Source organism: Silene latifolia, chromosome 11, assembly GCF_048544455.1.
Source record: "Silene latifolia isolate original U9 population chromosome 11, ASM4854445v1, whole genome shotgun sequence".
NCBI lineage: Eukaryota > Viridiplantae > Streptophyta > Magnoliopsida > Caryophyllales > Caryophyllaceae > Silene > Silene latifolia.
Window position 1 is genome coordinate 193,958,536 of NC_133536.1, and position 144,179 is coordinate 194,102,714.

The window sequence follows — 144,179 nt, forward strand, 5'->3', positions numbered from 1 at the left end:
AACCGCAGTCATTCCCTCCTAAGCCCCGCTCATCTCTAACAAAACCAATGCCAACTAACAACACACCAAACAATCAACAGTACTGAGTAGGAAAACCTACCTTTAGCAATCAACAACAACACCGCATACGACCATAGGACGATAAAAAACCATCATTATCACCTATTACAAACAGTATGGCAAACCCTATTATTACCAACCACAACCACAACCAAAACCAAGGAAGACGATGATGATGATGACTTACCTACGCTCAGCGTTCCGGCGACAAGACCGATACCCGACTCCTGCCTCCCATCCCCATGGTGTCTCAAAGCACAAAGGGTTCCAAGGAATGAAGGTTGGTGAAGGAGAGATGTATCGACGATTAGGTTTAGGAAGAAATGAAATAAAAACTGATTTTAGGTTCACGACTTCCCAATTTATATTTTACCGCTCAACTCGACTTACTCGATCGAGTATGGAACTTACTCGATCGAGTGGTCTCTACTCGATCGAGTAGCCTACGCTAGATCGAGCTTTCTAAACCCAGTGGTTATGGCAACGTAAGGTCGAACTAACAAAGGTCTCAAGAGTGTCTAAGGTCACTCAACAACGATCAACGGGTCCTTAACAGGACGGGTATTACAGTCTTCCCTCCTTAAAAAGAACTTCGTCTCCAAAGTTCAACTCATCGTCTCTCATAACCCAAGATGAAACGTAACTTAAGGTAACCGACGACAACTCATCCCGACAAGAACAACTTTAGCCATTCCCAAACTACCACTCAACTGCCCATGCCGACTACTCATCATCATTGTCTACTTGCCCGAAGGTATCCATCAAACACAACTTCCTTCCGAGTCATCAACCACGTATTACACACGAAAAGACATACTATCACAGACTGTTACTTCTATTTTATCAAGCAAATTCAACACCGTACAACTCTATACACCATGCATATCCTACACATTTGGCATGAACACTCTACTTACTCATCCAACCATTAATTATTAAACATCCAAAGTACAGTAAATTACCAACCAACTATTCAATAAATGATCCAACACCCATCTAAATTATTTACACAACAACTTATTGTAACACCCCCATACTCCAAGTGCCTTACCAGGACCACTTAAGGCATGAAAGTGCTACCATCTCGGTTACCCGAGGCAATGAATATCAAATAGACCATAAAGAAACATACTTTAATAAACAATTTAAGGCGATACAAAGACAAACCAAAACTGTTAAAGTAAAATACAACCGTTCTCAAAATGTTAAACCAACTAAACAAACGAAAGAGTGTTCGACACAGCGGAAGACTTCTAAGACAACTCATGATGACTCAACCCAGCTATCCCATGCGCATCAACGCATACCTGCTCAATAACTGCTCACAATCCCCGAATGGATCACCATAGTTTTTAAAACAATTAAACGGGGTCAGTACTGGTTATACAAAACAAACAGCTGCAATAAAACAACATTACATATCAAACCAATCCACCAACTCCGTCACATCACCACACACCTGACTACACACTAAAGTGTGTAGTCCTGCCAGAATACTCATCGCAAAAAGTATTCCACACCGCCAGTGGGGGACCGCAGCCTTTCCCACCTAAGCCTAGCTCATCTCATCCGAGCGATAAACCCATGTTCCTTAATGTGCATATCCCTTCTGTGGCGGGTTCCACAGAAGGCGAATCAAGGGCGTGAAGCCACTCCCGCAAGTGACTACACTCAGCCGAGGACGCAACTCGCAAACCACATACAGTTATATGATAATCACATTATACTATCAACAATCACCAATTCCAAATCAATTACCGATATGATATACAAGAACAACAAGTAATCACCAACACAACCATGTAATCAATACTGAGTAGGGAAACCCTACCTGGAAATAGCAATCACACGAGACCGTCAAGCAGCTAATCAGAACTTCTCCTCTACGAAACCTCCTCCTATAACATGTATACATATAATTACTACCAACACATCAATACACTCCCAAAACCCCCAAAACTACCCAATTAGGGTTTAACCAAACTCAACGAAATACTATAAAAATTATACAAGAAGCTTACCCTTGACATAACGATCACAACGATATAACGAACGAGACGATCCGACGAACCTAGTCTTGGGATTTGCCAACAACGCGAGTTATGCAAACAACGTAACTCCTAATCTTCTCTTGAAAGGTTTTTAGATGATAAAAGTGTTTAGGAAAAAGTGACGGAAGCTTTTATATCAATCTCGCGTTATTAACAAAATCCAGCTAAACAATCCCGTAAAACACACATACTCGATCGAGTAAGTCACTTACTCGATCGAGTGCCCCTTACTCGATCGAGTGTCACACTTACTCGATCGAGTACCCAACAGGCAGGCTACTGTTTTGCGTAAAAAGGTACTTACTCGACAGAGTAAGTCCCACTCGATAGAGTACACATAGACATAGAAAACCGTAGTATTACAGTTTTACCTCCTTAAAAAGAACTTCGTCCCCGAAGTTCAACCCATACACGAAAACACAACATACTATCTCCCCTCCGACACAACAACAAAACAAAAACTCAAAACAAACTCCCAACCAACACTCAAACCGACTCAAAGCAACTACTAATTGTACTAAAACCAACATAAACCATACAAAAACCTTATGCGACTATCTCCTACCCCCCCTAAAAGAAACATGGTTACGTCCCCGTAACCACACATACCTGATCAAAAAGAGACGGATACCATTCCCTCATAGCTTCCTCCGCCTCCCAAGTAGCCTTCTCAACCTCATGGTTAGACCAAATAACCTTAAGCAACACCGTTTCCCCATGTCTAGTTTTCCTAACCTTGCGATCAAGAATCTGTTTTGGCACCTCAAGATAAGACAAGGACTCATCCAACTCGATGTTCTCTACCTCTAACACATGTGAAGGGTCACTCACATACTTCTGTAACTGAGACACATGAAACACATTATGCACTCTATCCAAAGCAGCCGGTAAAGCTAACCGGTAAGCAACCTCACCCACACGATCCAAAATCTCATATGGTCCGATAAACTTCTAGCTCAGCTTCCCTTTCCTGCCAAATCTCATGACCCCACGCATAGGAGACACTTTCAAAAGAACCTTGTCCCCAACCTGAAACTCTATGTCACGACGATGTAAATCTGCATAACTCTTTTGTTGATCTTGGGCCGCTTTCATCTTTTGTCTAATCAGCTTAACCTGTTCTACCATCTCCTGTACCATCTGTGGTCCTAAAACCACTGTCTCAGCTCTATCATCCCAGCAAATCGGTCTCCTACACCTCCTCCCATACAAGGCCTCAAACGGTGTCATACCAATACTCGTGTGATAGCTGTTGTTATAAGAAAACTCAATCAGATCCAATCTCTCCTCCCAGCTACCACCAAAATCCGTAACACAAGCTCGCAACATATCCTCTAAAGTCTTGATGGTCCTCTCTGTCTGGCCATGTGTCGCAAATGCAGTACTCATCTTCAAAGTAGTTCTCATCAACTCCTGCAACTCTTTCCAAAACCGTGATATAAACTTCGCATCTCTATCAGACACTATATCTTTAGGCACCTCATGCAAACGAACCACATGCTTTCTATAAGCCAAAGCCAATTGTATCTTGGTCCAATTATCTTTCATCGGCACAAAGTGAGCTGACTTGGTCAACCGATCAACTATAACCCATATCATGTTATTATCCTGTTGACTCCTCGGCAAACCCACTATAAAATCCATAGAGATGGATTCCCATTTCCACTCAGGTACCTCAAGAGACTTAATCTTACCTTGTGGTCGTCGTTGCTCTCCCTTAACTCTCTGACATGTCAAATATCGAGCCACAAACTCAGCTGTCTCCTTCTTCATCCCAGGCCACCAGAAAGTCTTCTTCAAATCTCTATACAACTTGTCACCGCCTGGATGTACCGAATATGGTGTACAATGAGCCTCTGTCATGATCACTTTTTTCAACTCCTCGTCACTAGGAACACATCATCTCCCATCAAATCTCACGCTGCCATCTGTATGAATAGAAAATCTAGACACCGTCCCTTTCTCTACTCCAGCTCTCCACTCCTCAATCTTAGGATCCAAGGCCTGTTTCCTGCGAATATCATCATAAAGATCTAGCTCCACTGTCAAATCCCCTCTAACATCCCCTTTCTGTATCATATGTATCCCCATCTTCCCCACCTCATCTCTCATCCTCATCAAAGACATAGATGTGCATAGAGAATGCACACTCTTCCTGCTCAACGCATCTACAACCACATTAGCCTTCCCTTCATGGTATATAATATCCATATCATAATCCCTAATCAGCTCCATCCATCTCCTTTGTCTCATGTTCAGCTCCTTTTGAGTGAAGATATACTTGAGACTCTTGTGATAAAAACACCTTAAATGTCGCCCCATAAAGATAATGCCTCCAAATCTTGCGAGCAAACACAACTGCACCCAACTCCAGATTATGTGTCGGATAATTCTCCTCATAAGGCTTCAATTGCCTAGAAGTATAGGCAATTACTTTCCCGTTCTGCATCAACACACATCCCAAATCATTCTTTGAAGCATCTGCATACACTTCAAAGTTCTTACACCCTTCAGGTAATGCCAAGATTGGAGCTGTGGTCAAACGCTCCTTTAGTGTCTGGAACGCCATCTCACAACTTTCATCCCAACGAAACATATTCTCTTTCCTCATCAACGCTGTCATAGGTCTGGCTATCTTAGAGAAATCTTTCACAAACCGTCGATAGTACCCTGCCAAACCCAAGAAACTCCTGATCTCTGCTACATTCTTCGGTGCTTCCCACCGAGTAACTGCCTCTATCTTTGCAGGATCCATAGCTACACCCTTCTTTGAAATCACATGCCCCAGAAAAGCAACCTCCTCTAACCAGAACTCACACTTAGATAACTTTTTATACAGCTGATTGTCTCGCAAAGTCTGCAACACTAACCTCAAATGCTCCTCATGCTCCTCCTTAGTCTTAGAAAAGACTAAGATATCATCGATAAAGACCACAACAAACCGATCTAAAAATTGACTGAAGACCCGGTTCATCAAATCCATAAACACTGCAGGTGCGTTAGACAACCCAAACGGTATCACACCATACTCATAGTGAGCATACCTCGATGTAAAAGATGTCTTCGGTATGTCCTTATCCCGAATCTTCACCTGATGGTAACCCGACCTTAAATTAATCTTAGAGAAGACCGCTGCACCGTTCAACTGATCAAACAAATCATCTATGCTCGGCAAAGGATACTAATTGTTCTTCACTGTAACCCTGTTCAGCACTCTGTAGTCGATACACAACCTCAAACTCCCATCTTTCTTTTTCACAAAGAAGACTGGTGCTCCCCACGGTGATACACTAGGTCTAATGTACCCCTTCTCAATCAAATCATCCAGCTGTTTCTTCAGTTCCTCCAACTCCTTAGGACCCATGTGGTACGGTGCCTTAGAAATTGGTCCCGTTCCCGGTTTCAACTCAACACTGAAATCTATCTCCCTCTTCGGTGGCAACCCTGGTATCTCCTCCGGAAAGACATCTGGAAACTCTCCCACCACTGGTATCTGGTCAACTGTCGGACTCACCATACTATGATCTTCTCACATGGCATAAGATCAACGGACATCCCTTCCTCAGATAAGACTTCAAGGTCACTGCTGCAATCAACTTGACTTTGGGTTTGGCAATAAAGCCACGATAAGACACACTAATCCCCTTAGGACCTCTTAGAGAAACTCTCTTTTGATGACAGTCTATCTTAGCCTTGTACTTACCGAACCAGTCCATATCAACTATCATCTCAAAATCCTCCAAAAGAAGCTTTAACAAGTCCACTTGTAGGTCAACCTGCCCAAATATTATAGACACACCCCTATATAACCTCCCACAAGATACAGACTCACCCGATGGTATGATCACCTCCTCTTTTACAGACTCAAACTCTCTTAAACCCAAAATCTTAGCATGACTCGATGATACAAAAGACTGTGACGCCCACGAATCAAACAAAACAAAGGTAAAGACTCCATTAACAAGAAAAGTACCCGTGATAGAGCATCAACCTCGTCTGCTTTCTTCTCCATAATGAACAGCTTACCACTGGTCTTCTGTCCACCTCCCTGGACAGTACTAGCTGAAGTAGACGGCTTAGCAGCCGACCCCTGGTTGTTGTTCGTCGCCGGTCTCTAATATGAATTACCGCCATTGCGGTTAGCCCCACCATGGTTGTTACTCTGACCACCCTGATTATTCCATGACCCAGCCGGTCTGTTACTAGCATAGCTCTGAGATGGACCCTGAGAGAAACTCCCCTGTGACTGCCTCTGAAAACCCCTGCCCATAGCACTGGTACACTCGTGTCTCTTATGGCCTACACCGCCACAGTTAAAGCAAGACAAACCCTAACTGCTACTACCACCACCACGGCCACGCCCATAAGAAGCTCCACCGCTGAACCCGACTCCGAAGAGTAAGCTCTCACCTGGTTATGGCCGCCCCTCTTGTAACTAGACTGACCACCACCCTCACTCTCAGCCTTCCTCTTCTCAGAAGCACTCTCTCTGTTCTCCTTAGTCATCTCTACCAACCTCTCAGCTCTCCCAGCACGCTCATATACCTCCTTAACATCAGTAAGGACCCCTACCGGCAACTTCTCCATAATCTTGGGTGTCAACCCCTTCTCAAATCTCAATGCCAAGTTCTCTTGGCTCAGCCCCATATCCTCTGCGTACCTAGACTTCTCTTGAACATGTGATAATACTCAGTAACTGTCATATCAGAAGTCATCTTGAAGTCATCAAACTTCTCCCTCAGCTTACTACGCACATGTTCTAGCACAAATTCTCGCCTCATAGCTGTCTTAAACTCATCCCAGGGTATATTAGATAACCCCTGTCTCACATATAGATCCATAGCACTCACCCTAACCTTATCCCACAATTCTCCGGCTGCTTCCCTCAAGTAGAACACAGCTTATTCCACTCGAAAGTCCTCTGGGCAATGAACCACATTGAATATGTTTTCCATCTCCCTATGCCAATTATCCAACAGAATTGGCACCCAATGCCCATGTACTCCTTAGGGATAAACCTCGCTATATTGATACTCATCTTGGCGAAATCTACCCCCGCCTCTTTATCTTTTCCGAACTTCTTTAAAGCCTCAGTAAGAGCATCTTGGTGCTTCAACATCTTAACTATCTCATCTACGCTCATGTTCTCAACCCTGGCATACAACGCGTTTCTCTTTGGCGGCATCTTGAAACTATATAATAAAAGGTAAACATAAACACACATCCCATCTCAAAACACGAAACGAACTGTGCAGCACCTACTCGATTGAGTAACACAACCCACTCGATCGAGTTGAGGCCACTCGATCGAGTTGCCCACTTACTCGATCGAGTGCCTCGACTCCAGAACCTGACCAGAATGTATCCAAAAACATACTCGACCGAGCCACCTCCTTACTCGATCGAGTGCCCAAACCTACTCGATCGAGTGCCCAAAAACAGACTACTGCCCAGAAACGAGAAACAACCCACTCAGTCGAGTCACACCCACTCGATCTAGTCACTCACCTACTCGATCGAGTGCCCCCACTCGATCGAGTCATGCTGACTCGTATACTACCCGCATGCGTATCTCAACACTACCAACCAGCTATGTTTATATGCAAAACAACAAACGACAAACATAACACTTTATATATATATATATATATATATATATATATATATATATATATATATATATATATATATATATATATATATATATATATATATATATATATATATATATATATATATATATATATATATATATATATATATATAGAGAGAGAGAGAGAGAGAGAGAGAGAGAGAGAGGGGGTTCTTATAAGGTCCCTCATATCATATGAGTCCCTAAGTCCTTATAAGGGCCTTTGGATGGAAGGGATGGAGGGATGAGATTACATCTCATTCAAGGGTCACAAATGAACCTCCCTAATCTCCCTCCCTAATGGTGTATAACTCCACCTAATTTTGTATAACTCTACCATCATTCTAATCTCCCAACTCACTTCCTCATTCACTCATCCTCTCTCATTTCTCACATTCACTCTTTCTCTCTCATTTCTTCCCACCCTCTCTAAACAAAAAAAAAAACCCAAACTGAAACAAAAAAAAAAGACCAAACTGAAAAAAAAAAAAAAACAAAACCGTCACCAACTAACACGACGCCACCCACCACCGTCCCTAAGTCCCATGACGCCACCCACCACCGTCACCACGACACGACCGTCACCAACTAACAACGACACCCACCACTCAACCCACTACCAGCACGCACACCACCAGCCGACCCGACTGACAACAACCACCGCAACACCACCCAACCAACACGACCTCCCTCCTATCGTCCTCACCATCAGATCCCTTCTCCGCCGCCACATACCCGACACCACCCAACACCACCGACTACACCACCACACGCCACCACTCCCTCACGCCGCTGACCCCATCAACACCCACATCCCCTCCACGTCCAGATCTGGCCGTGTCACCACCCACCGTTCTCCCTCCCTGCCGCCTTTTCCTTTCTCCTCCCTGCTCTTCCTTTCTCCTTTTTTTCTTTCCTTTCTCCTCCCTGCCGCCTTTTTTTCCTTTCTCCTTTTTTTCTTTCTTTTTTTTTCGTCCTTTTTTTTCCGCCTAAACACCACCCACCTTTATGTGTTTTTTTGTTTTTTTGATTTTGATTTTTTTTTGTTTTTGTTTTGTTTATTGTTTTTTATTATTATTGTTATTGTTATTTGGAATTTGGTTATTTGGTTATTTGGTTTTATTATTGTTTTTTGTTTTTTTGTTATTGTTATTGTTATTTGGTTTTTTTATTATTGTTATTTGGTTTTTGTCATTGTTATTTGATTTTTTATTGTAGATCTAGTTTTGGTTAGTTTTACGGTTTTTCTTCTTTTTAATTTTCAGATCTATATAGGAAATTAATTTTTTTTTTAAGTTTCATATTTTGGGCTAAAGTTATACAATAATCAAAATAGAGTTATACTATTAATGTCTAAAGTTATACATTGTATAAATTGAAGTTACACAAATTTGTTATTTGATTTTTTGGACTAAAGTTATACATTTTGTCTATTAAAGTTATACACTGCGTGCATTAGAGTTATACACACGATATTTAAACTTGGTTTTGTTTGGTTTTTTTTTAGATTTTAGATTTGTTTTTTTGTGATTGTTATTTGGTTTTTTGTTTTGTTATTGTTATTATTGTTATTTGGTTTTTATTATTGTTATTCAAGTTTTTTTATTTGTTTGATTTTATGATTTGTGTTATGTTTTGATTTGATTTTTTTTATTGTTTGATTTTTTTACTATTTTATGACTAAAGTTATACATTTTATGACTAAAGTTATACAATTTTGTACTAAAGTTATACAAATTTGGACTACAGTTATACAAAAAATGAACTAAAGTTATACAAAAATGAACCAAAGTTATACAAAAATGAACCACAGTTATTCAAAAATCGACCAGAGTTATACAAAAATGCACCAAAGTTATACAAAAATTGGACTAAAGTCATACAACAATGGACTAAAGTTATACAAAAAATTGGACTAAAGTTATACAAAAAATTGGACTAAAGTTATACAAAAATGAACCAAAGTTATACAAAAATGAACCAAAGTTATACAAAAATGGACCAGAGTTATACAAAAATGCACCAGAGTTATACAAAAAATTGGACTAAAGTTATACAAAAAATGAACCAAAGTTATACAAAAATGAACCAAAGTTATACAAAAATGAACCAAAGTTATACAAAAATGAACCAAAGTTATTCAAAAATCGACCAGAGTTATACAAAAATGCACCAAAGTTATACAAAAATTGGACTAAAGTCATACAACAATGGACTAAAGTTATACAAAAAATTGGACTAAAGTTATACAAAAATGAACCAAAGTTATACAAAAATGAACCAAAGTTATACAAAAATGGACCAGAGTTATACAAAAATGCACCAGAGTTATACAAAAAATTGGATTAAAGTTATACAAAAAATGAACCAAAGTTATACAAAAATGAACCAAAGTTATACAAAAATGGACCAGAGTTATACAAAAATGCACCAGAGTTATACAAAAATGCACCAGAGTTATACAAAAGTTAGTCCATTTTTGTATAACTTTAGTCCATTTGTATAACTTTGGTCCATTTTTGTATAACTTTGGTTCATTTTTGTATAACTCTGGTTCATTTTTATATAACTTTGGTTCATTTTTGTATAACTTTAGTCCATTTTTTGTATAACTTTGGTGCATTTTTGTATAACTCTGGTCGATTTTTGTATAACTTTGGTTCATTTTTTGTATAACTTTGGTTCATTTTTGTATAACTTTGGTCCATTTTTGTATAACTTTGGTGCATTTTTGTATAACTCTGGTGCATTTTTGTATAACTCTGGTGCATTTTTGTATAACTGTGGTTCATTTTTGTATAACTTTGGTTCATTTTTTGTATAACTTTAGTCCAATTTTTTGTATAACTTTAGTCCAATTTTTGTACAACTTTAGTCTTTTTTTTTATAACTTTGGTCAATTTTTGTATAACTTTGGTTCATTTTTGTATAACTTTAGTCCATTATTGTCTTAGATGAAAAAAAGTATCTCAAAAAAAAAAAACGAGATTTAAAACACGAAATCTTAAAAAAAACGTATACCAAAAAGAGATTTAAGAAAATGAATAATAAATGAGAACTAACAAAATAAAAGACAACTAAAATAAAATAAAAGACAAAAAAAATAATGAATGGAAAAAACAACTTATAACATACAAATTAACACAAAAAAAAAAAAAAAAAAAAAAAAAAAACGAGTTGAAAAAAAAAAAAAAAAAAAAAGTTGTCGGCGGTGCGGTGGAGGCGGTGTGGTGGCGGCGGTGGTGGGCGGTGAGTTGGTGTCGGGTGGGATAGTGGTGGGTGGTGGTGAATGAGGAAGAGAAGAATGAATGATTTATTTGGGTTTTTTGATTTAATTGGATTTTTTGGGTTTTATTTATTTATTTGGGTTTTGGGTTTTTTATTTATTTGGATTTTTTGGGTTTTTATTTTTTGGGGTTTTAGAGAGAAGATGAGTTGTGTGATATATGAGAGAAGTGGATGAGAGGAAAAGAAGTTATAATGAATTAGTGATTAATTAGAAGGATTAGTGAAGGAGGAGAGAATGAGTGATATTAGTCCATAAACACACTTTTGGAGGTTGATCTTGGCCATCCATCTCCCTCCATCCAATGGCTCACATTAGGACTTATGGACTTATTATATCTAAGGACCTTAGTTGATCCTTCCTCTCTCTCTCTCTCTCTCTCTCTCTCTCTATATATATATATATATATATATATATATATATATATATATATATATATATATATATATATATATATATATATATATATATATATATATATATCACAAACAACAATCCTACTCCACATGTTTCTAAAATGCCACGTTATAAAACATTCATCATACGATTTCATTATCCAACCAACATGCATACATATGCTATCATCATCATTCACCTCAACACCTCCTATCCTCCACATGCATCCATCCATCGAGTCATACCATACATTACTATATAGATATACAACACACAAGATAAACACATAACGATCCTGACACACACCCCATAGTGACCGGTTCAAAGTTGTAGGGCGAGATTGCGACTTTAGGACGTCTCCCAAGCCTTTGCATTAGCTCCTATCAACTCCTACCCGGGTTCATTTTATTTTTGACTCCCTAAGTTCATTAGGTTCATTAGTTACAGGTTCCAAAATCGTCGCTCTGATACCACTTTGTAACACCCCATACTCCAAGTGCCTTACCAGGACCACTTAAGGCATGGAAGTGATACCATCTCGGTTATCCGAGGCAATAAATATCAAATAGACCATAAAGAAACTTACTTTAATAAATAATTTAAGGCGATACAAAGACAAACCAAAACTGCTAAAGTAAAATACAACCGTTCTCAAAATGTTAAACCAACTAAACAAACGAAAGAGTGTTCGACACAACGGAAGACTTCTAAGACAGCTCGTGATGACTCGACCCAGCTATCCAATGCGCATCAACTCATACCTGCTCAATAACTGCTCACCATCCCCGAATGGATCACCACAGTTTTTAAAACAATTAAACGGGGTCGGTACTGGTTACACAAAACAAACAACTGCAATAAAACAACATTACAAATCCAACCAATCCACCAACTCCGTCACATCACCACACACCTGGCTACACTCTAAAGTGTGTAGTACTGCCAGAATACTCATTGCAACAAGTATTCCACACCGCCAGTGGGGGACCGCAGCCGTTCCCACCTAAGCCCCGCTCATCTCATCTGAGCGATAAACCCATGTTTCTTAATGTGCACATCCCTTTTGTGGCGGGTTCCACATAAGGCGAATCAAGGGCGTGAAGCCACTCCTGCAAGTGACTCCACTAAGCCAGTTATACGATAATCACATTATACTATCAACAATCACCAATTCTAAATCTATTACCGATATGATATACAAGAACAACAAGTAATCACCAACACAACCATGTAATCAATACTGAGTAGGGAAACCCTACCTGGAAATAGCAATCACACGAGACCGTCAAGCAGCTAATCAGAACTTCTCCTCTACGAAACCTCCTCCTATAACATGTATACATATAATTACTACCAACACATCAATACACTCCCAAATCCCCTAAAACTACCCAATTAGGGTTTAACCAAACTCAACAAAATACTATAAAAATTATACAAGAAGGTTACCCTTGACACAACGATCACAACGGTATAACGAACGAGACGATCCGATGAACCTAGCCTTGGGATTTGTCAATAACATGAGAGATGCGAGCAACGTAACTCCTAATCTTCTCTTGAAAGGTTTTTAGATGATAAAAGTGTTTAGGAAAAAGTGACAGAAGCTTTTATATTAATCTCGCGTTATTAACAAAACCCGGCTAAACAATCCCGTAAAACACACTTACTCGATCGAGTAAGTCACTTACTCGATCGAGTGCCCCTTACTCGATCGAGTGTCACACTTACTCGATCGAGTATCCGACAGGCAGACTACTGTTTTGCGTAAAAAGGTACTTACTCGACAGAGTAAGTCCCACTCGATAGAGTACCCATAGACATAGAAAACCGTAGTATTACACTTATATTGGACCACAAATTAAATTACTTAATAAATTTACTTTACAATTACTTAAATTATTTTCCCGCAACCAAAGTTTAATTTTATTTAACAAAATAAAGTAACAACATAGTGAACTTTTATCAATAAATTACTCAAGACACGATATTTTTGACATTTTTCTCATGCGACATTACTCTTCCCCTCTTAAAAGGAACTTCGTCCCCGAAGTTCACCTTCAAGACGGATTATCCCCATACCAAAAAGATGAAAACCAATAGTTACAATATAACCCTTTTTGACACTACTCGTAGTACATGTGTTCATGTGAATACAACTAATGAAAATAACACACAAATTATGATTAAATTATGCGCAGCGATATCAATCCAATATATGCGGAAATTAAGTTAACTATTTATGTGACATTAGGAAAACAGTATTACTCGACATAACTATCTTTAAAAGTATTACCAACGACGATATAAACTTAACCACCACTTAAAATGATACTCAGGAAACTAGTTAAGTACATAGGATTAGAACTAGTGTAAACCACCTTGATATCACATGTATTGCAATATAAAGCATAAGAACGTGATTACTAGGCCATGAGAACGAAATATATTATCAACAAAGTACTCTCATGATGCCAACTAATACATGGAAACGGATTAAAAGGACAACAGGGGACACTCGATCGAGTTGAGGTTACTCGATCGAGTATAGGTTAGCTACTCGATCGAGTGAGGCATACTCGATCGAGTACCTAAAGGTCAGAATACTCTCTAACTGGTCATCAATAGGAACTCGATCGACTTGGGGGCACTCGATCGAGTAACTGTCGATTAGTATGTCCTCCACATGCAATGTTACACAAGGAATTATAACAATCTCTAGGGTTTCATCCCCGATATCACATACCTGCATAAGAAGTCTAGAAAAATCCAATGAAATACGGCCTTATGGCCAAATACAAACAAAAGTAAGTCCAAGTACGATCAAAATAAATGCAACCGATAACATAAGTCCTCTAAAACAACACCAACGAGAAATCACTCGAGGTCGCCACCTCGGTCCTCCTCCATCTCCTCATCTCCTCCTCCTCCTCCTCCTCCTCCTCCTCCTCCTCCCGATCTTAGGCTTTACAACAAACCCCCTATATGACACCTTGACTCCCTTAGGACCCTTTAAAGACACTTTGTTTTGACGATAGTCTATCTGGACCTATACTTACCCAACCAATCCATCCCGACGATGACCTCAAACCCATCCAAAGGAAACTCAAGCAGATTGGCCAGTAAATCCACTTGCCCAACCACCATGGACTCCCCTTTAAACAACTTTGTATAATACATTGACTCTCCCGACGGTATAAGCACGCTATCTTTCACCAACTTATACTCTCCCAAACCCATAGATAAGGCATGACCCCTAAACACAAACGAATGGGTTCCCCCTGAATCAAACAAAACAAAAGACGACGTATTTTTAACAAGAAAAGTACCGGTGACCACATGCGCATCTTCCTCATCCTCCTGCTTGCCCTTCATGAAGAGTTTAACATTGTTTTTCTGACCTCCACCCTGAACCGTAGTCGCTGAAGTAGTAGGCTTAGCCGCCGAGTTTTGAGTCACACTGTTAGTCGGACGCTGATAGGACCCACCATTATTGCGGTTGTATCTGCCATTGTTGTTACTTGGGCCTCCTTGGTTGTTCCATGACCCATCTGGACTGTTACTTGCCAAACTATGGCTCAGAGTTTACGAGTAATTCTCCTGATATGATCTCAGAAAGCCTCCACCTCCCCTTACAGCGCTCGTACGCTCATACCGTTTGTGACCCATCCCATCATAGTTGAAGCATTGGAGAGTGGAGTTCTCACTAGTAATCCGGACGCCTCTTCCCCATGCACGAGATCCCCCGCCATAGCTAGACCCTCTTGAAAAAGTTCATCTTGGTTATGGTTACCTCTCTTATGGCTTGATTAGTTTCCGCCCTCGCTCTCAGCCTTCCTCTTATCAGCTCTCTTTTCCTTGGCCTCCTTGGCCATTTTAACCAACCTCTGAGCGTGCCCCGCTTTCGCATAAACATCTTTCAGATCAGAGATTACTGCGGCCGGTAGCTTTTCTATGATCTTCAGTGCTAACCCTCTCTCGAAGCGAAAAGCCAAACTCTGTTGACTCAGCTGCATGTCCTCCGCATAGCGTGATAACTAAATAAACCTGTGGTAGTACTCAGTGACGGTCATGTTATCGGCCATAGAAATGAATCAAACTCAGCCCTCAACTTTGCACGTAAGTGTTGCGGAACAAAGTGGTCCCTCATTGCTCTCTTGAATCCTTCCCATGGAATTGCAGGTTGGCCCAGATTCCTATGGTATTCCCGATCTCTTTCTCTCTCGTTGTGCCATCATACCCTAGCCTCATCCCTTAGGTAGAACGCAGCCTATTCCACCATCATCTCCTCCGGACAACAAATCACCTCTAACACACTCTCCATCTCCCGGTGCCAGTTATCAAGCAGCTTAGGCTTACTAGTGCCCTCATAAGTAGGGTTAAAGCGAGATACGGTGGTGCTCAGATGGGATGCATCCACAGTTTCCCTTCTCCTTTCCCCAAATTCTTGAGTGCCTCCATGAGCACTTCTTGCTGCTCAATCATCCTAGCAACCTCCTCGAGGCTCATTTCCGAGGCCTGAAGATATGCGACTGATCTCTTTGGCGGCATTTCGAGCTGACATAACCAAGACAAACGTAAGCACATAACCTACGACTGAAAACAAATATCACATCCGCCAAAGAGGTACTCGGCCGAGAACCTCTCGGTCGAGTACGAGCTACTCGGTCGAGTATGCTGATTACTCGGCCGAGTACTCTGACTCCAATAGCTGATAAAAAAATACACATAAAGCATACTCGGTCGAGTACCTTACGTACTCGGTCGAGTGCCTCCCCTAATCGGTCGAGTGGTCATATTCCAATAGCTACTGCCAAAAGCACAACCCCCTACAATCTGTCAAGTGACTAGTTACTCGGTTGAGTACCTGCCCAACTCAGCCGAATCATGCTAAAAACGATCTACCCTTCAACTTAACAACATGCATTTACGTATACAACTTCCTAAACATGTTACTATCAATCAAAAGCCAAGTAATAACACTCAAACATGCCTCATTCCATCTATATCACATCAATTCATCTACTTCTCCATGTTCATCCAATTCACATAAACATCCATTCCATCCAACACTATTATAAGAAACATGCACAACACATGTAACGACTCCCTTGACACCCCGTAGTGACCGACTCAAAGTTGTAAGGGCCAAATTGCAGCCTTAGAACGTCTCCCAAGCCTTTGCGGTAACTCCAAACAACTCCTACCCGGGTTCATTTTAGTTAGACACCATATGTTCATTTTGTTCATTGGTTTTAGGTTCCAAAATCGTCGATTTGATACCACTTTGTAACACCCTCATACACCAAAGTGCCTTACTAAGACCACCCTAGCATATCAAGGTGCTACCATCTCGGTTGCCCGAGGTAAAGTATATCAAATAGACCATCCAAGAAAGTTTATTAAAAGATAACGAACTGTATATCAAAGTATAACTCAAAGTTTGGCCAAAACTGTTTACAACCAAAACAACCAAAAAGAAACTAAAGTATAAATGTCAGCGAAAGCTAGCTAAGCGATCGGTGATGACTCGACCCCATCCAATCTCGTAAGCTATCCACAGCTTTACCTGGCCAATCAACTGCTCACCATCCCTGAATGGATCACCACAGTTTTGAAAAGAATAACGGGGTCAGTCAACTGTATAACCAAGATAAGAATTCACAAACACAATCAATACAACCAATCCAATTGAAGTATCATTCTCCAAACTCCATTAGTAGCTAGTAACCGACCTAAGCCCCGCTCATCGCAACGAGCACACCCAGATAATTAATGTGCACATCCCCCTTGTGACGGAGCCCCAAAAGGCGAACATGGGCTTGGAACCATCTCCCGAACATGGTCCCATAACAATAATAACAATCACAATATCAACTCAACCAATCTCAATCCAACAAAGCATATTAATCAATCAATCACAAACAATCTCAAATCAATTACGCAATCAATTGAGTAGGGAAACCCTATAATATTCGCAAATCTGAAATCAACAACAATAATGATGCTAAAATTGTTCTTCTACGAACTCATCACCTAGCAAGAATAACAACAATACTAATCAACCTTTACCCCCATCCTAATTAATTGGGGCAAACCCTAAAATACAACCACAAATTGATTAACAAAGTACTAGAGACTTACCAACAAAACCAGTACGAAAAGACGGAATATAGACTCGCGGTCGATCAATTAGCCTTGGGAGTGATTAGGGTGATTAGAGAGATAAACGTAGTTTAGGTTTTTGTGAAATGATTTAGTAACTGGTAATACGAAATATATAATCTCTAATCACCTTAATCAAAGTGCGGAAGTTAATACCGTCAGAACGGGTACTCAGGCGAGTACCTGGGGTACTCGGCCGAGTACGACCTACTCGACCGAGTATCTCACAACTCGGCCAAGTGTTCCCAAAGAAGTAGCCTATTTAAAAATACTCGACAGCCTACTCGACTGAGTATAGACTTCTCGATCGAGTAAGCTAAGACCAGAAAACCGTAGTATTACATTCACACATGTAGATTATCAAAGGGAACGTTGTCAAATAAGGGGAATATTGAAATCAATAATTGTCTTGGTCATCAACAAACACCTCTCGGTTAGTTACTAACTATAGAACATATCCTAGCGGGCTCTTGCACTTACTAGGTCGGCCTACTAAAAATCCTTAACCATCACCTTATCGAGGCTTTCAATATTATGACAAGGATTAGCGGATTTAATGCAGAAATTGTGGCGACCAATTAAAGACTAACAATATTAACAAGCATGAAATATAGATAATGAATCGATAATCGTAAATGTATTACCCGTATGTTTTAAGATAGTATTAAGTTACTAAGTTAGGGATCCTCTGTTGAGTGTCTTTTAGGATGTAGTCGTGCCAGTTCTGGGATACTCGGTGGGGAACTCGACTGAGTAGATGTTACTCGGTCGAGTAAGTTGTGGTGCTTTACTGAGTGAAAGCAAGTGAGCGGTTTTGTATTTAAGAACTATGGGTTAAGTGGATTCATTTTATAATTCATTTCATTTATGTCTCTAAACCCTATGAACCTTAGAAGTTAGTTCATATTCACATTTGATCCTATTCCTCCGCTCTAATCCCGAGTATAGAGTGATATTTGGAGAGGGAGCGTGACGCGGCTTTATTGGATCGAGATCCTTTTTGGTAGCCGGATTATTCCTGTACGTGGTAAGTTTTGTATGCGGTCTCAATTGAATAGTAAAAGATAATAATGATTGGTAGTAACTATATATGAATAGATGATGGATTCCATATGTTCATTGTGATTGTATGAAAGGATGTGATTGCGCATGGATTGCCAAAGGTAGAGTTTCCCGACTCAACTTTCAGTTATATGAGTAATCTTGTCTATGTTGATGTTGTGAACGATTGTGATGATGATGGATTGTGATATTGCTATGGTTATGGATATTGGTTGTGTTATTGATCATGGTTGTTGATGAAGAGCTCAATTCGGGAGATTGACTCCGCCCCAGATCGCTTATTGTGTCTTCTCACATAAAAGAAGGATGTGCACATTAGTGGTATGGGTTATGACTATAGAGCACGTAGCTCGTGTGATTTTAGAACCATAGGGCGGTCCAGTAAGTAGATCGTGTGATTTTAGTACCGTCGTGGTCGATCACGTTCGTCATGTGATTTGAGTACCACTGTGGTCAAGCAGGTTTGCCGTGTGATTTGAGCACCACTGATTAGGTGACATGTGATCCTTAGTAGGCCTCGTATGACGTGTGATTTGTAGCACGTATACCGATAAAATATGGGATTGTTGTTGGTTGGAGATGGTGTTGCATATGTTGAAGGTGGATGCATTTGTTATTGCTTTTCTTTATAAGCTTGGTTCTTCATACTGCCGTAGGTTGACGTGTATGTTTTGTGTGTTAAGCTTTTTAACTAACTGAGTGATCCATTTGATATTTTCCGTCAAATGGTGAGCAGTGTATTTAGCAGGAGATGCTTGGATGCTTGTTCTTGTGGACATTGGCTCAGGAATTAGGATGCGGTTTAACAAAGATTAGGAGTCATTCACTTAGAGTGGATAAAAACTCATTTAGTCATTTAAGTCATAATGTTGTAAAGATTTCAATGTAGTAATGTTTACAAGTCGGTCGTGTCATTTATTAATTTTGTAATAAAGTATCTTTAAACGTAGTTGTGATATTTACTATCTCGAGAAACCGAGATGGTATCACCCTTATTTACTTGATATGGTCTTGCTAAAGGCTTCTGACTAAATTTGGGTTTTACAATAAAACCCGATTCAACAACAACAAAAGCTAATCAACCATGCTTCCCCTACACCCTGGATAAGTAAACTATTCACACATATTAACAATTAAACTAACTACTAGGTTTGATGACTGGCTACGCCCGGGCTGTCTTTATTTACCATTTAAATTTTTTTTTTTATGAAATATGTTTCGTTAAATTTGATTAACACATACATTTACAATTTATATCTTGAAATTATGATGAGATGTAAAATTAATCAACAAATTATGTGACACGTTCACCAATCCCGCTACCAATATTATTACTTTCACTACATCCCCTGTTAATACTATTATCTTCACTACTTCTTCGGTTACTGTTGTTTGTTTAACTACTCTTGCTATTTTAACGGTTAACCCGTTAGTTTTGTCAAACTCATATATTTAAATAAAGGGAAATGATAAATACAACCCACTGAGTTGTATTTAAACATTTATTACCCTTCTATATTTGGTATTAATTTAGAAATAAGAGAGTAAATTACACATAAATCAATGCAATTAATGCATATATCTATAAATACTATTAAAAGGGTAAACCTTAAAAGCCACGTAGACAATGCCACCTCGCATTACTAAATGCCACCTTGCATTACCAAAATTTCATGTCGCCAATCCTCCATGTAGTATGACGTGTTTAATAATTCATGTTCGTATAATGATCCATTTAAAACGATACACAAATTAAAAAATATTTACATAAAAAATAAATTAGCATAAAAAATATTAAATTTTGGCCTTTTAAATTTCTAGATAAACTAAAAAATAATTAAAAATCAAAATTCATACTAAATTTTAAATTTCTACGTTTATTCTTAGAATATTTTAAATAACAAATAAATATCACATAATTCTAATTTTACGCCGTTTATAAAATAATAAAGAATTTGTAAAGAGCAAATAATAACATACACTTAACATTAAACATTGACATTTTAATTTTTAAAAGTACAATTGGTTAAACAAAAAATAAAAATTTATATCACTCTAATTTTAAATTGTTTATATGTGCAACTCCTTCTTAAATATTATTGCAATAAACTTACTCAATTTCATTAAATTGAATACATATGTAAATCTATAAATATGATTTACAAATAAAAGAGAAGACAAAATATCTACCATTTTTTAGTTCGTAAGATAACTCCCTAAACAATTCTCATGCAATGTGGATTTTGTAAAAAAAAAAAAAAAAAAAGTAAACCTTTTATATTTCATTTCTCATTACTATATATTTATGTCTATATTAAATTTGCTAATAATGAAAATAAATGCTCAAAAGTCATAAAACATTTATACATATTTATGTATATATGAAATCTATATAATAATATAAAAAGGGTACATTAAGCATATAACTTGATGCCACATGACATTCTCTTGAGCTCCTCTTAGAAACATTCTCAAATGCATTCCAACAAAACAATGGTTAATTAACAAAATAAACTCTTCACATCTCCATCATTTAACACTCTTGAAGGCTATAAATAAGTATTACTAAAGTCTAAAGGTAATTACTACTATTAATTAACAAAGAAACTCTTCATACTTCCCCGTTAAATAAATGATGAAACCAACTACAAAATCTTCAACTCACTTCAGTTGCATCCCATTGTTTTACCTACCTTTGTGCTTAGTATTTACTACTTAGTAACCACCCTTTAGATCTCTATCACTTTTTAGTTTTAACTATGATCTTGAATTGTGCTTTGAGGATGAATGTTTAAAGTTATTTGTGTTGGTAACACACTTTTTTAGATAATTTTTAAGATTACGTAATTTACATCTTAATGTATGTTTCTTTGCTTTGTTTTCATTTTCAGGTTTCGGACGAAGGAAAACGTAGAGTGGGCGTTGGGTTAAATTTGGAGAAACACAAATTTTCATTTGGGACGGTCTCAAAGAGTAAGTTGATGCGTAGTTACATTTTTAGTTTATGTACTCCTCCGTATTTCTTTTATTTTTGTTGTTGTTGTTAATTTTAGTGTATTACGGAGCATACATTAGGCCTCTTATTATAAACATGGGTTTTATTGGGCTCTTTTTGTATTTGGTTTTGAGAAGTTTGGTAAATGACATTGAACTTATGTATTTGTGATCCTATATTCTTTTAGTATATACTATCCGCAAAATATCACCTTTAATCCCTCCTTTTCATTTTCTTTTTCCAGTGTTAATGGCAAATATGGCTTCACCACCTATAGAAGATTATTGTTACAAAAGGAGCCTCGATGATCCTCATAATCTGCATCTGAATTGGCGATGATTCTTATAGGATGTTTTTTTTTTACTACAACTCTAATACCACTTACTTTTAATTGCTACCATATACGTGAATTTGAGCAAAAACGAGTTACTCGCCAGTCACCATGGTGAAAATGCACGATGCATATATCTTCTTGGAGACCTTATTAAATTGGTATTAGGCTAATGGCATAATTCATTGACACAAGATGTCATTTTAATTTCCATTAATTTATTCCGTAACTTTATGTTGGGTATGCACTGATGTTCTTATCCCGTGATACAACTTCTGTACAGTCTTCTATTCAGTGATACTCGCTAAGTTATAACATATTCACTTTAATAATTCTGTTTGAATTAGAGACGACTTAATTGATAAGATGACCAAAAATTGCTCCTAATAACTTAAGATTAATCAGTGAGCATAAAATTACCTTCCCATTTTCAACCTTCGCTCTCCATCTCTTTTTTATCTCTTATTTAAAATTATGCGTTGGCTTTTTGTATGTTTTCCTTCATGTTGAGGATGGTTAAAAAATTGGTATGAACTTTGTTAATTGTTGTACAAATTTAGAATACATGATTCTTGCCTTTTTTAGTTCTTAATTCACTTATAGTTAGCATATTGAACAACTAACTTTGATAAAGTATGTTTACTCCTGATAAGTGATAACAACTATGACCATCATGTATGACAAATTATTAAAAATTGTTTAGACATGTCTAAAAATTGCAGATAAACAAACGAGGAAATAATATAATAAAACAATGCCAAGCACAATACCAGATGCACAAAAGAAAGGGATGAAAATGCCATCAAGTAATAAAATATCTTGAACTACATTTACAAGTTCGAACGGTGTAAGATTATATTGTAACGGTCTGACAAGTACAAAAGAAGTAGTGCTTTTAAAAACTCATATCCGTGAGTTTTAAGTCTATAGTCAGTTTTGGTTAAATTCCATAGAATGAAAATACTAAAGAGCAACACATTCACCATTAAGTAGATTACCAACTCAAAATTCTAAACATAATCAACAATTTCACAAGCATTAAAAATAACATATAATTATATAAGTTTTGTCGAAAAAATAACATATAACAGATATCATAAACGGTCCCGTGAATTTTCACGGGCTACTAAACTAGTTAACTATTTATTTCCTCTTTTAGTTGCTTAAATACAACCCACTGGATTGTATTTATCATAACCCTTAAATAAATTAATATTTCTTAAAATCGAATTGTTAGTTAAATGTTCATGCTTTCTCCGTTGTTCCTACTGTTACTTTCATTACATGTTTTGTGACTACTGTAGTACTATTACTTCCACTTCTCCCGCCGTCATAATTTTTCTTTCACTACTACCACATTTATTATTGTTAATTTCACTACTCCCATTGCTGCTAATATGACTCTCACTACTCCGGTTGCTATTATTGTTGCTTTTACTACTCACATGGGTGGTTACTATCATATCATAGTAGTTGATTATCTAGTTATATTAGAGTTATATATTTAAATAAATCTGAAATATTAGATTAGAATATTATATATTTAAGAGCAATCATTATTATTTAGTAATTAAATTACAAATCTAATGAATTATGGAATATTATATTTTTTAGAAATCTAGATTGATTTATTTACCTTTTAATAGTCTCCAAAATATAAAATACTTATATTATATTATATTCGTGTATGTTAAATAATTAACATCTTTATACTAATTAATACCATAAGTGAGACATGTTGTTTTAAGGAAAATCATCATATTATAGTATTCTCTAAATTTATACTTCAACCAAAACTATATAATATTTACATTGAAACCCCTTAATCGGGTCCATCACACAGTGCCATGATTAAAAGCTACTCCCTCCTATTCATTCATTTTGTCCCCCTTCTATTTTACACAAGAATTAAGGAAATGATTTTGGACCACACAAAACACTCTATTCCACTCTACCCCACATATAATTAAATTTGGACCACACAAAAGTTACCAAAAAAGGAAAGAGGGACAAAAATCCGACTAGCTTTGATAAGGAAAGAGGGACAAAATGAATGAATAGGAGGGAGTATATAATATAATTAATTTGTATAGATTTATTTAATTACATTAAAGTCCCTTGGTTTCTGGAATTAATATATAGTATTGATTAACAAGAAAGAAAATATTTGCATAATTACAAGATGATAACAAGGAAATGTAATAAACAAAGGTAAATAGAGAAATGGAGAAATACCAAATGAAAACTTGAGCAAGAAAGCAAGGAAATCTAAGAAAGATTGCTAGAATAAAACCCGAATCAAAGCTTAAACATAATGTACAATGTGTTGATGATAATTATTGGTAAAGGTTAAGTTTCTAACCCTAAAAGAACATAGTAAATGACAAAAAAAAATGCATTTTGCAATTATTACAAGTTGTATATATAAAAAGACGATGTAAAATGAACCGCCACTTCGATCGGGGTCGTGGTGAGCAAGGTTGCCGGCTCCAATTCTTCAACTATCACCCGCACACATGCAACCCCTCGAGCTCGAGGCCATTAATCCTAATAGGGGAAGTAGATAACCTCTTTTGAACTATATTTGCTCTTCCTCATATGCATGATTACAACTCCTAGGGGTAGGGGTTGAAAGTAAAGGTTAGAAGCGGTCCTTTCATAAGAATACAAACATAGACCAAACTTCTTCTAACATGCTCCAAACTCGTTCCTTTCAACTCGGAACTTCCAATTGACCATAGAACGTCTTCTTAAGCTCTCATACTCGTAACTAATAGCTCCGCCTTCCTCGGTGTTCATTGAAGTATAGGAAATCGACGTAAAACCATCTCAAATCTTACAAAAGATAATAAAACACAAGAAACACTTTCAAAGCGGTATTAGCTCATAAAATCACTCCAAAGAGTGAATAAACCATATAAAATCGATCTAATTAAGGGATGGAAAAGAATATAAATGCAGGACACATCAGTGTTATTTAAGTCGTTATAGAAAGTGCGGACCTTGGGTGTTCACCGCCTTGGTGACACGTCTATATACGGGTTTCTCAAAATTCATCTTTTTGTTCAGAACATCTCCATAAAATATATCCTTATTTCGCATATTCTCATCTTTAAGCATATGTTTATCAGTGTAAAATAGGTTGACGCAGTTATGAGAACTCTCTCACAAAAAGTCATTTTTTTCTTTGGATATTGGCATGCTGGAGATTTTATAGACTTTTATTGTCAGTGGTAGATTAATTTAAATTGTTTAGGTTGGCTTAGGTTAGATAAGGGGACCGCTCTACACATGGTTGTATGGGTACCTTCGGTCGTGGTATCAAGAAAAATGTGCTTTAGATATCTTTTGTTGTTATTTAGATGGCTCTGGTTCTAAAAATAATCAAAGCCTACTGATGAAAACAATTGTGCTAAATCCCCTAGGGCATGGTTTCCGTGATTTGAGTAGCAAAAGATCTTGAATATGAGCTGAATTAGATTTGTGTGACAATTCATTCCTAAATTCCTCTTCTTGGTCTGGCATCACGTGTTGTCCCCTTATTGTGCACTGTTCAGGCCTGAATTCCTTTTCTTAGTTTGCTAACAGATATTTCCTTACTCTGAACTGTGCATTTTCCTTTTTATTGAGCAACTAGTTTAGTTGGCCGTGAAATTTACGGGACTTTTATGAAATTCGTAAATGTTAGCTCAAGCAATATATTTATTTTTTTAGTGGCTTGTTTTCACGTACTTCCTTGTTAGCTTGAGAATTACATTGAAGACACGTGACTGCGCCATATATTTACAAAACCTCCATTCGGTAGTCATTTTTCATAATTAAGAGACTTGAATGATCATCGCATTTATATCCTTAAATCTTCTCAATCCTCGGTGGCTCTTTATCTCCCTCTTTAACTTTTCATTTTACCCCTTAAATTTTGGCACATAATTTAATACATGGAATAGGCAAACAAATGACCGAGAGGAAGGGAGTACCACCTTAATTTTCTAAATGATTTTATATATGAATACATCGTGTAAAAGTTTTATTATGAGCAAAAGCTTATGGAACTGATGACTCCTTATTATTTTATTTGAAGTAAAATAAAATGCTCTTTAATTTTTTTCTTGAAATTACTACCATGGATAAATAAAATAATTATGTCTCAACTTTAGAATAAGAGAAGACATGCGTAAGTTAATCGAATAGTCTGTTTGTTCATTAATTTTTCTTTAAGTCTTAAATGCCCAAAAATAACTGTAATACCCAATATTTTTATAAGCTTTTATAAGACATTTTAAAGATATATTTTATATTTATAAGGCATTTATATTTTATGAGTTTTATCATCGTAACAAGAATAAAAGGAAAATAAAATAAATAAATAAAAAAGAAAGAAGGCCGTGTGTGGCCGAGTAAGACGAGTAGGGTAGTACAAAAGGGTAGTTGGGTTAGTCTTACATATTTTATTAATTTAATATTACAAGGAAGCTACCTAGAAGTTTCCTTATGACTAGTATATATACCTACCTCATATACCACCCAGATCTTTATTTCACCAAAACACAACTCACCTTATAAGAGAGGAGAAAGAGAGGTTTAAGAGGAGATTTGAGAGAAATTATAAGACGGTTTCACCTCGCACTAATCTTTATTGTGGTAAGTAACTAAGCCTTAATATCAATTGTTTACATATTATAGTTGACCCGTCTTTGACCACGAAGGGACACCTCTGATTGTGACCACTATGGACTACCTGTGCGACCACCGTTGATCTAGTCATGGCTGTTTGGCCATGGGGATTATGGTGGTGGTTTGAACCGTGTATGGGTGTTGTGGGTGTTGTTGTACCATAGGTTAGGGCAGACCATAGGACCGTGGTTAATGAGTGGTTTAATGGGCTGGTGGTTGACACGGTGGTGACCAAGGGTGGTGATGTCGAGGGTGAGAGTAAGGCAAGTGTGTGTGTGTGTGTGTGTGTGTGTGTGTGTGTGTGGGTGTTAGGGCAAGGAGACAAGTTTGGTTTAGGGCACGGATAGGCCGTGTGAAGGTGGTGTTGGTGAGGGAGGTGTACGATATGGTTGGGTGGCTGTTGACCGTGGGATGGGTGGACCTTGGTAGCGGTGTTGGTGGTGGTAGTTAGCCGTGACATGGGTGTGGGTGTGGGTGTTGGCTTTAATTAAGCAAGCTAATATTGTCTTAAACATAAATTAATTAGTAATTACTTCGTATTATTGTTTGTATTATGTGACAGTTTATTTGAAGAAGCATTTTGAGTTGCTTTGCTTAGATTGCTTAAGTGGAATTGCTAAAAGGTAGGCTAGCTACTCAACATTTAACTGCGGGGTTTCCTTACGTGTTTATGTGTCTTAATTAATTGTTATTGGCATGATTATAATCATATATGACAAAATTTTCTAATTGGGTTGTATAATTTGCCTTTGGCCGAATAGGTGTGGCGTGTGGTCTTATGGTCGTTGCCTTGGTGTTGTGGTTGCCTATTTCATTGGTTGATAGTATCTTATTGGCATGATCGTTATTTGTTTAGCATGTTATTGTATTGTAATTGGCATTAACATGTTAATATAATTCATGTAAAAGGAACTTAGCATTGTTGGCTATTAAATTATTTGTCATTTAATCATTATAGTGGTTGAATTGTGTAAGCCTTGGTTTATTCTGTTTTGGCAACGAAGTTGCGAGATTGGTTGTGATATGGATAGGCCAGACACGAGGATATGTAAGAGCCGTGGACCTCGATTTGGATAGGATAGGCAGGACATGGTATTCAGAGTTGGCCCTGGACCTGGCGTGGCTAGTCCACATGGTGTGGTTGAGCTTTGGCTGAGTGCCTCGGCAAAAGACTACTTGTGACTTATGGTTTAGACATCAGTGTTGTAACTTCGTAATTATTATTGCATTGTTTATTTTATCTTATTCTCATGTTGTCCGTTTATTAATTATAGATTATGAGGATGAATTGTGTGTGTTTATGTGTCTTTTAATTACTATTTCCGTCATGGAAGCAGATAATAAGTAGCCAAGTAGGTATAGCTTGATGGATGTGACTTGGCTGGGACGTGTGAGCTGGGACCAGAGTCATCACTTTTATTTATGTTTAGTAGTCGGACTTTACCATTTAGTTATCACTTAAATTGTCAGATTGTATTTTAAAGTTTATTTGGCATAACGGTTGGATGGCCATATTTGGCCGCGAGGTTGTAGTCCATGTTGGACAATTCGTTACAATGTTTAATCTTTTATTTAAAGTACTTTGAATCGTTTGTTTCTTATACTATTTAACTCGGACAACTGAGATGGTATTCTTCTTTTATCTGAAACGTCTAGTTTAAAGCTCTTAGAGAAATGGGGGTGTTACAATAACACAATCTTAAATTTGTCAGTTCATCATCGATATGTGGTGTGGAAGGAGTATTAACGGAGATGGGTACGAGAAAGTCATTGCACATTGTCATTGTTTCTAATTTTTGATGGGATTACCAAATTCATGTACACGTAGAATTTGGTTCAAACATTAGAAAAATTGTGTTGACATTCGGTTGCATGAATGTCGTATCATTCCTGATACGTGCATTTTATATAGTCTTTTTAGGCCTCTTTATGCACGTATTTCTATGCTATTCTCGTAATTTTATGATACGAAATGCCCCGAATATTCTACTTTGGTTTGTTTTGCTTTATTTGCAGGAATGGACCCGAAAGTGGTGGAATCAAGCCTTTTATCGTCCGTTTTGCATGCATTTGGAGGATGAGTAGATTTGGAGCGGAAATACGGCTGTTATGGGATGCGTGAAGTCATTTCGGAAGCTAAATAAACAAGTCAATGCTGAAATCAACGAAACAAGTAGCTGGTTGAGTCCAAGTCATTCGATCAAAAGCTTTTGTGGTCGATCGAGTAGTTTTGAATAGAAGAAGTCTTCAATCGAGTAACATTTATGTTCGATCGAAATGCGCATAATTGGAGTTCCTCGATCGAGTAGATTTTCTACTCGATCGAGAGGTTTTGCCAGGAATCTGTTCGATCGAGTGATTCTAAATTGCTCGATCGAGTAATTCTCTATTGGGCTCGGGCCTTTTTAGCTTTAATTTGTGTTTAGGTCAAATAAAATCCTATTTCCTATAAATAGGAAAGCATCAGACGTCATTTGTATCATACTATAGACCATATACACTACTTTTTCTCCTTTCCTCTGTTAGACACTGTTTCTTCTCTACTTTCCCGACTATCCTTAGTAATTCTCTTTCCTTATTCTCTTCTTAATTTATGATGTTGTTTATTCTTTTACTTTTCGTTCTTGCTTTTCCCTTATCTATGTCTAGCTAATTCCCCTGCTAGGATCTAGGGGAGTCGATGAACCAATGTTAATTGCTAATTAGGTTTACCGATTGTCATTGTTGTTAAGTCCATGTTGTTAATCACTGCTTTAATTGTATCTAGCTATTTGAATCGATGCACTTAGCCTTTTTAACCTTGGTAAGCCTTGACCTAGACCAGAAGGTTGGAAGGGGTGAGACCCGCAGTGAACAATAAGATGCTTTAGTGAGGGCGGAAGCTAAGCTAATAGTATTTTAGGGCGAATTGAGAGCGGAAGGAGATATTCGTTGCCCCTTAGACTGACACATCGACTGATCTGTGACCTTAGCTGCAATTAACTGACATTCATTGATATGACCCAACAATCCTAGTTTTCTCTCCCTCTTATTAATTTCTCTTAACCTTTTATCTTGCCTTAAACTCCTTTAGTTTAGTTATTCAACTCAAAACCCCCATTTGTGACTTTAAACAGACCGAGTTGACAAGTAGATAGTGACCGCCTCCCTGTGGAGATCGACCCTACTAACCGCTGACTTCTGTTAGTAGTATCTAGGTATTTATTTTTGGTACTGAAACGACGGTATCAAATTTTGGCGTCGTTGCCGGGGAGACTCACCATAACCATTGTCATCATCACAATTGTCATCTAAAATGAACCCAAGTGACAAATCATTGCTAGCCCTGGCCAAATCAGTCGATCGAGTAGAATTGTTACTCGATCGAGAGCTTTCCTCTTGATAATCACTCGATCGAGTACCTGCCAAAGAGGATCTTTCGATCGAGAGCCCTACTTCCTCGATCGAACTACTTAGGTGCCCAGTTCACTCGATCGATCCGTGTTTCATTTCGATCGAGTGCTTTTGACTTGTATTAGCTTCCTATGACGCTATTTTAGAGTTGTTTGTGACCTCCCATATTGCTGGCTGGTTTGGAGAGGTCTCTACTTCACGTTAACTTGTGAGTTTTCCGCATCTCCACTCTCTTCTTTTTAGTTTGCATTTCCTTTCCCTATTTTTGAGTACAATGAGGGCATTGTAAGGTTTGGTTTGGGGAGGTTATGCATCCATATATGTGTCTGCATGTTGTTTTTACTGCATTTATGTTATCACGTTTAATTTCTGTATGCATTGTTGTTTATTTTCATAAAAATCAAAAATCTCATAAAAATTAGAAACTTCGAAAAATTCAAAAAAATTCACGTTTATTTTTGCATATAGGTTGAGTCGAAACGATGGATTTCCATGATGAAAATGCACTATTATTTGTCATTTAGCTTAAGCCTTGCATAAAACTAATTATCTTTTTAGCTTTGTCATACTGCATATCTATGAGTTAATGTTTAAATTTAGCTGAACAAATAGACTTGACCTGAAAATTTTGGCAACCTACTCATATATTCTAAGATTTAGAGCCTTATAAACTGGTGTCATTTATGATCGGTTTCATGTAGGATTGTGAGTAGTATACTCCTTGCATAACATGTATCATCAATTTGCACATATATGAAATTCAATTGCTTTTTGCCTACATACATTCGGGTTAGTGGTTGGTGTCACATGTAGGAGGCGCTTGCATTCCCTTTTCTTTCATTTTACCCATTAAACTCCACATTTAGCCAAATTTGCCTTTTGACCCTTAACTACATCCAAAATTTAGCCTGCCTTGTCAAGCTAGTTTAGTGTATGTTTTTGCGGTATTTATTTTATCGTTCCGAATTTGGTTTGTATTATATTGATTTGGAGTTGGTAGAAAGGAAAGAAGGAGGATGAGATGAAAAAAAGAATTGAAAAATGAAAAAAAAAATAGAAAAAGAAAAAAAACAAAAGGAAACCGAAAAAAAAAGAAGGAAGAAAAAAATTAGAAAACAATGGAAAGATGTTTGATTGTTGACGGTTTCACTCCTATGCTTTACTTATATCTATTGAGGAGTATGTTTAGTTCGGTTTGGTGAGTTTTGATGCCAAATGAAAGGCATTGTGCTTAATTCTATAACTGCGTAAGAATCAGATGTTGTTGTTTGGTTCTGTTTAGGTACTAGCTTGGCCACCTATACCTCCACATTCCCATAAATGTTTTGTCTTTTCTTACCCGTTACCTCATTTTACCATATTTTTGTAAGCCCTCGGCTGTGACAGGACCTTGTTTGGTTGGAATGTATGTATGGTAGCTAGAATTGTCTATCATATTAGTTGCATGCATGTTTATGTGGGTCGTAGTCTAGGTGAGCGACTTCTTATTCTTTCTTTCTTACATTTAATTGCTTACCCTTTGCTTCATGAGAGAAGAGTGACCCGTGAGAGTCCATCATTAAAGGTCTTGCAAGGTCGACAGTTCGACTCTATTATAAACATCCTATAACTCGTTTGCATTTGACAGTTCTGCTATAAGTATTAGTTTGCTGCATTAAATCGGTTTAAGTGGGAATTTGTAGCTAGCTCTGAGTTTTCATATCCGTTCCATTTAGTTTGCATTTAGTTTACTCGAGGACGAGTAAAGGTTTGGTTTAGGGAGATATGATACGTGCATTTTATATAGTCTTTTTAGGCCTCTTTATGCACGTATTTCTATGCTATTCTCGTAGTTTTATGCTACGAAATGCCCCGAATATTCTACTTTGGTTTGTTTTGCTTTATTTTCAGGAATAGACCCGAAAGTGGTGGAATCAAGCCTTTTATCGTCCGTTTTGCATGCATTTGGAGGATGAGTATATTTGGAGCGGAAATACCGCTGTTATGGGATGCGTGAAGTCATTTCGGAAGCTAAATAAACAAGTCAATGCTGAAATCAACGAAACAAGTAGCTGGTTGAGTCCAAGTCATTCGATCGAAAGCTTTTGTGGTCGATCGACTAGTTTTGGATAGAATAAGTCTTCGATCGAGTAACATTTATGTTCGATCGAAATGCACATAATTGGAGTTCCTCGATCGAGTAGGTTTTCTACTCGATCGAGAGGTTTTGGCAGGAATCTGTTCAATCGAGCGATTCTAAATTGCTCGATCGAGTAATTCTCTATTGGGCTCAGGCCTTTTTAGCTTTAATTTGTGTTTATGTCAAATAAAATCCTATTTCCTATAAATAGGAAAGCATCAGACGTCATTTGTATCATACTATAGACCATATACACTACTTTTTCTCCTTTCCTCTATTAGACACTGTTTCTTCTCTACTTTTCCGGACTATCCTTAGTAATTCTCTTTACTTATTCTCTTCTTAATTTATGATGTTGTTTATTCTTTTACTTTTCGTTCTTGCTTTTCTCTTATCTATGTCTAGCTAATTCCCCTGCTAGGATCTAGGGGAGTCGATGAACCAATGTTAATTGCTAATTAGGTTTACAAATTATCGTTGTTGTTAAGTCTATGTTGTTAATCACTGCTTTAATTTTATCTAGCTATTTGAATCAATGCACTTAGCCTTTTTAACCTTGGTAAGCCTTGACCTAGACCGGAAGGTTGGAAGGGGTGAGACCTGCAGTGAACAATAAAATGCTTTAGTGAGGGCGAAAGCTAAGCTAATAGTATTTTAGGGCAAATTGAGACCGGAAGGAGATATTCGTTGCCCCTTAGACTGACACATCGACTGATCTGTGACCTTAGCTGCAATTAATTGACATTCATTGATGACCCGACAATCCTAATTTTCTCTCCCTCTTATTAATTTCTCTTAACCTTTTATCTTGCCTTAAACTCCTTTAGTTTAGTTTATTCAACTCAAAACCCCCAATTGTGACCTTAGACAGACCGAGTTGACAAGTAGATAGTGACCGCCTCCCTGTGGAGATCGTCCCTACTTACCGCTGACTTCTGTTAGTAGTATCTAGGTATTTATTTTTGGTACTGAAATGACGGTATCAATTCCTGACTTAAAATCGGCCATTTAACTTCATGAATTCAATATTCAATTCACACAATTATAATTGTAGTGGCCTTCTTAATATAGGGGAAAAACCGTTCTCTTAAGAGTAATTTAATGTAATATGAATCCTCTCTATTTTCATCTTTCTCCATTTCTCTTCAATTTATGTTGATGACCCAAATTTTATTGCGGGATGATTTAACTGTCAATTTTTTTTGTTAAGGTGGAGAATAAATATTAATTTAAAAATTATTCCATGAGAGAAAAGAAAAAGAATTTAAGAGACAAAATTTACATAATTATCAATTACTATTGCACCTACCTAGCGACACCGTAATCTTTATTCCTAATTCTTTCACCGATTGATTATATGGAGTACTATCTCATTCACCGTACTTACACCCCATATATATCGACCACTACTACGCATTACTTGGTTAATATAAGGGGTTTGACACCGTAGAATGTCTTTGTTTTAAAAAAAAGACTTATCAATATAATGTTGCTCAATCTTTGAGAAATAGCATCAAAGAAGGATTACAATGGTCATAAAATAATGTTTCGGTATGGAGAGGTCACCTTGTTGCCATTGGAGTAGCTTCGACTTGCTTACTTTCATAGGCTCAGACAACCATCCACCACTTGAATATCCTCATGTCCGTGTGCGGACCATCGAGACACATGCCAAATAATCTCGTAATCTAACAAAATTAAACAAAGACGTTAACACTTGTGAAATCCCTGAAAAAATATCTTTTTTTTTAAATAAATAATAGGGGTCGTCAGTAGGTTTTATTAAAAACATACAAAAATAATTTTAACGGAAAATGCCTCTTTTGATCCCTGATATGGGGACTGATCTGTCACTCTAGTCTAAATGAAAGATTGCGGATTCGGGGGTAAAGGTACAGTCAGGGAAGGTGTTAGGCACCCGGACCGACCATCAAATTGACGGTTTCTACTATTTATTTGTAATATTATACATTTGACGAAATTTGACAAAAAAAAATGTTAAAAACCAAAATTTATACAAATCTATAAAAATTATTTACAGACAAGCTAGCTCGGTTAGTGTATGTACAATCTATAAAATCTAATTATAAGGGTACATAAAATAATGCGACATGTAAAGTTTTAATTCGACGTGACATATTTAAATGTGACGTGACGTATTTTTAATATGAGATGGCGAATTAATGTGACATGAATTGTCAGTTTATTATTACATGACATTAATTTAAATCACTTATCTATAAATTAATTTAATTCACTTATATCTATAATATTATAGGATATTATCATTATTCTTAAATTAATTTTGTATATTAAATATATTGTCTTCCAAAATTTATATAACTCTTACAAATTTACATCATATTTTATAATTTATAATTAATATTGACATTTAAATTGAAATTTTTGTAATAAAACATGTTAATAAATTTTATAATTTATAATTAAAATTGAATTTTTAATTGATTTTTTTGTAATAAAACATGTTAAGGAATTAATTAAACCTCTTCATATTACTAGACACCCACCCTTACTAACATTTTCCTATTTAATTCATTTTTTTTAAAATTTTTTTTGTAATAAAACATGTTAATAAATTAATTGAACCTCTTCATATTACTGAACACCCACCATTATTAACATTTTCCTATTTTTTTTTAAATTTAACATGGTAATAAATTGATTAAAACTCTTCATAATACTTAACACACCAAATTAATTAAAATTTTTTCCTATTTAATTAATTTTTGTAATATAATATGTTAATAATTTTATTAAAACTCCTTTTATTTGAAATATGCCAATTTATCATGAGTTTCTAAGTTGTGGATTGTATCTTATGGTTGAATTTATTTATTTGATTATACTGAGTATTATTGTCGAGTATTGTTGTTGTTGTTGTTGTTGTTGTTGTTGTTGTTGTTGTTGTTGTTGTTGTTGTTGTTGTTGTTGTTGTTGTTGTTGTTGTTGTTGTTGTTGTTGTTGTTGTTGTTGTTGTTGTTGTTGTTGTTGTTGTTGTTGTTGTTGTTGTTGTTCTTGTTGTTGTTCTTGTTGTTGTTGCTGCTTTGCTTTATTCTTTCTTTGTTGCTACTCTATTCTTTATTCTTCTTCTTCTTTGTTGTTCTTCTTTGTTGTTGTTGTTGTTGTTGTTGTTGTTGTTGTTGTTGTTGTTGTTGTTGTTGTTGTTGTTGTTGTTGTTGTTGTTGTTGTTGTTGTTGTTGTTGTTGTTGTTGTTGTTGTTGTTGTTGTTGTTGTTGTGTCCAATAAAAGTATATTTTAATTTGTTATGTTGTTGGTTTTATGAATTGTTTGCTTTATATTTGAATTCATGTTTTCCAGTTGGTTTAATTTAAATGACTTACATGTGACAATGTTTTGATTCGTTTGTCAAGTTTTTGCTAGGTTGATGTTTTATCTTTTGGTCAATGTATTTTTTATATAACTTTAAAACGCCATGAAATGTATGCAAATGCAGATAAGGCAAACCATCGCGTGGGTAATCTGAAGATGGATGAAGTACAAAAGGCACGAAACTGAGGTAAAATTAAAGGTAAAAAACGTAAGGTAGAAACTGATAAGTAATGGATGTTTGTTGATCTCAAAATAGAAGTCTTATAATATTTCTTTTAATTTGTTATTAAATGTATATCGTGGTGTAATTTTACTATTATACTTTCCCGATTCACCTATTTGAATTTTTATTTTTGTATTCACGAGTATAATAATCTGTAACATATATTTTTCTTTTTCATTTTATATGAACTATTATCAAGACATGTAATATAAGGAAGCGAAAGTCAACCTTCACGTAAATATTAAATAGTATGATTTTTAAATTCTACTTCGTATGTTTTAAAGTTTATTTGGTTTTTTTTTTGTCAAAATAGGAATAATACATAAAACTTCCTCTCATAATTTCCTAAAAAAAAAACTACTCTCATAATTAATGGTAAAGTACAAATATGAAGAGTCTATCAATAGCCGAAATACTCAAGAGAGGGGGGGGGGGGGGGGTTGAATTGAGGACTTAAAACTTAGCCCACTTTTTCGGTAATAAGTATATAATTAATTATTTAAAGTTTACTGATTAAACTTTAACTAATCAACTAATCAACAAATTAAAACAAAGCGTAAATAAACCGAAACAAATAAAAGAGAAAGGAGAGACCCACACGAGTTTTTGAAGTTGTTCAGTTTTACAAATCGAAACCTACGTCCACTAATCTCGATTAATAAATTTAGTACCTTTCTACGGATTACAAATTTACTAACCCAACTCGTACAACTAACTCTAGTTGTAACTCAAGTGAGTCCCGTTAAATACTCGAGTGACTAACTTACGGTAATAAGAAAGCACTAATGATTCTACTAAAAGTTCACGTTAATGAACAAGTAAGAAATCAATTAAGCACTATTATCTTATAACGATAACGAAAGAATGAATGCACAAGTATATAAATCACACGATATTTTTCGAAAATAACAAAACGGTTTTTGCTTTAAAACACGGTTTTTGCTTTTTGAAAATAAATCAAAGTTATGCTCAAAGGTCCCTTTTAAATTATGCAAAGTGTAGAGTATTTATAGAACAGGAGGACGCAAGGCTCACGGTTTCACAAAACCTTAGATGGCCGAAATATAAGATATGTAAACAAATCATATCTTATTATTTCTATCCTTAAAATCTTAGGAGATGATAGAGAATAACTAAAAGATAATTTTATCAATTATTCTCTTAATATCTTTTCCTTAAATCTTAAGATATGATAAGATTTTCCATAATAAAAATATCTTATCATATATAACCATATCATGCTAAATATAAAAGATAGGTTAGATAATTCTAGAGAATAAAATCTTAACAATAATCAATTATATTATTAGGTTTACACGAGAGCCACACGGCTCATAGGCCTCGTTTTTCGTGTGCTTTGACATTAGGTTAGATTTAAGGTTTAGGAGTGTGTAGTATTAGAAACCCTAATTAGTAATATGACTCAACTCATAAGTTAATTCAACATAATTACTGATTATAAGCTTAAAATAAAACCATACTCAATATGAATATAAGCTTCCTTTTAAAATAAATACTTCTACTAAAAACATTTAAAAGACTAAAAACAGTTTTCTAAAAAAAATTTTAAAACTATTTTATCGTGTATTATATAAACTTCACATCTCAATGTTATAGTAGAAGAGCTATAACATTGAGTTCTTATATAAGCAATGTTATAGCTGTGAGGCTATAACATTAACAACTAAGAAGTGCATTCTTACGGTACCATTACGAGATAACCACCTACACTATTCTAATTTTATTAGGAAATCTTCGAATGTAGGCTTCTTCATTATTCAAGCTTGATTAATCTTTAAACGAGCTTCATCTTCTCATGAATGCTTAATAATACTTTAATAGCTTGTAATATTTTAATCCTTGATCGAGGGCTTGATCACATGATATGTTCTTGTATACTTCCATCACAATTCTTTAATGCTTACAATTAGTAAGTCCAATCTAAAAGACTAAACAAACAATTGCGCGCAACGAGTATATAGAATATAAAGCACTCTTGACATCATCAAAACATAAACATATATTTATATGGTCTAACAAATTCCCCCTTTTTGATGATGGCAAGTCTCCTAAAATTGTGACTAAGTATATAGTTCCCCCTCAATATAATACCGTCATCTTGATAGATAAAGATCAACGCAAGATCAAAACAATTATGTTCAAGACCAAAGGCTTTAAGGACTTTAAGAGATAATAGGTCTTGATAAGGAGCAAGCTTAGGTAAATACTAAATATTCTTCCCCCTCTTGACATCATCGAAAAGACGAGAACAGACATAAAACGACTAGAACGATATCAACCAAGGCAAGAAATATATATTAATCAAAGCATATATTATAGCATAAGAACGATTTCAACATAAGCAAGCCCTACATATAAAGTGTGTAATACAAACCAAGTTGAGTACATATTTTGTAGGAGAAAAGGAAATTAGTCACTCACCTAACTGCGACCTACAAAAGCATGCATGCAATCTAACATGATAGATATCTCTAGTAACCGTACATATACACTCCAACCAAGCGAGATCTAAAACACATGCCGAGGACTTACATAGTAATGTGAGGTGAGGTAATTGGGTAAGAAGGGGCAAAATAATTTGGATATGTGAAGGTAAAGCCAAGCTATCACCGATCATAATCAAAAGTAGCTATATTCCACTTTCCAACCCAACATGAAAGATGATGCACCATGCCAAGTATGACACAAACTCACTCACATCAACAAGTACTTCCTCAAGTAATATGAAAATGATAAGAATAAGAGTAATAAGAGATTTCTGTTTTTCTATCTTTGATAGTATCATTTTTTTTTGTTCATTTTTTTTTTCAGTCCATCTTTTTCTTCCTTCCTTTTAATATTCATCACAACAGCAACAAAATTGACCATAACAAGACTTCCAAAATTACCAACAAGACTAGCTTGACAAGGGTAGCCTATATGGAATGTTGTTGAATAAATAGGTCAAAATAAAGCAAATTTGGCTAATGTGAGGTTAGTAGGTAAAACTTAAAGGAAGGGTCGCCTCTCCACATGTGTCACCACCATAAAACAAGTGTATACAGGCAATAAGAGACAAATTTCATGCTTATGCAATTTGATGTTACATGCCATGTAAGGAGTACTACTCACATCCTAAATGAAACCAATCATGAATGTCATTGGTTTATGAAGCTCCAAACCTTAGAATGTATATGTGAATAATAAGAAATATGGTTTGTATACAACACAAAATATAACAAACTCGCAAATAGAATATTCTTATAAAATAATAAAATACTGTATAAGAATGTACTTGCAACAAAAAATACGAACATAGTCATACAATCCCGTCAAATCTAGTTCGTCATACAGAAAATAAAATATTTGTGACAAGTTTAGTTGCCACCAATTAAACCAATTTCCAACCATAAAGTCTCAAAACGTCCTCTAGCTAAAGGCTTTGTCAAAATGTCTGCCCATTGTTTTTCAGTACTACAAAATTCGAGTTTTATATTCCCTTTTTCAACATGGTCACGTATAAAATGGTGTCTAATTTCAGTGTGTTTGGTACGCGAGTGCTTGTTGGAATATGTGTCCTCCGACAATAATGCGATCACGACTGTTGATCATGATGATCACATGTTTAAGTCTCATTAAAATGAATACAATTGGGAAGTAATATTGTTACTGTCAACTGGTCAACATATATCGGTAATGATTGGCTGACTAGAGTTTGACATTACTGTCGTGTGACGGTGGTGATCAGTTGACCCCCTAGGTCATACCTAAAGGGCAACCCTCTTAATTGATTATTTAATTAATCGTATAATGTTACGAGTTAATTAAATTACTTGAAAATTGACGGACAATTTTGGAAGTAAAATTTACGTATCATATTGAAATGTGATTAAATATGATACGGTCTGAGTAATTGAATTGTATCATTACTCGGATGAAATAAATTGTTTAATGTAACAATTAAATTGAATGAATTGTTATAAATACAATCTGTTGTGATTTATAAATGGTAAAATATTTTGGCACAAGTAATTATGAAATTACTAAGTCGATTTTTGTATGTGACGTATTTTATTAATACGTTGATTTTTAATATGATAAAAATACATGAACAAATATATGTGACATGTGACATGTAACATATAGACAATTGACAAAAATAATATGGACACCATATTATGCAAAGGGCCGAAAATTAGAAGGTGTTTTAGCTAATTATAAGTTGTGTGTAATTAGTGGAAAACACAATGATTATAAAGCCACCTAGCCATGCAAGCCTATTGTTCCTTGTGAAGAACAATTTCTCCATGCATTGGCTCACCCTAAAGCCCCTCTTACACGGTTTTTGGGAAGGGAAAATGATCATTGTTTTCTCTTATAATTTTACCTAATAATACTCTAAAATGTTTTAGATTATTCATTCATTCAACTCATCCAAATATACAAGTTCTAGAGAAATAAAATCCTCTCTTTATATCTCATCAAAACCGAAAATACTTAAGTGTTTATAAATATTTTTGGTTCAATTTTCTTCTATAATTAATATTATACTAGTTTTGTAATATTAATTAAATTAAGAGGAGCCTTGGGTATATTACATAGGGAGAGATCTTACACTTAGATCTTTGTTCTTCCATTGGAAAAGCTCAAGAACAAGAAGAGAAAGGTGATCTCTCTTGTGCCCTAATAGCCGAAATCTACTATGTAAGGACATGATTTCTCCTCTATTTATATTATTGTTTGCATGCATAAGATCCGTTTTAATTTTATGACAAATTTATTTTGACATATAAGAGTATGTTAATATGTATATAGATCTACATTTCCTTCAATCGGTATCAAGAGCCACGGTTGTTTGCATGCAAATTGGTTAAAAGTTTTTCCGAGTTATATGAATAACAAAATAAAACTTGTAAAATTTGTGTTATTATGATATATCACGAAATAATTACATGCATGTTAATATTTCTGGTCCTAAAGTGTTTTAGTATTTTTGGTTAATTTTTCGGATTTTTATTGTTCATATTTAATAATAATGACATTTAAATGTGATTTTATGAGTAAAAATGTCATTTTTGGTCGAAAATTAGCTATACTTCGAATTTTCACTTGGTTTTTGGATATGTTGTTACATATATTATTTTGAGATAACCTGTAAATTTTCATAATTTTTGGACTAGTTATGCTCGAAAAATGATTTTTTCATCATTAAATTCGGATTTAAGAGAAAAATAGGTTAATATGAGTTAAATTTCGAATCTGGTCATAGAAAATTAATATGTTGTCACATGCAATTTTACAAGATGTGTGTAAAATAATTGGCTATAAAGAAGTCTTTTAGCATGATTTATGAATTTTTGAAGAAAAATGGCATAAATAGTGACATTATTAGTTGAAAATTAATAAAACATAATCTATGACTTAGGAAAAACGTCTAATGTTGCATTTTATTATATTTTTCAGATCTAAAATTGAAAAGTTAATGAAAATAATTTTTCCATGTTTTTATGATTATTTTATTAAATATCGATAAACCGCAACATTGTTTTTCCGGAAAAATTTCGAAATTTTTAACCTAAGATTTTGAACATTATGAGTGTCATGGAATTTTTCCAGAATGTTCATGAATTTAAATTTTGAATTTTGAATTTATTTGAATTTATGGATTTATTTGAAGTTTAATAGCTTATTTTTGTAATTTTTGTCCATTTATGAACAATTTAGTAAATAAAAGTTAATTATGGTCAAATTACTAGTGGAGACTATATTTTGAGTCCTAAGAGGTTAGGGTAATTAACTTATGCATAAATATGAGTTTATGCATTTTTGTGATTATAAAATGTTGAAATCACGCAAATCCGTAAAAACCGAGTAATATACGATATTGGCTAATTAAAAGGCGATTTAGCATAAAATTGAGCATGTTCATACATAATATAATGCTGCATTTTCTTTATGATTGTCATAATTTTAATTATGTAATTTTACTTAGTATGGCCTTAGATTTTAATTGGTATTTCCCGAAATGTATGGGAATATCGATTCGGTTGTAATTTTTATTGTGATCTCGTATCACCGTTTTGTAATTTAATAGATTTATTTTATTTTAGTTACAAATGTATAATAGGAAATTATGTAATTTATTATGTAATTTTATTCATTCCGGAGTTCCTAAAGACGGATTTCTTCAAGAATGGCGATACATAAAGACGGTGTTACCTCGAGATGCGTGCCACAACCGAAGTTCAAGGGACCAATGGAGTTGGTTTCCGAATATGTAATAGATCAATAGTTTTTCTATTTTAGGAAAGGCCATACTAGGATTTATTTACTTTTATGCTTGCATTTTATTTTATGTCACATGCATCGCTAAATCGCCATAACTAAACATGCATTGTCTTTTATCGAGTTTTTCGACCGTGTCAATTAGAATTATCGTAGTTCACCGCTTTAGTTCACTTAAAACGTGATAGATAATAAATTGACATGACCTCTCGCTAAAACTATCAATTGAGACATAGCCTTACCAAATAGTAGAAACCATGAAAACCTATTTCGTGAGGGAGTGCACTCGGCCACACCGGGGTACAAACCTTGTTACGTAGGGGAAGTGGGTGATGAATGTTAATCCACCGAATTCATGTTGATGAGGGATGTATCGGCCCCACCGTGCCCAAGTTAATGTGGGTTTGGATCATGGACACATTTATTCGAAATTTGGATTGAACTCAACAAAAGTATTTGATAAGGGATGTATCGGCCCCACCGTGCCCTTGTCGATGTGTTTTGGGCTATAGATAATTGTTAATGTAATATTATCGACCAAGAGTTCTAAAAGTAGAATCGATTAAACGTTAATCCACCGAGTTATATTGATAAAGGATGTATCGGCCCCACCGTGCCTAAGTCGATATGAATTTGGGTCTTGGAATCATTTATCTAGTTAGGTAGAGGTCACTAGAAAAATGCTTAAAACTTGTTTAAATCATACATTTTTACGAGTATAATTAAAACGACATTTGTTTTACTCCTTATTTTTGTTTTGTAGACCACTTCTTATTCATAACAAATGGCAACACCAACTCCTAATGCTACACCACTCGCTACTTCATCATGGCTCCGATCCTTTATGGATCGATGTAAACTTGAAAAGAATGGGTCAAATTTCTCCGAGTGGGATGCCCAACTCAAATTAGCCGCCGAAGGTGACGACAAGCTTCGTTACCTTACCGAGGCCTCTCCACCCGAACCCTCCACTAGGTCCACCACGGCCACTAGGGAAGCCTATGAGGCTTACCAAAAGGAGTCCGCCGCAATGAAAAATGTATTAATATTTGCGATGGAGGCGGAGCTCCAAAGGAGAGCCTTCAAAATGGGCAATGCTAATGAGATTTACTCCAAACTTGTGACCATGTTTTCACAAACCCCGCGGATCGTCCAATATGAGGCGGCCGCGGCATTCTTTGATCTCGACTTCAAAGAGGGCCAAAAGGTTAGCCCTCATGTGCTCAAACTCATGGAGCTTGTCGAGACCTTGAAGATTCAAAAAGTTGAAATCCCTAAAGAACTCATCGTAGATAGGATTCTACACTCCTTGTCTAAAGTTAAGGCATATGTGCAATTCCGGGTGAATTTCAACATGCAAGACAAGGATGTGTCTCTTGAGGAGTTGCACAAGTTACTTGTGCAAGCCGAGAGGGACATGGGGTTAAATGTGAACCCTCCCAAGGATGTGCTTAATATAAGCGCAAAGAGTAAGGGGAAGTTCAAGAAGAGTGGAAGAAAGGGTAAAAAGCAAGCTCCCACATTCACCAAAGCTAAGTCTTGTGAAGCTAGCACCTCCAAAGTCAAGAAGGGTCCTCTTGACAAATGCCATTATTGTAATGGCATGGGACATTGGAAGAGGAATTGTTCCAAATACCTTGGTGATATCAAAACTGGAAAGATCACTCCAGTAGGTAAATGACTAACCTTCTTTTATGTTTCTAAATTCAACTATGGTATTATGATGCAAAGTTGTGATAATGTATCTTCCCTTTTTATTGTAAATAGGGCCTCCACCAAGCAAAGACAAAGGAAAAGAAAAGCAAGCATAAGAAACCATGAAGAAGCTAAGGATAGCTTTTATGGAGCTTTGTTTTTCATTGTCTTATTTTAAGTCATGTTTTGAATTTTTAGAACTTTAAGTTTCCGTGTTCGACATGGAAAGGTATTTTGGATAATGGTTTGTATTTTGGATGATAGTGACTTGGTTTGCAACCCAAGTCACCCGTTTTATCATTTATCCTTTATGTTCTAAAATTTCATCTTTAAATGCTTGCGTTTTGAAACATAAGATAATTCACTAAAAGTGATCTAATAGACAATTAATAATGACGGGTTTCATTATATGTCCACATGCTTAAGGCTTGTGTATGATCATTTATAAAGTGACTTTGAGTCTATGAACTCTCTTAAAGGTATGTCAACCACCAAGTACACATATGAAATCAATAACAATTAGTCAACCTATGAGGTAGTTCTCCTTATACTTCAACATCATTAATTTGTGTCTCATATGCTATCTTTGAATGCTTAGTGTATTCATTCTAAAGATAGAGTGGGAGAAAAATGAGGACACAACACACAAGGCAAGATAATTGTGTACTTGTGTAAATGAAGATCTACGCAAGAGAGAATGTTTTGAATGAAGGTATATCTATTTACATAGTATACCAAATAGATGAGATCTATAGTCTAAAGTTAGTTCTAAATGACTTAAGAGACCAAGTGAAGTAATCATAAGAGTTTATTCTCAAGATAACTACACGAGGAGACCAAAAGAAGTTTTGGAAGAAAAATGACTAATGTAAAGTCTTAACAAGCTTTTGACTAAGGTTATGAATCATTTGACCAATAGTTTCAATCATGAGTTTTACTTAAGAGCCTAAATGAATCATAGAAACATACTAGTTATGATCAAGTTGCAAAGATTGATATTCCGATATCTTCAATAGCCAACGTTTTAACCACGCAAATGTCATTGTTTAACCTCGCTATGAAATGGTTAAACCTCCTTCCGAAAGGGTATTCCGAAGGACCTATTCTACATATTATTTGTATTTGAATAATGACATTGCTACACATCATTATGACATGAGTGTGTTAGAGATTTAAAATCTCTTTCCGTAAGGTTGAGATGAGACCACTTCAAAATAGGCATTTTGAAAGGATATGATGGGAACATATATGGTTTTATCCTAGTAACTTGGCAAAGCGATTTATATTTATATTCTTGACAAATTTCGATTGAGAAGTCAATTTCGAAATATGTAGAATTGAGTGGGAGTTAGGAAATTCTCATGTAAAGACATGGGATTTAGTGGGAGCTATCATCCTTGAATGTATAAAAACTCATTACTCATTAAAGAATGACGAGCTAATACCTTCTTTCATAAAGAAGCTTTCGAGTTTTCAATTCTGGATGAAAATGGACAATGATGAATCCAATTACATCATGGGATGTTGGATTAGCATTAAGAGATACACATTACATCAACATATACATAGGTTATTCATATGAATGAAAATGGAATTACCATTAGCAGTCATGGTAGTTCATTGAACCTGAGAACGGTTGATCTCATGATTATTAGTAACTAATGTTTCCGCCATTAGAATAATCATGTACATGTCCAATTTTGAATCGTATGCATAAGAGCATGATGATTGGTTGGTGAGCCATAATAAAACGTCATGAATTCTCGAGTAGAATCCGATGAGCGATTTCGGTGTTTGACGGAATGTTCTATTGTGTGTCAAGAGGTTGCACATATTGTAGAAAATCCGAACACATATGAGGATTTATGAGAATCCCAAATCTTTCAAGCCCAGAAAAGAGAAATGAGAAGTTTTGGAAAGATGCTTGGTTGAGTAAGAGGTTATTCAAAACAATCTTTCCTAATAAAGCTAGGACTTGTGAAAAGTACCAAGCTAATAATCTTGTCAATTGTTACAAGATTCTACAAAACATATACCTAGTGCATTGTGTGTGGATGGAATACTTGATCGGTACAAGTTGTATTATTCATCGCAAATTCGTTCGTTATGAGATGAGCAAGTAGAAAGTTCTTTCAAGTTAAAGAACCAAAACCAAGGTCAAGAACCTTAATGTGTACTTGGTAAGATTCATGCTATGAGAACATGAATGTGAAGGAAATTGCAAGTGCAAGAAGTTTGAACACATGGACACATGGGATGTTAAACTTCTATTGCAATCGATAAGTGTTTACACTTATGATAAACATCACAAGGTTGTAATGTGATATTGACTACCCGAGTGTGATGTCGACATTTGTCGTTTGAGTTATTATTAACTCACTTGGTACATTGTTATATCCAAACGGGTTGTGGAGACAATTGAACCCCGTTAAAGTGAACATAGATTAACATTGTTTTTGCCCATAGTTACTTATATGAGGTGACGTCTCGAAGTGACTAGAGTGTGATGCGATTGATGGCAAGTTCAAGTGCCATAGAGTCATGTGAGATGACTAGTCGATCACATAGGCGGATCATTAGGAACTTTTTGTCGGGCCTAATGACCGCTTATAGAGTTCTCGCAAATTTATATAGCCTGGTCGTGGCGAGAGCTACTATAGTATTCAAATGAGTCGATTCTTTTGACTAAAGACTATTCGCCTAAGATGGCACGATTTGATTAACTTTGATTTGTGTTACTACGACCTTCGTAAATGGGGTCAAATGGGCATATTTTGGGTTATGATGGTTGTGGCTAGTCGAAGGGAATGAGTGCGATAGGAATTGTCCACCCCTAGTCGGGGTTATAATAATATCTCGGGGCCACTCGAGGAGTAATGAATCGGAAATGCGTGGCCACGCTCGGATGGTATCCAGTGGATAAATCCGGTCAATCGCTTATTCTCCGGATCGAGGAAACCACTCTCGATATGATCACTTGCAAGTACGACCTGAAAGACACCTTGCATTGAGTGGGAGATAGTAATAGGACAAGAGAATTGGTGACGCACACTTGTCGAGGACAAGTGGGAGATTGTTGGAATATGTGTCCTCCGACAATAATGCGATCACGACCGTTGATCATGATGATCACATGTTTAAGTCTCATTAAAATGAATACAATTGGGAAGTAATATTGTTCTTGTCAACCGGTCAACATATATCGGTAATGATTGAGTGACTAGAGTTTGACATTACTGTCGTGTGACGGTGGTGATCAGTTGATCCCCTAGGTCATACCTAAAGGGCAACCCTCTTAATTGATTATTTAATTAATCGTATAATGTTACGAGTTAATTAAATTACTTGAAAATTGACGGACAATTTTGGAAGTAAAATTTACGTATCATATTGAAATGTGATTAAATATGATACGGTCTGAGTAATTGAATTGTATCATTACTCGGATGAAATAAATTGTTTAATGTAACAATTAAATTGAATGAATTGTTATAAATACAATCTGTTGTGATTTATAAATGGTAAAATATTTTGGTACAAGTAATTATGAAATTACTAAGTCGATTTTTGTATGTGACGTATTTTTATTAATACGTTGATTTTTAATATGATAAAAATACATGAACAAATATATGTGACATGTGACATGTAACATATAGACAATTGACAAAAATAATATGGACACCATATTATGCAAAGGGCCGAAAATTAGAAGGTGTTTTAGCTAATTATAAGTTGTGTGTAATTAGTGGAAAACACAATGATTATAAAGCCACCTAGCCATGCAAGCCTATTGTTCCTTGTGAAGAACAATTTCTCCATGCATTGGCTCACCCTAAAGCCCCTCTTACACGGTTTTTGGGAAGGGAAAATGATCATTGTTTTCTCTTATAATTTTACCTAATAATACTCTAAAATGTTTTAGATTATTCATTCATTCAACTCATCCAAATATACAAGTTCTAGAGAAATAAAATCCTCTCTTTATCTCTCATCAAAACCGAAAATACTTAAGTGTTTATAAATATTTTTGGTTCAATTTTCTTCTATAATTAATATTATACTAGTTTTGTAATATTAATTAAATTAAGAGGAGCCTTGGGTATATTACATAGGGAGAGATCTTACACTTAGATCTTTGTTCTTCCATTGGAAAAGCTCAAGAACAAGAAGAGAAAGGTGATCTCTCTTGTGCCCTAATAGCCGAAATCTACTATGTAAGGACATGATTTCTCCTCTATTTATATTATTGTTTGCATGCATAAGATCCATTTTAATTTTATGACAAATTTATTTTGACATATAAGAGTATGTTAATATGTATATAGATCTACATTTCCTTCAGTGCTGTGCGGGGTTTTTGGAAATTATAATAGCACTCATATTGTCGCATAAAATAGGAATACAACCTACGTTAACACCATAATAACATAACTGTTGCTTAAGCCATAATAATTGAGTACATACCAGTCCTGCTGCAATATATTCGGCTTCAGCTGTTGAAAGGGCAACTAAATTCTGTTTCTTTGAATCCTAAGTAATAATGCAAGGTCCAACAAATGTGGCAACACCTGACGTACTTTTCCTGTCTAAGGAGCATCCTGCGTAATTGACATCTGAATATCCGACAAGATCGAAATGGCATTCCATAGGATACCATAGATATAATTTGGATGTCCAATAAGATATCGTAGGATTCTTTTTACGGCTGTCATATGCGATTCTTTGGGAGATAATTGATATCTCGCACAAACGCATACACTAAACATGATATCTGGTCTACTTGCAGTTAAATATAAAAATGACCCAATCATTCCTCGGTAAGTTGTTTCATCAACAGACTTACCGTCTTTATCTAAAGTCAATTTCTTATCTGCGACCATTGGAGTATACATAGCATGAGAATTTTCCATTCCGAACTTTCTAATTAACTCCTTAATATATTTTTGTTGATGAATCTTGATGCCTCCTCAGTTTGTTGAATTTGTAGACCTAGGAAGAATTTCAATTCTCCCATCATACTCATCTCAAATTCAGAAGTCATCAACTCAGAAAAATACTTGCATAGATTACGGTTAGTTGACCCAAAAATAATATCGTCAACGTAGACTTGAACAACCAAAAGATCAGATTCCTCGGTTTTTAGGAATAATGTTTTATCTACAGATCCTCTCTTAAATCCACTGTCAAGTAGAAATTTCGATAATCTATCATACTAGGCCTTTGGTGCTTGCTTCAATCCATACAGGGCCTTGTCTAATTTAAAGACACGATCTTTAAATTTGTTATCCATAAATCCAAGAGGTTGTTCTATGAAGACTTCTTCTTGTAAGTACCCATTTAGAAACGCTGTCTTGACATCCATTTGGAAGAGCTTCATTCCTTTATGAGCTGCGAATGCTATCAGAAGTCTAATAGCTTCAAGACGAGCAATGGGTGCAAAGGTCTCGTCATAATCTATTCCTTCTTGTTGATTATAACCTTGTATTACCAATCTTGCCTTATTTCGAACTATGACCCCGGCATCATCTAGTTTATTTCTAAACACCCATCTGGTTCCAATTAAAGATTGATCCTTGGGTCTAGGAACTAAGTGCCAAACTTTGTTCCGTTCGAATTGTTGAAGCTCTTCTTGCATCGCTATAACCCAATTTGATTCTGCGAGAGCTTCCTTAATATTTGTTGGTTCAATTGTTGATAGAAACGAATAGAAGGAGCAGAAATTGTTCAAGGATTGTCGCGTTTGAACACCCTTTTTAATATTACCAAGAATGCTTTCCATAGGGTGTGAACTCTTATATTTCCATTTTGTTGAAGTACTTGGTTCTTCAATATTTGAGCTTGATCCAACTTCATTTGGATCAGAATTTAAGGACGTTCCCCCTGAATCCAATCCTGGTGTTATAGTAGAGTCGGGTATAACTTCGGACTCATTACCTTGATTTGGATTCAATGTTATAGTAGCATCATCTATAACATTGGGTTGAGAGCCCTTATCTTGAGATAAAGTTATAGTATCATCAACTATAACCTTAGTTTTCTTATCTTTGTCCTTTGAGGAATCATCAAGCTCATCATTTGTTCCTTCAATCTCATTATCCTCACTTTCCAATTCTGGAGGATCATTTCTGGAAAGACGAAAGTCAGATTCATCCATGTCTTCTTCCTCATCCTGTAAGGGCTTATCAAACAGATTATCTTCATCAAAAATAACATGAATACTTTCTTCAATACAAAGTGTTCTTTTATTAAAAACCTTATAAGCCTTGCTATGATCCGAATAACCTATAAAAATGGCCTCATCACTTCTAGGGTCGAACTTACTTAACCTATTTTTACCATTTTTATGAACAAAACACTTACTCCCAAAACAACAAAGATGAGAGATATTAGGTTTTCGACCTCTTAGAAGTTCATAAGGGGTTTTCTTTAGGATAGGTCTTGTCATAGCACGGTTATGAATATAACATGAAGTACTAATGGCTTCAGTCCAAAAATTACGAGGTAGACCACTGCACAAAAGCATTGTACGAGCCATATCTTCCAGTGTTCTATTCATACGTTCAACAACACCGTTTTGTTGAGGAGTTCGTGGTGCAGAAATTTATGTCCTACACCATTTACTCTACAATATTCTATAAAGGCTTGATTATCAAATTCGGTGCCATGATCCGTACAAATCTTATATTTATTTTAAACAAGTTTCATAAGACAAACAAACTCATCAAAAGTCTCATCTTTTGAATGAAGAAAGATAGGCCAGACATACCTTGAGTAGTCATCTACGAGGACAAAGACGTACCTGGATCCTCCTCTACTTCTTACCTTCATGGGATCACATAAGTCCATGTGTATCAATTCCAAGGCTTGATTTGTGCTTACCACTGTTTTAGGTTTGAATGATGACCTTACATGCTTGCAACGGGCACAAGTGTCACACATCTTCTCTTGATCGAACCTGATTTTAGGTAGTCCTTCAACCAAGTCCCATCTCTTGAGTTTATTCAAAATAAGTGAGCTAATGTGACCAAAACATTTGTGTCACAAACGAGGATCATCAAGTGTAACTTTCATGCACGAAAAGGAGTTAGTGGGTACATCATTTAAATCTACCATATACACATTTCTTTTTCTATGGCCTTCAAGAATAATACTACTTGTACCTTCAATTATAATGCGACAAACATCTGCATGAAATATAACCTTGTTACCTTTGTCGCATAGTTGAGATATGCTAAGTAGATTATGCTTGAGACCATCAACTAGATAAACATCACTGACTGTGTGTGATTTAGAAATTCCAATTTTGCCCACACCAATCACTTTGCCCTTCTTGTCATCCCCAAATGTTACTTTTCCTCCATTAAAAGGTTTGAGTGAAAGAAACAAATTCTCATCTCCAGTCATGTGTCTTGAGCATCCACTGTCAAAATACCATTGGTTGTTTTCTTTCACCATTACCTGCAAAAGGATTAGATACAGTTTTTAGGTACCCAAGCTAAGTTGGGTCTTTTATGATTAGTTACTTTATACACTAAATCCTTTCGTACCCAAACTTGTCTAATAATCGTATTTCTAAACCTTGGGTAGTTTTGTTTAGGAGGAGTTCTAGGTCTAGGGGACTCCCTGGGTGTCACATATATAGTCTCCTTGTGTTTAGGTCTACTTTATTTAGGTTGACAAGGAGTTTGTGAGGTACTAGGCCTCTTAGTATAGTCAAAGGCCATGTCGTAGAACCAGCGAAAAGTTTTATTTATTTCTTCGTTAGGTTCATCTATAAGGGATTCATCATCCTCAACTACTGCGTCAACCGTTTTAACAAATTCAGTATTCTTTTGTATATCTTGTACACGTTTGACACAATTGTCTTGGATGTGACCCGGATGACCATAATAATTTCAAATCAAGTATTCAGGAAAGATCAGCATATTTTCTTTTTCTGAAATCATGATCAGAAGGTGTTGATTTGCATTTAGAATGATCTCTACGGCTGTAGCACTCATGTCCTAAACCCATCTTCATATTATTGTCAGATTGTTCGGTTAGGAAGTTTAGGACTTTGGTGCTACCTTCCTATTTGTCATGGATTTTCCTTGCGTGTAGGAGTAAGTCCTTTAGGGTTTTAATTTCTTCAAGACATTTCGTGTGATCTACGTCATTATCCTTTTTGTAATTGTCACAAAAGTCTTGAAACCTTTTGTTAAGAATAAATACAACATTCGAATGTTATCTCTTAACATTGATCATCTCAGTTTTAAATTCCTTCAATTGCTTTGTGAGAGAATCTATTTCTTTCTTTTGATCTAAAATCACAGCTTCATCAGCTTTGGCTTTAGACTCTAAGAATTCTTTGGCCTTTCTAAGTTCTAAAGTTATAGCTTCATTAGCTATAACTTTGGCTTGAAGGTGCTTAATATTAAGCTTTAGATCGGAAGTTATAGCTTTATTGGCTATAACTTTAGACTCTAGTTCCTTCTTCTCAGCATTAGTAGTATCTAATGTTGTAGCTTTATCAGCTGTAACTTTAGATTTCAACTTCTTAGCTTTTGCCTTTAGAATATGATTGTCCTCAGCAATATCAAGAATCTGTTCTTTTAGATCCTTTAGTTCCATATCCTGTTCATGACATTTGTCGAGGGATTGCTCAAAGAATTCGATTAGGGCATTTCTAGATAGTTTCTTAACGCGCTTTTTGAGTTCAAGATAACTAACCTCATCATCGTCATCTTCATCTGATTCTCCTAGAAAGCAGTAATTTGAGTGAGAATCCGTGCAATCATCGTTGCTGTCAGAAAGTAGGTCAAGACTAACGCTGCTGAGACAAAGATTTGCAACTTCATCATCTTCTGAGTCAAGATCTCCCCAACACGAAGCCATCATTACTTGCTAGAACTCCTTCTTTGTCTTCTCACGTTTTGTCTTGTCTTTAATTTTCTCCCATGTGGGACAATCCTTGATCATATGATCAGATTCTCCACACTTGAAGCAAACTCTGTTGGCAAATGACGATTTAGACTCTGTTGCTTTCTTATTGAAAGAGTTGTTGTTATTAGCAGTAGAATTTGTTTGCTTGTTTCGAAAGATTCTATTTTTAAAACGACGAGCAAACAATACGGTCTCATCTTCTATGTCGGAGCTGACATCCTTGCTTTTCAAGGCCATGCTTTTACCTCTACTCGGTTCTGCTTCATCAGCATTTAGAGTGAGTTCATGGGCCATGAGGGCACCAATGAGTTCTTGATAGGATAGGCTCGCAATATCTCTTGATTCCTCCATTGCAGTGACCTTGGCGCGCCACTTTTTAGTTAGGCTCCTAAGAACCTTTCTTGCAATGTCCTTGGTATCAAATTTTCTTCCTAGGTTTTTCAATCCGTTTATGATGCTTGAAAAACGTGCGGACATACTATCTAATGACTCATTTGGCTCCATACTGAATAGCTCATATTTCTGTATTAACAGATCTATGCGGTGCTTCCTAACAATGGAAGTACCTTCATAAGCTAGTTCAAGGCCATCCCATATTTCCTTAGCCGTTGAGCAAGAAGAGAAGCGATCAAATTTTGAAGTAGTCATGCCAGTCTGCAATAGGCTTATGGCTTTAGAATTTTTTTCGGCCTTCTTGTAGTCAGCCTCGACATAATCCTCTTCCTTTTTCTCGTAGGTAGTGCCTTCAGTGGATGCAACCAAAATTTTATGTGGTCCGTTTTGGATAATCCTCCAGTACTCCTAATCACGACCCTTCACATAGTGAGTCATCATGTTCTTCCATAAACCATAATTCTTCCCATTAAAGACGGGACACTTGAGGTATTTGGAATCTATTTATCACGTGATATGCAGCGGAATATAAAACGATAAGATAAATAAAGATAGACAGATCAACCTCTTTGTGGTTAGGCAATTAAGAGCACGAGGCTCTGATACCAATTGAAGAGTCTATCAATAGCCGAAATACTCAAGAGGGGGGGAGGGGGGGTGAATTGAGGATTAAAAACTTAGCTCACTTTTTCGGTTGTAAGTATATAATTAATTATTTAAAGTTTATTGATTAAACTTTAACTAATCAACTAATTAACAAATTAAAACAAAGTGTAAATAAACCGAAACAAATAAAAGAGAAAGGAGAGACACACACGATTTTTGAAGTGGTTCAGTTTCACAAATCGAAACCTACGTCCACTATTCTCGATTAATAAATTTAGTACCTTTCTACGGATTACAAATTTACTAACCCAACTCGTACAACTAACCCTAGTTGTAACTCAAGTGAGTACCGTTAAATACTCGAGTGACTAACTTACGCTAATAAGAAAGCACTAATGATTCTACTAAAGTTCACGTTAATGAACAAGTAAGAAATCAATTAAGCACTATTATCTTATAACGATAACGAAAGAACGAATGCACAAGTATATAAATCACACGATATTTTTCGAAAATAACAAAACGGTTTTTACTTTAAAACACGGTTTTTGCTTTTTGAAAATAAATCAAAGTTACGGTCAAAGGTCCCTTTTAAATTATGCAAAGTGTAGAGTATTTATAAAACAGGAGGAAGCAAGGCTCACGGTTTCACAAAACCCTAGATGGCCGAAACATAAGATATGTAAACAAATCATATCTTATTATTTCTATCCTTAAAATCTTAGGAGATGATAGAGAATAACTAAAAGATAATTTTATCAATTATTCTCTTAATATCTTTTCCTTAAATCTTAAGATATGATAAGATTTTCCATAACAAAAATATCTTATCATATATAACCATATCATGCTAAATATAAAAGATAGGTTAAGATAATTCTAGAGAATAAAATCTTAACAATAATCAATTTATATTATTAGGTTTACACGAGAGCCACACGACTCATAGACCTCATTTTTCGTGAAAACCCTAGCTTTGACATTAGGTTAAATTTAGGGTTTAAGAGTGTGTAGTATTAGAAACCCTAATTAGTAATATGACTCAACTCATAAGTTGATTCAACATAATTACTGATTATAAGCTTAAAATAAAACCACACTCAATATGAATATAAGCTTCCTTTTAAAATAAAAACTTCTACTAAAAACATTTAAAAGAATAAAAACATTTTTCTGAAAACAATTTAAAAACTATTTTGTAGTGTATTATATAAACTTCACATCTCAATGTTATAGTAGAAGAGCTATAACATTGAACTCTTATATGAGCAATGTTATAGCTGTGAGGCTATAACTTTACCAATCTAAGAAGTGCATTCTTACGTTACCATTACGAGATAACCACCTACACTATTCTAATCTTCTTAGGAGATCTTCGAATGTAGGCTTCTTCATTATTCAAGCTTGATTAATATTTAAATGAGCTTCATCTTCTCATGAATGCTTGAATAATACTTTAATAGCTTGTAATATTTCGATCCTTGATCGAGGGCTTGATCACATGATATGTTCTTGAATACTTCCATCACAATTCTTTAATGCTTGCAATTAGTAAGTCCAATCTAAAAGACTAAACAAATAATTACGCGCAACGAGTATATAGAATATAAAGCACTCTTGACATCATCAAAACATAAACACATATTTATATGGTCCAACAAAATAATTGAATGACAAATCTTTAAAATTTCACAATTTACTTTTTGAACCATCATGACAATAATTCATCACTTTTATTATGTCATTTTCTCTTCCAATTTAAGTTTTATCCAACTCCCACTTTTTGATTGTTTTTCTATAAAATTTACTTTATTTTTTTAAGTGGTTGATACTTTTTTAACCATTATACGATGATAGTTGATCTCAAAATAGAGATCTTATAATATTTCTTTAAATTTGTTATTAAGGGTATATTGTTGTGTAATTTTACTATTATGCTTTCCCGATCAACCTATTTGAATTTGTATTTTTGTATTCATGAGTATAATCATCTCTAACATATATTTTTCTTTTTCATTTCATATGAACTATTATTAAGGCATGTATTAAAAGGAAGCAAAATTGAACATTCTGATAAATATTAAATAGGATGGTTTCTAAATTCTAATATGTATATTTTTAGGGTTCTCATAAATTCACGGCTTGAATGTATGGAGCCACGAAAGTTCTACGCACCTTACCCCCACTAGCTGTTTTGTGGCCCAAGTTAAAGAATTTTGTTGCACAGCTCACAGGGTACTCTTGGCATATAGCTAATATTTCCCGTGTTTTAGTCTATTGTATCCGTGGAAAAGGGTCTACCCTATTTTTAAGTTTATGTTTTTTTCCAAAACTGGAATAGGTTATTTTATAGTCTTAATAATATTTTTATTTTTATATATGATCGTGGACATAAGTATAACAAGAGATGGATCAAATGCTTGAAATAGCAATAAGGAACTTAAAAAATTTATGAACCTTTTGGAATTTGGATTTAGGGAATATAACTTTTTAGATTATTGAGCAATTGAAATGAAAATTTAATTCGTAATACATGGAGTAGATACCGACCATACCGTTGAATTGTATCCGATATTTTTCTATCGATATAATAAATATTTTTCGGATGTAAATAATATTTGAAGCATGCACATGGTGATAAGACTTCAAATATATTTCTATGGGAGGCTTGATGGAGAGGTCTGGAAATAATTTGGAGATGACTATACAAAGGTATTGAGTTTACAACCATATAAGGCGTCATTGAAGATTTTTCCATACAGAATTTATTATTTACAAATGTATTCAACTTCTATAAAATATTATTAAAAGGCTAGCCTAAAAATGCCACGTAGACAATGCCACATGGGATGAAAAAAAGCCACGTACACAATAACAATGTGACTTGGCAAACGAATATGACATGGATTATCAATTTATTATTATATTGCATTATTTTAATTCACTTATTTTCTTTAAAAATCTATCCATATTCCATTAGCTTTAAACTTAATTAACTCAACAAAAAAATACAATAAAAAAATACGCATTAACTATAAGTTAATAATTTCATGATATCTATATAATAACATAAAAAGCCTAGATTGAGTAGTTAGTAGAATGACACGTGGCGCGCAACATTTACATGTTAGATCAATTTTTTTATTTTTTATTTAAAAAAGTAAAAATAGAAAATGAAAAGGCAAAGTAGTAATCAACACAAAGACTTTGGAGAGACGGTCTCTCAATAATATTATTGAAAGACCTCTCACACCTCTCCCTCATGATGGGGTGAGCAAGTTGGAGTTTTGCCATTTTCCTTTTATGTCTCTCACTAAATTAGTGAGAGACGATCTCTCACAAGACCTACTAAGTAATTAATAGACTAATTATTCATCTTATTTAAACACTTTCATTTACCATGCATTATTCCACTTAATAATCATTATTTAGTGCTAATCTTTTTTATATTCTACCGTTATGAAAAAAATTCACCTATAAAAGAAAATAAATTGATAATATTCTAGCATATTACTAGCAAAAACAAATTAATGAAAAATTAATCAAAATTAAAGTAACATAAAAAACCTAGATTGAGTAGTTACTAGAATAACATGTGACGAGCTACATTTACATGTTTGATCAATTTTTTATTTAAAAAAAAGACTAAAAATAGAAAGTGAAAAGGCAAAGTAGTAATCAATAGACTAATTACTCATCTTATTTAAACACTTTCATTTATCATGCATTATTCCACTTAATAATCATAAATTAGTGCTAATATTTTTATATTCTACCGTTATACAAATATTTCACCTATAAAAGAAAACAAATTGATAAAAATTCTAGCACATTCCTAGCAAAACCAAATTAATGAAAAAGTTTGTTTATTTTCACCTAATTATTTTATTTGATTTATTTTCCAACAATTCTCATATCTTTAATTTGTGGTGTGTAGGAATCAAATGAACAATAAATGAAGAGATAAGAGAGAAGTAGAAGAAAAGTGGAGAATTTGACTAGCATTTGTATTATATAGCTTGTTTTAGGCATTGTCGAATGTATATAAAGACACTTGAGATTGTCGACGATTGAATATAATCATCAGCGAATGGTGGTCAAACTTTGGTGAAGGAAATCATCAGTGAATTACTGACGCAAAAAAGCTGTTACTGACGGGCTCCGTCAGTAACCCGCATTTTCGTAGTAATATAACTTGACTAAATTGTAAATTTAGTTTTTTTAATCTCTTTTCAATAATGATAGATTGTTTTGTGGATGTTTTCAATATATTCATCATTGTTAATGTGTAATAAATTTATTAAGATTGATATTAATAACAAATTACAAATATGACTAGGGCAAGTTGGTGTAAATATAGTATTCTCTATATATTTAGTTAAGTTGGTTAGATGGGTAAATCTATATTGTTCTTATGATTTGAATACTAATGAGATGAGATAGGATACATTTGATTTTGTTGTCTTATTGTTGCTTTGATGATAAGATGGCAAAAGTACATTGTATATATCGGTTTGCGATAATCTGATATTAATTCTCTTAGTATAATTACTTACATTTTATCCCAAAACAACATAATAATAATGAGTAGAATATCTTTTTTACTTTAATTTTCAATGTGAGAATGGATGTTTTATCTATTTACTCACCTTATTAAAATTATTTTTATTTGATTAAACGTTACAATAGTTAAGAGAAAATGAGTGAAGAATATTTTAAGTCTTAAATATCATCATTATTTCCAAACTAAAAAAAAGAGGTATATAAACTATGTTTAATACTCCCTTAAATCCAATCCAAACTACCCACTTGCTTTTGGGCGGTCTTCGAGGCGACACTTTGACCGCATTTTTCTTCCTTTGTATATAACCTTTTTTTTTTTTGCAAAAAATATAATTTATGAAAGATATTTTCATAATACAATTAAATATGTAAATTTTATCGTTCAAAGTTTTTTATTTTTCTGTGGATTAACGGTCAAACTTTTTAAAGTTTGACCTCTAAAAAGCAAGTGGGTAGTTTGGATTGGATTGGTGGGAGTAATACTTATTATTTTTTTTATTTAATACGGAGTATCATTATTTTAATAAAGTTGACTAACAAAAATATTAAATTTGACGTTGAACAAAAATGATATCATTTGGTTACAAAAGTAATGAGAATGAGAATAACAAAATAATAGGTTACAATAAAAAAAAAACAATACTAAAGAATGACATAAACTCGTAAATAATTGAATATCAAGCTACTACAAAAAGTAGTAAAAAAATTTTATGCCAACAAATTAATGAAAAGTTAGAGCTTAAGTCTTACACTTTCACAATAGGTTATCTCCTATTGAATAAACCACACCCCATCCTTTCAATTTTCCTATCATAATATTGCAACAATTAGAACCCTACACAAATGCTTTGTGTGTCTTTCCATCTTTTCTAACTTTTAATTCTTTCATTAATTTGCCATAAATTCAAATTCATCATCCTCTTTAAAAGCCCAATTTTTTACTTTTATAAAATATGAGTATATTAGTATGAGATATCGTGGAGGGTCTCATGCGTCAACTTTATTTTTGTTGTCGATTCATAGAAATGACTCATTTTCTAGCTCAGTAAAACACACCTAAAATGAACGACTAAAATAATGATAGAGATATACCACGAATGAAAAATGGAAAAATCATCAAAAAACTAAAGGGGAAAAATGCATGAACGATCCTTAAACAGAACCCGTGAATTTCACGGGTCACAAAACTAGTTTAATATTTAAAAAACTCACTTTATTATATTGGAAACACACGTATATATAATGAGTCGTCTTTGTCATTGCTCCGTTGTCAAGTTTATCAAAATTAGTAGCTACCACATTGTCACTTGCAGGATTCGATTTAAAAAAATAAACCAACGTTGTCAAAAAATAAGGTATTAACTAACTAATTTCTATGTATTTCAAGACTATATTTTTAAATGGATCAACAACTAACTGCTCGAACAAATATAAACAATACGATAAAAATATCAAAACTAAAATAGATAAACCCGTGAATTTCACGGGTCATAAACCTAGTTATATAAATAATATGATAAGTAAATAAAATAAATAAAAGGATAAAATAAAAAGAGTAGAAAACTTATTTGATTTGGTACACTCAGGCTTATTTGGGTCGACTATAAATGAATTTCGTCTTTGTCGTAAATTAATGGCTTTTATGCGCTTTTATGGAACTGGGAGTCTGGGATGATTATGTATGTGTAATTTAAAACTGGGATTGTCTTTGAGACGATGTATAAGCGTATTGAATTTCTGGTCCTGTCTTTGTGTATGTATGTATGGCTCGTCTGTTACTCGTCCTCCAATTTGTCAAGCAAAGTTGGTTATTTATGATGGCCTGCTTGAGTGGAGTTTCATGGGCATTCAAACTATTACTCCGTATATGATAGAATTTGAGGTTGGCTTATGTTATCTTGCTACGTAAATTGCTATTCTTCTATAATTCTTCCTTGGATCTTCTTTCATTTTGTATCCATTACTATTATATTACTCTCTCTCTTTTTTCCTTTTTAAACTTGCTCTAGGACTCTTTTACAACTTAATTCATACCATACAAATTGTATGGCAATGCTTGACTGTAATATGCATTCATTAATTAATAGTGTCATAGTGACAGGGTTTAGCCCATTTGTTTGTGTTTATCAACTATTGAACGTCAATCTCACTGTTAAACTTGGGCTCGTGTAACTGTTGTGGTTTGAGCTCATTTTCGAATGAAAATTGTGGGCTTTTTAGAATGGGCTGTTAAAAATAAGGCTTAGAGATGGTTTTATATCATTATAAGCGATTTCTTAAAAAACAAGCGTAAAAAGTTGTTAATTCTAACATTATCAATTTTCATTTAGTCACTAAATTTTAGCCATATTATCGGGTACTCGTAAGGTTAGTAGACAACCTTGAGGTGTTTACAGAAGCCCCCACTTTGACCGAGTTTGAGTAAGATGAAGGTCAAAGTAGTCCGGTCGGGACAATTACAGTTTAAGAAACGTACCAGGGTCTCTTATATTACCTGTCCGGAGTAGCTGGAAGCTGGCATGGCAAAACTTTGTTTTGTTGATCTGAGAAATAAACCTAGTAACATTTTGTTTTACTGATCTCGAACTGGTGTTGAAATAGCAAAACTTTGTTTTGTCGTTGGCCTGGAATCTGGTCTGGTGTTTGGGCCAAATATTGCATATTGGGCCAGGGAGAGTAGTTGGGCTGTGGAGTTCGGTAAGTTGAGTAGCCCAAGTGTCAAGTAGAATGAGTTCATGATCGCGTGGGCCAAACGCAAGAGGAAGAAAGATCACGGGTCATGGGTAGTTGTCCACGGAAAGGAGAGTACAAGCCCATTACGAAGACCGCGACTGACTTGAGAAGCATGCAAGCTAAACCCTACTAGGGTTTTAGTTATATATAAGACGGAAAGAAGAAGGAGGTGATCATTCTTTAACAAACACATAACCTCACGCATATCACTAGCAATTCAGCCGTCTTGTTTCCCTTGTATTCGTAACCCTAGTCATTATATTTGCTAGTGAAACTTTGGAAGGGTACCGTCCCCTTCTCGCTGTCGTTTCCCATATTGGGTTTTCTGCGTCACTTAATCTCTTGTGTCAATTTCTTTATTTATGTTTATTACTATTTATAATACAATCAATCAACCGCATACCAAGCCACACGATTAAGATATAAGGCCGCTTTAACCCTAAATTAATCAATTCGGTAAAAAAAATACCAAAATAGTTTGGCGCCCACCCCGAGGCATAGTGGTCGTCATCGTTAATCGTACTACAAGCAACAATACACTATATCAGGAAACAAGCAGAACATCGCACCAAGATCCGAGGGGAACCAGGCGCCACACTTGGCGTCAGGACCACCGCCAGTAGCAGGAGTGCAGGCCTCAGCATCAGGGCCTCCGCCAAAAGCCAATCTTCCACCTAAAACCAGGCATCCAAAAGTGTCGAGAAAGATGGAAGTCCAAACAAGTACTGAGAAGGAAACATGGCCTGTCCAGCAAAAGTAGGAAACCCACTCAATAAGTCACGTCACGCACCAGACTCCACCACCTAATCTAACCCAAATTATAATCAGCGGGATGGATAAACTGCAAAGGACAATTGACAGCATGAGGGAGGAGAACAGAAAGGCAAAGAAGCAGGCAGCAGAGGATAACCGTGAACTCTGGGCACAGATAGACGCCTTGCAGCAATGAAGGGTTACCCCAACACCCATGAAAATCAGGAGCCAGACTCCAACCGCAAGCCGTTAGGACGAGGCGTCAGGTAGTAGGGAGCCAGCGCGCTTATTCCCCATAGAGCTGGTCACCAGGCTAGACCTTTTAGGAACACCACCAGAAAGAGCAATAATTCCACGCGGGCTAGGATGCCTGACATCTGATGGCTGCCCAACAACAAGCAGTATGGAACCAAGGGCAGGTAACGTCCCAACTAGTAATTTTGTTATCACTAATCAAACACCTGGTGTAGAATTTGTCAGTAGGCAGAGAATAGATTGGCAACTAGGATCCTTAATGACGACGTTCTGGCCAATGGGCAGCATCCAGAATCAGAAGCCTGCCCATGATCCCCGTGCTGCCTATGACAGCATCAGAGACACACAGTACCTGGAAATCAAGGACATGCTCAACAGGATCCCAGGGATGTTTGCTCCCCTGGAGAAAACAACCCTTGACATTTATGCGGATTCTCCGTTCACATACGCCATATCATTGGTTACCGTGTGTGGCCCATGTCCACACACGCCAATCTGTGTACATGCAGCAGTCGGTAAGCCGTGCTCGGTGATGTAGAAATGCTTTTGACTGGATTGCTTTAGATCGGCCGGTTTCGTCTTGGAGAAGGTCTCGAAATGATTGCTATAGATGTTCAGAGTCGCCACCAATAAATAATGGGATGCCTAGAAACCTTTCAATTCCACTTTGTACCTTGGTCAAATGAAGCAAAAAGCGGGGCTTGACATAGGTACTAAAGACAAGGAATCGTCCCTCTTTAGCATCCTATCGCTAGAATGACTTTCGTTCGCCCTGGATAAGGCCGTCCACTATCCAAAGTTTCTGAGTAAGAGGTGAGGGTACATATTGGGAAGCTCTTTAATCGAACACCCAATCCCGCCCGCGGTAGCGGCCTCTACTGATCGATCTTGGTTGGTTAAGTACAAAAGTTGATAAAACGGATTAAATGCATGAATGCGCATCCACAATTTTAAACCTAACATGTGAGATTTGCTATGTCGGTTGGTTATCCAAGTATCAAGTAATTGATGTCGAGTTGGATTTAATGTTGATTTGCATGTAAGACGGAAGTTAAACATCCATTTACCGAGTTAGGTTTATGGTGCTTAACATGATCCATTTGTCTTAAAAAATATTTTAGAATGCAAAGTGTATAATACAAATTCATCAATCTGACCCGCCATGTATTCGGGTTAACCGAAGTCCTGGACGAGTGCTCGAAATGGGACATGAGCAGTGCCAGGTAGCCATTGAGGCGCGAGCCTGTTGGCGATGCAAGTGGGTTTGCCCAGGTTTGAAAACTGGAATTCAGAGAGCCTATTTAGGCGCGAGCTAGGTGACGACACAAAGAGGTGTCTCCTGGTTGTCGAAAATGTTTGTGAAATCGTTTGTAAAAGGCTGTTAAAACCCACTTTTGTTAAAAAGGTCGGTAAGGCCGTTTTTGTGCTAATATGAAGAACGTGACTCAGAATGATAATCATTGTCTTGATAATATTCGGTGTCGGGTTCGGATTTGCAAGCTTAACATGAATAGTTTTGTAAAAAACGTGTAAAAAAATGCTTGAGATGAACTAATTATGTTAAGTTCATTGCTTTATAATTAATCGAAGTTTATCATCGTATTCGGGTTAAACCGACATGGTATGTAGAACTAAGGATGATTACCCATGTATGACTAATATGGTTTTTTTGCAAATGTAAACAAATGAATAAGAGGGCTTTAAAATACCCTTTAAAAATGTAATTAACCAAATCTTATCACCGAGTCACGCGTTAAACTGTTATGACATGAAGAGCCAATGATGAATATAATTCATGGTTAATAATGCTCATCATAAAAATGATTTGAAATATTTGAAATGGTAAAAACTGATTACAAATAAGAAATCAAATGGAGGAAAGATTTGAGTTCTGACTAAGGATGCCTAAAGAGGCGCGGGCTTGGTAGTGGTTGATAAGGTTATTTTCTGTCGTTGGCCCATCAAAATAAATCTTATTCTCAACTAACTAGTAGTTATTAGTAAGAAAGGACCGAATCCACAGGGAGGCGAATGAATTAATCTAGTTTGTCTATGGTTAAGTTCGTCTTAAAGGTAACAATTTTATGAGATTTTGTTTGTTTGATTTCTAAACTAATTGCAAGGTAAATAAAGACAAATTCAATAATATTAAAGAGTCTAGGGATTGGGGTCACTAGGTAGTCATCCAAGGGTGAGACTTAATTCATTGATTGAACAATTTTTATTGTTGAAAGTCAAACGATCGATCGATTCTAATATGTGTTTTTTGATCTAACTTAACATGCAATCGCTATTATTAAGTCAGTCTAATTCAATTATCGTGGCCTATACTAGTCTTAACCCGATCGGTGAAAATCCTAGTTTGCAAGACTAATTAACCAATTCTGATCAGTAATTAATTAATTGGGAGTAAGACAACAATTGAACGACAATCAAGAGCAATTTAACAATCAATTCACTAATTAACCCTTTTCTAACAACCTATATCCCCTTTCACCCTAGAATATGAAATTAGCTACGCATACTAACGGTAATAACAATAATAATATGAATGAAAGACATAATTGCAAACATAAAAGATGAACAATAACTATTGAATAAATATTAAAGAAAGATTAATAATACCGTAACAAATTGAGGTAGAACAAGTTGTAGATCCGAAAACAATATTAATAAAACTAAACTAAGGGTTTTAAGAGAGATTTTATTGTAGACTACCGTAACTAGGTAAAATAATGCGTAAATAAATATAGGGTACGAATTGGGTATTTATAGTAAAACATAACCGACTTATGGAAATTGCGGAAAACTGCCAAAATAGTGTGTACTCGATCGAGCCCGCTTGTACGCAATCGAGTACACTCATAGTTGATCGAGCTTGCTAGGGTTCGATCGAGGATCTTTCCCGTTTCAACTCTTTTCTTCGTGTTGTCTTCTTCACTTCTCTTCCTTTATTCTTTTAGATTTCCGTGCCATGCTCCGTGTATTCCTTCATGCCCATTCTGCGGTGCTCACTTTATTCTTTTGCCCCATAAATGCATCATTCCTGCATTTAAACACCAAATAGTGGAAGTATTGATATTCTAACATAAAAGACATGTAATTAATTAATATAAATTAGCATGAAAACCGTATCAAAAGTAACTATGGGGAGGCATAAATATGTATATAATTATGACTCATCAAACTTCCCCAAACCATCTATTTTCTTGTCCTCAAGCAAAGCATCACACATTTATAAAAGACAATCATACAAATGACGAATAAACAACTAAAAGCTAATGTTGATGCACATAGAAATCCCAAGCTATCCATAAGTGTAACAAAGCAATGACCAAAGTGTACCAATAAAACAAATTCAAAGACACGGGTAATAGAAAACGTAGCTCAAGTCTCATGTCACCATACTATAAACAAATGCCAAATACCTTTTGATCTTGCAAGATAAATTAGTCAGATTCTCGCGGATTCACTCATGCACTCATAATTATGGGTGATTTATATGTGCGAAGATAGAAAGAAGTAGAAACACTCACTCAACTTATAAAACATGCATGCAATCTAATGTGATAGAGATTTTCCCAACTAATATGCATTCACGATGTAGACAAAAGTACATGTATCAAGGACAATAAGGATGGTAAATGGGCAAAGGTAGAAAAGGTTTGTGCCAAGGCACGTTATGGATATGTGGAGCTAAGACGGTAGTCGCAGCGCTAAACCAAAACCAATTCTAGACAAAAGTAAGCATGAATACAACCCAACTAGAGAAATCATCTCAACTTTACAACACATGAGAGCTTATGAAGTACTCTCCAAATATGCATTAGACTCTAGTAAACATCTTTTCAATCCTTGACAAAACCAAAACGAAGCAATCAATTTCTTTTATTTTCTTCTTTTTCAATTTCTCTTTTTTTTTTTCGAATTCTTTTTTTTTCGTTTTCTTTTATTTTGCTTTATATTTTTCTTTTTCCAACACAAGGATACAATACAATTGCTAATAAATACTTTGCCATACCCGCATGATAACAATAAGTCCCAACCCAACCATAATAGCAAAATAGACATGAAAAACAAGCAACTGCGACTGTCCCAAAAAGGTAGGCAAATTCTGGGATTGTAGCTCATAGGATGTAATTTAAAGTTGGCTACAAGGATTCAAATGGGCTAAACAAAAGGTAATGTAAGACTTATTTGAACGGTAAGAACCGCCTATCCACATGTACTTAGTCTAATGAAAGCAATAAAAGTATCAAGAAATCAATGTCACACTTATGCATTTGATATTACACATTCCACAAGGAGAAACCACACTCAAGCCTAAATAACAAATGAGACCAGTTTATTGATGTTCCTGGCCTAGGAAGCTCTGTAGACCTCAGAATTTAAGTAGTTTACCAACATAATTGTGTCAAATCTAATTGGCATAAGGCATGTCAAATACGGTCAAGACTCGAGTTATGAACGTTGTTTCCATGAATAACGGGTCAAGACAATGTACATGGACAATTAAAATAGGATTCAAATGCAAAAACAAGGCAATTTAACATCATTGTTATTTAATTCACAAAGACCCGACTTAAAATAAAGAAAAACATGTTATTCTATTTTGAATTAGTTTAATTTTTTATGGATTTTTGGTATATAAATGCACACACCAATAAGTACATCACACAACATAATTAAACTCCTCCCCCAAACCTAAATGTCACAGTGTCCTCATTGTGACGCCTACAGCACAATGATCACACAACAATCCACAACAACCAACCTATAGGACACATTAACAAAAGGAATGGGAAATAAATAGAGATAATACAATAAAAGTAGATACAAGGGAAGAGAACACCGGGTAAGAGCGTAAGAGTTCCCCCAAACCAGCTGCAAAAATAGGGGAGAAAGACCAACCACGCAATTCCGATCCAAGCGAGCTACATTTCTGACCCAAAAAGCAAGGGTACTCGATCGAGCCTGGCAGCACTCGATCGAGTACTCTTATGTCGAGTAAATTTCCTGCATTTAAAAACAAATGCCATGCAAGGCACAATCAATACAACTTAAAGCACACAATAGTAAATCAAATAGTAACGTATGTGCTACACACAGACATAAGTAGCACCAATAAAAAGTCCAAGCAAAGAAAATAAGCAATGAATAAAGTTCTGGCTCATCAAACTCAAAATCTAATAGAAAATATGAGCAAGTATGTTCATCGCTATTCAAGTCATCGTCATTAGGAAGGAGATTGGGCTCTTCATCCGTCATAGGAGCTTCCTCAAAAACTTTGACGGGCTCCTCTCTAAATATTGTTAGATATTGGATATGCACGAATAAGGATTGACAATAATTAACCACACCGAATCGACTTCGCTTTCCTAATAGAATAATTCGACCCTTATTTGTGCCCGGGTTAAATCTAAATTCTTATTGAGATAAGACGGTGTCTCTCTGATTTTGGGCACAAATCAAAAACCAAAGAAGTAATTCAGAAGTATTGTGTGTATATTGTTAGACCGTTCTATGATGCAGAAGTTGAGATTCTTTTTTCTATATATCAAACATCTTCAATCCATGTATATATATATATATATATATATATATATATATGTATATATATATATATATATATATATATATATGTATATATATATATATATATATATATATATATATATATATATATATATATATATATATATGAAAAGTTACAGGGGAATATATTTTGTGAAGAGTTGTAACTTTTCACAAATTCTGACATATTTAATGTTTATTTCGGGAATTAAAACCCGTCAAAGTTTCTCGGGCATTGCCCCGAAGCCCCCGGCATAGTTGTTCAAATGAAAACTATTCCGTAAATTCGTAAATAATTATGCAAGTGTACACTCTGTACTACCCGAACTTACATTATATTATAACGAACTTACCCATCTACGAACCAAACCCGAACACGCTAAAATGAACCGGTAATTACACTTAAATTACCAACATTCCTCCCGCATTTAAGCTTAATTCAAGATTTTAAATAAGCTAACAAACATACCAATTTATGCATAAATGAAAATGTCATGAAGATTGAATTTCCACATAGTGAAATTACACATTCCAAATATTCGAGTATCGCGGTGTGACTTAGTATTGAACCCTTCCTACCCATTTTGAATAAACGAAGATAACTCACACATAAATTAATTTACTTCTAAAGTTACAAAACTGACACTTAATTACAAGCCTAGTGTCCCATATCTATTCATGAACATATCAGGAGTCAAACCCATACTCCCTTGAAGCGGCTGTACTTCATGTTCATATAGGTTGATTCTTTTCCTCGTGTCCTTGTAAGCACTCTTTTTCAAAAGATTAACCTTACAACATGCAAGTCTAAGCACACACCTCGGGATATCAATTATTGTGTGCTTCAATCTCTTAATAATAGGCCTTCTACATTGAATTCAGCCTCTAACATTGTATTAAAGGGGAATTGGGTATCCTATCGCCAAGGATCTTATACGAGTTTTAGTCTCATCCCGTCAACCGACTTTATAACCAAGTCCCTAATTGACCCTTTATGCAAAGTGATCAACTAAAAATGAGATCTCACAAAAGACAACTAAGACCATCCCAATTTATGATAGTCCATAAACCGTGTTATAGCAAACACCTTGGTGCACCGTTATTCACTATCAAAAATCAAGGATGAAATTGGTCTAATACTTCTAAGTAATACCGTAGATTAATTTCCTTAGCTATTTAGCCTTAGCCGGCTATGCTAACACTACGCATACTAACTCCAACGTCAAACTCATAATGAAAATTCGATCTTGGAAATCCATATACTCATGGTACTTTCCCAAGTAAAATACACTACCACTAGTAGAAAATCACCTTCTACATTTGGTACTTCAATTTGCAAAATACTATCCCTCAAAAACCGAAGGAAAATGACATAGGACAAACCATAATTCATGGTTTACTTTATACATTGTCACACTTCCTTAATCCCTTGCCAAAGATGAGTACTATCTATACTAGTATACTTACTCAACTTGTCAATAATTAAGCCCTTGTGAAAACCCGATTCATGACTTCAATTCACTTTTACTGTTAGATAAAACCGTCATACTCAACCCTTGGGAATATTAACTGGAGAATAATAATCATACTCTTACCCGTGATCCTAATACTAAGGATCATATTACCTCCCCCATGTCCTTCATAGAAGAACACGATGACAGAACCATCTTTTACAAGGTAAATAATCTTTGGTTTATGTCAAAAACCAACTTGTCAGTAATTGATACGTGCATTTTATATAGTCTTTTTAGCCTATTTTATGCACGTATTTCTATGCTTTTATCGTGGTTTTATGCTACGAAATGCCCCGAATATGCTACTTTGGGTTATTATGTCTTATTTGCAGGTATAGATCCGAAAGTAGCGGAATCAAGTCATTTACCGTCCGTTTTGCATGCATTTGGAGGAAGAGTAGATTTGGAGCGGGATTTATTGCTGTCTTGGGATGCGTGAGGGTGTTTCGGGCGCTAAAAGGACAAGTCGAAGTCAATTAACGAGAATGATGAGCTGCTGAAGTCAAGATCCACTCGATCGAGTGATTTATTAGTCGATCGAGTGGCTTAGGAGTCAATAATCAGTCGATCGAGTAGACTTTGTAGTCGATCGACCAGTTTCTTTTAGGCACTAGCTCGATCGAGCACTTTACTTGGTCGATCGAGCTGTTTCCTGGCTGAGTTTGCTCGATCGAGTAGATTCTCTACTCGATCGAGTGGATTTTTGCTGACGGGCTGGGCTTTTTGCTCTAATTCCGTCATTAGGTTTAGCAATTCCTATTTTCTTATAAATAGGAAGCTTTAGGAGTCATTTAAAACTCTCTCCTAATCATCCAATAATCTGAGGATCACGTTGCTCTTCTCTTTTCTCTATACACTGTTCCTTTTTATTTCCGGATCCTTTAATCTAGTAATTTCTTCTTCCCTTTTTTTCTCTTTCTTTTAATGTTTATTGTTATTATTTATTTTATTCTTGTTTCCCCCATCTCCATGTCTAGCTAAATCCCTTTAGTATGTTAGGATTAGGGAAGCCGTGGCAGCGATGCTTTAACTGTATTAAATAGGTTAGACTTGCGGTAGGAATTGTATTAGGCAATTTAATTGTTATCCGGTCGAATGTATGCATGCAGGAGACCAATAATTCTAGTTAACCCCGACCTAGATCGAAAGATTGGAAGGGAAGGCTTGCTTAATTACAATAGGGTATTGCGGTGAGGGGCGAAAGTTAAGTCGTTTACACTCTAGGGCGGTTTAAGGACCGAAAGGTGACGACCATAGCTCTTCTTATCAATAGTCTAATCGCCTTAATATTCCTGATATAATAGATCTGATAGCTGCCACGGTGGACCGACTCCTAGCATACTCCCTTTTCTTCTGTTAATTTCTCTTTTTTATTTCTCTTGCTTAGTCTTTAGTTTAGTTAACACAAACCTTTCAAACCCCCATTAGTGACATTAGACAGATAAATAGACAAATAGATAGCACATCGCCTCCCTGTGGAGATCGACCCTACTTACCGCTGACTTCTGTTAGCAGTAATCTAGGTATTTTATTTTTGGTGTAGAAACGACCGCATCAAATTTTGGCGCCGTTGCCGGGGAGGCGACGCTTTTTATCTGTTTTATTTTTGTTTGTCCTTTCGCCTCAAGGGAAGACTAAGTACCTTGAGGCTGTTCTTATCTCTTTCTTTAGTGCTGTTTTGATAGGCTCACAGGTTTATTAGACAGGCTACTGAGGGAGATTATCGAAGGGAAGGCTTGAGTACCTTCGATCCCTCTTGCCAAGATGACATCTGTCTCCCGACTAATTGCCCAGTTTGAAGCCCAAGCTGAGAAACCTGCTAGTTGGGAAAGGAAGAAGTCTTGGGGATGTGGTGCTGCTGAGCACAATGCAGCTGTAGTTGTGCCGCCACATCCACCCCTTCAATGGCCACCGCAACAAGATCCTCGTGATGTACAGAAAAAAGAAATTGCGGAGCTGAGATCCTTCGTTCTGGAATTTGGTAGACATATGGGTGCTCAAGTCACTGAAATTGCTGAGTTGCAATCTGAAATTGCTCGGTTAACAGCTGGGTTGGTTGCTCGGCAACCAGAAGAGGTGTGCTTGACCAAGAGCGGTTTTTCCCATGAAGAACCCGCGTTGCCCGATGCTGAAAATGATTTCCATATTTCAGACGAAGACTTTCTAGCGTATTTCCAGAGCGTATGCAAGGATACCAGCGCTGTACAGGAAGAATCACTCGATCGAGTGACCTCCAATGGTCGATCGAGTGAATTCCCAGAAGACAGTCCTCGATCGAGTAATATCCCTTCTCGATCGAGTGGAATTCAGGAGGACAGTCCTCGATCGAGTAACATCCCTTCTCGATCGAGTGACATGCGGGAAGAAGGTGGTCGATCGAGTGAGTACTTTGCTCGGTCGACTGAAATGGCCATTGGGAGCTTTGGTTCGTCATTTTGGTTTGATATGGATGACGATTCTGACGATGATTACGGTGAACCTCCCTTATTCACAGCCGAGCCGGATACACTCGAAGCTGCGATCTACGGGATGGATTCCACTGAGGAGGTTGATGAAAAAGCAGCTGAGACGGTAATTACTCCTAGCACGGAAGAGGTAATGAACTCTTTTATCTATGATTCCGACATTAAGAGTGATCAACCTGAGGTAGTAAACGGTAATTTCATTATTATTTGTAAATTGCCTCGTCTTATTCATGCTTCCTTTTTCAAAGCTATACCCCCTCATATGTGGACGCATAATTTAACGAATTTTCACCGTCCTCGTCATTTCAAAACTGTTAATCTGAGTCGGGACCCCCATATATTGACGATTGCTCCCGCGCTCCTTTATTATGTGGATAAATTTAGGAGCGCCCATAGGAAATTTGTTCGGCTTAAAAAGTTAAACATTTTTATTTCCTATTTTGTTATTCCACTCTGGTGCTACTTACTGTTTTGTGTAGCACATGCGCAGCTATTTGACAGGTTGCTGCGCGCTTTGAGCTGTTTTGATCATGATTAATCATAGAGGCTCGAAGAAAAAGAAGGTCGAGCTGGGACCTGACTGAAGCTAGCGCTACCCGGGAGGCAACCCGGAGATTTTATTTTGTTTTTATTTCAATTTCAGTTGTAATAAATGGTTCTTATACCATAAAACTTTTTCAGTATGCTTGTTTTGGTTAGTTGCGGGCTGTTTTAATTGCATTTGCAGGGATTCATCGAGCATCACTCGATCGAGTGGTTTTGTCTACTTGATCGAACACTGTAGCAGAGGGATTCACTCGATCGACTGATTAATCACTCGATCGAGTGCCTGCAGGAAGAAAACTACTCGATCGACTGGTACCCTCTTCGATCGAGCTGTTTTGGACGCCCACTCACTCGATCGACCACTGTTGGACGGATATCGAGTGTTTTTGACTTGGATTAGCTTTTTGAGACGGTTTTCCGGGCCCTTAGCAACCTCCCATTTCATGGTCGGTTTGGGGAGGTCCCCTTATTCGCGCTATCTTGTGAGTTTTTCCGCTTTTACTCTCTTCCTCATTTAGTTTGCATTTTCCTTTCCATGTTTTGGTACAATGAGGGCATTGTACGGTTTGGTTTGGGGAGGTTATGCGTCCATATCTGTGTCTGCATATTGTTTTTTTATTGCATTTCAGTTATCACATTTAATTTATGTTTGCATTGTTATTTATTTTTGTTAAAATTCAAAAAAAAAAAAATTTCAATAAAAATTTGAAAAATTGTTAAAATTCAAAAAAATTTCACGTTTATTTTAGCATATAGGTTGAGTCGGAACGGTAGATTTCAATGATGAAATTGCTCTATATCTGTCTTTTTGCTTAAGCCTTGCATTAAACTGTTATCTTTTAGCTTTGTCTGTTGCATAATCTACGAGTTTATGTTTAATTTAGCTGAACGAATAGACTTGACCTGAAAATTTTGGCAACCTACTTATAAATTCTAAGATTTAGAGCCTTATAAGCTGGTGTCATTTATGACCAGTTTCATGTAGGATTGTGAGTAGTATACTCCTTGCATAGCATGTTCATTAATTTGCACGTATATGAAATTCAATTGCTTTTTGCCGTCATACATTCGGGTTAGTGGTTGGTGTCACATGCAGGGAGGTGCTTACAATTTCCCTTTCTTTCATTTTTACCCACAAACTCCACATTAGCCAAAATTGCCAGTTGACCCTTTAGCTACATCCAAATTTAGCCTGCCTTGTCAAGCTAGTTTAGATTGTTGTTTTGCGGTATATATTCCCATTGTATCAAGTTTGGCGCATATTCTATTGAATCGGAGTTGGTAATCTATGAAGAAAGGGAGGATGTTGAAAAAGAATTCAAAAAAAAAAACGTGATGAAAAAAAGAATCGAAAAAAAAAAAAGAGAATTCAGAAAAGAAAAAAAGGAATGAAAAATGAGAAAAAAAACGTGAAGAAAAGAAAAAGAAAAAAAAAAGACGTTGGTTGGTTGACGGTTTCTACTCCTATGTTCTATCTTACATAAGTTGAGGAGTATGTTTGGTTTGGTTTGGTGAGTTTTATGCCAAGTGAAGGGCATTGTGTTTATTCACAATTGAGTTGGAAATGGATGTTGATATATGGTTCTGTTTAGGTACTAGCTTGATCACCTATACCTCCACATTCCCATAACATGTTTTGCCTTTTCTTACCCATTGCCTCACTTTACCATATTTTTGTAAGACCTCGGCTGTGACAGGACCTTGTTTGGTTGGAATGTACGTACGGTAGCTAGAATTGTCTATCATATTAGTTGCATGCATGTTTATGTGGGTCGTAGTCTAGGTGAGTGACTATTCCTCTTTCTCTCTTTTACATATATATGTTCACCCTTTGCTTCATGAGAGAAGAGTGACCCGTGAGAGTCCATTGTTAAAGGTCTTGCAAGGTCGACGGTTCAGCTTTATTATAAACATCCTATAACTCGTTTGCATTTGACTGTCTGCTATAAGTGTTAGTTTGCTTGCATTAAATTGGCTTAAGTGGGCATTTGTAGCTAGCTCTGAGTTATTTTTCCGTTCCTTTAGTTGTATTTTAGTTTACTCGGGGACGAGTAAAGGTTTGGTTTGGGGAGATTTGATACGTGCATTTTATATAGTCTTTTTAGCCTATTTTATGCACGTATTTCTATGCTTTTATCGTGGTTTTATGCTACGAAATGCCCCGAATATGCTACTTTGGGTTATTATGTCTTATTTGCAGGTATAGATCCGAAAGTAGCGGAATCAAGTCATTTACCGTCCGTTTTGCATGCATTTGGAGGAAGAGTAGATTTGGAGCGGGATTTATTGCTGTCTTGGGATGCGTGAGGGTGTTTCGGGCGCTAAAAGGACAAGTCGAAGTCAATTAACGAGAATGATGAGCTGCTGAAGTCAAGATCCACTCGATCGAGTGATTTATTAGTCGATCGAGTGGCTTAGGAGTCAATAATCAGTCGATCGAGTAGACTTTGTAGTCGATCGACCAGTTTCTTTTAGGCACTAGCTCGATCGAGCACTTTACTTGGTCGATCGAGCTGTTTCCTGGCTGAGTTTGCTCGATCGAGTAGATTCTCTACTCGATCGAGTGGATTTTTGCTGACGGGCTGGGCTTTTTGCTCTAATTCCGTCATTAGGTTTAGCAATTCCTATTTTCTTATAAATAGGAAGCTTTAGGAGTCATTTAAAACTCTCTCCTAATCATCCAATAATCTGAGGATCACGTTGCTCTTCTCTTTTCTCTATACACTGTTCCTTTTTATTTCCGGATCCTTTAATCTAGTAATTTCTTCTTCCCTTTTTTTCTCTTTCTTTTAATGTTTATTGTTATTATTTATTTTATTCTTGTTTCCCCCATCTCCATGTCTAGCTAAATCCCTTTAGTATGTTAGGATTAGGGAAGCCGTGGCAGCGATGCTTTAACTGTATTAAATAGGTTAGACTTGCGGTAGGAATTGTATTAGGCAATTTAATTGTTATCCGGTCGAATGTATGCATGCAGGAGACCAATAATTCTAGTTAACCCCGACCTAGATCGAAAGATTGGAAGGGAAGGCTTGCTTAATTACAATAGGGTATTGCAGTGAGGGCGAAAGTTAAGCTGTTTACACTCTAGGGCGGTTTAAGGACCGAAAGGTGACGACCATAGCTCTTCTTATCAATAGTCTAATCGCCTTAATATTCCTGATATAATAGATCTGATAGCTGCCACGGTGGACCGACTCCTAGCATACTCCCTTTTCTTCTGTTAATTTCTCTTTTTTATTTCTCTTGCTTAGTCTTTAGTTTAGTTAACACAAACCTTTCAAACCCCCATTAGTGACATTAGACAGATAAATAGACAAATAGATAGCACATCGCCTCCCTGTGGAGATCGACCCTACTTACCGCTGACTTCTGTTAGCAGTAATCTAGGTATTTTATTTTTGGTGTAGAAACGACCGCATCAGTAATCCTACAACACATGACAATTCCATAACTGAATTGTCAATAATTGTACATTCAATGCTATTGATTTACCTCTTACATGATAAACCATCATGACTCCATAATCTCTTCATGGTAATCACAAATCATCATTCCCGGGATTATATGGTAAAATAAATTACATATATAATAAAACTTTAAAAAGATTTGCACAAAACATTAACATGTTAAACAATCATTACAAAACGGTTAGTACACTAGAAACATATTAAACAACCGAATGTGAGGTTTAACACAACTTCAAAATTTATATCCTATTTGGGTGAGTTTCATTTCCTCCTTTAAAATTAGGCTCCCTAGTTACCATTTACGGGCACTTAATACCACCCTATATCAATACACCATGCTATTAAGCCACATATGTATACCCATATGTTACCGCTTAATATCCACATTTTCTTGTATTACATTCAAGAAACATACACATAACACACTCATTCTAAGTCTATAGGACTCATTTTCATACATTATATAACATGCACCATATAGTAAAACTCAAGAATACAGTACTAGTATAATTACTAGCAAACCGGCATAGTACTGAAAACACTACAAACATCTAAATCCATAAAAATTTATTACCGATCATCAAATAAAATTGTCACTCAACTAAAACATAGTCAAAACATTATGATAGCTCATAAAAATTTTTAAGACGATCAAAACATCACTCAAACATCCATGTGAGCATAAAGTTATTGAATATTAACCGTAACAATAACCATGATCATTTCTAAAACAATTAATCAAAGAAACATACTCAAAATGATATACTACATAAATGATCAATTAACAACGCTTGATCAAAAATTGATATTAATACCAAACTCATTAAACTTGTTCATACAAAATATAGGTCAAACATCAATGGGTAAATCTTCACACAAGATACGTGTCTTTTAATGAGCGAATCTCCAATTTCTCCTTAAACCATAGAGTGTCTCAAATACCAAAACCTGACACCAGCCCTAAACCAATACGCTAATGAGCCATATAAGCAACCGTATTATCACTCTATTTGCATTACCGTGTATCATATAAAGGAGGATTCATCAAAGACATGCACACCCACCTCGTACATTCAATAGTACACCACTATTGTTATTGTACAAACACAATTCATAAAATTAATAGTACTCAACTATTATAAAATAATATGTATGCAACTATCAAGAGAAACCTTCTTAGGCATGTCATATGATCAAGTAGACTCAAATAGACAACCACTTAATATAACACCATATTAAGATTTAAACCACTCATTAAACATGCTCAATGTCTAAGATAATTATCTAATAACCCAAGATATAAATTATTCATACAAGACAATACTAGCATGTTAAAGTGAGTACATAGTCGAGTTATAAAATAACAATAACGACTATCATGAGTCATGACCATACCATAACCGGTATCATTATCATCCATAATCAATAATGACCAATTTGACAAAATATGAAACATGGATATTAAAACCAACTATCCACAAACCAAATAGTATAACCACTATTATTAACAATGTCATCAGTACTACATGCATGTCTCAACATACACAACAATTGGAAGGAGAAGCCATAAAACCACATGACCAAACAAACCCATCAAAATGCATTGAATTGATATAATACAAAACATTTGATGATCATCCATGCTCAGACTCAGCAATTTCAGCAAATACAATTGTATTAAAATCAGACATAAAATTTCATTAAATGCAATTTCAAAAGACTATTTAATGTCATAGCATGACATTTCGTGTTCTATAAACTGACATCACAAAATATTAATCCATGAGTAATAACGTGATGCAATAGTGCATAATGATGACAATAACACCAATTCTTCAATATTAGCAAACAATCCTAGCATCAAAATTAACACTCTTATTATCCATGATGCAAACTTCTTATTATATCTAAATGATATCACCAAAAGCAAAACCATGATTCCATATAAGATGATGTTGATGTGCAAAAGACCATGTGTTTCAACATGGCAGACATAGAGATAATTCAAGTTCAACCATCATTAAACATTGCATATCCGTGATTCACGTAAATGCCCAACAAAAATAAAATCATCAATTTCAGAGCGAAGTCAACTGTACTTATCTCTTGCGATTTCCTTGTTGTTCTTGTCAATTCATATATAAATATTAATCATGCAAAAAACTGCTCATAAGTCCCCACCGCAGAGCCTCATACCATGTACAACAACAAATACACTGTCTTCAAACCATACCAAAAATCCAGAATTGGACACGGTCTCACGTACCGTTACGATCATCATCATGAAACGAAAAATACTCTTAAGAATGTTATCTCGACATATATAATCGTCATTTCAATTGCTTCTCCTTCTTTTTATACGATCTTCTAAAATAAACACCCTCAAACTTTTCAGTTTGTCACTTTCATTGTCATTCCCTTTGCATTCGTCATCTTTAAAGATTTCGAAAATATTCTATTAGATTGTTAGATATTGGATATGCACGAATAAGGATTGACAATAATTAACCACACCGAATCGACTTTGCTTTTCTAATAGAATAATTCGACCCTTATTTGCGCCCGGGTTAAACCGAATTTCCTATTGAGATAAGACGGTGTCCCTCTGATTTTGGGCACAAAACAAAAATCAAAGAAGTAATTCAGAAGTATTGTGTGTACATTGTTAGACCGTTCTATGATGCAGAAGATGAGATTCTTTTTTCTGTATATCAAACATCTTCAATCCATGTCTATATATATATATATATATATATATATATATATATATATATATATATATATATATATATATATATATATATATATATATAGTCAAGATCCTATGGTGAAACTCCTAAATATTTGAGGATTGAGGATTTGTGAATACAATATCACAAGTTCTTCAATAAAATATCACAAAAATCGACCTTTATCAAATTTTTTTTTTTGAAAAAAAAATTATAATTTTTTTTTTTGCACAGTGTTTTTTTGTATGTGATATTTTATCGAATAACCTTTGTGATATTGTATTGAAGAACCTCGATATTGTAAATCGCAATCCTCAATCCTCAAAAAAGATAGTGTATCCTCACATGATCCCATACATATATATATATATATATATATATATATATATATATATATATATATATATATATAATTAGGATCACATGAGTCCACCCTATCTTTTTGAGTCCCGTGAGTCCACTTATGTATCGCACGTAATTTTTTTTTTTTTTAAAAAAAATTTAAGGTGTGATATTGTTTAGTATAACCTGTGATATTATATCTGAGTCTGTGAGTCCAGTAAAAGAGTATCACAAGTTATACAAAACAATATCACACCTTACGATAAATAATATCACTGGTTGTACTAAACAATATCACGAGTTATACTATACAATATCACACCACTGAACCTAATTCCGCCTTTCACTCCGCCTTTCACCATCTTCATTGTCAGGTCGGTTGACTATTACCCTGGTGAATTAATCATCTTAGTAATTGAGTACATCCATTTCAGGAGTGTGTCAAATAAAATTTGCAACTGAAACTAGAGGTTTGCAAATTTGGTAGGTTTTCTACAAACTTTGAATACTAACTGCTGCTAAAGCAAAAGTGGAGTAGAGAACTTGGGGTTTAGAAACATTATTTACTACTACAAATTAGTGCCTGTAGTTTTGGTTGCAGTACCTGGCGTTCAGCCCGATTTAAAGTTGAAGCTACTTACGAAATTGTGTTATCTTTTTCCTTGTATGCCCGACGTGAGCTCTAATTAATCAAGTAAGATTGTAAGAGCATAGCAAGGCAGGCACATAAACAGTGAGTGGATAAATGTCTGCGTGAGGAGACCGTTTTCCACAGTAAATGGTTCAGGCACCAATGTTACAGCTTTGACAATTTCAAATCCTCTCATCTGGCCATTAAGAGAAGTTACAAAGAGAACTGAATTTTTCATATTGAACAGAAAAAAGCAATGTCGAAACTTACCCCAACATCTCGGACAAAATTGTCGCCTTTGTTCTAAGATCTTTACATTGGTGAGCTAAATTCTCATACTGAGACTCAAGTAATTGTTTGAAGCTACACATCAATCAGTAACATGAAACCAAAATACATACAAGCACCTAATTGTGATTCTTCTAAATACATCAATGCTGATTGTGATTTTCATTCACAATTCATAGCCGATACATTGATATCTCTCTCTCAACTTACACTGCTGGACAGGAGCATGTCAAATAAAATTACTGTAAAAGAAAAGAAGTGATACTCTTGTGTACAATGTGTGATATATAAGTGGACTCATGGGACTCAAAAATATAGGTGGGTTTCCATTCGGATCTTCTCTCTCTCTCTCTCTCTCTCTATATATATATATATATATATATATATATATATATATATATCTTAATCCGGTGAGGCCGTTAATTATAATGAGACGAGACGGCCTACTCACCAAATTCCATCATTAATCCTTCATTATATGGACTAACTTCCTATTATTCATTGGGCTGAAAATTTATGGGTCACTCCAAATCTTTTCATTTAGCCCAAACTACTTTCTCTCACTAAAATATTAAATCATACAATAGCCCAATTACACACTATCTCTCTAAAATATACAAACAAAATTGTTTCTAAAATTCTTCAACAAGCAAGCTCTCGTTCGTTTAACGGAAGTTCTTCAAAGAAAGCTCATCAATTTGTTCATCGATTGTTCGTGGATTTCATCAAAACAACATTCAACAACGTTGATTCAAGTAATTTTAAGAAAAATCGATTAATTTTCAAGTAATTTCATAATTTTGATCAAAATTGAGTATATTCATACAATTCATCAATTCACTCATAAATTGATGATATCAAAGTTCGAATTTGATCAAATTGAACGATTTTGTAAATAGAACGTTCGAATTTGACCAATATTTTTAGCGATTTCCTTTTTCTCGCGATTTCGTACTACTTACTAAATTGTTTTTGACGATTTTGCAGCTCTAATTGCTATGGAGATTGTAGATATCACATTGACTGATGATAATAGTGTTATTGAATCAGGTATATCGTTTTTTATGTAATTTTTGTAAAATCTCATGTTTTCTGATTCAATTTGCATTTGTCAAAATTTCTGATCGATTATTATGGAATATATGGATCGATATTGTATCTCAGTTTTTTTGCAAGGTTTAGTTTATGAATTGAGTTGAATTTGTGAATCTTAGGACCTAATTGTGTGACTGTAAGAGTTGGTTGAATTATTCTTGTAAGAGTTTATGAATTGAGTGGATTTTGTTGTTTGGTGAATCTCAGACCTTATTTTGTGAATCTCAGACCTAGTTTAGTGAATCATAGAGCTTGTTTTGTGAAACTTGGTCATCATAAGTGGTTAGAATCACCTTTTCTACTCTTTTACTTATTTTGTGAATCTTAGACCTTATTTTGTGAATCTCAGACCTTACTTAGTGAATCTTAGCAAATGATGATAGTGTGATAATTAATTAAAACATAATATTCAGAAAACTTAAAAATCTTGTAATTTTTCATCACATAAAATTTCGCAGGTTCATGGCTTTCGAATTAACTAAACAACAACATTCAAAAATAAAATAAAATGAAAAGCTGAAAAATTAAGCAAGATATGATATTTGTTTAGTTTATCAATCACCCCTATTTGTTCGAGGCAATGCACATAGAGCAATATTGATATAGCTATAGGTGCACCATTCATCTGCATTAGCGAGTGATCTTCCTGCGTGTTTAGATGAATATGGGATTCTTCTACATACTGGAGTGTAGTTAAAATATTTTGAATCAAGCCTTGATGCTACCCATAGAAAGGGCCCCTGAACTCGGGAATAGGTAGCCAGCCATTCAGATCTAGTACGCCCAAATTGCTCGAACTTCTCCCGCAACTTAAAAGCCTGTTTCTTTGCTAGTGTCATTTGTGCCAAATTGAATTAGTACTAATCCCATAAAATGACAAGTCTGCCTGCACATAACAGGCACCAAAGACTCTATCTCATAACCTTGGCTCATTAAACAATCTGCCAATTTAGAGAGGTCGGGACAAACATACTTCCCTTTTTTATCCATATAACCTGGAACATTCGCCAAAACATAAGTATAGGGGAATACAAATAAATGAGACATTGTGTGCAATAGGGATTTTTGAAATGTTTTACAGAAGAGAGAAGAGAGGTTATTGGTATATACTATTATGTTTCAGAAATTAGATATTTATAGGCCTGGTATTTGGCAAAACCGTCAACAAAGGCTGCTGTTCACATTACCCATATATTAAATTTTTTTATTGAATGCTTGATTGTTCAATGTCCTTTTCCTGGGAATGGAAGTGTTATTAACAAATAAACAAAATATCCTCATACATACAACCTGACCTTTTCTTAAAAGTGAATTCATAATCTTCACCAAATTTTTTTTAATTATTTGAACTAAGAATCTGATACTTTATTTAGTGAATCTCGGACTTTATTTGGTGAATCTCAGCCTTTATTTAGTGAATCTTGGGCCTTATTTTGTGAATCTCTGTTGTTAAACGTTACTGATGCAATTTATTTATTTCTTATTGTGTGAATCAGAGACCCTAGTTTGTGAAACTAGAAGGTTATTTTGTGAAACTTAATAACTAATATATACAACCTGGGTAAGATTAAAAACTGAACTAATAATTTGAACCAAAAAGTGAACTTGTGAATCTCAGTCCTTGTATTTGTGAATCCTAGAGCTCTTTTTGTGAACCCTTTAGAGGAATGACCTATTCTCGCTCTCTTCCTTGCTTGCTCGATAATATCCTCAAACTTTATTTGTGAATCACAGACCTTATTTAGTGAATCTTAAACCTTGTTTTGTGAATGTGAGATGTGACTTTGTGAACCTTTTATCTTCTTAGGTATTGATTCAAATGTCAACAACAACTCACAGTGTAGTGTGACGCCTCGTGTTGGTTGTGGTGAGGTTCCTTGCTCTAATGTTGGTTCTCGTCAGGATGGTGAGGGTTCTACTGCTGTCTTAACAACCCCTACAATACCAACTATTTCCACACCTACTACTTTGGTAACTTACACACCGGGTGGGACTGAGCAATGGATAAGTAGAATTGAAGAGAAGTTTACACCCGTGCTTGGCAAAACATTTGTGGACTTAGAGTCAGCAATGTTGTTCTATAAAATTTATGCTATTGCTTGTGGGTTTGAAGCAAGGAAGTCTTCAACTAAGAGGTTTAAAGATGGTATTATTCGAACAAAATGCATGGTTTGTCATCGTCAAAGTTTTAATAATAGGAAAAATCGTCCCCCCAAAGCTGATGCAAAAACAACAACTGTTGAAACTGGTGACAAAACAAAAGCTGGTGCAATAAGTGCAAATAGAAAAACAAAAATTGCTAAAACCAGTACGAAAAAGGGTGGAGTTGCAGGTGCAGGTGAAGCTGAGAGTTCCAATAAGCAAAGTGGTACAAGAATAACTAAAATTAAAAGGTGGGGTTGTGAAGCAATGATAAAATTCATGTTCCATGAAAAGATGTACAAGATTGAACAATTCCGTGAGGGTCACAATCACCCAATGACGCCTGTCAAAAATAGGGAATTTGAGAAACTTGCTCTTAATATAAATCAACTGAACGAATATCATAAGCAATTGATTATCCAACATTCGAGATTGAATGTCGGGGCTAGTTTAACATACAAATTATGCAAGGAACAAGCAGAGGGTTTCGAAAATGTTGGAGCTACCCTTACGCAGTTCAAGAATTTTCAAAGGGAAGTAAAGTGTCTACTTAATGGCAAAGATGGACATATGTTCATCTCTCGTTTAGAAACCCTTCGAGAAACAAAAGGGTTGGTATTTTCATATGAAACAGAGGCTGACAGTGCTTTGACAAGAATTTTTTGGACAAATGCGGAATCCATCAGATGTTACGCATTGTTTGGTGATGCTATTTCATTCGATCCAACCTATGGAACGAACAAATATAACATGAAATTTGCACCTTTCACTGGCATTGACAATCACAAAAAGTCAATAACATTTGGATGCGTGCTTTTAGATCATGAAGATGATGACTCATTTATTTGGGCATTTCAAATAGTTCCTGAAAGCAATGGGTGGCAAAGAACCCAATTACATAATCGGTGACCAAGATGCTTAATAATAAAAGCGAGTTCAGTGTGTTTGGATTATCTTACTTTTGTGAAACTGGTTATTTATTTGGTGAATCTAGGAACATTATTCGTGAATCTTAAAGTTTATTTTGTGAATCATAGAGCGTGTTTTGTGAAAGTTAGATCTTGATTTGTAAACCACAAAGCTAATATTCTTAAACTTGGTCATAAGTTATTGAAATTGCCTATTTTGTTATTTCTCTTAACTTGTGAATCTGAGACCTTGTTTTGTGAATCTCAGACCTTATCTTGAGAATCTCAGACCTTGTTCAGTGAATCTTTGGGCTTGTTATGTGAAACTTGGTCGTGGTTTAAAATCATCTATTTTACTCTTAATTTTGTGAATCTCAAACCTTATCTTGTGAATCTCAGACCTTGTTCAGTGAATCTTAGGGCTTGTTCTGTGAAACTTGGTCATGGTTAAAAATCATCTATCAGTCTCTTAATTTTGTGAATCTCAGACCTTATCTTGTGAATCTCAGACCTTGTTCAGTGAATCTTAGGGCTTGTTCTGTGAAACTTGGTCGTTGTTTAAAATCATCTATTTTGCTCTTAATTTTGTGAATCTCAAACGTTATCTTGTGAATCTCAGACCTTGTTCAGTGAATTTCAGGGCTTGTTATGTGGAACTTGGTCGTGGTTTAAAATCATCTATTTTGCTCTTAATCTTTGGGCTTGTTATGTGACACACAAAGCTAATATTCTTAAACTTGGTCATAAGTTGTTGAAATTGCATATATTGTTATTTCTCTTATCTTGTGAATCCGAGACCTTGTTTAGTGAATCTTAGAGCTTGATTTGTGACCAAAGATCTCTGACAATAGATAATGTGGATTTTGTGAGTTGCAGCCGTGTTCAAAAAAGCAAGACATCGCTTTTGCATGTGGCACATTATGAAGAAAGTAACAGACAAGGTTGGGAGCACAATTTCCAAAGAGACTGATTTCTTAAGTCGTCTGAACAATATTGTCTGGAGCGAGGACTTAGAGCCTGAGGAATTTGAAGAGAATTGGGCTAAGGTCATTAGCGAGTTTTCGTTAGAAGAGAATAAATGGTTGACTGACAAGTTTGCGGAACGTGATCAGTGGATACCTGCTTATTTCAGGAATGTGCCGATGGGCAACATTTTAAAAACCACACAAAGATCAGAGAGTTCGAATAGCTTCTTCAAGAGATTTTAAAATAAATATGGGACTCTTGTAGAATTTTGGATGAGATTTGAGAGTGCCATGGACCAACAAAGGCACAATCTAAAGCTTCTTGAAGCACGAGCCACAACTCATGCCCGAAACCCTATTCGGGTCAAACTGGGAGGCCCATGCAGTGAAGGTCTATACACATGAAGTGTTCTTTGATTTCCAAGAGGAGATTAAATTTTCGGTAAATGCGTGTAGTGTTTGTGGATACACCCCACCAGATCCAGTAACTAACTTTGAAGTTTCAATTGTTGAGGACGCGAACAAGCGAAAGAGATATGCAGTTGAGTACAATAGGAGAACAATGGATGTCCGTTGTGCATGTAAATTGTTTGAAAGAAAAGGTATCTTATGCAACCACATCATTTGGATTTGCTCGGGAAAGTTTAAGGAAATTCCTGAGAAATACATTTTGCGTAGGTGGAGTAAGAATGCACTCAGAAACCCGGTTTATGATTTGAATGGAAATCTACTGGAAAACAATGATCTTACTGGTAATAGTAAGTTTGGAATGTCTCGGGTGTGGTCTGAGATTTACGCAACTGTTGGCATGCTCAAAAGAAAAGAAGAAGAGTCCGATATGAGAGAGTTTGCCAAGCTAATAAAAGAATTCCGAGAGAAGTTGGAGCCAAACCCAAAGCCTTTGACCAAATAACAAGAATTGGAGGCCCTTCTCAACTGCAAGGCTCCAAAAGAAATCAAGATCTTACCACCTAAAGTCTCTAGAAACAAAGGTAGTGGTAAAAGGATGGTGAGCAGCAATAATAAGGCAATTATGAAGGCAAAAAAACCAAAAAGATTGTGTGATAAGTGTAAACGCATGTCACACCACGATAAAAGAAATTGTCCAAATGAGTTTGCAGAGCATCCTCCTGAGAATCAAGTATGTATAATTCTACTCTTGTCTTTCCATTTTAGTGTTGCTTGAAAACGCAACTACTATTGTCTACTAATTCTTTTTTTTCTAAAAAAACAAGTATCTAATAAAGGTTTGATTCTTCACATAGGGAGACACATCGGAAGAAGAGGAAGAGATCGAGAATGAAGAATGATGTAATGGAGTATTCTTAAGCAACGAGAATAGAGATGACGATTGAAGAAGACAAGTTTTAAGCTCGTTTTATTTTTGTCAATGTTGTGAATCCTGTGAATCCTGAACCTTATTTTGTGAAACTGGAACGTAGAATTGTGAAACTTGGTTCTGAATCTAGCATCAAGCATTTTCATCATTTCAGACCTTGTTCAGTCAATCTTGTGAATCTCAGACCTTGTTCAGTGAATCTTAGGGCTTGTTCTATGAAACTTGGTCGTGTTTAAAATCATCTATTTTGCTCTTAATTTTGTGAATCTCAGACCTTATCTTGTGAATCTCAGACCTTATCTTGTGAATCTCAGACCTTGTTAAGTGAATCTTAGGGCTTGTTCTGTGAAACTTGGTCGTGGTTTAAAATCATCTATTTTGCTCTTAATTTTGTGAATCTCAGACCTTATCTTGTGAATCTCAGACCTTGTTCAGTGAATCTTAGGGCTTGTTCTGTGAAACTTGGTCTCAGACCTTATATTGTGAATCTCAGACCTTGTTCAGTGAATCTTAGGGCTTGTTCTGTGAAACTTGGTCGTGGTTTAAAATAATCTATTTTGTTCTTAATTTTGTGAATCTCAGACCTTATCTTGTGAATCTCAGACCTTTTGCTCAACTCATTGACAATGTCAATGTCAAACTTGGTCGTGGTTTAAAATCATCTACTTTACAAATATCAAATATCTTTACAAGAGTTGATGAAGGCAACAATCTTTACAACTATCAAATATCTTTACAAGAGTTGAAATATCTTGCCTCGACCCATTTCTGCTCAACTCAATGTCAATGTCAATGTCAAATTAGCTCAAATTGCTCAACTCAATGTCAAATTAGCTACATAAGTCACATAAGTGACCCTGAAAAATTATTACGACTTTACAACTATCAAATATCTTTACAAGAGTTGATGAAGGCAACAATCTTTACAGGAACCTCGACCCACTTTTGCATATTATGTGACTTCGCGGACAATTGTCTTCTTTAATTAAACACCTATACAACCAAAAACAAGTACAATCGACTTATTTACGAAATATTCGCCAAAGTTTTGAAGAAATGAACTTCACATCATTTTTAAGACAATGAAGTGTACCTTTTTAGTATTTTTATCCCATCTAAGTAGTTCCAATATGATCGATCTTCGATATTGTGTCAATTTCTGCCAAGAACGACATATATTAATGAAGTATATAGACAACAAACCTATCTTTATTTGGTGAATATCAAACCTTGTTTTGTGATTCTCAAACCTTGTTCAGTGAATCTCAGAGCTTGTTCAGTGAATCTCAGACCTTGTTGATTTTAAACCACTTATAATGAGCAACTTTCACAAAAAAAGCTCTGAGATTCACTGAACAATGTCTGAGATTCACAAGATAAGCCTTTATTTTCGTATACTAATGAACTTACCTCAAAATATTCACTTTTGGTCTATAAACTATCATCGTCCAAGGCACTCAACCACTTCAACAGAAAAACTCCACAATCATAACTAGACAAAAAAAAAACAGTAAATGGTTTAAAATCAATAAGCTTAAAATAATAACTATTGATCTGTTAACAAAAGGAAAAAGATACATGCTTACATACCTTGTTGTTTGTTGAGGGACTTTGAGATTGACAAATTCGTTCGTGTGCATGAACTCCAAAGATTTATATGACTCTCCCAAAACAGCTGAAACATGATGTACCTGAAAAAGAAAAGGCAATAACAAGATCAAAATATATTTTGGAGTATACTTTTAAAAGAAAAGGCAATAACAATATTTTGGAAAAAAAAAATCATACAATCTCTTTGGCATGCTTGTTGTCAGGATCCTCATTAACAGCCACGCATGAGTCAAGGATGAAATTTTTTCCCTGATTTATATCACAGACACAAGCCCACCAATGCATCGGCTCCGTGTTACTATGGAAAGGGATAAAAACCTGAGATAGTAAATGTCCAGGATTCACAAAATAAGGTCCAGGATTCACAAAATAAGGTCCAAGATTCACAAAATAAGTTCACAAAATAAGTTCACAAAATAAGCTCCAGGATTCACAAAACAAGTTCCAGGATTCACGAAATAAGGTACAGAATTCACAAATAAGTTCACAAAATAAGTTCCAAGATTCACAAAATAAGCTCCAAGATTCACAAAACAAGTACAAAAAATAAGCTCCAAGATTCACAAAATAAGGTCCAGGATTCACAAAATAAGTTCACAAAATAAGGTCCAGGATTCACAAAACAAGTTCCAAGATTCACGAAATAAGGTCCAGGATTCACAAATAAGGTCCAGGATTCACAAATATCTGACCTTGTCGATATGGCTACCAGCAAGTGGAGTGTAACTGTCCTTTATGTGTGCACCCCAAATTTCGGGGTTGTTTTCTCGATGAAGACCCTACAAGTCATAAGAAGGCAATTTTAGAAACAAAGCAACTTTATGAACGCAAAATACTTGAATATCAACATATAAAGGATTTGAGAATGACAAATATTGTTGTTGGCAAGTAGAGTAAATTTCTTCTACTGAATGTGCACTTAATTCCAAATATATCAATGATCTACAAAAATAAATTTGTTAGGAAACATACACATCGAGTGACGTGAACAAAATGAAAACATGGGGAGGAAAAGGAAAATAATACTCAGTGGTTACTTACCTCATCCATAATAAGGCCTTTGGGTCCAAGGCTATGCAAAGCTTCTCTTGTGACTTCCATCCACGGAGTGGACACCATAACGTCACTTCATTATTGATAAAATTCAATTAGTAGATTTATTTATTACAATAAAAAAAAAAAAATCAAAGCAAAAATATGACATTACTGTTTAGTTTTCTTTGATTTCTTTCGAACAAAATTCATCAATTCATTGTCAGTGTATCGAGGCCATTCTCGTGCATCATTTTGTACTATTTCTCTGGATATGTTCTCTTGATTGCACGCCCTCAACTTCTTACTGGTAGATGGTTTATCGAGGCCAGAAACAATTGGTGTAGAAGGAGGATCATTGTTCCCTACCACAAGAGGAGTAGAAGTTGCAGGAGTAGCTAGAACAGTAACGGTGGGGTGAGTGGGCTCACTGTTCTGAGAACATGTAATAATTTGATCGCACGCCCTCAACTCCTTAGTGGCAGATGGTGAAGAAGGAGGATCACTATTCCCTACCACAGGAGGAGGAGGAGTAGGAGTAGAAGGAGTAGCTAGAACAGTCACAGTGGCGTTAGTGGGCTCATTGACGGAAGGGACATCATCAATAGCACCGAAACTTGTTTGCATATCTCTTTCACTTGTTCTCCTCCTATTGTACTCAACCCACCGTTCTTGATTATGATGATCATCCGCTACCACTGTAGGCTCAGAATGGTCAGGTTGTTCATCATTGACGGGAGAGGCATCATCATTGACGGGAGGGAAATCATCGAGTGTGATATTATGAGAGGGAGATAAAAGATGATCAGGTTGTTCATCAGCTTGAATACAAGATGTTGAAGGTTCACCAAGTGGTATGATTTGGCATTCTGGTTTTGGTGGTGAACGACGTGACTGTATTGGTTGCAAAGCTTCACCCATCACGTCCATTGCCTCCAACAATTCAGCTAGATTATCCCCACTATTACCCTCCACACTCTCCTGGACATTACCCTCCACACTCTCCTGTACATTACCCTCCTCATTATTGTCTTCTTGATATAACCTAAAACCATCTGCCATACCATCTACAGCTGCAACTAGTTTAGAAACTATTGCTGAGGAAGGTAGTTTGCTCAGAGCTTGGCTAGCAAGAGATTTGTACTCCATGAAAGCTTGAGCCATGACCTTTACGAAAACTGCAAGTTTATTAACAAACTCAGTAGTACTACCTGAATTATTAGGTAGAAGAGGATCAACATTTGCGGAAAGCGCAAGTTTATTAATAAACTCAGTAGGAGGATCAGAAGGTTCTTCATCTTCAGAATGTTGTTGTTAACTTGTTCGCTTTGAAGACTGCCTAAACTCAATAGTAGGCAAGGGTGCACTCGGTGGCTTTGAAGACTCCCTAAACTCAATAGTAGGCAAAAGTGCATGTGCCTTATGCTGAGTGATGACCAGTGGAGGCTCAATAGAACCCTTGCCGAAAGTTTTATTGTCCGAATTTTTGTCATTCACTTCCTGCTTAATTCTCTGTGATATAGCTTCTTTAGTCCAAGTTGAGAGCGTTAGACTGCCGAGTAACAAGGCGTGCTTTGAAGACACATCGGTCTAGATAAATAAAAACCAAGACCATAATAGGTCCACCAAACCAATTTTCTTTCAGCTTTTTGGTCTTCCACTCCTCCGTTTGCCAAGACTCAACTTGGTCAGCCAATTTACGTTTAATAAAATTGCACCAGTTGAATTCGGAGATCAACTCAGTGTTTACCAAACTTTTAAGAAGTCTCAAACTTGCCCTATTGCCTACAACACCGCCTAAAAGAGCATTGAAGATATAAATGATGAAAGTGCGTTTGAAATCATCTCCACCATCTCTTTGTGCAGAGAGCTTTTCCATAATGTGTTTGAGCTCAATGGCACTACCTTTGTATTGACTTCTGAACTCCTCCAAAAGAGACACATAAGTAGGGCACTTATCTCCAATTTTTGCTTCTTCGACAATGTTTGGACCCATTGGCAATCCCATGCATAGATGGATATCTTCCTCTAAAACAAGGAGTTTCCCATCACACAACGATCCTGTACAGGGGTCATAATTTGAAACTAGCCAGTACGCCAAGTGACCCGGAACAACATCTGTTTTAAGATGCAATAGAGAACCAAATCCCATTTCTTGTATAACTTCAATCTGCTTATCTGATGGTGGATTCTCCTTATTGTTCAAAAAGTGGTAAAGCCCAAAAGGAGACATCCGAGTCCTCAACACAGGCAGTCTGTCTTTGTAAATTCTTGCCTATTTTGTAGGTGGCTCAGAGAGTGGTTCAAGAGCTTCATGGGGTGCTTGATGAGAACCAAGAATTGTTCAACAGGTCGCTTCATTTTAGCTTGCTTCCTATTATGCACCAAGTAAGGCAAAATAACATCAGAACTAAAATCCAAAATGTAAACATTTTAAGTAAGTTTGACAACAGGAAGGGTGATTTCATGCACTTATTAACAAGTATAACAATATTATCTTCCAGTTTCACAAAATAGGGCCTGAGATTCACACAACTAGGTCCTAGATTCACACAACTAGGTCCTAGATTCACGAAATGCAAATGAGATGTAGCTACTGAAAACTTAACCAACAATACATTTAAAAACTGGCAATATAGAAGGATAAGATAATAAAAACAGATAAGGTGAATTCATGCACTTATTAACAAGTATAACAATATTATCTTCTAATTTCACAAAACAGGGTCTGGATTCACACAATTAGGTCCTAGATTCACACAAGTAGGTCCTAGATTCACGAAATGCAAATGAGATGTAGCTAACAAAAACTGGCAAAAACCCTAAACCCTAAACCCTCACTAACAAAAATATTTAAAAACTGGCAAAGAACATGCATCCAAAGAACATGCATCCAAAGAACGATAAATTAATCACAAAACCATACGCAATAGAATCGAAATATACTAAAAAAACCGTAAACCCTCACTAACAAAAACTAACAAAAACCCCTAAACCCTCAATAACAAAAACCTGCATAATAAAAACAATAATTTGACGAATTAAAGAAGTTGATTGAAAATTATGGTGAAAAATACGAAACAAAAGGAGGATGAATCGAAACTTGAGAAAGTAGATAGAAAATACCTAATTGGAGCGATAGTAGAAACGGTTATGCTAATGGAAGACGAAAAGCTCAATGATAATGGCGGATAATGGCGAAGACGGATGTGAAATTGGAGCAGTTAGTGAATATGGAAGTTGAAAAGAGAAGCAGTTAGTGAATATGGAAGTTGAAGAGAGAGCACTGAATATGGAAGTTGAAGTGAAATTTGAAATTGCGAAAATTTGTGAAACTGGACCACGTGGATCTTTACTTAAGAATACATGATTCCTAATTTTGAGAATCTTGGAACTAATTACGTGAAACTGGAGCATGAAATTGTGAAACTAAGTCTTGAATAGTTGATCTTCACTTAAGATGTTTCTTTTACTCAATGTTGTGAATCCTGGAACTTATCTTGTGAAACTAGAACATAAAATTATGAAACCTAGAATCTAGCATTAAGTATTTTTGTGATTTTGATCAAAATTTAGTCTTTAGTCGATGTCATCGTTTCCCAATTTAGCCTGAATCAAATGAGAAGATCAAACCTTTAGTTGATGACATTAAACATGTAATTGTACATAATTCAGAAAAAGATGCGAATCAAATGAGAAGGCGGCTTGCATTAAACATCTTTGTCTCTCAATAAAAAGACCGTCATACGAAATTTCACAATTTCTTGTAGCATTACATTCTCGACTACTAAATACATTCTCGACTACTCAAATACAAGACTACAGACTAATCAATTTATGGTACCATCATAAACAAACAAGGTCATATGGCCGAATTTCACCATTTCGAATACTGAGTACATCAACACAAGATAGATATAGCAGGCCTGCTGAAGCAAGGGATGTCCGCCAGTGAACACATATCCATCGGAGAAAGATCATTTGCTTGCAAAAAGACTGTCATGTCATCAATGAAACACCTATACCATCAAAAACAAGTAACAATTAAGAGATGTTCACCAAAGTTATGACCAAATGGACTTTGCATTAATTTTAAGTCAAGCAAGTGTACCGTTTTTGTATTTTTATCCCATTTAAGAAGTTCCAATATTATCTTCTTTCGATAGTCAGGCAATTTCTGCAAAAGAGATTTTCATACAGTATAGTATATATTTAATATGTAGCAATGGCAAGGTAGGAGGCAAAACCCGTAAATCTATACCTCAAAATATTCACTGTTGCTCCATAAACTTTCATCGTCCAACGCATCCAACCATTTTAGCACAAACACTCCATAATCAAAACTACAAATAAATAAACATTTATGAGTAAAAGAAACATCTCAAGTGAAGATCAACTATTCAACCATTCATTTCAGCAATATGGGATTGGGTACATGGTTTTGGTCAGAGAGGGACCATTCAAACTTGTACGATATATCTCATAATATAGCCTAAAAAACGAAGATACATGGTTACATACCATGTTTTTTGTTGAGGGACTTGAAGGTTTTCAATTGGGTTCATGTACATCAACCGCAAAGGTTCAAATGCAGATGAACCACCACAAAGAACAGATGAAACTTGGTACAACTGGAACATGAAAAAGCCAATAGAACATAAAAATATGACAGGGATATATTTTCAAGAAACTAAAGATAAATACTCCAAAATATTTTGGGAAAAAATCATACAATCTCTATGGCTGTGTGGTTATCAGGATCCGCATGTAAATCGGTGCTCGAGTTGAGGATGAAATTTACTTTTTTCTTTAAATCGCAAACGCAAGCCCACCAATGACGACATTTATCGTTAACCATAGGGATAAAAACCTGCAATAGACAAACCAATTAACAATACACATGAACGAAAATAAATAAAAAAAGAACATAAATAGTAGAAGAGGGATCTTTCACCTTTTGGATATTGCTCCCATCAAATGGAATGTAATCAGACTTCAGGTATTGAACCCAAATAGCTGGCTTGCGTTCTTCATGAACGGTCTGCATGTGACAAAAGTAGGACCATTTTAATAAACCAGAGAGGAGCAACATTAAGAAAGCAAATACTTGAATATCAACATCTAAAGGATTTGAAGCTCACATATACTGTGGTTGGCAAGTAGAGGAGATGTGATCTACCGAGTGTGGACTTAACTCCAAACATATCAATCACCTACAAAATCAAATTTAACAAAACATAGGTAAAGGATTCACAAAATAAGTTCCAGCATTCACAAAATAAGGTCCAGGATTCACAAAATAAGGTCCAAGATTCACAAAACAAGTTCCAGGATTCACAAAATAAGTTCTAGCATTCACAAAACAAGTCCTAGGATTCACAAAAAAAGTAAAATGAAACATGAAAAGAAAAAGGAAAGAAAAATGATACTTACCTGATCCATAACAAAGCCACGTGGTCCAAGGGTCTGTAAAGCATGTCTTGTGACTTCCATCCACGGAGTGGACACCATAGCGTCACTTAAATATTGAGGAAATGCAATTAGTCAATATCTCTCATAATATAACTTTTATATTGTAAAATCAAAGAAAAATCATATAACTTTTATATTGTAAAATTAAAGCAAAATCATTACAATTTAGTTTGTGCCGATTTTGATCTGCATACATAATCGAACAATTGCTGGTCACTGTAAGGAAGTGGTCGAGAGCCACTGCCACAATACGAACATATAACATTATTTAATCAACTAAAGTACTAAAGGTTTTGCAAGAAAAATATGATAATATTAAAAGAAGAAGGTTCTTACAGCGGTACACGACTCCATTCTAGTGCATCTTTTTTCACTCTATCTCTTAATACGTTCTTATCACATGTAATAATGTGATAGCAAACCCTCAATGCAAAACGCTTCACCTGAGCTTCCTATAAATGGAAAAAGTGGAATAATAATGTGTTGCAAACTTATAAAAATTTATATTTATCAATGTATAAATAGAGTTGGAAAAGTAATCTTACAGTATATATGCTTATTGGACAATCACTTTTGTTTCCTTTATAATTCTCCAATATGTTCAATAAATAGATGCCATTATCTATTTCATCAGAAGTTAAGTTTGATTTTGGGATAAACACTTCGGGCGTCCAAAAATACTTGTCGTCTTTGGCACCTTTGGTTTAAGAAGCCGGATGAGCTTTTCTTTCTGTATGAACAAAAGAGAAATCAGTCTTTCTTAGCACAGGTATAAACAAAACTTATTTTTTGAGGTACAACTTGTAGTGAAATGGTAAAGGACCATAGGTTCACAAAATAAGATCTAGGATTCACAAAATTAAGGCCTACTTTCACAAAGTCCCCTATTTTGCCCTTTTCCTTTTTTTGGTGAACCTCACACCTTGTTTTGTGAATCTCAGACCTTGTTCAGTGAATCTTAGGGCTTGTTTTGTGAAACTTGGTCAACATAAGTGGTTTAAAATCATCTATTTTGCTCTTAATTTTGTGAATCTCAGACCTTATCTTGTAAATCTCAGACCTTGTTCAGTGAATCTTAGGGCTTGTTCTGTGAAACTTGGTCGTGGTTTAAAATCGTCTATTTTGCTCTTAATTTTGTGAATCTCAGACCTTATCTTGTGAATCTCAGACCTTGTTCAGTGAATCTTAGGGCTTGTTCTGTGAAAACTTGGTCGTGGTTTAAAATCATCTATTTTGCTCTTAATTTTGTGAATCTCAGACCTTATCTTGTGAATCTCAGACCTTGTTCAGTGAATCTTAGGGCTTGTTCTGTGAAACTTGGTCGTGGTTTAAAATCATCTATTTTGCTCTTGATTTTGTGAATCTCAGACCTTATCTTGTGAATCTTAGACCTTGTTCAGTGAATCTTAGGGCTTGTTTTTGTGAAACTTGGTCAACATAAGTAGTTAAAGTGATAAGATTCACAAACCATAAGTGTAGGCTTCACAAAATAAAGTCATACATTCACAAAGTCATTTCCTAGTAGAATCACAATAACACACATTTTCCTAAGCAAAATGGAAACAATAGACGTACCAACGGTTGTATAAAACAAGAATAATCAACAGATCTGCCTTTCATAGGATGGATGATTTGCACTTTTCTACTTTTAGTTCTGAGGTCGATACAAATCAAGAAAGGTGGGCATGAGGCGGAGACTATTGGAGCGCAAACCTGAAAAAGGACAAAAATTAAACTGAATTAAAAAGACAAAAATGCAATGAATAAAAAAGACAAAAATGAACTTAAGTTGAAATATAAACAGACCAAAATCAAAGACTTACTAGTTGAACTGCAGAAACATCAACATTGGAGAGACACTGGGAACAAAAAAATAAGATCAGTATGAGTAATAATTAGAAGTCAACATCTGTAGGAAATAATCTGTATACTTCCCTTATTATTATGGATTATAACGAATTTATAAGATGATTACGAGTCATAAAATAAATTGCATAAACAAAAGTAGAGAATAAAGAAACAACCTTCGGTCCTAGCAAAATCGGCCTAAGAACAATATCGCAATGATATTCACCTATCAGTTGCACCCAAGATGATATGAGATATGCCCTTTGCTTCTTGCTAGAATCGATCCCCAAATTTTCTGTAAAATTTTTAGGTTTTGTTGTGTTTTTCTTTGATGAGAGGAGGCTAGGTCAAAAGAGAATTAAGTAAAAAGAGAGAGAAATGATCTCCCCTTTTAACCCTAATGTCACCGAAAAAGAGGAGGAAAAAAAAAGTTTATTTTTCTTTTTTTCTTTCCAATCGGTTTTTCCGAAAATCAAAAAAATAGGAGGATAAAATCCTCTTATTTTTAGATGTTTCCTTAATGTATAAAAATGTGTATCTTTTTATAAATTGTCAATTATATTGATATGTATTAATAAGACTACACACAACGGCTTGCAGTCGATTTATTAATACCGTTCTATCAACATTTATACTGACAATATTGTATAATATATACATTAACTATAAATATCGCATATTTATAATTAGCTTATTAAATATAACCAATTACATTTAATTACGAATTAACATATTAATTCGTCCAAGCTAACATTATATACATTAATTAAATATAACTTATTATATTCAATTTACGAATTGACAGTTAATTTCGTCCCACTAATATTATTTAATCGGCATTAAATAATCGTCTCATCAACACGTTGACTAACTGTTTAGTCATATATGGCATCAATGTGATTACATATCCATAATCACATCTCTCAAACACATCCTTTAGGTGTGACTTTTAGGGACCAGTTGATCACCGCCATCTGTATGATAATAACGTCAAACTTTCTAGCAAGCCAACCGTTATTAGGTAATCGTTAATCAACTGATAAAATACGCAGTATACCCTTGTGAACCTGTAAGAGATTTATAAATGTTATCACACTAATTTGCGGAGGACACAAGCTCCAACAACATCATGTAAAATAGACTTGGAGAATTGGATAATGTACAGGGTAATAAGACTAACACTTTCATTTCTATACGGCACAAATAAACGAGAAGGGGAAGTCCGAGATTTGAATATCTCAATATTATTTATGATCTCACAATACACATCTATGGCATGAGATGATATCCGATCGCCTTCAGGCACACTCTTCAACTGGCTCCTTGTCAAAGTCTGACATTGACTTTGGAAAAGAATCTCCGTTTCATCATATGATTCGCCAAGTATAAAATCTAATACTTGTTTCTCAGCTTGATTCAAATCCCTAAAAACATTAAGATTTCTTTGCAAATAGGGCGATCGGAAAACTTCAGCTGGAACTACAACCCTCCTCTTACCACGACCCGGAACATCCTCTTCAATTGGTAATGGAGATAAGTGAAATGGGATTGCAGCAGTAGTTGGGGTTTTGCAAGGAACACGGGCAATCGACTTTGCCAAATGATGTGGCGATCGACGAATATAGACATTACTGACATATCGTTTACTGACAGATGTTTTATCAATTGTTGAAACAAGTGGAGTATCTGGTAGGCAAATAACATCAACAGTTGTCTTCCGTACCACAGTAGTAGGAGGAGTAGGAGGAGTAGCTGTTATCTCAACAATTGTAGGCTCGGTGACGTCCTTGTCGGAAGAACATCATCCGGAGCGCGCGTGAGAGGATGTGTTCCCTACCAAAGGAGTGGGCTCGGTGAAAGGAGGGATGACATCCACAAGGAGGGATGACACGGCGAAAGATATGTGTCGGGCTCGGGCTCAGGTTGAGACAACAAATGGTCATCATCTGCTAGGAGCCTAAAGGATGGGTATTCTGCATTTGGTGGTGGTGAATGATGTCGCGCTATTGGTTGCAAAGCTTTACCCATCGCATCCAATCCCGCCAACAAATCAGCCTTATTCCACCCATAAAAATTATCCACATTCTCCCCAGCTTTCTCCACATTCTCCCCACCTTTCTCCACATTCTCATGAATATCGTCAACCACTTTCTCAGCGATATTCTCATCCACAATGTCCGACACCTTTTCCTCATTCTTCACATCGTTCACATTTTCAAAGATCATCATCCTCTTGTTGAGATAACTTAAAACCTTCTGCTATGCCGCTCTCAACCGCAACTAGTTTCTTCACCGTTGTTGTTGTTGAAGGCGGTTTGGAGGAGTTTGACTAGCAAGTGATTTGTAGTCCGCAAAAGCTTGAGCCATTGCCTTTGCGGAAAGCGCAAGTTTATGGACAAACTCACCAAAGTGCCTTCATTCCCAGTGTAGCGGTAATTTTTCAGCTTCAGCTTCAGATGCTTTATCTTGAATTGTTGACTTGGAAGACTGGCCGAGCTCAATCTTTGGAGGAGGAGGACACAACTGTGGAATATGGTGGTTGAAGACCATTGGAGGATCAATAGAACCCCTGCCAAAAGTTTTCTTATCCAAATTTTGTCATTCACTTCCTGCTTAACTCTCTTGGTTATAGTTTCTTTAGTCCAAGTTGAGAGCGTTGGAAACTGTCGAGTAACAAGGCGTGCTTTGAAGACAAATCGGTCAAGATAAATGAAAACCAAGACCATAATTGGTCCACCAAACCAATTTTCTTTCAGCTTTTTGGTATGCCACTCCTCCTTTTGCCAAGACTCAACTTGGGCAGCCAATTTGCGTTTGATGAAATTGCACCAGTTGAATTTGGAGATCAACTCAGTGTTTACCAAACTTTTAAGAAGTCTCAAACTAGCCCGATTGCCTACAACACCGCCTAAAAAAGCATTGAAGTTATAAATGATGAAAGTGCGTTTGAAATCATCTCCACCATCTCTTTGTGTAGAGAGCCTTTCCATAATGTGTTTGACCTCAATGGAACTACCTTGGTATTGACTTCTGAACTCCTCCAAAAGAGACACATAAGAAGGGCACTTATCTCCAATTTTTGCTTCTTCCACAATGTTTGGACCCATTGGCAATCCCATGCACAGATGGATATCTTCCGCTAAAACAAGGAGTTTCCCATCACACAACGATCCTGTACAGTGGTCATAATTTGAAACTAGCCAGTACGCCAAGTGACCCGGAACAACATCTGTTTTAAGATGCAATAGAGAACCAAATCCCACTTCTTGTATAGCTTCAATCTGCTTATCTGATGGTGGATTCTCCTTATTGTTGAGAAAGTGGTAAAGCCCAGCAGGAGACATCCGAGTCCTCAACACAGGCAGTCTGTCTTTGTAAATTCTTGTCTTTTTTGTAGGTGGCTTAGAGAGTGGTTCAAGAGCTTCGAGAGGTGCTTCAAAGAGAGTGGTGCAAGAGCTTCAAGATCGTCCTCGCACGTCGCTTCATCCTGGCTTGGCTTGCTTCCTACAACTCTATAAAGGCTATTATTCACAAAGCAAGGGAAATAAGTTCACAAAATAAAGAAACTTGGTCAGTAAGGTTTAGATTCTCAGACCTTATTTTGTGAATCTCAGACCTTATTCAGTGAATCTAAGGGCTTGTTTTGTGAAACTTGGTCATTATAAGTGGTTTAAATCATCTATTTTGCTCATACCTTTATTTGGTGAATTCACAGACCTTGTTTTGTGAATCTCAGACCTTATTCAGTGAATGTAAGGGCTTGTTTTGTGAAACTTGGTCATTATAAGTGGTTAAAATCATCTATTTTGCTCATACCTTTATTTGGTGAATTCACAGACCTTATTTTGTGAATCTCAGACCTTATTCAGTGAATCTAAGGGCTTGTTTTGTGAAACTTGGTCATTATAAGTGATTAAAATCATCTATTTTGCCCATACCTTTATTTGGTGAATTCGCAGATCTTGTTTTGTGAATCTCAGACCTTATTCAGTGAATCTAAGTGCTTGTTTTGTGAAACTTGGTCATTATAAGTTGTTAAAGAACATTACATTATAACAATAAGCTATGGTCAACAAGCTATGGTCAATTAACTCAATTAACTGAATTTAAAGGTCTCAGATTCACTAAACAAGGTCTAAGCTTCACAAAATAAGTTCACAAAATAAGTTCCAGGATTCACAAAATAATTTCCAGGATTCACATAATAAGTTGCAAGATTCACAAAAGAAGATCCACAATTCACAAAATAAGGTCACAAAATAAGTTGGTCATTATAAGTGTATGGAAGAATATGTAAGAAAACAAATACAAAATTAAATAGAAAGTCAGAAGTAAAGAACATTGCATTATACATAGAAAAGTGATCCATGCAAATATTTAAAACAAAAGTACAACATTACATGATAATTTATGTTATCCAAAATGTTAAACTAAGACGTACGTAATTATACAGAAGGTTGACACTACTACGAAATTATACAAAATAACAAAAGGGCAAAGTTAAAACCTTAAAGTGCAAAGCCCTAGTTACACAGATAGTACATTACAAACAAGGGACAACTCTAGGCTATATATGTAGGGTAATATCCGTATAAAACCCCTTAAAACTAAGGACTATAACGTAATTTATCATGTGATTAATGGTCATAAACGAAAAACAAGAGAAACGATAAAAGAATAAGAATCAACCTCGGGTCCTGTGTAAAATCGGCCTAAGAACAGAAATCAACGCAGATTTCCTCCTAATCGTTGCACCTAAGATCGTCTGAGACTATGCCCCTTGTGCTAGAAATTGCTTTCTGATTGCCTTGCAATATTGAGAGAGCTTTTGTGAGTTTTCTGATGTGAGATCTAGAATTTCAGAGAAAAAGGCTCCAAAACCCTAATTTTTCTTCAAATGAGAATGATTAGGTCAAAAGGAGAAAAGGGCTCTCCTTTTGTTCCATTCGGTCGACCGATCGGTTCCTCAAAGAGGGAGTGGGCTTTCCACTTTCTCCTTATTTAACTCGTGGTCCGACTCGTTTTGCTAAATGTATATGACGGGTTTTTATTATAAATCGTCATCCGTTATCGGATATTTAAAATATCGACTAGTAACATGAACCAGTCGACATATTAATACTTGTCCGACAATGACAATATTGTATAATTAATTAATTCAATATACATTAATTAAATATAACCGTTTATATTCAATTTCCGAATTAACCGCTTAATTCACCTTAGCCAGTATTATTTAATCCGTATTAAATAATTATCTCAACATCGTATTTGACTAATTATTAGTCAATAACTCCGACTAACTGCTTAGTCATATTAGGCATCAACATGACTGTATTTTCATACGGTCACATCTCTCAAACGTATCCTATAGGTGTGACTTTTAGGGACCAGTTGATCACCGCCATCTGTATGACAATAACGTCAAACTTATCTAGCAAGCCAACCATTATTGATAAACGTGGACCAACTGATAATAATACAAAAGTATACCCTTTAATCCTTTTAGAGATTTAAATGTCATTGCACTAACTGTGGAGGACACCAACCCCAAAAAGCTCCCACTTGTTCGTACAAGTGTACGTGCAATAACGTTATCCGCACTAACTGGAGGACACCGGCTCCAACAAACTCCCACTTGTCCGTACAAGTGTATGTGCGATAACCGATTCTCATATCCATTTAAAATTTCTCCCACTCATTGTAAAACAATTTGCAGATCCGTATCCGCAAAGGTCGTATTTTACAATCGATCTGTATCAAGAGTGGTTTCCCCGACTAGAGAGTAACTTAATTGATAAAACGAATCCGTATTCGAGCATGGCCATGCATTTCGATTCTGACTCCTCGAGTGGCCCTGAGAAATATCGAGTACCTGATAAAGGCTGAATATTTACTTCAACTCGACTCCTGCCGATCTAAGCACATCATGAAATGACCCAGAAAAAATCTACTTGGCCCCCTGTTAAGGATGACCGTGAGAAAGAAACCAAAGTCACCCAAAATCTGCCGTAATCTTAAGAGACAGTTGATAGTTAAAAGAATCGACTCTTAGGATTACCATGGAGGTCCTATCCACGACCTGGCACCGAATGTTATAAAACATTTAGGACTCCACGTCGTTGTCACAATTGTGTCCTACGAGATATCCGTATAACTCGCCTCTGTGATTGGTCAGTCAACCGTTTGACTTATGGTTCGTTGAACCCACCATCAACCAACGTCATAAAATAATTGCCAGAGTTATCAGCTCACGTGGGCAATTAAGGACCATAATATAATGTTTGTTTAGTTCACTTTGTGGTGTTCAAAATTGTCGTACAACTCCACATGAAAAACAAAATATATAAATATCAAAACGATGATGTCGTATAGAGTACACGTGAAAATGAATCTAATCCATAAAAGAGTACTACAACTCAGGAACACGTTTAATTCCCATGGAAATAACATGCCCTTCATGCTTATCTTGTCGTAATGGTTTAGTGAGAGGATCTGCTGTATTATCATCTGTAGCAATCTTTTCTATCATTACCTCCTTTTGCTCCACGTAATCTCGGATTAGATGAGCTTTCCGTTGTACATGTCTAGACTTGTTGCTAGACTTAGGCTCCTTAGCCTGGAAGATGGCACCTCTATTGTCGCAATAGATGGTGATCGGGTCATTCGAACTAGGCACTACTGATAGTCCTTGTAAGAATTGACGCATCCATATCGCTTCCTTTGCGCCTTCGACGCGGCATAGTACTCGGACTCGGTCGTAGAATCTGCTTTGTAACACTTTGTTTGGAACTCTTCCACTGATCGCAGTGCCATTAAGAGTAAAAACGAATCCAGACCGAGATTTCGAGTCATCTCGATCCGTTTGGAAGCTAGCATCTGCAGAATCGGTTGCGCATAGCTTTTGATCGCCTCCATAAGTCAATGCCCAATCTTTAGTCCTCCGTAGGTACTTAAGAATGTTCTTGACAACCATCCAATGTGATTCACCTGGATGCTGTTGGAATCGACTTGTCATACTCAATGCATATGCTACGTCCGGACGTGTGCATATCATGACATACATGATTGATCCTATAGCCGAAGCATAAGGAATCCGGGTCATGCGCTCTATCTCTTCCGGTGTCTTTGGTGCCTGAGACTTGCTCAAATGCGCCCCTGGAGCCATAGGAAGAAACCCCTTTTTGGAGTTAGTCATGCTGAATCTCTCTAGAATCTTATCTATATAAGACTCCTGACTGAGAGATAACATCCGACGTGATCTATCTCGATAGATACGGATGCCCAAAATTCTCTGTGCCTCACCCAGATCTTTCATCTGGAAATGGTTCTTCAACCATACTTTTACCGAAGTTAAGAGAGGTATGTCATTCCCAATCAGGAGCATGTCATCAACATACAATATTAGGAAGACAATCTTGCTCCCACTCGACTTGATATATAGACATGGTTCCTCGACCGATCGAGTAAATCCATTTTCTTTTATCACTTGGTCGAAACGATGATTCCAACTCCGAGAAGCTTGCTTAAGTCCATAAATGGAACGCTTAAGCTTGCACACTTTCTTAGGATGTTCAGGATCGATGAAACCTTCGGGTTGTACCATGTACAACTCTTCCTCCAAATAACCGTTTAAGAAGGCGGTTTTCACATCCATCTGCCAAATTTCATAGTCATGAAAAGCGGTAATCGCTAAGATAATCCGAATGGAACGCAGCATGACTACGGGTGCAAAAATTTCATCGTAGTGCAAACCTGGCACTTGGGTGAAACCTTTAGCAACTAGTCGTGCTTTATAGATATCTTGTTGACCTTCCACAGAATGCTTTATCTTGTAAAGCCATTTGCATTGAAGGGGACGAACCTTAGCAGGTAAGTCAACAAGATCCCATACGTTGTTCTCATACATGGAGTCCATCTTGGATTGCATGGCCTCAAGCCATAGCTTTGAGTCGGAACTAGTCATGGCACCTTTATAGGTTGCGGGCTCACTACTCGTTAAGAGCAGAATGTCATCTATGTCATGTTCCTCGACCAAACCAATGTATCTGTTCGGAGGAATGGAGACTCTTCCCGACCTCCTGGGTTCCTCAGGAATACTAACCGCAGCCGGGATTGAAGGAACTGGTTCCTCCAATGGTTGCTCGGCATTTGGTTCTGGAATCTCCGACAGCTCGAAGGTTCTATTACTCCTCGCGTTCTCGAGAAACTCCTTCTCTAATAATGTCGCACTAGCCGCAACAAATACACGTTGTTCGGTTGGCGAATAGAAGTAATGACCAAATGTTCCTTTAGGATAACCTACAAAGTATGTCTTGACCGATCGCGGGCCGAGCTTATCCTCGTGTCTCCACTTGACATAAGCCTCGCAGCCCCAAACCCGTATAAAGGACAAGTTAGGGACCGTTCCTTCCATAGTTCATATGGAGTCTTGTCAACAGACTTTAGACGGACTTCGGTTAAGTATTAGAGCAACCGACGAAGAGCATAACCCCACAATGAATCAGGCAATACGGTGTGACTCATCATGGATCGAACCATATCAAGTAGTGTTCGATTTCTCCGTTCGGACACACCATTCAACTGAGGTGTTCCAGGTGGAGTTAACTGTAAGACAATCCCACAGTCCTTAAAGATGTTGATCAAACTCGTGTGAAAGATACTCGCCACCACACGATCGATCGTAGTGTTTTAATCTTTCTACCCAGTTGGTTCTGCCCGATTCTCGGTATTCTTTGAATTTCTCAAAGGACTCACTTTTATGCTTCATCAAGTAGACATAGCCATATCTACTTAAATCGTCCGTGAAAGTGATGAAATACCTATAGCCTTCTCGTGCGGTGATTGACATAGGTCCACACACATCCGTATGTATGGGTCCTAATAGGTCGCAGCCGCGCATTCCAACACCTTTGAAGGAAATTCGAGTCATGTTACCAATGAGACATGATTCACACGTGCCAAATGATTCAAAATCAAAGGCCGAGATAGCTCCATTCTGTATGAGCTGTTTAACGCGTTTCTCATTAATGGGTCCCATACGGCAGTGCCATAGATAAGTTTGATCTTTGTCACCAACCTTTAACTTTTTATTCATTACGTGCAATATTTCAGTGGTCTGATCTAAAACATAAATTCCATTCATGGAGACTGCCTTGCCATAAATCATATCGTGTAACGAGAAAATGCAGCTATTATTCTCTATTACAAATGAAAAACCAAGTTTGTCAAGTGCAGAAACTGAAATAATGTTTTTAGATAGACTGGGTACATAATAGCAGTTATATAAAAATAACTCAAATCCATTGGGAAGTCAATCACATATGTTCCCCTCGAGACGGCAGCCACTCGTGCTCCATTCCCGACACGCAGGTCCACCTCACCCTTTACGAGGGGTTCGATGTTTCGGAGCCCCTGCACATGATTGCACAGATGAGAACCACAACTAGTATCTAGTACCCAAGTTCCGTAACTTGCGTGGTTAATCTCAATCATATGAATAAAAGAAGAAGAAGTAGACATACCAACATGAGTAACGCGACCTGCTTTGATGTCCTCACGGTATACAGGACATGTACGCCTCCAATGCCCAGTCTTGTGGCAATGATGGCATTCCATGTTACCGACCTTGCTCTTTGTCGCGCCTAGTGAGGTGCTCGACTCACCAGGCCCACTCTTTCCTGATCCCGACTTCTTAAACTTCGGCTTACCTACTGCTAGGTCTGCCTGAGCTTTGCCCTTACCCTTGCCCTTGTTTGACACAACGAGAACATCCTATTTCAGGCTCCCACTAAACTTCATGTCCTTCTCGGTCTGTACGAGAAGGGAGTGTAGTGCATGGGGACTTTTCTTCAAATCATTCATATAGTTATTGGCTCTAAAGAGCGCAAAACCATCGTGGAGTGAATGAAGCATGCGGTCAATCACGATGTTCTCGCTGATCTTACAATCAAGTGTCTCCAGTTTCTCGACATTCTCAATCATGCTGAGAATGTGTGGGCTAACCGGTTGGCCCTTCTGGTGTTTCGCCTCAAAGAAGCGACAGGTATGCTCATAGGTCACGATTCTCGGTGCTTTTGAGAATTCCTTAGTGAGCGTGGTGAAAATCTTATTTGCACCTTGGGATATGAAGCGTTTCTGCAAATTGGATTCCATTGCAAAAATGAGTACGTTCTTTATCGCACCCGCTTCCATGACGAAATCGCTATACGTGGCGATCTCGTTAGCTCCAGCCGTGGGGCCTGGGTTTGGCGGGATGGGCTATATCAGATATTTGAGCTTCCCGTCGGCAATGGCGGCATTCCGTAATGCCGCCTCCCGACCCACGAAGTTTGATCCATCATTCTTCATCGAGTAGACGATTCATCCGATTCATGAAGATCCGGCCGGACTCACGGTCCAATGTGGCACTTGGCATTGGGTCGTCCGTACGGCCAGCCATTTTGTTATTAGCAGTTTAAATGATCGTGATCTACACTGAAAAAGAAAGGAAAAACAAAACGAAATAAGCAACTCATCGAGGTGATTTAAGTCTATTTAAAATTCATTTTAACGTGTAGACTCATTGCACTTGTATAATCGATCTACCTCAAGAATTATACAAATGATTCCAAGACTCAATTTCCGTAAATTGATAAGCCAACTGTTTGGCTAGTTCTACCGTTAGAACTCTTGGTCGATAGATTTTCGTAAATCCTATCTTTAGTCCACCATAATCACAGGATCGTACGAGTGACCATAGTGTTGAGATAAAATAGGTCAATCAGTTCCAACTTACCCGACGTAGAAGGGGTCATATTATGCCTACCGACGAAGAAGGGATTCATTGGAGTTTGACCTATAAAGACTATTCTCAATTTTTGGTTATACGAGGAAGATCCCATCAACTTAGTTTTAATTCATTTTAAGTGAACAAAAATCTAGCTTTACGTGAATGAATTAACTTAGGTGATGGCTTATTAAGACCGTGTGACATCTGTATTTCATAGAAAACTAACGCGTAACCTCTATATGAGTCAGCTTTCATGCAAATATTAGGTGGTTTGGTTTTAGGCGGAATATGATGCAAACTATCGTTACGATGAAAAACATAAAAAAAATGCAAAACGTAAATAAAAGTCCCAGTGTGGCCTATCCTAGCAGAATTAACATAATACAACTTTGGAATCCACCGTTGGACCCGAGAAGCTTGTCTTGATGTTTCATCTTTGTTCATGCAGCGGGAGTGAGCATCCGACCTCCATCTTTGGTCTCGTCAAAATTACAATTCAAAAATTACAAAATATAAACCTATTTACATTCTAAATTAAAACTGTAATTATAAGGAAAAAACCAAAACGGAGATAATTAAAACATTCATGGCATTCAAAAGTAACTGTAAAAACAAAATATAAACCTATTTACAACCAAGACCGTGTTTCATCATTACGGTAACACGTTCTACTAAGGCCACGCTAAGTTACAACCGTTTGTAAAATTAAATACGTAATAATTAAAACATTCATGGCATTCAAAAGTAACGATAAATAAAATGCATCAACTAAAACAAAATTTATTCGTGACATAATTTCGTAATTATGTTAAATTTATCCAAACCACCTTTTAACGATTAAAATTATGTGACAAAACCGCTTTTATCAACTTAATTTTAAACCATTACAATCCGTTACTTTAAACCGCTTTAAAATAACTAAATGGTACGTGTGTGAACCGTTTCACAATCAAACGAGTGTACAAAATCCGTATAATGTACATTTTATGGCCAAAATGAAAAATAAAACATGGAAAAATAATTTTTCAGCGCTGCCAAAACACTTTACCTCTCGATCGAAAAATAAAACCCTCGTGAAATCGATTTGACAAAACAAAACCAATTGCAATTTTGACCTAATTCGTATTAAATTAAATCTACAATTGACAAAACCTTAACATATTGCTATAAAGACCGTTTATAAAACAATATGCAAAAACAAATCGAAAACAAAACCAATCGATCGAGACAATACAGTCCTCAATCGACTGATCAGTTCGGTCGTCTCTTTACAACAGCACAGAACCTCGATCGAATGATCAGTCCGGCCGACTGTTTACAACAGCACAGAAAATCAGACATGAACAACATATCACGGCTTTCAAGGCAAAATTATCGATTGAAATCGTTTTATGAAAATCACGATGAAAAATTTACGTGGCCTCGCTCTGATACCACTTGTAGGGTAATATCCGTATAAAACCCCTTAAAACTAAGGACTATAACGTAATTTATCATGTGATTAATGGTCATAAACGAAAAACAAGAGAAACGATAAAAGAATAAGAATCAACCTCGGGTCCTGTGTAAAATCGGCCTAAGAACAGAAATCAACGCAGATTTCCTCCTAATCGTTGCACCCAAGATCGTCTGAGACTATGCCCCTTGTGCTAGAAATTGCTCTCTGATTGCCTTGCAATATTGAGAGAGCTTTTGTGAGTTTTCTGATGTGAGATCTAGAATTTCAGAGAAAAAGGCTCCAAAACCCTAATTTTTCTTCAAATGAGAATGATTAGGTCAAAAGGAGAGAAGGACTCTCCTTTTGTTCCATTCGGTCGACCGATCGGTTCCTCAAAGAGGGAGTGGGCTTTCCACTTTCTCCTTATTTAACTCGTGATCTGACTCGTTTTGCTAAATGTATATGACGGGTTTTTATTATAAATCGTCATCCGTTATCGGATATTTAAAATATCGACTAGTAACATGAACCAGTCGACATATTAATACTTGTCCGACAATGACAATATTGTATAATTAATTAATTCAATATACATTAATTAAATATAACCGTTTATATTCAATTTCCGAATTAACCGCTTAATTCACCTTAGCCAGTATTATTTAATCCGTATTAAATAATTATCTCAACATCGCGTTTGACTAATTATTAGTCAATAACTCCGACTAACCGCTTAGTCATATTAGGCATCAACATGACTGTATTTTCATACCGTCACATCTCTCAAACGTATCCTATAGGTGTGACTTTTAGGGACCAGTTGATCACCGCCATCTGTATGACAATAACGTCAAACTTATCTAGCAAGCCAACCGTTATTGATAAACGCGGACCAACTGATAATAATACAAAAGTATACCCTTTAATCCTTTTAGAGATTTAAATGTCATTGCACTAACTGTGGAGGACACCAGCCCCAACAAGCTCCCACTTGTCCGTACAAGTGTACGTGCAATAACGTTATCCGCACTAACTGGAGGACACCGACTCCAACAATATATACATCATCATCAGAGGTAAGTCAAGAAAAGATATATCTCTACGAGTGATTAGTAAGTCAGCAGCAATGCCAATAGCTATAGCTCGTTCTTCACTCGGCGTAGCTTTTAAAACATGCAATGACTCATTAACTGCACTGCGTGCAGCATCATCAAGAGCATTGAGATGAGTACTCTGAGATGAAATTTTTGCTTGCTTATAATGCAGTAAGAATTTGGCAATCATATCCTCCGTCATGAAATATTTGCATGTTTGAAAGACTATTGTAGGACCCCTACGAATAGTCCGAACACCATTCATATCATTTATGTCTACTGAAAGCCAATATGCCAAGGTGACCCCAGGTGCACTTTTGTGTATCAGAAATAGTTGAGCCCAATTTCGACAAACGAGCGCCATATTTGCTTTATCTTCGTTATGATTAATTTTTGAGAAGATTTTTTGCATAAGATCTTGATTATTAAAAACAGAATGACATGCTTGATAGTGACGGCCAGGCACTATAACTTCCTTTAACGGCGAAAAAGAGAAATCCATAGCTGTTTGTTTTTCAGTGACATAAAGTGCGCAAAATGACTTTTGATCTTCGTCAAGAAGATTAACAACACAACCATTGCACCAAGTTGTCATACTTGTCTATGAAACAAGTGAAATACAAATATTAGTTAAACAAAAGAAATGTGAAAATACAAAACACAAATTCCTAGGTAGTTGGACTAACAAGCTGGAAAAATAAACAAAGGTGAAGGAGATTCTCAGACCTAGGAAGCACAAATTCCTCACAAAATTAGATCTAGGAAGCAAAAAAACCGGGAAAATAAAAAGGTTTAGATTCTCAGACCTTGTTTGGTGAATCTCAGACCTTGTTTAGTGAATCTCAGACCTTGTTTTGTGAAACTTGGTTATTATAAGTGGTTAAAATCATCTGTTTTGCTCATTCCTTTATTTGGTGAATTCACAGACCCTGTTTTGTGAATCTCAGGCCTTATTCAGTGAATCTAAGAGCTTGTTTTGTGAAACTTGGTCATTATAAGTGGTTAAAATCATCTATTTTGCTCTTTTCTTCTTAATTTGTTTCTCTGCTTCTTTGTAATCACAGACCTTATTCAATTAACACTCAAGCAACAACAGCATAAGACAAACAGTAGCTAGTGTAATTTATGCAAACCTCTGTAATTTATGCAAACCTTTGAATAATCTCAGACCTTATTCAATGAGAACAACAACAGCAGAAAATACAACACGCAGAGAAACAACAAAAACAGAAAATGCAACACGCAGCCAAATTTACTGGTTTGAAGATAATATAACAATAAGCTACTGGTTTCACAAATTTACCTCCTAGATTCACAAAATAAGTTCTAGGTTTCACAAAAGAAGGTAAACGAAATCTTAACAAATAGATGACAAACATTAAGTCCAAGTTTGAAGATAATATAACAATAAGCTACTGGTTTCACAAATTTACCTCCTAGATTCACAAAATATGTTCTAGGTTTCACAAAAGCAGGTAAACGAAATCTTAACAAACAGATGACAAACATTAAGTCGAAGTTTGAAGATAATAAAACAATAAGCTACTGGTTTCACAAATTTACCTCCTAGATTCACAAAATAAGCTACTGGTTTCACAAGTTTAAAATAGAAAGGAACATACGAAAAAGCGGAGAAATCGACTGCAATTAATTTTATGCGTTCCTACTGTCTTCGATTATGCTCACAAAGCGATCAAAACCTGCATAATAACAATAATAATTTAGTAAAGAAACGGAAAATACAAAAATAAGAGAAAGTTTCAATCATATTGCGAACATAATCGAGCAGAAACGAAATGCATAAAAATCAAACGAAGTTGAAGGAAAATATAAAAATAAGAGAAAACTGAGTAATCGACTTCAATGGCGGAAAGGAACATACGAAGAAAAGGAGAAATCGACTTCAATGGCGGAAGACGGAGTTCAGCGAATGGCGAATGGCGAAGACGGAGTAATGGTGATAATTGCGGAATAAATGAGCTTGTAATGTGATAATGGCGGAAAAGTAGCTGTGAAGGAAGAGAGAGAAATAAATGGTGAGTAAATGTTCAGGAAGTGAGATCGTAAATGTGAGTAAATGGTGAGGAAGTGCGTTAGTTGGGAGTATATAGGGGACATGTGTCAACATCTGGTGCATTTGTAATAATTAGATACAATGGTGAGTAAATGGTTCAGCCGCCTCACCCTAAGGAGGGTGCCTCATATGATTCAATTTCTATATATATATATATATATATATATATATATATATATATATATATATATATATATATTTTTTTTTTTTTGATAAAATGTAAGTATATTAATATCAAAAAAGTGTCACCATGGAAAGGAAACGGGCCATAACATCATGCGAAAAAGGAATTGGGCTCGTTCCTAAGCAAAACAAAGTTCGGACTCGTGCAATGCCCAAACTAACTGTTAACTTATCAACAAAATAAGATAGAAATCTTATCTTCACTTCTCTCCCATCAAAAACTATCTGCCTCCATCACTTCACTTCTATCATCTCATTTCCTCTACCTCAACGATCTGTCTCCTCAACCATCCGTCTCCATCTTCGTCTCCACCCTTTACCCTCTATCACCAATCAAGCGGCGGAGCCACCCCTTTTCGTTGTCAGCAACCATCAAAGTAATACCCCTCAATCTAAGCTTCATCTCCTCGGTGATGGTATCCGCCACCTTTCTGGGATTCATAAGAGTTAACTCAAATTTGCTTAGATTCCGATGTCTCCATATGTGGTATGTGCACGCGTTCACGATGGCATTTCCCAGGTCAACTTTGAGCTTCGATCCCCTTCTGTTCGACCTCCATTCCAGAATGTCTCGGGTAGGTAGTTGGACTCCAATCTGCTGTCCTACCAGATCTATTACCGCTTTACTGTACTCACAATCAAAGAAAACATGCTCAATGGTTTCAGTTCTGAGAGCGCACATGTAGCAGGTATCCTCTGAGCTTATGCCTAATTTGCATAGTTTATCCTTTGTATTCATATTATTGTGATGGTATATCCAAGTGATGAATCCGTGTTTGGGTATAGACCACTTGTTCCAGACCATTTTGTGCCACTTGACCTTTTCTCCCTTTCGTCTGATATGCTCATATCCTTTAGTAATCGTGTATCTCTGACCTTCTTGATTGCTCCATTGATTTTGTTGATATGCCTCAGCGAACATGTCTTTAACATGACAAATTTTCCTCCAGTACCAGTTGGAAGTGGCTGGGGGGGGGGGGGGGGGGGGGGGAGTATGTATGCCAGTTCCTATTTTTAATATAGATGTGACTTACCCATTTGACCCATAAATGGTCAGTTTTTGCGGCAATCCACCATACCAGCTTACCCACCGCCGCTTTGTTCCACAGACTGTCATCCTTAAGACCTAATCCCCCTTCATCTTTAGGTTTACAGACTTTGTCCCACGATACCAAGGGGTCTTTGTATATTCACTCCCTCCATCCCAAAGAAAATTCCTACAAATGGCTTCAATTCTCTGTATAATTCCATTTGGGAGGATGAACATAGAGGCCCAATAGTTGTGAAAAGTTTTGAGAACTGCCTTCACTAATACCAATCTTCTCGCATATGAGAGCTTCCGAGCACCTATGGATCTGATTCTGTTAACAATCTTGTCTATCAGAGGCTTGCAATCCTTAGTATTCAGTCTAGTAGTCTTGATAGGCACCCCAAGGTACCTAAAAGGTAGAGAGCCCTCTATCAGATCAGATACCTGCAAAATCTCCTGCTTAAGCATGTTATTAACCCCATTAAAATATGCATTAGATTTCCCCTTGCTCATTTTTAGGCCTGATGAATTTGAGAAAGTGGAAAAAGTCCTTAGGATGATCATCATGGACTGAGCATCTCCTTTGCAAAAAATAATAACAGATCATCCGCAAACATTAAGTGGGTAATTTTCATAGTTTTGCATAAAGGGTGGTATCTGAATCCCCCACTCTCAGTAGTATGGTTGAGTAGCCTTGTGAGATACTCCATGCATATGGTGAACAAGAGTGGGGAAAGGGGATATATATATATATATACGAAAAGTTACAGGGGAATGTATTTTGTGAAGAGTTGTAACTTTTGACAAATTCTGACATATTTAATGTCTATTGCGGGAATTAAAACCCGTCAAAGTTTCCCGGCATTGCCCCAAAGCCCCCCCCCCCCCCCCGCGTCATAGTTGTTTAAATGAAAACTATTTCGTAAATTTCTAAATAATTATGCAAGTGTACACTCCGTACTACCCGAACTTTCATTATATTATAACGAACTTACCCATATACGAACCAAACCCAAACACGCTAAAATGAACCAGTAATTAGACTTAAATTACCAACAAATATCTCGGCATCCAACTCAGCTTCTATATCAACAGCATCATCAAGCTATAAACCGGCTCAGGATGAGGCTCATCTCCATGAATCAACTTCTCTATTTCATCTACTTCCTTTCTCAATGGTCCTGACACAGCAGCAGGGGCGTCAGACTGATTCTTGCCAAAATACAAAGTAAAGGAATCATGAATAGGTGGATCAATAACATTAAGCATATAACATGGAGCTACTGAATGGGGACGCTTTAAAGCATTATCAAGAACAAATTTAATAATGTCATCCCCAACTCTTAGTGTCAAACTACCATGCCTAACATCTATGAGTGCTCATGTAGTGTGAAGGAACGGTCTACCTAGAATAATAGGGACTTGAGAGTCCTCAACCATATCCATAACGATAAAGTCAACTAGAATAAAATACTTCTCTTCTCTAACCGGCACATCCTCTAAGACACCCATAAGCTTATGTAAAGATCTATCAGCCATTTGCAAAGTCATATTAGTAACACGGAGTTGACCCATATTTAACTTTTTGCAAATTAAATACGGCATAACACTAACACTAGCCCCTAAATCGCAAAGGGCTTTATCAATAGCTAAACTACCAATATGACAAGGAATAGAAAAACTCTCTGGATCCTTTAGCTTTAGTGGTGATTTAGCGTGCAATGTGAATGCGCACTCACGAGTGAATGATACCGTCTCAACTTCATCAAAAGACCGATTCTTGGAAAAAATCTCTTTCAAAAATTTAGCATACGCCGGCTCTTGAGTTACCAATTCAGTAAATGGCACACTCACTTGAAGATTCTTCACTACCTCCATGAACCTCCCGAACTGTTGTTCAAGCTTAGACTTTTGTAATCTTTGTGGAAAAGGTAGTTAAATTTTGATTGGCTCGGCTTCTTTAGCTTTAGTAGTCATTTTAGAAGCACCGTCTTCAGTTACAGGGAATACTCGACCGAGTCCAGTGGTCACTCGATCGAGGATCCTATTTTCTTCCAATGCCGTAGCTGAAACACGCAAAAATTTCAATTCTGGGGGGTGTCCTCGATCGAGCCCGTGTAGTACTCGATCGAGTACTGTGGTTCCTCGATCAATCTTGTTGGGGCTCGATCGAGTACTCACGTCTTTCCTCTTTTTTTCGTCTTTTTTCTTATCCTGTGTTTGATCCTTGCAAAATTCTTTCTCATCATCACTCAACTCGAGATTACCCAATCTTTTAGGATGCATATAAGGGACTTCCTCTTCATCAATGGGCACATCCGGACTTTGATAAGTAGTACCGCTCCTCAATGAAATAGCGTTAACTTGTTCATGTGCTTGTTTACCTTAAGGAGGAAGATTGCCGGACTGTTTTGAAGGACTTTGAGCCGCCATTTGAGCAACTTGAGTATCCAACATCTTGTTGTGAGCTATTAGTTCGGAAATCTGAGCCGTTTGCTTTTGTTGAATCATCAAACTTTGTTACAATAGAGCTTTCATCTCTACCCACTACTACGAAAACGCGGGGTACCGATGGAAATAATCAGGCCGTACTGACGGCTTTTCCGTCAGTATTTCCATTTCCTAACAGAAATTCCGTCAGTAACCAGGATCAGCTTATTTCGTCACTAAAATACCTTTCCTGACGGAATTTCCGTCAGTAATGAAAAATACTGACGGATAAGTGACGGGAAAACCGTCGTTTGATACTAGCTTGCAACTGACGGAATTTCCGTCAGTATATGGATTTACTGACGGAAATTCCGTCATAGAGTGACACGTGGCATTTTTTGGCGGCAATTTTGGAAATGTAAAAAGGGGAGCCCTAACGGAAATTCCGTCAGTTTTTTTTCATTACTGACGGAAATTCCGTCGGTATGGGGGACACGTGGAAGACGTGTGAGAAATCTGGAAAATGGGAAAAACTTGGAATGACGGAAATTCCGTCGGTATTTTGGCCATTCCTGACGGAATTTCCGTCAGTTTCATTAAAAAATAGGCCTGGAAACAGCAGCCTGCTGCCCAGCCACGATGCGTTTTTCATCGTTTCAAATACAGCCATGATGCCTATTTGCATCATTTCAAATACAACCAAAACCTGCAAAACACATATAAAATCGTCGACCGCCAAGCGGGAATCCATTTCATGTGGACCGCTATTGCGGGACTCAAGAGAGGCAATAAAAGAGAATTGAACGCAAATTTTTTACATAAAAAGTCGGTCAAATTCGTACATTGTCTTACTAATTAAACACGAATCACCAATGTTTTTTCATACTCCCTACTAGACGACAATACTAACCTAACTAAAGGCTCTAACCTACAGGCTCAATAAAACTACCACCTCCAAACCTGTGTCCATCATCCGCAAAGTCATCCCGCCTATGTGGATTAAATTGTGAACACGTGTTTGGGGGTTGAGATGCTTGCATATCAGCCCAAACCTTTTGCATTGCCGCCATTTGTTCGGCCTGTTCACGAACGATTTTTCAAGAGCAATTAAGCGGCTCGCTCATCATTCATGTGGGTGGAAAGCTGTGAAATCATGCTAGGAGCATAAGAGAAAGACCGTCGACTAGCTTTGTTAGTAGGAGGATTATACCATATTTCGGCCCCTTTATCTCCGGTCCCAAATATTCGGTTCTTCTCGTCAAAGCCCTTGACAACCTTGTAGTACGCTTGGATCTCGTTGGGAGACTATCCAGGTGGCAATGGTTGACTCATCTCCTCATTGTAATCATGCTGAAAAAAGAAACAAAATCGTCAGAAATGATATATATATACCTATCTTTATAAGAAAGATATTATCGTTCTTTCTAAGAAAGATATTACCGTTCTTTGTAATAAAAATAAATATTAAATTGAATACAAAAACTTACGTCTATCTTAGCAGCTCGAGGATTAACCCACTCGCCCTTCTTATTTTTCTTCGTCTTCGTAAACAACTTGTAGGGAATGACCTCTTGACCCTGAAATTAGTATGGAAACAAGTAAAATCAAGTATATATTTGTCAATCATATATATTAACCACTTTTTAAAAGCAATATAAACAATACTTACCAATTCCTTAAAAGCATTGGAGCAACTCTTCCGACCAAGAGTGTGGGTGCCCAATGCTTTCCCATCTTTGCCACCCGACTTCCTATTTGTCGTGTTGATTTTCGAATGTTTGGCAAAAGTGAGATCTTATGGCCTAGTCTTAAGGTTCTCCCACCAAGTATCAGGCACCCACTTTGGCTTTTTCTTATTATATTTCAGTCCATTAATAAGAGTGGTAATCCGCCTAGTTACCCTCACTTGCCACTCAGGCGTAGAATCATAGCCACGATCGATGGATCTTACATGAGCCTGTTTCAAAAGCAAGTGTAAAATTAGTTATATAAAACTTAAGAAAATTATTATAAACTTAAGAAAATTATTATTGAAATACATAATTATAGATAAGTGTCAAATTAATTACCTCACAGTAATTCCACATCTTCTGACGCTGTGCGTGGCTCGCTTCACCCCACCTAGTGAAGTACTCATCTCCTAGGTTACGTGTGTACGACCAAGTAACATATTGCTTGACCGACTTGTCATCCCACCTGAAAAACACATAAATATTTAAAATTAAAATTGTAAATGATATATACTTATATATATATATATATATATATATATATATATATATATATATATATATATATATATATAAGTTTTAAAAAATAAAAAATTAACATAAACTTACCAAAAATGACCTGTCTGACCACGCCTCTCTGATGAGAGAATCACCTGCATGACCTCCTGTCTTCGTGTTGGAGGTTCAGGATCGACCTCATCCTCATTCTCCTCGTCCTCCCGATCATGTTGAGATGCATTACTATTGCTCCCAAAAACACGGCGAAAAATATTCGGCATAATCACTGCTTAAAAACAATTCAAATTGTTAGTTCAAAGAAAAAAATCGCTAGTACAAATCAACCATTTCAGTAGGGTATATATAAACAATGGAAACAAACACTAAGTATAATTTTAAACAATGCAAATTTTATTGAATGTTTAAAATTTAAACTTTTTTACAAATGTATTAATAATTGTACAAATACAACTAGTCCTCCTCACTATCAGTGTCACTACAAATCAAAAGAGGTTCATCATCTGAAAAAAGCACTCCTACTTCTTCCTCTGATTCCTCATTTTCGTATCTAATAAGTTCTTCAGCTTCATCTTCATCCCCTTATTCTCCGACGTCTCTGTCATATTCCCCTTGACCTCTTTCCACTGCCACTTCATATACATCTTCATCCTCTATATCTTCCAAGAAAATCGGTGAAATTGAGTGATCATTCACAATCACATCTTCTTGAAAGGCACTTTCTTCAATATGAGCATCAACTTGTGATCTTGCCTTGGTTTTAAAAACAGCGGACCACTGAATACCTTGATTACCTTTCTTAATGGTTGGAAAAGGAGTATAACAAACTTTTTAGAAAATGCCTACAATTGTTGCGGAAAGGATGGTCAGGTCTTAGGAACTCACGGTGACAATCAAACCAACAAACCTTTTTGCTATTTCTAAGCCAAAAAGATCTATGATCATTTTCTGGACAATAAGGACAAGCACGATACCCACTTGTGGACCAACCAAAAAGCATGTCATATGTCGGGAAATCGTTGATCGCCCACATTAATGCAACCTTTAATTGAAAATATTGTTTCTTAGAGACATCGTAGGTGTCCACGCCGGTTTCCCAAAGTTGTTTGAACTCTTTGATCAACTGTTGGAGATAGACATCTAAATTTAACTTAGGGTTCTTAGGACCGGGAACGAGCACAGATAAGAACAGAAATTGTCTCTTCATGTATAACCAAGGAGGTAAGTTGTACGGAGTAATAATCACGGGCCAACAGGAGTATTTCGTCCCGAACTACCCAAAAGGTTGAAATCCATCCGTACACAAACCTAGCCGAACATTCCGGGGTTCACTTACAAAATCTGGATGCTCTCTATCGAAATGTTTCCGCGCTTCTCCATCACTTGGATGTGCCATTGTCCCCCTTTCTCTTAATCGGGAGTTTTTGTAGTGCCAACTCATCTCACCTGCTATGTGCTTGGTTGCATATAGTCGTTGTAACCTTGGCGCAAGCGGGAAATAAGTTACTGATTTACAAGGAATTCGCCTCCCATTTGAATTCTTTTTACCTTTATACCGAGATGCACGACACTTTGTACATGTTGGGGTTATTGTCCTCCACAATAGTGCGTTAACATAATAAATCTCATTATTGGAATATCGTCAGATATTTAATTATTTGATCCTCGTCAGTTGGTTAACGTAAATTGATAACGGTTGGCTGACTAGAGTTTGACGTTATTGTCGTGAGACGACGGTGATCAACTGACCTCTTTCGGTCACACCTATAGGAACGAACCCCAATAGACAACTAATTAATTGTATGAGATACAATGTATTTAGTCCCTTGATTTGTAGACTAAAAAGTTAGTCGATTATTTTTAGAGAGATTTTGAGTTGCGAACTCGAGGAGCGGCAGTTATTATTTAATTATGCGATAATTGAATAATAAGTTTTTGGAGACGGGTTTTAGTTAATTAATTGTTAATTCACTAAAATTGTACTAATTGATTAATGTGATTAATATTGGTACGTAAATAATATGTGTAGCGGTACACGTATATTTACGGAGTGAATTGGACGAATTAATTATGGAAGTATTTAAACATGAAACGATGTTTAAAATAAAATTACACGGATTTGTGCGACAAATATAAGAACCAACATGGACCCGTATATGGGCAAGTGGACCGTGTAAAATAAGAGTAGTGGATGATTACTCACATAATCATTTCACCTTATTTTTGTATACTACCATAATTTATCTTATATAATATTTTGCATGTGATGTAAGATGAAAAATATAAGACAAAATTGTCCACTAACACACTCCATCTCAACCGCCACTTTTCCCTTCCTTTTACTCCATCCATTGTTCATTTTTCCAGTCTACCTCACTTCTTCACTTAATACATTGCATGTGAACAATTCTTCAACATCTCTCTAAAAATATTACTCATCTTTACTAAGCTTGTTAGTAAAAATATATAATTACTAAGACTTGTTAGTAATATCATAAATAATATCAAGGGTTCAATATTAACAAGTTCTAGTTCAATACTTGTTATTATTTTTGGGTAAGTTCTTGGGTGCAACAAGAAGGAGATCTTCTCTTTGAAGATTATTAAGGAGGATCATCCATTTGGAATAAGCTCAAGAATAAGCTAGTAAGGTGAACTAGTTTGTGCCCTTTTTACCACAAATTCAATGTAAGGAAATTATTTTTCCTTATACTTTCTTTTTATGCTCTCATATTAGCATGCATGTTACATAGATCACCTAAATGACAATTTATGAGATAACTTAATTTTATTATAGAGTCTAATATGGATCTATGATCTTTCAAGTGGTATCAGAGCATAGGCTTGTAATTTGCATGTTGATTTAAAACATTTTAATGAATTATGAGATAATTTATAAAAACTCAAAAATTGTGTTAGAAGAGGTTTTAGCACGAAATTTTTGGGACATGCATACCTACTGATCTCAAAAGGTTTGTGGTATTTTTTGGTGATTTTTGAAGTTATTTTGCTATTTTTAATGATTTTTGGTAGAAAACCGAGTCAAAATATCGCATTTTAGATAAAAATTGACTAAATATAGTTAAAGTTGATTCGGTGCATGGATTTTGTATGGTATTTAATGTATGTTTTCTACTATTTGTATGCAAAAAGTTGAAGGTTGGTTCGAATTTTTTGCATGTTTATTGATTTTATGAGATAAAAGTCGATAAAAGTCAAATTAATTAATCATAATTTCGAAACATTTGATTCTGCCCATGATAAATTTATGTACATTTAATAATATTATTTAAATGTCAAAAGTGATTTTGCATGTGTGTTTTCACTTTGTTTTGATGTTTATTGGTTTTAGTGGTTAAAAACCGATAAATATCGATCTTTTTCTTTATAAAATTTATCCGGAATGTTTGGGCAATGTTTCTGACATTTTGGTGTTCTTGGGAGTGTTCCAGAATATTAAAAATTTTTGTTTCATTTTTTTGGGTAATTTTTCAATTATTTTGGATTTTTACTTAAATATTATGATTTTATCGATTAAATTAGCAAAATATCACCAAATCAAACTAATTATTTATCATAAAATTAATGAGGACTAATTTTGAGGTTCAAAACAGTTTGGACAATTAGTTTGGACTTAAATGAGATTTAAGAGTTGATTATTGATTTTTACATGTTAAAAATCGATTAAATCCACAAAAACCGAGATGGATACCAATGAATGATAGATAGGGCGATTTTGGCACCATTTTACAGTATTTTAAGCATATTTATTTAAGTTGAATGAATGATTGTCATTTATTTAAAGTATTTATCTTGTTGTACCTAGTATGGTCTAGTTAATTTTAATTGTTATTACTCGAAATGAATGGGAATATCGATTTGTTTGTAATTAAATACGATCTCGTATCGTCGGTTTGTAATTAATTAATAGTTTTATTTATTTTATTAATTAATGTATAATAGGAATAGCTATTTAATTTAATTGTAATAGTTATTTTTACCGGCGATTCCAAAAGACGGATTACAACGAGACGGAGTCTATTTTTGGAAGGTGTTCCAAATCCCACAAGGAAGAGCCACTTATGGAATGAAGAGGCAAGGGACCAAGGAGTTGGTTTCCGAAATGTAATAGACTAGTTTTTATTAACTAGGTGGCCATACTAGGATTTATTCATATGCTTACATGTTTGCTTGTTTTATTTTCGCGCATGCCAAAATCGCCATTCACATGCATTTTATTTTCGCGGTTGTCAATTCACGTAATTTACATTCACCGAATTAATTCACTTATAAGGAATTTATGACTAAATTGACAAGATATCTCACATAACTTAAATTGAGATTAACCTTACCAATTAGTAAAACCTATGAATCTCTTGTTCATTAGAGCCACGCTCGCCCAAGCGGGGTGTTCTCTTTTTACCTTGGGTAAGTAGGGTGGTAAACAGTTATCACACGCTAAAATTGGTTGGACTCAACGGGATATAACACGGTCTTGTGTTCCGGGGCTAGTAGATGAATTTGAGGAAATTCGTCGACCATGAGTTCTAGAGGTAGAATTAGTCAACATGACTTACCGAATTTACGCAATTATGCGATGTTTCACCCAAGCGATGCTCATTTTTGTTTAATATTTGGGTCTTGGAATTATTTATATAATTTAGTGGGAGGTCATTATATAAATGCCAAAACTTACTAAACATGTTTTTACAAGTAATTTTTAAAACAATGAATGTTAATTTTCCCTTTTTATTGTAGCATTTTAATTCGCAATGGCAACTTCATCAACTCCTTCGACTACTTCACTAGGCAAAGATTCATGGCTAAGGTCCATAATGGACAAATGTATTTTAAAAGATGACGGTAGTAACTTTCTTGAATGGGAATCCAATATCAAAAATGCCGCGTTGTCCGACAATGTGCTCACTTACTTGACCGATGCTCCTCCCATCGAGCCCGGTGCAAGAGCTTCATCGGCGGTGCGGACCGCCTATGATGACTATGTGAGGATGTTGAATGATATTAAGAATGTGTTGATATGGTCAATATCCCCAAAGCTCAAGCTATCATGCATTTCTTTAAATGCGTACGAGATTTTCACTCGTATGATCACTATGTTTTCACAAACACCAAAAGTCCGTCAATACGATGCGGCGGCACGCTTCTTTGAAGCTAAGCTTGATAGGGGCCAAAAGGTTGGTCCCCATGTACTCAAAATGGTCGAATATGTTGACATCCTAGAGCGTCTAGGGTGTAAGATTCCTAAGACTCTTGTGGTGGATCGTATCCTCCACTCACTCCCCACCAAGTTTGCCCACTTTAGGGTAAACTACAACGTGAATGACATGGATAAGAGTTACCATGAAATTCATGCACTCCTCACCCAAGCGGAGAGGGATATGGAGGCTAGTGGGAGTGAAAAAGGGGATGTTTTAACCATGAAGTTAAAGAACATGTCCCTTGGAGTCAAGAAAGGAAAAGGGAAGGAAAAGTCCCAATTCAAGAAATCGTCAAAGAAAAATGACAAGGGAAAGGGGAAGACCGTTGAGAATGGCAATCCCAAGGCAAAAAGTGTCAAGCTCTCCGAGGCCGAATGTTTCCATTGTAGTGGGAAGGGGCATTATAGGAGGAGTTGTCCCAAATACTTGGAGGATCTCAAGGAAGGGCGTGTGACGCCTATTGGTATGATTTCCTCTCTCTATGTGATAGACGTTAATTATGCTTGTACTTCCACTTGGGTACTTGATACCGGATGTGGCTCTCACCTTTGTAACCATTTGCAGGGTTTAAGGGGCGTGCAAGCACTAGCAAAAGGTGATGTGGATCTCCGCATGGACAATGGAGCTAGAGTAGCCACCGTTTCCGTGGAGACCTATGTGCTCACTTTAGCTAGTGGTTTAGAGTTGTATTTAAATAAGTGTTATTTTGTACCAACTTTAACTAAGAACATCATCTCCATTTCCGCGTTAGACGCGGAAGGCTTTTGTTTTATGATTAAGGACAAGTGTTGTACTTTTTCTTTTAATGATGTGGTTTATGGCAAGGCCATTTCAATTGGAGGCATTTATGTTTTAAATGATGTTAATGACGTTTATCATGTGGATACTAAAAAGCTCAAAACGGGTGATCCAAACGAATCCTACCTTTGGCATTGTCGTTTAGGCCACATAAACGAAAGACGCATTAAGAGACTTGCTTCATCAAAAGTGCTCAAACCATTTGGTTTTGAATCTTATGGCACATGCGAGTCTTGCCTTTTAGGCAAGATGACTCGTGCACCTTTTGCGGGAAAAGGGACACGAGCTAGTGAGGTTTTGGCTCTCATACATACGGATGTATGTGGACCATTAACCATCACCGCTAGAGGAGGTTTTCACTACTTCATTACTTTTACTGATGACTTAAGTAGATATGGGTATGTCTATTTAATGAAGAACAAGAGTGAAGCCTTTGACAAGTTCAAAGAGTTCCAAAAAGAAGTAGAGAACCAATTGGATAAAAAGATAAAGACCCTACGGTCGGACCGTGGTGGTGAGTATTTAAATATTGAATTTGATTCACACCTAAAAGATTGTGGTATAGTATCACAATGGACTCCTCCTGGCACACCGCAATTAAATGGTGTGGCCGAAAGGAGAAATCGAACTTTACTTGATATGGTTAAGTCAATGATGAGTCTATTTGAGCTTCCTAGTTCATTTTGGGGTTTTTGCCCTCTTGTCTGCAGTATTTTCACTAAATCGAAGCCGGACTAAAGCGGCCGATAAGACTCCATATGAGATATGGACAGAGAAAGTCCTCATTTGTCATTCATGCATATTTGGGGTTGCGATGCGTACGTTAAGATCAAGTCTGACAATAAGCTTGCACCCAGGTCTGACAAATGTCTTTTTGTAGGATATCCAAGGGAAACACGTGGCTATTACTTCTACAATAAACACGAGAATAAAGTGTTTGTGGCTCGTGATGCTGTCTTCATAGAAAAGGAATTTATTTCTTGGAGATAGAGTGGAAGAAAATTTGAACTTGAAGAAGTTCGAGAGCCACAAACCGAGAATGAGGTAGAGGAGAACGTGGAGGATAACATTCCCTCTTCCTCTGAAACGGTAATTATTCCTAGAAAGTCAAGTAGGATTTCTAATCCACCTGATCGCTACCTTGGTAACATCGAAGAGGATGGTGTTTTGTTACATTTGAAAGTGATGAACCCACTACCTACAAATCGGCCATGTCTAGTCCCGACTCCTCGCTTTGGCTAGAAGCCATGCGGTCCGAAATGGATTCCATGTACAAGAACCAAGTATGGGACTTGGTGGATTTACCTGAGGGAGTGCGACCCCTTCAGTGCAAATGGATATATAAAATTTAGCTCGGCGTGGATAAACATGTGGATGTTTACAAAGCTAGATTGGTGGCAAAAGGTTTCACCCAAGTTCATGGTTTACACTATGACGAAACCTTCGCTCCAGTCGCTATGCTTAGGTCCATTAGGATAATCTTAGCGGTTGCCGCATTTCATGATTATGAGATTTGGCAAATGGATGTCAAAACCGCCTTCTTGAATGGGATTCTAGAAGAAGAGGTGTACATGATACAACCTGAAGGCTTTGTTGATACATCTAACCCTAAGAAAGTGTGTAAGCTTAAAAAGTCCATCTATGGTCTTAAGCAATTATCTAGGAGTTGGAATCATCGCTTTGATCATGTTATTAAACAATATGGTTTCACTAGAAGTGTGGAAGAACCGTGTTTATACATGAAGTTTAGTGGGAGTAAGGTTGCATTCCTTGTCCTATATGTGGATGACATATTGCTCATTGGGAATGATGTTCCATCACTCACTTCCGTTAAGGAGTGGCTAGGGAAACACTTCCAAATGAAGGATTTGGGAGAGGCACAACGAATCTTAGGTATCCGGATCTATAGGGATAGGTCCAAGAGGATACTAGCATTGAGTTAAGAAGCTTATATTGACAAAGTTCTTAACCGGTTCAATATGAAAGACTCCAAGAGAGGATTTCTACCTATGGGCCAAGGGATTACTTTGAGCAAGTCACAGTCTCCCTCCCCCCCTATGGAAATTGAACACATGAAGACAGTCCCTTATGCTTCCGCTGTTGGGTCTATCATGTATGCTATGATTTGTACTCGTCCCGACGTTGAGTATGCCTTAAGCATGACAGGTCGGTATCAAGCCAAGCCTGGTGAGAGTCACTGGATAGCCGTAAAGAACATTCTTAAGTACTTGAGAAGGACTAAGGATTCGTTCTTAGTGTTTGGAGGAGAAACTAAGTTGCGTGTAAGAGGTTACACGGACGCAAGTTTCCAAACCGATCGGGATGACATGAAATCCTAATCCGGCTATGTGTTTATGATATATGTAGTAGCTGTTTACTGGAAGATCTTCAAGCAAAGCGTTACTGCGGATTCTACAACAGAGGCCGAGTACCTTGCAGCGTCTGAGGCTGCGAATGAAGCTGTTTGGATTAGGCAATTCATGGAGGGACTAGGAGTAGTCCATTCCGCCAAAGATCCTATCACTCTATATTGTGATAACAGTGGAGCTATTTTTCAAGCCAAAGAGCCTAAGTCTAGTAACAAATCTAGAAACATTGAAAGGAAATACCATGTAATTAGAGATTATGTGGAAAGGAAGGAAATTGACATTTGTAAGGTTGGGACAGATGATAATATTGCTGATCCTTTAACCAAGCCTTTATCAAAGGCTAAGCATGATGGTCATGTCGTCGCTATGGGATTGAGACGAGTACCAGATTTTCTTTAGATTATGGATATGTAATAATTGGATAGTGTATCTTTTATTTTATATATATGATAATTGATACGTGCATTTTATATAGTCTTTTTAGCCTATTTTATGCACGTATTTCCATGCTTTTATCGTAGTTTTATGCTACGAAATGCCCCGAATATGCTACTTTGGGTTATTTTGTCTTATTTGCAGGAATGAACCAGAAAGTACTGAAATCAAGCCTTTTACCATCCATTTAGCATGCATTCGGAGGAAGAGTGAATTTGGAGCGGGAATGTAGCTAGTTTGGGATGCGCAAAGAAGAAAGATAGCTAGGCGAGCAAAGGAAGAACTTCAAATTGCTAGTGCCTACTTTGGAGAGCCATATCTCTAGTTCTACAACAGATATGCAGGTGATTCCAATTGGAAATGAAAGTTTGTCCTCTTAGCTTTCCAACGCCACCGGAATCGCCCTATTTGCCCAAGTAACGAAGAAATGGCAGCCGTTTGAAGTTCAGTGCGCAAAGCAGGAAAAGTACTCGATCGAGTAGATAAATCACTCGATCGAGTACTAGCTACAGCGAGAAGGTTATTGTCGAGTATGATTAGATTTATTCTTATGTTTATCTTATATCTAGTTAATAATAATAATACTACTTAGTATAAATAAGATAGTTTTAGACCTAATAGAAATAATTCATTCCCTGGAGTCGAGAGGGGGACGGACGACGCTTCTTCTTTTCTCTCTATTTCCGGATTAATTGTAATTTTCTCTTCCCTTAATTCTCATTCATAATTAGTTTGCTCTTAATCTCTCTTATACTCTTATTTAATTTATGCATCTTAGATTAATTCTCTCTCTTATAATGCCACTTTCAATTAATTGCTTATTTGTCTTTATTTGTTTCATCAATATGAGTAGCTAATTCCTCTCTGCTAAGACTATAGGGGATCCATAATTATGAAGGGAGAGTAATCGATTTATTGGGTTAATGCTGGTGTTGTCTTTGTTGGTTAAATGTTGCGATTAATTGTATCCGCGATTGAGTCGACGCAATTAGACCTTTAATTCTTAGTGATCCTTGACCTGGACCGAAAGGTTGGAAAAGGTAGACTAGTAGCGAACAATAGAGTATTGCAGTGAGGGCGAAAGTTAAGCTGTTTACGCTTTAGGGTGAATTAAGGACCGAAAGGTGACGTTCGTTACCCCTTAGACCGTATTTGCATTGACCTGAGACCTAGATTACTTGACCGGATGATTATGGTGAACCGTCTGTCTTAGCTGTTCCTCTTTATCTGTTTGCTTCCTTCTTTTTATTTCCCTCTCCCTTATTCTCTTTAGTTTAGAATATCACTTTTAAAACCCCCACATTGTGACACCCGTTACTCATAGACTAAAATTAGACAGATAAATCTCATTTTTGCCTCCCTGTGGAGATCGACCCTACTTGCCGCTGACTTCTGTTAGTTGTAACTTAGGTATTTATTTTTGGTACCTGACGACGGTATCAAATTTTGGCGCCGTTGCCGGGGAGGCAGCGTAGTTTTATTTGTTTTTATTTAGTTTATTTCTTGTCTCAAGGAGCTTCGGTTCCTTGAGACCGTTATTATGTCTTTCGTTCTTCTCTTTCCGCGGGAAGAGAACGAAATTTTTGATACTTATTTAGCCAGGTTTTTGGAGTGGCTCGAGCCCAGACGAGATGCATTTTCTGAACTCCAATTGTGCTGGACTATCTTCCGGGGTATGAATAACCCTACGCGAGCATACCTAGAATCTATTGGTAAGTGGGATTTCGAACGAATCCCCGTAAATGAGGTATTAGAATTCTTTAATTGGTTTGCTGCTGAATCTCTTAAACCCAACTTTTCTCTTCATGTTGACTCAAATGAGGGGGTGGGTGAGACCTTAGAAACCAATCTAGGAAATGCTGACGGAGACATAGAGGAGACCATTAGCGTGGTTGACAATCCTTTTTATGAGGATAGTCTAGAACCCCTTTATGATTCTTGTAATGTTAGTGAGGACGATTTGGAGGCTCTCTTTGAGAACCTCCATCTTGACGAGTCTAGCGATGAGGAGAGTGATAGTCTAGAGGCTAAATGGGATACTTATGATGATATCGATGATGAGCCCATTTTAGGAGACCCCATTGACCCATTTGACTTTACCGCCCCATGCATTTGGGACGATTATCCACCTTCTCCCTTAGTTGACCAGACTCCTCCACCTCACAGTTCATACCCGTCTGAGCATCTTAATTCTACTCGCGTTATTTTTGAGTTAATTGCTCCTGAGCTCTCTAATTTTCCACCTGCGGATAATTTGAGCTTTTATATTCCGCCCTTAGCTGGAGGGCAGAATTACTTTGTGAATGATTTTAGGAGGTATCATAGGAAATTTGTTAGGCTTAAATGTTATTATATTTCAATTTCCTATGATATTACTATATTATGGTGCTACTTACGCTTTTGTGTAGCACATGCGCGGTTTGACACAGTTCTTCGCGAGCTTTGAGTGCTTTGATTGGGTTCAATTGGAGTAGTTGGCTGAAAAAAAGAGGTCGAGCGGGACCCGTCTCGAAACTAGCGCTACCCGGGAGGCAACCCGGAGTTTTTTTTTTAGTTGTTTTTCAAACATTGCATTTTATTTCAGTTGTGTGTAATAATTGGTCTTCGTACCATAGACTATATCAGTATGCTTGCTTTGTTAGTTTTGCGGGTTTTACTGCGTTTTGCAGGAATACACTGGAGATTACTCGATCGAGTACTTTTTATACTCGATCGAGAGCTTTTTCTGCTGATTTTACTCGATCGAGTGAACTTTCTACTCGATCGAGTACCTGCAAAAAAAAAAAAAAAAAAAAAAAAAAAAAAATTTTTTACTCGATCGACCACTATTCTACTCGATCGACCGGTTTTCCTCTCGATCGAGCTGTTTTGGACGCCCATTGCTCGACTTAGCTTCTTGTGACGATGTTTCGGAGCTATTAGTGACCTCCCATGTTGCTGGCTGGTTTGGGGAGGTCCCTTTATTCGCGCAATCTTGTGAGTTTTCAGCATTTACTCTCTTTTTCCTTTAGTTTGCATTTCCTTTCCATGTTTTGGTACAATGAGGGCATTGTACGGTTTGGTTTGGGGAGGTTTTGCATCCATATCTGTGTCTGCATCTTGTTTTTATTGCATTTCCGTTATCACGTTTAATTTCAGTATGCATTGTTGTTTATTTTCATAAAAATCAAAAATCTGATAAAAATTTAAAAATTTCAAAAAATCCAAAAAAATTTTACGTTTATTTTTGCATATAGGTTGAGTCGGAACGGTAGATTTCCATGATGATAATGCACTATAACTTGTCTTTTTGCTTGAGCCTTGCACTTTCATTGATAGTTATTAGCTTTGTCATACGCATAATCTACGAGTTTCGTTCAAATATAGTGATCGTTTAGACTTGACCTGATAAATTGGCAAACTACTTAATAAATTCTGAGTTTTTAGAGCCCATAACTGGTGACATTCATGACCAGCTCATTAGGAATTGAGAGTAGTACTCCTTGCATAGCATGTTCGTCTCTTTTGCACTTTTATGACATTCAATTTCTTGTCAAATGCACATATTCGGGTTTGTGGTTGGTGTCACATGCAGGGAGGTGTTTGCAAATTTCCCTTTCCTTATATTTTTCACCCATTTAGCTCCACATTAGCCAAAACTTGCCTTTTTGACTCATTAGCTACATTCCAAATTAAGCCTGCCTAGTCAAGCTAGTTTAGTATGTTCTTTTGTGGTATGATTTTCCGTCTGCAGTTGGCCCATGTGTATTTTGTTTGGAGTTGGTGGAGAATAAAGGAAGGGAGTACGAAAAAAAAAGTATTGAAAAAGAAAAAAATAAAGAGAAGAAAACGTGAAAAAGTATTGAAAAAAAAAAAAGAAAAACCAAGGGCTGGAAACGTGATACAGGATGAAAGAAAGGAAGAAATGAAAAGAATTGAAAAAAAAAGGGATGAGAAAGACGTGAATAAAGAAAAAAAAAAAAAAAAAAAGGAAAAAAAATCAAATATCACGTTCACAGGAAGAAACCAGAGGAGGCAATTTGGAATTTTTTTGAGGTGGTTTGATTTTTGAGTCCGTCTGTGCCTATTTCTATCTTGTGACGGTCTCACTCCTCCGTTTTATTCATATTTTTTGAGGAGATTGTGTATTGGGTAGTGAGTTTTGTGCCAATGAAGAGCACTTGTGTTTATTTTTTAGTCAGTTGAGATTCGGACGGTCTTATATGGTTCTGTTTAGGAACTAGCTTGACACTTTTACCTCCACATTTCCATAACTTGTTTTGCCTTTTCTCACCTGAACCTCACTTTCCCATATCATTTGTAAGCCCTCAGCTGTGACGGACATTATTGGTTGGAGTGTGTGCATTAGTACTTGAATCGTCTATCATCTTTGTTGCATGCATGCTATGTAGGTCGCAGTTAGGTGAATGACTGTCCTTTCTTCTCTCTTTTACATATAAATATTCCCCCTTTGCTTCATGAGAGAAGAGTGACCACGAGAGAGTCCGATTTTGTTGGTCTTGCAAGGTCGATAGGTTGGCTATATTTCGAATGACTTATAATTCGTTTATGCATCGATGCTTAGCTTAAACTGTTAATCTTTGTTGCATTAAATTGGTTCAAGTAGACAAGTTAAGCTAGCTCTGAGTTATTTTTCCGTTCCATTAGCATATAGTTTTGAGTTTACTCGAGGACGAGTAAAGGTTTGGTTTGTGGAGATTTGATACGTGCATTTTATATAGTCTTTTTAGCCTATTTTATGCACGTATTTCCATGCTTTTATCGTAGTTTTATGCTACGAAATGCCCCGAATATGCTACTTTGGGTTATTTTGTCTTATTTGCAGGAATGAACCAGAAAGTACTGAAATCAAGCCTTTTACCATCCATTTAGCATGCATTCGGAGGAAGAGTGAATTTGGAGCGGGAATGTAGCTAGTTTGGGATGCGCAAAGAAGAAAGATAGCTAGGCGAGCAAAGGAAGAACTTCAAATTGCTAGTGCCTACTTTGGAGAGCCATATCTCGAGTTCTACAACAGATATGCAGGTGATTCCAATTGGAAATGAAAGTTTGTCCTCTTAGCTTTCCAACGCCACCGGAATCGCCCTATTTGCCCAAGTAACGAAGAAATGGCAGCCGTTTGAAGTTCAGTGCGCAAAGCAGGAAAAGTACTCGATCGAGTAGATAAATCACTCGATCGAGTACTAGCTACAGCGAGAAGGTTATTGTCGAGTATGATTAGATTTATTCTTATGTTTATCTTATATCTAGTTAATAATAATAATACTACTTAGTATAAATAAGATAGTTTTAGACCTAATAGAAATAATTCATTCCCTGGAGTCAGTAGAGGGGACGGACGACGCTTCTTCTTTTCTCTCTATTTCCGGATTAATTGTAATTTTCTCTTCCCTTAATTCTCATTCATAATTAGTTTGCTCTTAATCTCTCTTATACTCTTATTTAATTTATGCATCTTAGATTAATTCTCTCTCTTATAATGCCACTTTCAATTAATTGCTTATTTGTCTTTATTTGTTTCATCAATATGAGTAGCTAATTCCTCTCTGCTAAGACTATAGGGGATCCATAATTATGAAGGGAGAGTAATCGATTTATTGGGTTAATGCTGGTGTTGTCTTTGTTGGTTAAATGTTGCGATTAATTGTATCTGCCTCGATTGAGTCGACGCAATTAGACCTTTAATTCTTAGTGATCCTTGACCTGGACCGAAAGGTTGGAAAAGGTAGACTAGTAGCGAACAATAGAGTATTGCAGTGAGGGCGAAAGTTAAGCTGTTTACGCTTTAGGGTGAATTAAGGACCGAAAGGTGACGTTCGTTACCCCTTAGACCGTATTTGCATTGACCTGAGACCTAGATTACTTGACCGGATGATTATGGTGAACCGTCTGTCTTAGCTGTTCCTCTTTATCTGTTTGCTTCCTTCTTTTTATTTCCCTCTCCCTTATTCTCTTTAGTTTAGAATATCACTTTTAAAACCCCCACATTGTGACACCCGTTACTCATAGACTAAAATTAGACAGATAAATCTCATTTTTGCCTCCCCGTGGAGATCGACCCTACTTGCCACCGACTTGTTAGTTGTAACTTAGGTATTTATTTTTGGTACCTGACGACGGTATCAAATTTTGGCGCCGTTGCCGGGGAGGCAGCGTAGTTTTATTTGTTTTTATTTAGTTTATTTCTTGTCTCAAGGAGCTTCGGTTCCTTGAGACCGTTATTATGTCTTTCGTTCTTCTCTTTCCGCAGGAAGAGAACGAAATTTTTGGTACTTATTTAGCCAGGTTTTGGAGTGGCTCGAGCCCCAGCACGAGATGCATTTTCCGAACTCCAATTGTCTTTGGACTATCTTCCGGGGTATGAATAACCCTACGCGAGCATACCTAGAATCTATTGGTAAGTGGGATTTCGAACGAATCCCCGTAAATGAGGTATTAGAATTCTTTAATTGGTTTGTCACTTTGAATCTCTTAAACCCAACTTTTCTCTTCATGTTGACTCAAATGAGGGGGTGGGTGAGACCTTAGAAACCAATCTAGGAAATGTTGACGGAGACATAGAGGAGACCATTAGCGTGGTTGACAATCCTTTTTATGAGGATAGTCTAGAACCCCTTTATGATTCTTGTAATGTTAGTGAGGACGATTTGGAGGCTCTCTTTGAGAACCTCCATCTTGACGAGTCTAGCGATGAGGAGAGTGATAGTCTAGAGGCTAAATGGGATACTTATGATGATATCGATGATGAGCCCATTTTAGGAGACCCCATTGACCCATTTGACTTTACCGCCCCATGCATTTGGGACGATTATCCACCTTCTCCCTTAGTTGACCGGACTCCTCCACCTCACGTTCATACCCGTCTGAGCATCTTAATTCTACTCGCGTTATTTTTGAGTTAATTGCTCCCGAGCTCTCTAATTTTCCACCGGATAATTTGAGCTTTTATATTCCGCCCTTAGGGAGGGCGAATTACTTTGTGAATGATTTTAGGAGGTATCATAGGAAATTTGTTAGGCTTAAATGTTATTATATTTCAATTTCCTATGATATTACTATATTATGGTGCTACTTACGGTTTTGTGTAGCACATGCGCGAGAAAGTTTGACAGTTCTTTGCGAGCTTTGAGTGCTGCTTTGATTGGGTTCAATTGGAGTAGTTGGCTGAAAAAAGAGGTCGAGCTGGGACCATGCTCAAACTAGCGCTACCCGGGAGGCAACCCGGAGTTTTTTTTTTAGTTGTTTTTCAAACATTGCATTTTATTTCAGTTGTGTGTAATAATTGGTCTTCGTACCATAGACTATATCAAGTGCTGCTTGCTTTGTTAGTTTTGCGGGTTTTATTTGCGTTTTGCGAGAATACACTGGAGATTACTCGATCGAGTACTTTTTATACTCGATCGAGAGCTTTTTCTGCTGATTTTACTCGATCGAGTGAACTTTCTACTCGATCGAGTACCTGCAAAAAAAAAAAAAAAAAAAAAAAAAAAAATTTTTTTACTCGATCGACCACTATTCTACTCGATCGACCGGTTTTCCTCTCGATCGAGCTGTTTTGGACGCCCATTGCTCGACTTAGCTTCTTGTGACGATGTTTCGGAGCTATTAGTGACCTCCCATGTTCTTTGGCTGGTTTGGGGAGGTCCCTTTATTCGCGCAATCTTGTGAGTTTTCAGCATTTACTCTCTTTTTCCTTTAGTTTGCATTTCCTTTCCATGTTTTGGTACAATGAGGGCATTGTACGGTTTGGTTTGGGGAGGTTTTGCATCCATATCTCAGTGTTCCGCATCTTGTTTTTATTGCATTTCCGTTATCACGTTTAATTTCAGTATGCATTGTTGTTTATTTTCATAAAAATCAAAAATCTGATAAAAATTTAAAAATTTCAAAAAATCCAAAAAAATTTTACGTTTATTTTTGCATATAGGTTGAGTCGGAACGGTAGATTTCCATGATGATAATGCACTATAACTTGTCTTTTTGCTTGAGCCTTGCACTTTCATTGATAGTTATTAGCTTTGTCATACGCATAATCTACGAGTTTCTTCAAATATAGTCGATCGTTTAGACTTGACTGATAAATTGGCAAACTACTTAATAAATTCTGAGTTTTTAGAGCCCATAATCGGTGACATTCATGACCAGCTCATTAGGAATTGAGAGTAGTACTCCTTGCATAGCATGTTCGTCTCTTTTGCACTTTTATGACATTCAATTTCTTGTCAAATGCACATATTCGGGTTTGTGGTTGGTGTCACATGCAGGGAGGTGTTTGCAAATTTCCCTTTCCTTATATTTTTCACCCATTTACCTCCACATTAGCCAAAACTTGCCTTTTTGACTCATTAGCTACATTCCAAATTAAGCCTGCCTAGTCAAGCTAGTTTAGTATGTTCTTTTGTGGTATGATTTTCCGTCTGCAGTTGGCCCATGTGTATTTTGTTTGGAGTTGGTGGAGAATAAAGGAAGGGAGTATGAAAAAAAAGTATTGAAAAAGAAAAAAATAAAGAGAAGAAAACGTGAAAAGTATTGAAAAAAAAAAAAAAAACAAGGGTGGAAACGTGATACAGGATGAAAGAAAGGAAGAAATGAAAAGAATTGAAAAAAAAGGGATGAGAAAGACGTGAATAAAGAAAAAAAAAAAAAAAAAAAAAAAAAAGGAAAAAAATCAAATATCACGTTCACGGAAGAAACCGAGGAGGCAATTTGGAATTTTTTGAGGTGGTTTGATTTTTGAGTCCGTCTGTGCCTATTTCTATCTTGTGACGGTCTCACTCCTCCGTTTTATTCATATTTTTTGAGGAGATTGTGTATTGGGTAGTGAGTTTTGTGCCAATGAAGAGCACTTGTGTTTATTTTTTAGTCGATTGAGATTCGGACGGTCTTATATGGTTCTGTTTAGGAACTAGCTTGACACTTTTACCTCCACATTTCCATAACTTGTTTTGCCTTTTCTCACCCGAACCTCACTTTCCCATATCATTTGTAAGCCCTCACTTGACGGACATTATTGGTTGGAGTGTGTGCATTAGTACTTGAATCGTCTATCATCTTTGTTGCATGCATGCTATGTAGGTCGCAGTTAGGTGAATGACTGTCCTTTCTTCTCTCTTTTACATATAAATATTCCCCCTTTGCTTCATGAGAGAAGAGTGACCACGAGAGAGTCCGATTTTGTTGGTCTTGCAAGGTCGATAGGTTGGCTATATTTACGAACGACTTATAATTCGTTTAACGTCTTGACCGCTTAGCTTAAATCGTTAATCTTTGTTGCATTAAATTGGTTCAAGTAGACAAGTTAAGCTAGCTCTGAGTTATTTTTCCGTTCCATTAGCATATAGTTTTGAGTTTACTCGAGGACGAGTAAAGGTTTGGTTTGTGGAGATTTGATACGTGCATTTTATATAGTCTTTTTAGCCTATTTTATGCACGTATTTCCATGCTTTTATCGTAGTTTTATGCTACGAAATGCCCCGAATATGCTACTTTGGGTTATTTTGTCTTATTTGCAGGAATGAACCAGAAAGTACTGAAATCAAGCCTTTTACCATCCATTTAGCATGCATTCGGAGGAAGAGTGAATTTGGAGCGGGAATGTAGCTATTTTGAGATGCGCAAGAAGAAAGATAGCTAGGCGAGCAAAGGAAGAACTTCAAATTGCTAGTGCCTACTTTGGAGAGCAATATCTCGAGTTCTACAACAGATATGCAGGTGATTCCAATTGGAAATGAAAGTTTGTCCTCTTAGCTTTCCAACGCCACCGGAATCGCCCTATTTGCCCAAGTAACGAAGAAATGGCAGCCGTTTGAAGTTCAGTGCGCAAAGCAGGAAAAGTACTCGATCGAGTAGATAAATCACTCGATCGAGTACTAGCTACAGCGAGAAGGTTATTGTCGAGTATGATTAGATTTATTCTTATGTTTATCTTATATCTAGTTAATAATAATAATACTACTTAGTATAAATAAGATAGTTTTAGACCTAATAGAAATAATTCATTCCCTGGAGTCAGTAGAGGGGACGGACGACGCTTCTTCTTTTCTCTCTATTTCCGGATTAATTGTAATTTTCTCTTCCCTTAATTCTCATTCATAATTAGTTTGCTCTTAATCTCTCTTATACTCTTATTTAATTTATGCATCTTAGATTAATTCTCTCTCTTATAATGCCACTTTCAATTAATTGCTTATTTGTCTTTATTTGTTTCATCAATATGAGTAGCTAATTCCTCTCTGCTAAGACTATAGGGGATCCATAATTATGAAGGGAGAGTAATCGATTTATTGGGTTAATGCTGGTGTTGTCTTTGTTGGTTAAATGTTGCAGTTAATTGTATCTGTCTGATTGAGTCGACGCAATTAGACCTTTAATTCTTAGTGATCCTTGACCTGGACCGAAAGGTTGGAAAAGGTAGACTAGTAGCGAACAATAGAGTATTGCAGTGAGGGCGAAAGTTAAGCTGTTTACGCTTTAGGGTGAATTAAGGACCGAAAGGTGACGTTCGTTACCCCTTAGACCGTATTTGCATTGACCTGAGACCTAGATTACTTGACCGGATGATTATGGTGAACCGTCTGTCTTAGCTGTTCCTCTTTATCTGTTTGCTTCCTTCTTTTTATTTCCCTCTCCCTTATTCTCTTTAGTTTAGAATATCACTTTTAAAACCCCCACATTGTGACACCCGTTACTCATAGACTAAAATTAGACAGATAAATCTCATTTTTGCCTCCCGTGGAGATCGACCCTACTTGCTGACTTTGTTAGTTGTAACTTAGGTATTTATTTTTGGTACCTGACGACGGTATCAAATTTTGGCGCCGTTGCCGGGGAGGCAGCGTAGTTTTATTTGTTTTTATTTAGTTTATTTCTTGTCTCAAGGAGCTTCGGTTCCTTGAGACCGTTATTATGTCTTTCGTTCTTCTCTTTCCGCAGGAAGAGAACGAAATTTTTGGTACTTATTTAGCCAGGTTTTTGGAGTGGCTCGAGCCCAGACGAGATGCATTTTCTGAACTCCAATTGTGCTGGACTATCTTCCGGGGTATGAATAACCCTACGCGAGCATACCTAGAATCTATTGGTAAGTGGGATTTCGAACGAATCCCCGTAAATGAGGTATTAGAATTCTTTAATTGGTTTGTCTTTGAATCTCTTAAACCCAACTTTTCTCTTCATGTTGACTCAAATGAGGGGGTGGGTGAGACCTTAGAAACCAATCTAGGAAATCTTTGTGACGGAGACATAGAGGAGACCATTAGCGTGGTTGACAATCCTTTTTATGAGGATAGTCTAGAACCCCTTTATGATTCTTGTAATGTTAGTGAGGACGATTTGGAGGCTCTCTTTGAGAACCTCCATCTTGACGAGTCTAGCGATGAGGAGAGTGATAGTCTAGAGGCTAAATGGGATACTTATGATGATATCGATGATGAGCCCATTTTAGGAGACCCCATTGATCCATTTGACTTTACCGCCCCATGCATTTGGGACGATTATCCACCTTCTCCCTTAGTTGACCGACTCCTCCACCTCACGTTCATACCCGTCTGAGCATCTTAATTCTACTCGCGTTATTTTTGAGTTAATTGCTCCTGAGCTCTCTAATTTTCCACCTGCGGATAATTTGAGCTTTTATATTCCGCCCTTAGCTGGAGGGCAGAATTACTTTGTGAATGATTTTAGGAGGTATCATAGGAAATTTGTTAGGCTTAAATGTTATTATATTTCAATTTCCTATGATATTACTATATTATGGTGCTACTTACAGTTTTGTGTAGCACATGCGCAGAAGTTTGACAGGTTGCTGCGAGCTTTGAGCTGCTTTGATTGGGTTCAATTGGAGTAGTTGGCTGAAAAAAGAGGTCGAGCTGGGACCTGTCTGAAACTAGCGCTACCCGGGAGGCAACCCGGAGTTTTTTTTTTAGTTGTTTTTCAAACATTGCATTTTATTTCAGTTGTGTGTAATAATTGGTCTTCGTACCATAGACTATATCAGTATGCTTGCTTTGTTAGTTTTGCGGGTTTTACTGCGTTTTGCAGGAATACACTGGAGATTACTCGATCGAGTACTTTTTATACTCGATCGAGAGCTTTTTCTGCTGATTTTACTCGATCGAGTGAACTTTCTACTCGATCGAGTACCGCAAAAAAAAAAAAAAAAAAAAAAAAAAAAAAAAAAATTTTTTTACTCGATCGACCACTATTCTACTCGATCGACCGGTTTTCCTCTCGATCGAGCTGTTTTGGACGCCCATTGCTCGACTTAGCTTCTTGTGACGATGTTTCGGAGCTATTAGTGACCTCCCATGTTGCTGGCTGGTTTGGGGAGGTCCCTTTATTCGCGCAATCTTGTGAGTTTTCAGCATTTACTCTCTTTTTCCTTTAGTTTGCATTTCCTTTCCATGTTTTGGTACAATGAGGGCATTGTACGGTTTGGTTTGGGAGGTTTTGCATCCATATCTCGTGTCTCCATCTTGTTTTTATTGCATTTCCGTTATCACGTTTAATTTCAGTATGCATTGTTGTTTATTTTCATAAAAATCAAAAATCGATAAAAATTTAAAAATTTCAAAAAATCCAAAAAATTTTACGTTTATTTTTGCATATAGGTTGAGTCGGAACGGTAGATTTCCATGATGATAATGCACTATACCTCGTCTTTTTGCTTGAGCCTTGCACTTTCATTGATAGTTATTAGCTTTGTCATACGCATAATCTACGAGTTTCGTTCAAATATAGTGATCGTTTAGACTTGACTGATAAATTGGCAAACTACTTAATAAATTCTCGAGTTTTTAGAGCCCATAATCGGTGACATTCATGACCAGCTCATTAGGAATTGAGAGTAGTACTCCTTGCATAGCATGTTCGTCTCTTTTGCACTTTTATGACATTCAATTTCTTGTCAAATGCACATATTCGGGTTTGTGGTTGGTGTCACATGCGGGGAGGTGTTTGCAAATTTCCCTTTCCTTATATTTTTCACCCATTTAGCTCCACATTAGCCAAAACTTGCCTTTTTGACTCATTAGCTACATTCCAAATTAAGCCTCCCTAGTCAAGCTAGTTTAGTATGTTCTTTTGTGGTATGATTTTCCGTCTGCAGTTGGCCCATGTGTATTTTGTTTGGAGTTGGTGGAGAATAAAGGAAGGGAGTATGAAAAAAAAAGTATTGAAAAAGAAAAAAATAAAGAGAAGAAAACGTGAAAAAGTATTGAAAAAAAAAAAAAAAACCAAGGGCTGGAAACGTGATACGGGATGAAAAGAAAGGAAGAAATGAAAAGAATTGAAAAAAAAGGGATGAGAAAGACGTGAATAAAGAAAAAAAAAAAAAAAAAAAAAAAAAAAAAAAAAAAAAAATCAAATATCACGTTCACGGAAGAAACCAGAGGAGGCAATTTGGAATTTTTTTGAGGTGGTTTGATTTTTGAGTCCGTCTGTGCCTATTTCTATCTTGTGACGGTCTCACTCCTCCGTTTTATTCATATTTTTTGAGGAGATTGTGTATTGGGTAGTGAGTTTTGTGCCAATGAAGAGCACTTGTGTTTATTTTTTAGTCAGTTGAGATTCGGACGGTCTTATATGGTTCTGTTTAGGAACTAGCTTGACACTTTTACCTCCACATTTCCATAACTTGTTTTGCCTTTTCTCACCTGAACCTCACTTTCCCATATCATTTGTAAGCCCTCAGCTGTGACGGACATTATTGGTTGGAGTGTGTGCATTAGTACTTGAATCGTCTATCATCTTTGTTGCATGCATGCTATGTAGGTCGCAGTTAGGTGAATGACTGTCCTTTCTTCTCTCTTTTACATATAAATATTCCCCCTTTGCTTCATGAGAGAAGAGTGACCACGAGAGAGTCCGATTTTGTTGGTCTTGCAAGGTCGATAGGTTGGCTATATTTAAAACGACTTATAATTCGTTTATGTCTCGACCGCTTAGCTTAAATCGTTAATCTTTGTTGCATTAAATTGGTTCAAGTAGACAAGTTAAGCTAGCTCTGAGTTATTTTTCCGTTCCATTAGCATATAGTTTTGAGTTTACTCGAGGACGAGTAAAGGTTTGGTTTGTGGAGATTTGATACGTGCATTTTATATAGTCTTTTTAGCCTATTTTATGCACGTATTTCCATGCTTTTATCGTAGTTTTATGCTACGAAATGCCCCGAATATGCTACTTTGGGTTATTTTGTCTTATTTGCAGGAATGAACCAGAAAGTACTGAAATCAAGCCTTTTACCATCCATTTAGCATGCATTCGGAGGAAGAGTGAATTTGGAGCGGGAATGTAGCTAGTTTGGGATGCGCAAAGAAGAAAGATAGCTAGGCGAGCAAAGGAAGAACTTCAAATTGCTAGTGCCTACTTTGGAGAGCCATATCTCGAGTTCTACAACAGATATGCAGGTGATTCCAATTGGAAATGAAAGTTTGTCCTCTTAGCTTTCCAACGCCACCAGAATCGCCCTATTTGCCCAAGTAACGAAGAAATGGCAGCCGTTTGAAGTTCAGTGCGCAAAGCAGGAAAAGTACTCGATCGAGTAGATAAATCACTCGATCGAGTACTAGCTACAGCGAGAAGGTTATTGTCGAGTATGATTAGATTTATTCTTATGTTTATCTTATATCTAGTTAATAATAATAATACTACTTAGTATAAATAAGATAGTTTTAGACCTAATAGAAATAATTCATTCCCTGGAGTCGATGGGGGGACGGACGACGCTTCTTCTTTTCTCTCTATTTCCGGATTAATTGTAATTTTCTCTTCCCTTAATTCTCATTCATAATTAGTTTGCTCTTAATCTCTCTTATACTCTTATTTAATTTATGCATCTTAGATTAATTCTCTCTCTTATAATGCCACTTTCAATTAATTGCTTATTTGTCTTTATTTGTTTCATCAATATGAGTAGCTAATTCCTCTCTGCTAAGACTATAGGGGATCCATAATTATGAAGGGAGAGTAATCGATTTATTGGGTTAATGCTGGTGTTGTCTTTGTTGGTTAAATGTTGCAGTTAATTGTATCTGTCTGATTGAGTCGACGCAATTAGACCTTTAATTCTTAGTGATCCTTGACCTGGACCGAAAGGTTGGAAAAGGTAGACTAGTAGCGAACAATAGAGTATTGCAGTGAGGGCGAAAGTTAAGCTGTTTACGCTTTAGGGTGAATTAAGGACCGAAAGGTGACGTTCGTTACCCCTTAGACCGTATTTGCATTGACCTGAGACCTAGATTACTTGACCGGATGATTATGGTGAACCGTCTGTCTTAGCTGTTCCTCTTTATCTGTTTGCTTCCTTCTTTTTATTTCCCTCTCCCTTATTCTCTTTAGTTTAGAATATCACTTTTAAAACCCCCACATTGTGACACCCGTTACTCATAGACTAAAATTAGACAGATAAATCTCATTTTTGCCTCCCTGTGGAGATCGACCCTACTTGCCGCTGACTTCTGTTAGTTGTAACTTAGGTATTTATTTTTGGTACCTGACGACGGTATCAAATTTTGGCGCCGTTGCCGGGGAGGCAGCGTAGTTTTATTTGTTTTTATTTAGTTTATTTCTTGTCTCAAGGAGCTTCGGTTCCTTGAGACCGTTATTATGTCTTTCGTTCTTCTCTTTCCGCAGGAAGAGAACGAAATTTTTGGTACTTATTTAGCCAGGTTTTTGGAGTGGCTCGAGCCCAGACGAGATGCATTTTCTGAACTCCAATTGTGCTGGACTATCTTCCGGGGTATGAATAACCCTACGCGAGCATACCTAGAATCTATTGGTAAGTGGGATTTCGAACGAATCCCCGTAAATGAGGTATTAGAATTCTTTAATTGGTTTGCTGCTGAATCTCTTAAACCCAACTTTTCTCTTCATGTTGACTCAAATGAGGGGTGGGTGAGACCTTAGAAACCAATCTAGGAAATGCTTTGAGACATAGAGGAGACCATTAGCGTGGTTGACAATCCTTTTTATGAGGATAGTCTAGAACCCCTTTATGATTCTTGTAATGTTAGTGAGGACGATTTGGAGGCTCTCTTTGAGAACCTCCATCTTGACGAGTCTAGCGATGAGGAGAGTGATAGTCTAGAGGCTAAATGGGATACTTATGATGATATCGATGATGAGCCCATTTTAGGAGACCCCATTGATCCATTTGACTTTACCGCCCCATGCATTTGGGACGATTATCCACCTTCTCCCTTAGTTGACCGACTCCTCCACCTCACGCTTCATACCCGTCCGAGCATCTTAATTCTACTCGCGTTATTTTTGAGTTAATTGCTCCCGAGCTCTCTAATTTTCCACCATGCGGATAATTTGAGCTTTTATATTCCGCCCTTAGTGGAGGGCGAATTACTTTGTGAATGATTTTAGGAGGTATCATAGGAAATTTGTTAGGCTTAAATGTTATTATATTTCAATTTCCTATGATATTACTATATTATGGTGCTACTTACGGTTTGTGTAGCACATGCGCAGTAAAGTTTGACGGAGTTGCTTTGCGAGCTTTGAGTGCTTTTGATTGGGTTCAATTGGAGTAGTTGGCTGAAAAAAGAGGTCGAGCTGGGACCTGTCTGAAACTAGCGCTACCCGGGAGGCAACCCGGAGTTTTTTTTTTAGTTGTTTTTCAAACATTGCATTTTATTTCAGTTGTGTGTAATAATTGGTCTTCGTACCATAGACTATATCAGTATGCTTGCTTTGTTAGTTTTGCGGGTTTTACTGCGTTTTGCAGGAATACACTGGAGATTACTCGATCGAGTACTTTTTATACTCGATCGAGAGCTTTTTCTGCTGATTTTACTCGATCGAGTGAACTTTCTACTCGATCGAGTACCTGCAAAAAAAAAAAAAAAAAAAAAAAAAAAAAATTTTTTTACTCGATCGACCACTATTCTACTCGATCGACCGGTTTTCCTCTCGATCGAGCTGTTTTGGACGCCCATTGCTCGACTTAGCTTCTTGTGACGATGTTTCGGAGCTATTAGTGACCTCCCATGTTGCTGGCTGGTTTGGGGAGGTCCCTTTATTCGCGCAATCTTGTGAGTTTTCAGCATTTACTCTCTTTTTCCTTTAGTTTGCATTTCCTTTCCATGTTTTGGTACAATGAGGGCATTGTACGGTTTGGTTTGGGGAGGTTTTGCATCCATATCTCGTGTCTCCGCATCTTGTTTTTATTGCATTTCAGTTATCACGTTTAATTTTCGTATGCATTGTTGTTTATTTTCATAAAAATCAAAAATCGATAAAAATTTAAAAATTTCAAAAAATCCAAAAAATTTTACGTTTATTTTTGCATATAGGTTGAGTCGGAACGGTAGATTTCCATGATGATAATGCACTATAACTTGTCTTTTTGCTTGAGCCTTGCACTTTCATTGATAGTTATTAGCTTTGTCATACGCATAATCTACGAGTTTCGTTCAAATATAGTGATTTTTAGACTTGACTGATAAATTGGCAAACTACTTGATAAATTCTGAGTTTTAGAGCCCATAACTGGTGACATTCATGACCAGCTCATTAGGAATTGAGAGTAGTACTCCTTGCATAGCATGTTCGTCTCTTTTGCACTTTTATGACATTCAATTTCTTGTCAAATGCACATATTCGGGTTTGTGGTTGGTGTCACATGCAGGGAGGTGTTTGCAAATTTCCCTTTCCTTATATTTTTCACCCATTTAGCTCCACATTAGCCAAAACTTGCCTTTTTGACTCATTAGCTACATTCCAAATTAAGCCTGCCTAGTCAAGCTAGTTTAGTATGTTCTTTTGTGGTATGATTTTCCGTCTGCAGTTGGCCCATGTGTATTTTGTTTGGAGTTGGTGGAGAATAAAGGAAGGGAGTATGAAAAAAAAAGTATTGAAAAAGAAAAAAATAAAGAGAAGAAAACGTGAAAAAGTATTGAAAAAAAAAAAAAAAAAAAACCAAGGGCTGGAAACGTGATACAGGATGAAAGAAAGGAAGAAATGAAAAGAATTGAAAAAAAAAGGGATGAGAAAGACGTGAATAAAGAAAAAAAAAAAAAAAAAAAAAAAGGAAAAAAAATCAAATATCACGTTCACAGGAAGAAACCAGAGGAGGCAATTTGGAATTTTTTTGAGGTGGTTTGATTTTTGAGTCCGTCTGTGCCTATTTCTATCTTGTGACGGTCTCACTCCTCCGTTTTATTCATATTTT

At 36.4% G+C, this 144,179-nt stretch overlaps 1 protein-coding gene across 1 annotated transcript; it reads right to left on the bottom strand.

Moving 5' to 3' along the window:
* Positions 1-111,793: 111,793 nt before the first annotated feature.
* LOC141614547 (uncharacterized) lies at positions 111,794-112,399 on the bottom strand. The gene has a single exon (XM_074433293.1). The coding sequence runs from the start codon at positions 112,397-112,399 to the stop codon at positions 111,794-111,796; it is 606 nt and encodes a 201-aa protein (XP_074289394.1).
* Positions 112,400-144,179: the final 31,780 nt, after the last annotated feature.

Coding starts and splice junctions, on each gene's coding strand:
- LOC141614547 (XM_074433293.1), bottom strand. CDS start 112,399: ATGTTCGCTGAGGCATATCAACAAAATCAATGGAGCAATCAAGAAGGT.